Raw genomic sequence first — 144,179 nt, 5'->3', positions numbered from 1 at the left:
ACACTCAGTTATCGTTTGAAATGAGACTCCAAAATAATTCTGAGAGACTCCCAGAACATTCTCTCTGTTATTTTGTTTTTGTCTCTTTTAGTTTTTGTTGTCGTTTAGGACAGGCAAGGCGATTTATTGAAGATGATTAGGACATCGCAGACTTGAGACTGCGAAGGCAATTGTGGGCTTCTTCAAAGGTGCTGTTGGGTGGCAAACCGGCGCTGGCACACGCTGTTTACCGCGTAGCATGGAGTTCCTCTCCTCGCCATACGGGGTGCCGTTAATCACTCCTCATCAAAGGACTCGCCTCACTCGGATAAAAACACGCCAGGGACCCCATCTTCAAAGGCCCCTTTAACGTTTTGAAAAGCCTATATGCCTCGTCAATACTTGGAGTTTGCATGAATTACCTCTTCACCACAGACCCCTGGACTTCCTGCTCCTTTTGGAGTATGGCTTCAAATATTTAGGAGGAATTGTGAGGAATCTGGGCACAATAGCATGAGGATGAGCTGATGCACTCTGTCGCCCAGTATTGATTGCTAACGTGGCACTTTAAAGGGCATTAATGCAGTTTTGCCTTGACTTGGTGCCAAGCACAGCGAGCAACCAAGTCAAACAGGGGGGGGGGGGGGTCATCTTGAACCCCTAGCTTGAGCTGTTGACATATCCCGGTTCTTATTTGTGTCTGTTATGCATCTCCCACCCCAGCATTTATCATCCACAAACCTTAGACAGATGACACCCATGTATTCAATTAACCACAGCCTCCACAGCGATAAATCACTATGTTGCCTTACAATTTTCTTTGCCCATATTAGCTGTAACACACAAACGCTTGCAGACTTACAAAAACAAGCAGATGGTTAACCATTCCTCACCTTAGGATATGGGAGAAAAGCAATGTTTGGTTTATTATGTAGCATCTTATTTGCAATTGGCTTTAGATATTCAGCATTCTATACTACTTTTGAGTTTTTTGGGGAATTTCATCATATTCTGTTTCAGCTTGCCCTCAAGCCCAGGAGCTGGGAGGTTGACGCCCCCCTCAGAACTTGTTAAAGGGATGAATGCCAGTTACCATGGCAACTCGGCAGGTTGGCTGAAGTCAGTTTAACCTTGAATAGCTTACCAGAGAGAGGACAAAAGACGTGCACGACTGAAAATAAACTTTTCGTCCTTCTAGTGAGCGATAATTCTCTCACTTTTGTGCTTTTTCTTTTTACTCAATGTCTCAATCAATAAATATTTTTAAATGGAATTGCTTCTGTGCAATGACTCTCATCCCAAAACAAAACAACTAATATTGACAATGCTAAATTCAACTCTACTGTGGGTTTGGCTTATGATGTTTTTCCTAGCTCTCCGGAGAGTAAATGCAGAAAAACAAAATCTGTGTTTTGTGTTCGTCAAATGGAAATGTTGGGCCACACAAGAACAAATTAATGATATTGTTCTATGACAAGTATGACTAAGACCTATGAGGCATTAGCCAAGTAATTTAAAAGTCCATTATGAAATAATGATTGTACATTTTTGTCTTTGTGAAAGTAATGACATATGAGGTCATATTTTAAAACCTGCACTACATTTACGACCGAGAAGCCTGTCAAAAACAATATCTGGTGATTTTAATATCCACTGATGGTCTCAATGTATAGTAAGCAAGTTAATTGTGCATGGATTCACATTGGAGCAAACTGAAAAACACTTTTTACTTCATAAAAGCACAATGATTTGAACAGCTTTTGAAAAACTATCAACGAGATGTTGTTACTCATGTATTACAATGTAATAACTGCAGAGTCTACATCTTCCATCTGCGTTTCTCAATTGAATAATAGGAAACCACTGGAAAATGAGCAACACTGTAAATAAATCCCAGCAAATAAATCCCCCGTTATTGCGATCCAGTCACTTTTCATTACGGCTTAGTTGGGAGGATTTTCGCCTTGGAAGCCGAGACTCCATTTTGCGGCGGGTATAAGCAACTCTGTGCATCCTCTCACTCATGTCTAAAGGCAACTAATCTCCCCTTCCTGTGAGCAGAGAGACAGGATTATTGCGACGCTTTGTGTGCCTGTGTGGTGATTGCGGGACGAGAGTGAGACCCGAGCTTGGGGCTAAGCCTCTGTGTTCTATTAGAGAAAATGGCAGATCCTATTACAAGGGTTGGTAATCTGGCCGGGGCCAGGGCTGTGTCCCAAATGACCCCTATTCCCTCCATAAATCACTACTTTTGACCAGGCCTTATTGGGATCTGGTCAAATCTAGTGCACTATGTAGGGAATAGGGTGCCATTTGGCACGCATACCTGGGCCATGACAGTGTCCAGTGACCTTGCTGAAACCAACCAACCTCCTCTGGCAGATCAAAGTCAAAAACTGTTTTAGTGTTGGTGTTGTTGTCGCTCAGAGTTGGTGTCTTTATGGCTTGAGATGGTGTCATTGTCGCTTGGAGTCTCTGACTCTTGGAGTCGGTGTTGTTGTCGCTTGAAGTACAGTGCATTCAGAAAGTGTTCATACCCCTTGACTTATTCCACATTTTTGTTGTGTTAGACTGAATTCAAAATAGTTTACATGTATTTTTTTCTCTCACCCATCTACACACAATACCTCATAATGACAGTGATAACATGTTTTTGGAAAAAATTTCAAAATTGATTGAAAATGGAGAACAGAAATATCTAATTTACATAAGTATTCATGTTAGAATGAACTTTGGCAGTGATTATAGCTGATTATAGAGTCTTTCTGGATAAGTATCTAACAGCGTTTCACACCTGGATTCTACAATATTGGACATTATTCTTTAAAAAAAAAAATAAGCTTTGTCAAGTTGGTCATTGATCATTGCTAGACAGTCATTTTCAAGACGATATAGTTAAAAACTGTAACTAGGCCACTCTGGAACATTCAATGTTGTCTTGGTAAGCAAACTCCATTGTATATTTGGCCTTGTGTTTTAGGTTGTTGTCCTGCTGAAAGGTGAATTTGTCTGCCAGTGTCTGTTGGAAAGCAGACAACCAGGTTTTCATGTAGGATTTTGCCTGTGATTAGATCTATTCCATTTATTTTTAGCGGAAAAAAAACTCTGAGGTCCTTGCCAATGACAAGCATACCCATAACATGATGCAGCCAGAACTATGCATGAAAATATTTAGAATTGTACTCCGTGATGTGTTGTGTTTGCCCAAAACATAACACTTTGTATTCACAACATAAAGTTAATTTCGTTGCAACATAATTTGCAGTTTTACTTTAGTGCCTTATTGCAAACAGAATGTATGTTTTTAATGTTTTTATTCTGTACAGGTGTCCTTTCCACTCTGTCATTTTGTGACATGGTGAGGTTGGACCCAGGTGCAGAGAAGAGACCAGACGAGGAATCAGTGGTTTAGTATAAACATAATACTTTACTGGGAAACGGCAGGATCACAGTGACACTGGGAAAACACTAAGTCTCAAAAACTCACTCAGGCAATTTTTTTATTTCTATTAATATAATTACACTTTGACATTATGGAGTATAGTGTGTAGGCCAGCGACACAACATCTCAATTCAAGCCATTTTAAATTCAGGCTGTAACACAACACAATGTGGAAAAAGTAAATGGGTTTGAATACTTTCTGAATGCACTGTAATCGAGTGGAAGAAGTGAATCCTTTCCTCGATGTGTGACTGTCCTAAAATGGACACCGTACTCATAATCAATTATCTCGACAGATGGAACCCAAATGACACATGAAAGAGAAACAGGGAATGTAAATGCAAATGAGATCTGATATGGCTGCCTCGACAGATCAGTCTCATCATCGTCAGATCAGATATACTGTACAGTGATGAGCAAGACACTTACAGTTGCTTGCGAAAGTATTCACCCCCTAGGCATGTTTCCTATTTTGTTGCCTTACGACCTGGAATTAAAATAGATTTCCTATGGGGGTTAGTATAATTTGATTTATACAACATGCCTACCACTTTGAAGATGCAAAATATATTTTTTTGTGAAATAAAACAGGAAATAAGACAAAAAAACAGAAACTTGAGCGTGCATAATGCATGCATAATTCTCTATAAGCTTGGCATATCTAGCCACTGGGATTTTTGCCCATTCTTCAAGGCAAAACCGCTCCAGCTCCTTCAAGTTGGATGGGTTCTGCTGGTGTACGGCAATCTTTAAGTCATACCGCAGATTCTCAATTGGATTGAGGTCTGAGCTTTAACTAGGCCATTCCAAGACATTTAAATGTTTCTCTTTAAACCACTCAAGTGTTGCTTTAGCAGTATGCTTAGGGTCATTGTCCTGCTGGAAGGTGAACCTCTGTCCCAGTCTCAAATCTCTGGAAGACTGAAACAGTTTTCCCTCAATACTTTCCATGTATTTAGCTCCATCATTCCTTCAATTCTGACCAGTTTCCCAGTCCCTACTGATGAATAACATCCCCACAGCATGATGCTGCCACCATCATGCTTCACTGTGAGGATGGTGTTCTCAAGGTTATGAGAGCTGTTGGGTTTGCGCCAGACATAGCGTTTTCCTTGATGGCCAAAAAGCTAAATTTTAGTCAAATCTGACCAGAGTACCTTCTTCAATATGTTTGGGGAGTCTCCCACGTGCCTTTTGGCGAACACCAAACATGTTTGTTTATTTTTTCTGGACACTCTTCCGTAAAGCCCAGCTCTGTGGAGTGTGTGGCTTAAAGTGTTCCTATGGACAGATACTCCAATCTCCACTGTGGAGCTTTGCAGCCCCATTCAGGGTTATCTTTGGTCTCTTTGTTACCTCTGATTAATTCCCTCTTTGCCTGGTCCGTGAGTTTTGTTCGGTGGCCCTCTCTTGGCAGGTTTGTTGTGGTGCCATATTCTTTACATTTCTTAATAATGGATTTAATGGTGCTCCATGGGATGTTCAAAGTTTCTGCTATTTTTTTTTATAACCCAACCCCAATCTGTATTTCTCAACAGCTTTGTCCCTGACCTGTTTGAAGAGCTCCTTGGTCTTCATAGTGCCGCTTGTGTCATGTTCGTCATAAGAATTATCGGACCAATGTGCAGCGTGATCTGGGTTCCACATCTTTACAACTACACATCTTTACAACTACACATCTTTACAACTACACATAAACAATATCCCACAAACACAGGTGGGAAATATGCTACTTAAATATGTCTCTAATATCCCCAATTAGAGACAATGATTACCAGCTGCCTCTAATTGGGAATCATACAAATCACCAACTTAGAAATACTAAACTAGAACCCCACATAGAAAATATAAACTAGAATACCCCCCAGTCATGCCCTGACCAACTATACCATAGAGAAACAAAGGCTCTCTATGATCAGGGCGTGACAGCTTGCTTGGTGGTACCCCTTGCTTAGTGGTGTTGCAGACTCTGGGGCCTTTCAGAACAGGTGTGTATATATACTGAGATCATGTGACAGATCATGTGACACTTAAATAAAGTCCACATGTGTGCAAGCTTACTAATTATGTGGCTTTTGAAAGTAATTGGTTGCACCAAATCGTATTTAGGGGCTTCATAGCAAAGGGGTTGAACACACCCCTTTTCTGTTTTTTTTCCCCCATTTTTTTTCCTTTTTTTTTCATTACACTTCACCAATTTGGACTATTTTGTTTATGTCCATTACATGAAATCCAAATAAAAATGTATTAAAATGATAGGTTGTTATGCAACAAAATAGGAAAAACGCCAAGGGGGGTGAATACTTTTGCAAGGCACTGAACACTGCCGTGCAAAAGTTTGGGGTCACGAAGAAATGTCCTTGTTTTTGAAAGAAAAAACTATTTTGTTTGTCCATTAAAATAACCTAAAATGTATCAGATATACAGTGTAGACATTGTAATGTTGTAAACGGCAGATTTTTTATGGAATATCTACATATCCGTACAGAGGCCCATTATCAGCAACCATCACTCCTGTGTTCCAATGGCACGTTGTATTAGCTATTCCAAGTTTATCATTTAAAAGGTGAATTGATCATTAGAAAACAAATAACTTTCTTCTGAAACTCATGTCTATTCTCGTTGTGAGAAATTGCAAGAAATTGCCAAGAAAATGAAGTTCTGGTACAATGCTGTGTACTACTCCCTTAACAGAACAGCGCAAACTGACTCTAACCAGAATAGAAAGAGGAGTGGGAGGCCCTGGTGCACACCTGCGCAGAGGGACAAGTACATTAGAGTGTCTAGTTTGAGAAACAGACGCCTCACAAATCCTCAACTGGCAGCTTCATTAAATTGTACCTGCAAAACACCAGTCTCAATGTCAACAGCGAAGAGGCGACTCCGGGATGCTGGCCTTCTAGGCAGAGTTCCTCTGTCCAGTGTCTGTGTTCTTTTGCCCATCTTAATCTTTTCTTTTTATTGGCCAGTCTGAGATATGGCTTTTTCTTTGCAACTCTACCTAGAAGGCCAGCATCCTGGAGTCGGCTCTTCACTGTTGACGTTGAGACTGGTGTTTTGCGGGTACTATTTAATGAAGCTGCCTGTTGAGGACTTGTATTTCTGATCAATTTGATGTTATTTTAATGGACTAAAAATGTGCTTTTCTTTCAAAAACTAGGACATTTCTAAGTGACCCCAAACTATGGAATGGTAGTGTAGCTGACTAGATGGAATACCACTATTGACTTCTACTTTATTTTTTATTTTTGCACTGACTATGCACAATCCTAAGACTCTACACACTCACTCATACTCCAACAAACACACACACACACACACTTCTTTTTCAAGACCTCTGCAATCCGCCCTGGCATGCTGTCTATTTACTTCTGGCCCCATCCTGACTGATGGCAGCACATTCTTGCATAATCAATGCTTGAAATTTGTCAGAATTTGTGGGTTTTTGTTTGTCCACCCACCTCTTGAGGATTGACCACAAGTTCTCAATGTGATTAAGGTCTGGAGAGTTTCCTGGCCATGGACCCAGAATATCGATGTTTTGTTCCCCGAGCCACCTAGCTATCACTTTTTCCTTATGGCAAGGTGCTCCATCATACTGGAAAAGGCATTGTTTGTCACCAAACTGTTCCTGGATGGTTGGAAGAAGTTGCTCTCGGAGGACTGATGCCAGGAATCTCCCCACGTGTAATAGTCACTGTGGTGACTTCCTTTTCCTGGGGGGAGTAATAGGTGTGATAGTCTATAATGTAGACTTAGGGATTTAGGAATTATTTGAAACTTTGTGTTGGCTTTTTTTTGGTGAGTAAGTGGAAACAATGGTGCATAAGACACGGTCGTAGTTATTCTAATGTAAATACTGCCTTCATTGAAAAAAGTATCATATTGACCACATACCCTAAACCACCATAGTGCTTGTATCAAAGCCGGGGTGAGAAATCTGGATAGTCATTTGATGGGGGCATGCGAAGGCTAATCCTTTGCAGTACGGTGGTCTTATTGTGGGTTGCAATATGATCAGAGACAGCGTTGGGGTCACCAACCCACTCTAAGCCGTTACCTATTCAGGGCCCCTTGTCATAGAAAGTAATGCACTGGAATGCTTTTGTCACAGCAACATTATGTTTCGTGAAATTAGCCAACGAGTCAATTTATCCAGGATTACAGTTTTTTTCAACTGCTTACACACGTTTTCAAAACGGTCTCCTTTTTTCAAAACTCTACATACAATTCCCACAACTGCACACACAAAATGCTAAATCTCTCACATCTCCTTCAAAATGTAACACTGCATTCAAAATGCCATAAACACATGTCAGAATGAAGCATTTACATCAAATGGCAAACACTGCTTTCATAATAGCACATTTTTGGATATACCATGTAAAGACTGTTGTTCTAAATCTAAAGCTCTTTGGTCTTTCATAGGCTTTAATCTACATTTCAATACAATGTTCTACAGTGAAAGTAATCAGCTGAGAGGGGTAACAAGTACACTGTAAACACCAATGCAATGTAGAAACAGAAAATATTTATTAGGCCAAACATTACTGTTGTATGCAGTAGCATATAACAAAACCATAAACATATGTAAACCAAAAGTATATTCTTTAGAATACAGTAAAGAACACAATTGTGTGTGTGTGGGGTCCTGGGGGGGCAGTCCAGGAATTGGTAGGGGGGAGTCACCAGTGCTAAGCTACGCTTCATCTCTTCTCTGGCCTGGGTCTGGCCACAATACTTCGTCCACATCACAAGATACGTTTTCTCTTGCCAAACATCGAGGGAAGTATCTCCTAGCATGGCATATCCAACCTTGGACAGAGGCAACCTCTATGTCCCCACATGCGTCCTCCATTGCCTGGAGAAGCGGCATGCGGGCATAGGGTTGGTGATCATACACTTTCCAGCGCCAGGCTGAGAAGAATTCCTCTATGGGATTTACAAAAGGTGAATATGGGGGTAGGTACAAAACTACAAATTGTGGATGGGTGGCAAACCAGTTTTGGACCAGAACAGCCCGGTGAAAACTAACATTGTCCCATAAAACCACAAATCTAGCAGGCTCCTGATCTGGATCAGGGACAAGCATTGTGTAAATTGCATCCAGAAAAGTGATCATATGGCCGGTGTTGTACGGACCCAGTGTGCCATTGTGATGGAGGACCCCGTTTTGAGTGATGGCAGCACACATAGTTATATTACCCCCACGCTGTCCAGGGACATTGGTAATTGCCCTCTGTCCTATTACATTTCTTCCGTGGCGCCTGGTTTTGGTGAGGTTGAAGCCAACCTCATCCACATAAATAAATTCATTGCGAATTACATGGGCATCCAGCTTCAATACTCTCTGTAACAGACAAAGGGATATACAGATAGACAGATGAGTAAATATGGTGTGTCTGAAGTACTGGAAGTAGTGTTGCATACATACCTCTACAAAGTCGCATATTCTTGACTCTGTCAGAGTTGCTCTCAAATGACACCTTGTAAAGTTGTTTCAACGTCACTTGGTGCCGTTGGAGGATGCGTTGTATGGTCGACAGGCTTACAGCATTGATGTTGTTAAATATGGTGTCATTATTTAAGATATGCTCTCTTATCTCTCGAATCCTAATTGCATTGTTGGCCTAAACCATATTTATGATTGCAGTCTCTTGTACATCTGTAAACAAGCGGCCTCGTCCTCCATGATGTCTTTGCCTTTCCACTCTGTACAGAATTCAAACACAGTATATGTTCAGCATAGGAACTGTAAACAATGTACAACAAAATGTAGTACAGCATGATAACCAACCTCATTAATTCAATGCAGTGCAGTAAATGGATGGCTTAGAGTTACAAATGTTTATGCAATCATACGTATTTTACAGTACATTACTGTAATGCTAAAATAGACATTAGATAGTTGCATACCTGTTCTCATTTCTGAAGGTTCAAATTATGGACGCCACTGTAAATCGACTCAAGTTGGGCTGGACTCTCAGTCCAGCGTCTCTCATGGTCAAACCGTGGTTGATCATATGATCAACAAGTGTTGCCCTAATCTCATCAGAGATGGCTCTCCTTCCTTCTCTTCTTTGCCCTTGTCCTCTTCTTCCTCTTCCTCTCCCTCCTACTCCTCTTGCTCTCTGTCCATTGTTGGCATCCATTGTTCAAAACAGGTAATCTGACCTTTGACCTATTTATAGGCCTATACTACAGCTATTAGTGTTTGCACAGGTGAGGAGTGTGTGTGTGACCTGGTGAATAAGTGTAGCATTTTGATTGGTTGTGTTTGGAAAAGGAAAGCAAGTCACTTCCTGTTAGATTTTTGTGTTTTAGGTAGAGAATTGTGTGAGGTGTTTTGTAAAAAAGTGTTTTATGCAATTGATAACTGAGTCAAAGGCTGAGAAATAGCTTATGGTTTTGGATATTTGGTGTGTAGTTTTGCACTTTGAGTGAGAGGTTTCAAAAATCGTGTGACATGAAAAGATTCTGTGTGTAAGCAGTTGGAAAAAACTGTAATGCTACTCACAAATACAAAAAGACTCCATTAACTCCCTTTCTCCCTTCCTCATTCCCACTGCCATGGATGTGTCCCCAATGGTACCCTTTTTCCAATATAGTTCATTACTTTTGACTGGGGCTCATATGTCTCTGTAAAGGGAATAAGGTGCCATTTGGGACGCAGATCTTGTTTTATTTTGGATACACTGCTGTACTGTATACAGTGTGTGTTTGAAATGGTTCTCCAAGCACATATACCATTTATCCACTGTACAGTATATGTAGTTGCTGTTATTGGGGTTTAGAGGGAATTTAATTACGGTTTGGCCTGACAGCCGCCTTTCGAGCAGCACTCTCCTACAGCTATTCCACACTATGCAAAATTAAGATAATTTATAAGCCCATTTGACTGACACATCGGTCAGAATGACTGAACGTCGAAGGGGAGAGAGAGCAAATGGAAACAGATAGGTAGGAGAAAAAAAAGAAAGATGACTATCACACAACAGGACTATCTCAGCGAGATATGAGTATCACGCACCGACAGGCATCTGGGTTGTTTGGGTGAGAGATGGGCCGGGAAACAACAGGAGTACCCTGTGTGTGTACATCTTAGAAGCTCCGTGTGTGTGTGTATTTCGCATGTGTGTTTTGGTGAGAGGCATGAAACAACAGGAGCTCCCTGTGTAAACTCGTACCGCCCCGCTGAAAGATGTGTTGTACACCACAGAAGTCCTTAGGTATGCCCCGATTCTTGAAAGACGGCCGACACACAACGGGACCCTGTGAAGCTCGTTGCGTAGTGAGAAATGGGGGTATAAATGGGGGAGTTTCCAGGGGCTATGACTTTACATTTGGTGTAGTGAGGGGTGTGTGTGTGTGTGTGTGTGTGTGTGTGTGTGTGTGTGTGTGTGTGCATGATCACAGTAACACTAGGGAACCTAGCTGACTCACTAGTTATTGTATTTTTTTTTACAATGATTCATGATTGTCCGTAATGGACGGTTAGCAATAACTTGTGTGTGTGTGTGTGTGCATGATCACAGTAACACTAGGGAACCTAGCTGGCTCACTAGTTATTGTATTTTTACAATGAGTCATGATTGTCCGTAATGGACGGTTAGCAATAACTTGTGTATGCTACGGTGCAACATACAACAGGGTGGTATTCATTAGTTTACACTGTCGCCAAACTCTTTGCAATAGAAAACAAAAACAAGCATTCCTCATTGAACAAGTTTAGGTAGTGCCTCCCTGTTTGTCAGTTTCCATTCCGTTTGGTGCCAAATGGAGAAGAAGAAAAAAAAGATTTACAGTATATTCTACCTACCTGAAATGTAGTTTAGTTTGATGATTTTCCTGGCACAATTGAGTTGCAGGCTAAGACTGGCCTAACTGGTCATCTATACTTCCCTCCCACGCCAAACACTGGTCAGCGTAACTCATAAAACGAATTTAATATAACTCAAACCGCATAGTGTTGTCTACATACATTTGAAGTTGGAAGTTTACATACAGTTAGGTTGGAGTCATTAAAACACGTTTTCCAACCACTCCACAAATTTCTTGTTAACCAACTATAGTTCTGGCAAGTCAGTTAGGACATCTACTTTGTGCATAACACAACTCATTATTCCAACAATTGTTTACAGACAGATTATTTCACTGTATCACAATTCCAGTGTGTCAGAAGTTGACATAAACTAAGCTGACTGTGCCTTTAAACAGCTTGGAAAATTCCAGTAAATTATGTCATTGCTTTAGAAGCTTCTGATAGGCTAATTGACATAATTTGAGTCAATTGGAGGTGTACCTGTGGATGTATTTCAAGGTCTACCTTCAAACTCAATCCTCTTTACTTGACATCATGGGAAAATCAAAAGAAATCAGCCAATACCTTTTTTTTTTACCTCCACAAGTCTGGTTCATCCTTGGGAGCAATTTCCAAACACCTGAAGTTACCACGTTCATCTGTACAAACAATAGTACGCAAGTCTAAACACCATGGGACCACAAATCTGTCATACCGCTCAGGAAGGTGACTCTTTCTGTCTCATAGAGATGAACGAAAAGTGCAAATCAATCCCAGAACAACAGCAAAGGATTTCAAGGCCTCCCTTCAAACCCAGTGTCTCTTTGCTTGACATCATGGGAAAATCAAAAGAAATTAGCCAAGACCTCAGAAAATAAATTGTAGACCTCCACAAGTCTGGTTCATCCTTGGGAGCAATTTCCAAATGCCCGAAGGTACCACGTTCATCTGTACAAACAATAGTACGCAAGTATAAACACCATGGGACCACGCAGTCATAATACCGCTAAGGAAGGAGATGCGTTCTGTCTCCTAGAGATGAACATACTTTGGTGCGAAAAGTGCAAATCAATCCCAGAACAACAGCAAAGGACCTTGTGAAGATGCTGGAGGAAACAGGTACAAAGTATCTATATCCACAGTAAAACGAGTCCTATATCGACATAACTTGAAAGGCCGCTCAGCAAGGAAGAAGCCACGGCTCCAAAACCACCATAAAAAAAAGCCAGACTACGGTTTGCAGCTGCGCACAGGGACAAAGATTGGACTTTTTGGAGAATTGTCCTCTAGTCTAATGAAACAAAAATCGAACTGTTTGGTCATAATGACCATCATTATGTTTGGATGAAAAAGGGGATGCTTGCAAGCCGAAGAACACCATCCCAACCGTGAAGCACAGGGGGTGGCAGCATCATGTTGTGGGGGTGCTTTGCTGCAGGAGGGACTGGTGCACTTCACAAAATAGATGGCTTCATGAGGAAGGGATATTATGTGGATATATTGAAGCAACATCTCAAGACATCAGTCAGGAAGTTAAAGCTTGGTCGCAAATGGGTCTTCCAAATGGACAATGACCCCAAGCATACTTCCAAAGTTGTGGCAAAATGGCTTAAGGACAACAAAGTCAAGGTGTTGGAGGGGCCATCACAAAGCCCTGACCTCAATCCCATAGAACATTTTTGGGCAGAACTGAAAAAGCATGTGCAAGGAGGCCTACAAACCTGACTCAGTTACACCAGCTTTGTCAAGAGGAATGGGCCAAAATTCTTATTGTGGGAAGCCTGTGGATGGCTACCCGAAATGTTTGACCCATTTTCAATAATACACTCAATACAAATTGAGTGCATGTAAACTTCTGACCCACTGGGAATGTGATGAAAGAAATAAAAGCTGAAATAAATCATTCTCTTCTTTTATTCTGACATTTCACATTGTTTAAATAAAGTGGTGATCCTAACTGACCGGGAATGTTTACTAGGATTAAATGTCATGAATTGTTTAAATGTGTTTAAAGGTGTATGTAAACGTCCGACTTCAACTGTACATTTTTTTTAAAGTCTTTCAGGGTTTGTCGGCTGCCTAACTGACCGGGAATGTTGAAAATTTCCAGTAAATGATGTCATGGCTTTTGAAGCTTCTGATATTTGAGTCAATTGGAGGTGTACCTGTGGATGTATTTCAAGGCCTACCTTCAAACTCAGAGTCTCTTTACTTGACATCATGGCCAAATCAAAAGAAATCAGCCAAGACCTCCCAGTGGGCTGGGAACATTCTATTGTGGATTAATGAATAATTTTTTATTTTATTTTAAATTTTAATCCCTTTTTGTGGTATCCAATTGTTAGTAGCTACTATCTTGTCTCATCGCTACAACTCCCTTACGGGCTCAGGAGAGACGAAGGTCGAAAGCCATGTGTCCTCCAAAACACAACCCAACCAAGCCGCACTGCTTCTTAACACAGCGCGCATCCAACCCGGAAGCCAGTCGCACCAACGTGTCGGAGGAAACACTGTGCACCTGGCGACCTGGTTAGCCCGCAAATATTTTTTCACCCACCTTTTAACCTAAATTCAATGTCATGGTGAAATGTTTTGTTGATTTCCTGTTGTCTTCATGTTAGTTGACAACTCAACCAAATATAAATCAAAAATAGATGTTGAACTGACGTCTGTTCACAATGGGAAGTGTTGACACACACACACACACACACACAAAAGGCATAACTAATCCACCACTCCCATAAAGCATCTGTTGGTTCTCAGCGATGCATCTGTCACCCTGACGTCCACTAGCGTGGCCTGGACACACCAGGCCTAGTCCTTCTGTGGTCTTTGGGGACGTTCTCCCTGCCAACTGGATCCATCCCTAAACCACAGCAGGAGCCTTTGGATCAAATCCGAAGCTTCCACAAGCATGCTTTAATAAATGTTTATTTATGCTTTTGACGAATGTGTTCTCTGATGAATCAGAAGCCTGGACGGCTGGTTCTTTGATGTTGTTGGTTGAGCTCGATGTTCCAGCGAGAGAGAACTTTAATCCCAGACACCAAAGGCAGAATAGGAGGCCCTCCACTTTGATTTCGCTCATGAGAATTCCGGAATTTTCCACTGCTTCGCCACCGTCGTAGTCATATTGGATTGGAAATATCTGATCTTCCTTCTTAATCCATCCTGTCCGCTCTTGTATGGCCCGTCAACGCGCACGGCTCGTTGGAGTAACCTCATCCCGGTACTGACTATAACGAGAGGGAGAGAGAAAGAGAGGGAGAGAGAGAGAGAGAATCTGTTTTTGCTGTAACATGGACTCTAAACCGTGACGAAACTTTGTTGCTCCTTTCTGACACAAGCAAGGTGTTGTAACAAACAAGTCTTTGGTTGCCTAGGCAACTCCCCCCTCTGTAGCAGCAGCACATGCAGTCAGGAGCGGAGGAGAGGATAAAATGTAAAATATATATATATATATATAAAATGCTATTCGAACAGTTATAACGGTGACTGTGGTCATTTGGCTGACCAATAACCATCATCCAAAATTCCATGACTGTCATAGCCATAGTCATGGTACCGATACAGTATATCATCATGAATAAACTGGTACCATTGCCATTCCATAGGCCCTGTGACAGATTCATCTCTGGTCTGTTCTGGCTCGGACAAGAATAGCTCTTGAAGCCATTCTTGTGGATAGTGTGTGTGAGACTGGCGTCCACACACACACACACACACACACACACACACACTATCCAGGTCTGTAACTTGCTACGGTAATGTACAGAATGATCAAACATCATGGAATACATTGTGTAATATATTTGTGTTTACATATAAGGATAAGGGGTATTCAAGTTAGTTGGAAAAAAGCCAGTGACTTCAATGTCAAATGCTGTATAGTGGATAGTGTTACTGCTGTTATGCCCAGTCCCATAGTGATGACACGTGTGTGCAGCCAAAGTGAAGGTTACAAGATCCTCTGTATCCCCCCATCTTGTCAGGGTTCAAGTCTTTATTGCTCTCTCTCTTTCACAGACACACACACACACACTTATACGCGCACACACATCCAGTTTCCCTCACGCACACACACAAGCATACACTCTCTCTCCCCGACACACACACTTTCAGGAGAGCTCCCTTGGAGACACTCACTCCTGGTGTCTGGGCTATTAAAATGGCCTGTCTGTCAAGGGTATTTGTGTCTGATCCCCGCACATCTCTACTAGAGCAGACACCTCTGCCCAGAAACCACAGGGACCAGAAACCATAGCAACACTTTAAGGGGGTTGAAAATAAAATACAGTAATGTGACTACATTGAAGTCACTCGATTGGCTACTGTGCAGTAAAGATAAGTATAGAACACTGCCAAGATTTTAATCTGGCATAGCGTATAATAATAATTGACCCTAGCACACCCACACCGCCCCAATGCTCTGCATTGCGTGACATGTTGATTACACTGTATATTATGCGGGTCTAGTATATAAATGTTTCTCTGCCCACGAGAATATGTCTGCGTGCAAAAGTAGTGCACTGCCCAGCAAACAGGGCACGTCCTGAGGACATTCGGTGATGTTCCCATTAGGTCCCTTAAGGGTTTCGGCAAGACGTTATACCACTGACGTTTTGAGAACGTTCTAAGAATGTTGTGTGATGGTCCCAAGGGAATGTTGAAGACAGCTTGCCTGTCGAAACGTTAATAGGTTATTAAATTATTGCACCTGAGCTCCTGAAAGGGTGCGGCTCTCCTTTTCTTTTTAAAGTGTTCTGCTCCGCTGGCCAGCACCTCGCCTGAACAGGGTTGCGTTTCTTTCGCCTTCAGATTAATGTTGTCTGTGGGAACTTTGTTTAGTTCCCTGTACATTCCCATGTCGGGGCCTTTTTAGGATGTTCTCAGGACTGATGGTCCTAGGGGGATGTTCTCTAGGGGACTGTTTTATAGTTCCTGGTTTGTCCTGGGGACATTTTTAGGAAATTCCTGGGACGCTGTGTCATGGTCCCCTGGAGGTTTTTGTCACATGATGGTCCCAGGTGTCCCAAACCATTATAAGTAAAGTAATGAAATGGTATTGGGGATTTAAGGTAAGTGGTACGCTGCTCAGCTAAAATAGTGTACAAATCTTTCATCAATGACATTGATTATATTTGACATGAACACTTAGTACTGGCTTTTCAATGTGACCTGGGATTTTAATTTACAATCTCTGGTTTTGTGGTACGCTTATCTTTCTGCTGTGCCACAAAGTCTGCAGAATTTCCTGAAGTCCCCTACACTTTCATGACGTATAATGCATATCTGCACTTAGCAAAATAATGCCATCTGCACTGCTATTTTAAGTTATCAGTTGATCTGACTATTCTCTCGTTGATTTCAATTACTTATTTTGGCGATTTGAGTTGGGGTTTTCAGTATAGTTGTATGTTGGTGGGGCATATTATTCTATTTTAATGTTACACCTGAATCACTACGATAAATATAATCGTTTTTCCTTCTTTGAAGTGTAAGGTGCTGGAATAGGCCTAAAGGTGAAATCCGTAATTGATACAGACATTGTGGCGTAGCAGGAAGAAGAGAATGCCGTGAACCACGAGATTGTGATTGCAAATCCCAGGTAAGGACAAGTTAAATAATCACTATATGATTAAACATACACAATGCAATCATGTCAAATGATGTTAAAAGTACTGTTTGTGTGTGGGTGTCCCTAGCATTGTCAAAAGACAAGGAGCTGTGACTGGATCAGTGGTTCACCAATCAGGCCCTCGATGGGCTTGGCAACAGTAACAAGGCGTGATGCCTAATGACACTAGGGTGCACGTGCCCTGCGTATAACACATTCTTTGCCACCATCAGGTGACGTCCCTGGGTCAAAACTAGAACTAGAAAATAAACTCCAGGAAAACATTACACAACATCCCAAGAACATTCAGGGGACTATGACACAACAATCAAAAAAAAGTTTTAAAAACGTCACCGGGACAAACCGGGAACTACACAAAACCTCCAGGGGACCATGACACAATGTTCCGATGACTTTAGAATATTTTGTGACGTCCTAATGACTCATTATTGCTTGCTGGGTACATAGAGAATAGGGTGCCATTTGGGATGCATACATACACAAGCACACACAGCTGCCTATCATGAGTTAAATAAGCTCTGTGACAAACTAACTGTGAGTAAAGGAAAAGGTCAGTGTTGTGGATAAGAGTGGGATGTGTGTGTGCACGAGCGTGTGGGACATCTGAATGCCGTAGCTGCATGCGGTGCGACGTCACAAGGTTCCAGCGTAAACAGACTTTCATCCCTGAGGTTCTACCCATGGTCAGCCTCTTATTTGTTATGTTCCCCAGCAAGATACACCAAAAACATCAGTCAAACAGCAGGAGGAACTAACAAAGAGTCACTGACCAACAACCAAAACGAAACAGGTGCGGTTCTGAAAGACACTCATGGGGCTATCCACTGAAAGTTGACTAGCAACAACAACTGGAGCCTAAAAGACACCCACCATAAGCACCCACTAAATTTGCCCAAGAAGAGGCAAATAAAAGAAACACCCACATCAAAATTAAAGACAGGAAGCAAAACAAAATCAGACAAAGGAATGCTTTTTTTTCTTCCAGAAATCAAATAGGGAGCGCCAGCTAAAGTTGTTTACCCTCCACATCTTTCAAGATAACTGGTGCACTGGGCCAGCCACTCTTAAATAGCACCCAGGCCAGCACAGGTGAAACACCTTCCCACTAACAAGATGGCAACCAGCACAGGTGTAACACATACTGACTAATGAGGTGACACCAATCGGCGCGCCCTACGTGCTAACCAGCTATAAGTGCAAAAGTCCAACCTCAAAACACAAATGGAAAAAACAAAACCGGTAACATATTGAGTACATCTCATCACAGAGTTGTCCTTGAGCTGTCCATGTTTCTGGACTGACTCAGTCACAGCCACCATGCAGCCCTTATAGCTCTTTTAGCTCTTAGCTTAGTAGCCTACTAGCTGGTGCAGGTAAATACATGCTCCAGAGGAAAAACTAATGAGCTACATGGCTTTCGGACTGTGTTATGCAATGGCAATAATACACATATTTAGTCAATATTACTTTCAATATCATTTGCTATACGGTTGCTAAGGAACAAAAAAAAACTGTGTTGGTCTTGTAATTTCCACAATTTCCACAAATGTGCTTCAGTTTCATTTAATATACAGCTCAGCTTGATCATGCTGCATAATCAGTAAAAGGAGAGTCACATTCAGACAGGGAGTCGTAGCTGAGTGAAGTCTGAAAATATGTTGTGTTTGCTTTCAAAGAAAAAGCAATGCAAAAAGTGTATGCAATTGTATTATTTTAAAGTGGCCCTAATTATTTTTAAAACAAACACAACATATTTTAAGACTACACTCGGCTACGACTCCCTGTCTGAATGTGACTCTCCTTTTACTGATTATGCAGCATGATCAAGCTGTCCTTTTTTTGTTGTTGAGATTGGAAGGAAGAGGCAGAAAGAGAGAAAATGAAATATAAAGAGAGGGGGGGGGGGTGGAAAAAGAAATGGGGCAGGTCATTTTTCAGCAGCAGCAGTGGAAGGTTGTTGGTGCAGAGATGAGGATTGAGGATCTCCTCAGCTTACTCGAGGCTGTCTACATGTTTGCTTGGAGGTCATAAAGCTGTGTTGATCTGTGATCTGTGTAGGCTACTTGCAAGATTTTTGGCCAGGGCCTGTCAAACAAACAAATTCATCTCTTCTCTCCTGTCAAGATGAGACCCACTAAGGCTGAAGGAGAATCCACCAGTACATATCATAAATCGTATAGAAGTGTATCTCTGTGTGTGTGTGTTTAGGTGTGTGTGTGCGTGCGTGCGTGTGTGTGTGGGTTGATTGTGTGTGTGTGTCTGTTTTTGTGTGCATGCGTGTGTGTGCATGCTTTTGCATGTGTATGAACACTGAGTGTATAAAACATTAGGAACACCTGCTCTTTCTATGACATAGACTGACCGGGTGAATCTAGGTGAAAGCTATGATCCCTTATTGATGTCACGGGTTAAATCCACTTCAATCAGTGTAGATGAAGGGGAGGTGACAGGTTATAGAACCAAATGTAAGCCTTGAGACAATTGAGACATGGATTGTGTATATGTGCCATTCAGAGGGTGAACGGGCAAGACAAAATATTTAAACGCCTTTGAACGCCTTTGAGCGCACCGGTTTGAGTGTGTCAAGAACTGTAAAGCTGCTGGGTTTTTCACGCACAACGGGTTTATCAACAATGGTCCACCACCCAAAGAACATCCAGCCAACTTGTTTTGTATGCTCAGTGTATGTTTGGAGTTTTTGGATGTGTGTGTTTGCGCATTTGTCTCTGTGTGTGTATGTTCACATGTTGTCAACGTTCAAATAAATTGTACATGACTACTTAGGGAATTCTCTCGTCTCCAATTCTTTGAAGACCTATACTGATGTAGGATGTTTGTTTTGTTTTTTGGAGGATGATCAGCTTTAATCAGACATAGGACCTTAATTTGAGCCACTTAGCTACAGCAGGAAAATAATCCTGCAGCAACAGGAAATTTGAATTATTATGTGAATTATAATGAATTCCTTTTTTTGTAGGGATTGATTAAAAAGACTGTTGCAAATCTTCTTGACATTTTTAAAGTGGAAATTACAAACTTTAGAATCCTTTTTAAAACTTGAATACACTACAAGTTTCAGGAACATTCTCAGCAACAAAAGTGAACGAATTAAGATCCTACATCTGTAATAATCATATCGGTCACCCTCAAAAAAAGAAGAAAATAGCGAATTAAAACACACATCACCGTTTCTACCATTCTCCAAGTTTTTTCCTAACACCATTTGTTAACTTCCCTTAGGGGAGCACCTGACTGTGTTGATGGGGACTGCAGAAAAACAAAAAGTCGCTAAAAGTCTCTAAAATATTTGCTTGAGCATACAGAAGCGAGAGCTAAGAAATGTACCTGTCAAATTTCCCCATGATGACTGGTAATCTTGAGAGGTAGAAAGTGCCTGTTAAAACTACTTAACTGGCCTGTGTGGCTCAAAATGGACACAAAAATAGACGCCCTCAAGGGTGTTAAAATGCCTTTAAGAGCTGCCATTTGCAATAATGGCGCTGAGAAATACTCTCTGTATAAAATGTTCATGAGTGGTTTCGAAGTTTATGGACCAAGCTCTCACAAATGAGGTTTTCCGGCTAGCATCTCAAACAACTTGGCTGCTACTGACCAATAAACATTCACCTGGGCATGGTCTGGCGCATACATACATATAAATCAGACATGGCTAATCATATTGCAACAAATCTTGATACACATGTTCCAAACACTGTCAAGACTTAGCATCTGCAAGAACAATCAGATCCACAAAACGGTGGCGCTATAACAGGTACACATCGCTCAGATCTGTAGTCCAGTTCTGTTTGGCCTCATGGTGGCACTGTTGGACAGGAAAAACCATTCAAGCAAGCTCATTGGCTTGTAACTGCCATGTTATTTGGTAAATATGGTAAGAAGTACAGATGTAGCTCATCCAAGGGTGATTTGTCCAATTTGTCCTGAAAGTGGTGCTGTGGGGTCAAGCGCTTGAACACCGGCGGCGTTGCTTGCAGCTATATTTAAATTTGTGGATGTATGTGCAAGGGATTGGGTGTTTCTCTATGGATGTTACAGTATAGTTGCAGTATAATGGAACATTGTGGAACAATTAACTTTTTAATGGTACAACAGGGTGATAATGGACTTACACACTTGTAATTATAACACAGTCTGTGGAACTGCTCTGGCCAACAATTTTTTTCTCTCACTTTGATCCTCATAGCAGCGTAGTTTCTCTCATCCATCAAAGTGCTCTCTTTGATCCAGGTCCTGGTCACAAAGATGGATGAGTCCACAGAGTAGAGAGCATGGAACAGTCCGGGCCAACTGTAATCTCTCGATGGATGAGGCACACATGAGAAAGCATGGACACACACACCCATAAACACATACACACACACCCACCCACCCACCCACACACACACACACACACACACACACACACACACACACACACACACACCTCCAAACCTTCACTCATTAGCCTCACAACCCTTTGAATTGAGAGTATACACCACACCAGATATAGATTCCCACTCATTCAATCAAATTGCCTAATAGAGAATGCTTGTGTCCTATAATCACATGCTTTTACCCCTTCAATTTCAACTATAATGTAGTCAGCATGTACCAACAAGGCTGTCTCCTATGGACTAGACTGACATTCCGCGTGGCTGTGTTGACAAGGGGAGCAGTCAATTAGCCGGTGTGCATGCAGCAGGTGGTTGAGTTAATTGGCAGGAGGGATGGATTGAGAAGAGAACGGAAAAGAGAAGCCCCGCAGAGTGAGGAGTATTGACTCTGCTGCCGGCTATGGCTCAGCACATTATGGAAGAGGCAGAAAGCATATTGTCATCTCCCCCCCACGCTCTGCCATACTAATCATTCTTGCAATACACTCCCTTTGTTACGACTGTATAAACTGGTCCACTTCCCAAAGGATCGCTCTCTCTCTCTTCCCCCCCCCTCTCTCTTTATTTCTCTCTCCTCCCACTACCTCCCTCTCAAAAGTTTCATTTATTTTAATCTCACATTTTCCACTCCCTCTCTCTTCCTCTCCTCTTCACCCTCTGTTTATCGCAGACTCCCCATGTCCTCCCCCTCTTTATCAAATCTCCGCCCTGTCTTTCTTCGTCTCTCCCACATATTCTCTCTTTCTCTATTTCTCCTCCTCCTCCCTTCCATTGTGGAGGTGGATATTGATGTAAACACATTCAGGAGGCTGAGTGCTTCTTTATTAGATCTCCCCTCGGGGGTCTCTCTCTCTCTCTCTCTCTCTCCCCCCTCTGACGCCCAGTGGCTATGGGAATTGACTTCACTTCCAATAGGCTTCTCCCTAGCCCACCAGTCCACCCACTGCCATGTCAATGAGATGCTGGGCTGCTTGATGAGATGCTCAGTGAGGGTGGCCTGGTAATGTCGTTTCCCACTGCAATGAAGATGAGGGGGATGGTTCTTGCCAGTTTGCTGTAAAATCAGGGAACAAATAGAATGGGCGATGTGAGAGGGAATTTGATGGAGCTTGTTTGTGTAAAGAGGGGAGTTAAGTGATGTGGAACGTGATTGGAGGATCTCATTTCCACCTAGCTTTCTCTGGTGGGACATCGTCCAATCATAGCTGGAATAACAACTTAAGTGTGACTTTGCATATGCTCCCTGAGGTGACATCACCGAGACAGCCATAGTCATAATTTTCATGGCACCTGTAACGTTTTAACCGTGTTTTAACCCATAATGGTAATCATAATGGTAATAATACTCTGTCGTCCATGCTTCTCTCAACTGTTGCTGTCGCTGTTCTATCTCTCAGTTGATGCTTTTTACTGGAAGTTGATATCAAACTATTTCTGAGCAGTGACATTTACTTTCATGGCTGAAGGTCTATGGGTGCGTCCCAAATGGCACGTTACTCTCTATGTAGTGCATTACTTTTGACCAGGACCCATAGTGCACCACACAGGGAATAGGGTGCCATAGCAAATATTGGTGGTGCTGTTGTGGATGTGTTTGCAGTGTGGCCCTTATCTCTCTGTGTTTCTTTCTCCTGACCTTCTCTTCAAAGTGAATGAAAGGCGTCTGTCTCACGCATAGATCAAAGTAGTGCAAACTGGGTACGGGTTCCATTTTGCACTCGTGTCACTTCCTCGACTTTAGACAAACAATAACCTTCACAACTCCAGTGTCCTCGTGATCTGTGAACAATATAATTAGGTAAATAGTCATCAGCCACAGCACAACTGACTACTCATTTTAATAAACAATACTAATATTGGATTATTGTTCATTCATTTACAACATATTGACCCTAAATTGACGCCACGCATCCATGCTTAGTAGGCTGCCTCATTCTTGTTGTGTGAGTTGTGTAGAATATAATAGGAGTCTAGAACACATAATTGAATATGTCAAAGTGGATGCTCTTAACTGACGTCTCATTTGGTCTTCCTCTTTGAAAATGCTTGGACATGGCCCAGTGTCCCCACGTCCCAGTGTAGTAGTAGTACAGTAGCTGAGCATCGCTGTCCATGGTGCTGAAATCTAAGCCTGGGGTAATATTCATTAGTGCACATTGTAGCAAAATGTTTTACAAAGGAAAACTTAAACAAGCATTTCTTATTGAACAAGTTCATGTAGTCTCTCCCTGTTTCAGTCTGTTTTCACTGTTGGTGCCTCCCTGTCCTTTAAAGTATAAATATCATATCAAGGCTTCTGTCTTGGCTTCTGTCAAATATAGCCTACCCATGGGAGGTTATTGACACTGAAGTCAAACATGTCATTCCTGTTAGGTTGCCTGAGTTTCATTTGAGCATTCTGCTTTCAATTAATGAATGCGTCATTTCACAGTAGAGCAAAGTAGATACCATAAGATGATTGAAGTTGTCGGTGGTCAATGTCAGTGGAGTTTATAGGTTTTTGTTGGCAGCAGGTGTAATGGTCACATCAATGGCCAAGTGACTTGCTCGGCGGAGCTGTGTTAGAGAGGTATTGTGTAGCCCTGAAGGGAGACACGGGGATAGAGAAAGACGTCGGGAAAGGTTGTGCTATTGAATTTATTTGCTGACAGCTGACTGACCTTTCAGACGAGACGGAGAGGAAGAGACAGAGATGGATGCCTACATGAGCCCTGGAAACCCAAATGCACGCTCGCATGCACGGATGCGCGTGCACACACACAAACACATTTGCAAATGGATGCACACACACGCGCCCCTATACACATGAACAGGCCCATTGGAACATTCGTCTTGTGTTGATCGCGGTCTTCTTTAAGAATGTTAATGTGGGTGCTATTTACGTTACCCTTAGTTAGCATGACCAATTACAAGGCATTTGCACTGAAGTGTACAGAAGGCTGCTTTAGCTAGCATAGATTAAATGAGGCAGCGCTGATTTCCACTGTTGCCTTATGTTGCCTTCATATAGTATGGAGCAAGCTCATTAATTTAGGGCTTCTCCCCAAGGCAGCGGGTCTGCAGGAGAGAAAGACAGGTGGGCTCGTCCACACGGCAAATTGTTCCCTGTTTTAATCAATTACCTGTTTCCCTGACCACACCGTGAAACTGCCATTCATAACGATATGTACTATTTTTTTTAACATAATATCACACAGCTAGGGAACCGATGCTGGTGTCTCAGCTAATGACGTATGAATGTCAATGAGAATGCTCTCACGTCCTCAACTCCCGTCCCTCGGGGTCAAATGTAATCTCTCTCTCTCTACATCCCGAGGTGAGACACACAAATCACTAGTTCTTCTATCGGTTTCTCCACAGGAGTGAAGAGGGCTCCCGGAGACAAGATAGGAAGAACACGGGAATGTTGTAGTGGGGTGTTTGTGTGTATATATATATATATATATATATATATATATATATATATATATATATGCATCACGTTGTCTATTCATCTTCTGGATGGGCTTGGAATTATTTTCCTGGTCTTCTACCCACTTGGCCTTTAGTTTTTCCTTGCATTCCTTCCATTAGAATTCCAGGACAAAAAGGCTTTGGTTATAAGATTACTAAGAGGGATAGGTACATTCTACTAGTCTTCCTTCCAGAGTGCTAGAGTGCAGAGTATCATGAAGATAAAAGGACATGAGAAATTAAACGTGACTTACTCTGTGTTTCATTCGTCATCCTGCGAATTGATGGAAACACACAGAGAACTGTTCTGTATCTATGCTCCATTACTCTACATGAGCAATTACCCTTAGATACCGAACCTTATCGATTCCCTATAACGCATGCTTTGTGCTGATCCAAAGAGCAAAAAAGGAGGGTGAAGTTGTTCCTAGATGCTGATCTCGGGTCAGTTTTGCATTTTAAACACATAGTTAAGATTGGGATTAAGATGTCAAAGATGCTAATTTGTAGACTAACGGTACACGCACCCCCTTGTGGCTATCTATTGAACTGATGTGTCAAAACTGTCTTCTTGTGTCCCAAATAGAACCCCCTTGAACTCTGTGACCCGTGTCTCTCTCCTTCCACCCTCTCAGACAAATTGTCTTGTAGGAAGAGGAGGTGAGGGCAGGCAGAGAGGGGAAGAGAAAAGGGCAAAAAGGAAGGTAAAGAGATGGGTGAGGGATAAAATGCTCTTGTCTTCTTCATCCCTGACTCGTCCCTTCAGTTTAGCACACTGTGACTTCGTCCCAAACTACACCCTATTCCCTATATAGTGCATTACTTTTGACCAGGGCCCATTGGGCTCTGGTCAAAAGTAGTGCACTATGTAAGAAACATATTGCCATTTGGGAAGCACCTCACGACTGTGATCTGGAATGAACCCACCTTCCCATGATCCTGTTAGGCCTCAGGGCCACTGCTCCCTCCCTCTTCTGTCCATCTCTGGCTCACAGCCCAGATCTCCCATCTCCTATAACCCTCCTGTCCTGCTGCCATAAGCCAGCTTAGAGGATACTCAAAGCATCACAGTCAAACTTTGGAGGCAGTTTCCAATATCACTATTTCAACCTTAAAGCTTGATTTTCCATACATTATCTCCCTATGAGGAGAACAAATGTGGGATTAAACTTATTACCAAGTGAAAGGTTTTCATTTAAATTAACAAGTAGAGCAGTTACATTTATATAGCCTACGTCTACCTCAGTATGGTATGAGAGAGTTGTTGAAATTAATGAACGAAACCCATTGTTGTACAAAGATATCAAATAAATAAATAAATGTTGTATAAGTCTACTTCAACACAATAAATATCACAGTATGGTATGAGACAGTTGTTGAAATAAATAGTTTTGTATGGTGTTTATTCTATACAAGCAAGGGAATGTTGATTAGAATGTATGTACATCAGCATCACTCTGTAGCATGTATACAGCTCCATTCAATGCATAGTAAGTAATGCCTAACTTGTCTCACTAGACCTATATAGTATCACACGGATATACATAGCAGCAGCGCCATCTAATGGCTTGGTGGCATCTCATAACAGACAGAACGCATTGTTGCACAAAGGTATAAAAGAAAAATATATATATATTTTGTTCAAGTGTAGAGCCTGTGACGTCAAAGGCCAACCCCAAAATAATTTCAAGTTAATTAACATGTAGCGAAGAATACACATTCCCTTGATTCCATTTTTACTGACTGTTGTCTGGCATGATGGATGGTGTTGTCGTGCTTTCTTGAACCCTTTTTTATGGCGAGTATTTCCAGTGCCCCTGTAACATCCGTAATTACATTCCCATCTGTCCTATCCCAGAATCCTCCATACATCATCATCACAACAATTCCATTAATTCCCACAGCGTTCCAAAAAAAGAACGAGGAGGGAGATAATGGCATTCAAAAGGCATTGGACGAAACGTTGGACAAGGTTAATCACTCAAACCCATTTGTTTTGAAAGGGTTGGTGCTATAAAAGAGTATGGACAGGTGATAGGGATCTGTGTGTGTTGGATTTTAACCTCTACGAAGTGCCTCGCAGATCTTTGTGCCTCTCTTTCGCTCTCTTTCTGTGTTTGTATTCCCTTGGTATTTGGAAGGCGCTTTGTCACATGGGGGTGAACTTTAAACAGCGCGATCACAAGGGAAGTAATTATTGAAAGCTTTGAGGAAAAGAGTGAGGGGAAAAAAACATGATTAAACAACAAAGACCATAATGACCAAAGTGTTACGGACATCGTCGGTCATCCTTGAAAGACTAATATTACTGCTGCGTGTTATGTTATTAGGCTAGTTTGACAAGCTGGGAACACACAAATGTACACACACACACATCAGCATATAAACAAACACACACACACACACACTTCCTATTATACTCAACTAACAGTAACACAGCAAAGCTGTTCTAGCCAGGGAGGGGGGACGATAGCTCTATGGAGAAATATAGATGGATGGCTTATGTGATGTAAGAAAAAAAATGGAATTGGAGATTGATCACAGTCTGTACCAAAATCAATAATATACCGTTTCATTTCCAAACAAGATGGGCTGTCTGCAATGATAGATGGATCTACCTCCGTCACGTCCATCAGCGACACAGCAAACGTGATCTACCCACTGAAAGATTAACAGATAGTTTTGTAAAGAAAGATCACACTGATAATCATATCATGAGAGCGGTGAACAAAATATTTTCATCTTCTCGTCTCCGGGAGACTCGTTTGTTGTCTTTTCCCTCGCCTGCCATTCATGTAAGGGCCATCAAAAAGACAGACGTGGCTAGAAGAATAATTTCTCTTTGTCAAACTATATCCGCTCACCGCCTGTTACCTTTGGGGGGTTACATGCATGCAGGAATGTACGCGCGCACGCACCCTCACACACAAACAGCAGGGTTGGGTTCAATTCGAATTGACGGCAGTCAATTCAGGAAGTGATTTATTGAAATGTTTGAAAATAAATTAAATGTTTTCAATTATTAAATTCTATTTTTATTTTACTTCCTGAAATCACTGCCTTCAATTCGAATTGAACCCAACCCTGGTGTGTGCGTTTGTGTGTGTCAAATCAAATTGCATTTGTCACATGCGCGAATACAACAGCTGAAGACCTTACAGTAAAATGCTTACTTACAAGCCAACAATTCATTTTTAAGAAAAATAAGTGTTAGAAAGTATTTACTAAAATGAACTGAAGTAAAAAAAAATACAAATAAAGAAATAAAATTAACAAATAATTAAAGAGCATCAACACATCCTTTACTGGGAGAAATCTCGGTCCTCTGTCTTGAAAAACACAAGTGACAACCCCTCTTAATAACATTTTAGCCAGCTGCTGCCCCGAAAAGCTACCAGTTCAATAGTGGGGGGTGAAAATACTTCAAGCTAAGGAATGAGGTTAGCAATCCAACTCTGTTACATACAGCAAATAATTAATTATGTGGTAGAGCAGCACTACCATTCACCTGCGTAGCATTGGTCTTCTGACATTCAGATAAACATTCATTCAGATAGACATTCAGCTACCATTCACCTGCACAGCATCACCATTGGTCTTCTTACTTTCAGACAAATAACAATGTACATTACTCTCAAATATTTTAAGTACAGCTCATATAGACACAATGTCTGTGTCCCAATCCCAAGGTACCTTCAAATGTTGCCTTCATTAGGGTATATTTTGAAAGCAGCATCCCATGTATGCTTCTCCGGGGAGGCTATCACATAACAACTTGTGGCGCACGGAAAATTCTGAAAAAAGTCTGTGTCTTAAGGACTCATGCACATATACAGGAAAACCAACATAAATGTTAATATTTATTCAAAATGACAAGTGTTGGTGTCTCCACATGTTTTTGGTTTTGAGGCTTGGGCATCTGGTGCCTGTTGTTCATCTGTCTAATCGCCTGCAAGGAGAGAGAAAGTCATCAATATTACAATGCTCTATTCATTTAATTGAATTTGAATTCCTGTTTGATATGCATTTATATAATTATATTGGACATGCTATCCTTTATCACATGCCAGCTCACTGGAGAGACTCTATCCGAAGCGGTGCAGGCAACGGGTTTCTCCACGCATCGCGCTGACAGAAACAAACATCTTTCTGGTAAGAAGAGGGGCGGGGGCGTATGCCTCATGGCCAACGTGACATGGTGTGATGAAAGAAACATACAGGAACTCAAATCCTTCTGTTCACCTGATTTAGAATTCCTCACAATCAAATGTAGACCGCATTATCTACCAAGAGAATTCTCTTCGATTATAATCACAGCCGTATATATCCCCCCCCAAGCAGACACATCGATGGCTCTGAACAAACTTTATTTAACTCTCTGCAAACTGGAAACGATTTATCCGGAGGCTGCATTCATTGTAGCTGGGGATTTTAACAAGGCTAATCTGAAAACAAGACTCCCTAAATTTTATCAGCATATCGATTGCGCAACCAGGGGTGGAAAGACCTTGGATCATTGTTACTCTAACTTCCGCGACGCATATAAGGCCCTGCCCCGCCCCCCTTTCGGAAAAGCTGACCACGACTCCATTTTGTTGATCCCTGCCTACAGACAGAAACTAAAACAAGAGGCTCCCACGCTGAGGTCTGTCCAACGCTGGTCCGACCAAGCTGACTCCACACTCCAAGACTGCTTCCATCACGTGGACTGGGAGATGTTTCGTATTGCGTCAGATAACAACATTGACGAATACGCTGATTCGGTGTGCAAGTTCATTAGAACGTGCGTTGAAGATGTCGTTCCCATAGCAACGGTTAAAACATTCCCTAACCAGAAACCGTGGATTGATGGCAGCATTCGTGTGAAACTGAAAGCGCGAACCACTGCTTTTAATCAGGGCAAGGTGTCTGGTAACATGACCGAATACAAACAGTGCAGCTATTCCCTCCGCAAGGCTATCAAACAAGCTAAGCGCCAGTACAGAGACAAAGTAGAATCTCAATTCAACGGCTCAGACACAAGAGGCATGTGGCAGGGTCTACAGTCAATCACGGACTACAGGAAGAAATCCAGCCCAGTCACGGACCAGGATGTCTTGCTCCCAGGCAGACTAAATAACTTTTTTGCCCGCTTTGAGGACAATACAGTGCCACTGACACGGCCTGCAACGAAAACATGTGGTCTCTCCTTCACTGCAGCCGAGGTGAGTAAGACATTTAAACGTGTTAACCCTCGCAAGGCTGCAGGCCCAGACGGCATCCCCAGCCGCGCCCTCAGAGCATGCGCAGACCAGCTGGCCGGTGTGTTTACGGACATATTCAATCAATCCCTATACCAGTCTGCTGTTCCCACATGCTTCAAGAGGGCCACCATTGTTCCTGTTCCCAAGAAAGCTAAGGTAACTGAGCTAAACGACTACCGCCCCGTAGCACTCACATCCGTCATCATGAAGTGCTTTGAGAGACTAGTCAAGGACCATATCACCTCCACCCTACCTGACACCCTAGACCCACTCCAATTTGCTTACCGCCCAAATAGGTCCACAGACGATGCAATCTCAACCACACTGCACACTGCCCTAACCCATCTGGACAAGAGGAATACCTATGTGAGAATGCTGTTCATCGACTACAGCTCGGCATTCAACACCATAGTACCCTCCAAGCTCGTCATCAAGCTCGAGACCCTGGGTCTCGACCCCGCCCTGTGCAACTGGGTACTGGACTTCCTGATGGGCCGCCCCCAGGTGGTGAGGGTAGGCAACAACATCTCCTCCCCGCTGATCCTCAACACTGGGGCCCCACAAGGGTGCGTTCTGAGCCCTCTCCTGTACTCCCTGTTCACCCACGACTGCGTGGCCACGCACGCCTCCAACTCAATCATCAAGTTTGCGGACGACACAACAGTGGTAGGCTTGATTACCAACAACGACGAGACGGCCTACAGGGAGGAGGTGAGGGCCCTCGGAGTGTGGTGTCAGGAAAATAACCTCACACTCAACGTCAACAAAACTAAGTAGATGATTGTGGACTTCAGGAAACAGCAGAGGGAACACCCCCCTATCCACATCGATGGAACAGTAGTGGAGAGGGTAGCAAGTTTTAAGTTCCTTGGCATACACATCACAGACAAACTGAATTAGTCCACTCACACAGACAGCATCGTGAAGAAGGCGCAGCAGCGCCTCTTCAACCTCAGGAGGCTGAAGAAATTTGGCTTGTCACCAAAAGCACTCACAAACTTCTACAGATGCACAATCGAGAGCATCCTGGCGGGCTGTATCACCGCCTGGTATGGCAACTGCACCGCCCTCAATCGTAAGGCTCTCCAGAGGGTAGTGAGGTCTGCACAACGCATCACCGGGGGCAAACTACCTGCCCTCCAGGACACCTACACCACCCGATGTCACAGGAAGGCCATAAAGATCATCAAGGACATCAACCACCCGAGCCACTGCCTGTTCACCCCGCTATCATCCAGAAGGCGAGGTCAGTACAGGTGCATCAAAGCTGGGACCGAGAGACTGAAAAACAGCTTCTATCTCAAGGCCATCAGACTGTTAAACAGCCACCACTAACACTGAGAGGCTGCTGCCAACACACTGACACTGACTCAACTCCAGCCACTTTAATAATGGGAATTGATGGGAAATGATGTAAATATATCACTAGCCACTTTAAACAATGCTACCTTATATAATGTTACTTACCCTACATTATTCATCTCATATGCATACGTATATACTGTACTCTATATCATCGACTGTATCCTTATGTAATACATGTATCACTAGCCACTTTAAACTATGCCACTTTGTTTACATACTCATCTCATTTGTACATACTGTACTCGATACCATCTACTGTATCTTGCCTATGCTGCTCTGTACCATCACTCATTCATATATCCTTATGTACATATTCTTTATCCCCTTACACTGTGTACAAGACAGTAGTTTTGGAATTGTTAGTTAGATTACTTGTTATTACTGCATTGTCGGAACTAGAAGCACAAGCATTTCGCTACACTCGCATTAACATCTGCTAACCATGTGCATGTGACAAATACAATTTGATTTGATTTGATTTGATTTGAGTATTTGTTACCAATGCATTTAGCTTAAAATGAGAGTTTATTGGCTTCTAACCAATTGTGCTATTGTGTGTCTTTTCGCATTGTTTGTAACTTATTTTGTACATAATGTTTCTGCCACCGTCACTTATGACCGAAAATAGCTTCTGGATATCAGAACAACAATTACTCACCTGGAACTGGACGTACCTGTTTTCTTTAACGGTCGGAAGCGAAGGATTAAATGCTGCTCCCGGACCAAGCCCAAATCCCCGTCATTCGCATGAAGTGGAGACGCCGATACAGGGGACGCAGATCCGGGTGCCATGTGAGAATTAGTCGGCGAGTTTGTAACCCACATCTACCATCCGTCCTATTGGTCAACGTTCAATCAATGGAGAATAAACTGGATGATCTCCGTTCGAGACTTATGTTTCACAGAGTAAGGCTGAACGACGATATGGAAAATATATAATTGGCTCGGTTTTCCATGCATCGGTAAGACGAGAGCTGATGGTCTGTGTCTATTTGTCAATAACAGCTGGTACGCACAATGTAATATTAAAGAAGTCTCAAGGTTTTGCTTGCCTGAGGTAGAGTACCTCATGATAAGCTGTAGACCACACTCCTTACCGAGAGAGTTTATCTATATTTTTCTTAGCTGCCTATTTACCACCACAAATCTATGCTGGCACTAAGACCGCACTCAACGAGCTGTATAAGGCCATAAGCAAACATGAAAATGCTCATCCAGAGGCGGTGCTCCTAGTGGCCGGTGACTCTAATGCAGGAAAACTTAAATCTGTTTTACCTCATTACTACCAGCAAGTCTCCTTTACTCAACACAAAGAGATGCATACAAAGCTATCCTCACCCTTCATTTGAAAGATCAGACCATAATTCTATCCTCCTGATTCCTTCATACAAGCAAACACCAAAGCAGGAAGTACCAGTGACTCGCTCACTACGGAAGTGGACAGGTTTACTAAGGTAAAGGACTGTTTTGCTAGCACAGACTGGAATATGTTCCGGGATTCATCCGATGGCATTGAGGAGTATACCACATCAGTGCATCAATGATGTCATCCCCACAGTGACCTACGTACGTATCCCAACCAGAAGCCATGGATTACAGGCAACATATGCACTGAGCTAAAGAGTAGAGCTGCCGCTTTCAAGGCTTTGACTAACCCGAACGCTTACAAGAAATCCCTCTATGCCCTCAGACAAACCATCAAACAGGCAAAGCATCAATACAGGACTAAGATTGAATCCTACTTCACCGGCTCTGACGCTCGTCGGATGTGGTAGGGCTTGCAAACTATTACGGACTACAAAGGGAAGCCCAATCACGAGCTGCCTAGTGACACGAGCCTACCAGACCAGGCAAGCAACATTGAAGCATGCATTAGAGCACCAGCTGTTCCAGACGACTGTTGATCACACTCTCCATAGCCATTGTGAGTAAGACCTTTAAACAGGTCAAAATTCACAAAGCCGCACGGACAGACAGATTACCAGAATGTGTACTCAGAGTATGCGTTGACCAACTGGCAAGTGTCCCTGACTGAGTCTGGAATACCTACATGTTTCAAGCAGACCACCATAGTCCATGTGCCCAACAACCTGCCTAACTGACTACCGACCTGTAGCACTCACGTCTGTAGCCATGAAGTGCTTTGAAAGGCTGGTCATGGCTCACCTCAACACCATCATCCCAGAAACCCTAGACTAGCTCCGATTCGCATTCCGCCTCAACAGATGCACAGATGACGCAATCTCTATTGCACTCCATACTGCCCTTTCCCACCTGGACAAAATGAAAACCTATGTGAGAATGCTGTTCATTGACTACAGCTCAGCATTCAACACCATAGTGCCCTCAAAGCTCATCACGAAGCTAAGGACCCTGGGACTAAACATCTCCCATCTGAAACTGTATCCTGAAATTCCTGAACGGCCACCCCCCAGGTTGTAAGGATAGGCAACAACACATCTGCCATGCTGATCCTCAACACGGGGAACCTCAGGGGTGCGTGCTTAGTCCCCTGCTATACTCCCTGTTCACACACGACTACGTGGCCAAGCACGACTTGAACACCATCATTAAGTTTGCCGACAACACAACAGTGGTACGCCTGATCACCTTTAATGATGAGATGGCCTATAGGGAGGAGGTCAGAGACCTGGCAGTGTAGTGCCAGGACAACAACCTCTCCCTCAACGTGATCAAGGCAAAGGACCTGATCGTGGACTACAAGGCCGAGCACGCCCCCATTCACACTGACGGGACTGTAGTGGAGCAGGTCAAGAGCTTCAAGTTCCTTGGTGTCAGCATCACCAACAAATGATCATAGTCCAAACACACCAAGACAGTTGTGAAGAGGACCCGACAACGCCTATTCCCCCTCATGAGACTGAAAAGATTTGGCATGGGTCCTCAGATCCTCAAAGAGTTCTGCACCATCGAGAGGACTGGTTACATCACTGCCTGGTATGGCAACAGCTCGGCATCCGACTGCAAGGTGCTAAAGAAGGTAGTGCCTACAGCCCAGTACATCACTGGGGACAAGCTTCCTGCCGTCCAGACCTCTATACCAGGCGGTGTCAGAGGAAGACCCTAAAAATTGTCAGACTCCAGCCACCCTAGTCATAGATTGTTCTCTCTGCTACTGCACGGCAAGCAGTACCGGAGCATCAAGTCGAGGTACAAAAGGCTCCCTACCTCCAAGCCATTGATTACCCCATTTTTTTTTAAAGCTGCTGATACTCGCTGTTTATTATCTTTGCATAGTCCCTTTACTCCTACCTACATGTACAGTTGAAGTCAGAAGTTTACATACACATAGGTTGGAGTCTTTAATACTTGTTTTTCAACCACTCCACAAATGTATTGTCAACAAACTATCTTTTTGGCAAGGCGGTTAGGACGACTACTTTGTGCATGTCACGGTCGTCCTCCTTTTCATCTGAAGAGGAGAGGCGAGATGGATCGGAAGACCAAAATGCGGCGTGGTAAGTGTCCATGGTAAATCTTTAATCAAGAAAATACTGACACTGCATACAAAACAATAAACAAATGACGACTGTGAAGCTAACAAAATAGACCTGTGCTGACACAAGCCACTGACATAGACAATCACCCACCAACAAACAGTGCAACCCAGGCTACCTAAGTATGATTCTCAATCAGAGACAACTAATGACACCTGCCTCTGATTGAGAACCATACTAGGCCGAAACATAGAAATCATAGAAACCCAAATCATAGAAAATCAAACATAGACTGCCCACCCAACTCACGCCCTGACCATAGTAAATAAATACAAAACAAAGGAAATAAAGGTCAGAACGTGACAGTGCATGACACAAATAATTTTTCCAACAATTGTTTACAGACAGATTATTTCACTTATAATTAATTGGATCACAATTCCAGTGGGGTTAAAGTTTACACTAAGTTGGCTGTGCCTTTAAACAGCTTGTAAAATTCCAGAAAACAATGTCATGGCTTTAGAGGCTTCTGATAGGCTAATTGACATAATTTGAGTCAATTGGAGGTGTACCTGTGGATCTATTTCAAGATCTACCTTCAAACTCAGTGCCTCTTTGCTTAACATCATGGGGAAAATCAAAAGAAATCAGAAAGAAAATTGTAGACCTCCACAAGTCTGGACCTTCCTTGGGAGCAATTTACACACGCCTGAAGGTACCAAGTTCATCTGTACAAACAATAGTACGCAAGTATAAACACCATGGGACCACACAGCCGTCATACCGCTAAGGAAGGAGACACGTTCTGTCTCCTAGAGATGAACATACTTTAGTGCGAAAAGTGCAAATCAATCCCAGAACAACAGCAAAGGACCTTGTGAATATGCTGGAGGAAACAGGTACAAACGTATCAATTTCAACAGTAAAACAAGTCCTATTTCAACATAACCTGAAAGACCGCTCAGCAAGGAAGAAGCCACTGTTCCAAAACCACCATTAAAAAGCCAGACTACGGTTTGCAACTGCACATGGGGACAAAGATCGTACCTTTTGGAGAAATGTCCTCTGGTCTGATGAAACAAGAATATAACTGTTTGGCCATAATGACCATCGTTATGTTTGGAGAAAAAAGGGGGAGGCTTGCAAGCCAAAGAACACCATCACAACCATGAAGCATGGGGGTGGCAGCATCATGTTGTGGGGGGGCTTTGCTGCAGGAGGGACTGGTGCACTTCACAAAATAGATGATATCATGGGGTAGGGAAATTATGTAGATATATTGAAGCAACATCTCAAGACATCAGTCAGGAAGTTAAAGCTTGGTTGCAATGGGTCCTCCAAATGGACAATGACCCCAAGCATACTTCCAAAGTTGTGGCAAAATGGCTTAAGGACAACAAAATAAAGGTATTGGAGTGGCCATCACAAAGCCCTGACCTCAATCCTATAGAAAAATTGTGGGCAGAACTGAAAAAGCATGTGCGAGCAAGGAGGCCGACAAACCTGACTCAGTTACACCAGCTCTGTCAGGAGGAATGGGCCAAAATTCACCCAACTTATTGTGGGAAGCTTGGGGAAGGCCCAAGACCCAAGGTAAACAATTTAAAGGCAATGCTTCCAAATACTAATTGAGTGTACGTAAACTTCTGATCCACTGGTAATGTGACGAAAGTAATAAAAGCTGAAATAAATCATTCTACTATCATTCTGACATTTCACATTCTTAAAATAAAGTGGTGATCCTAACTGACCTAAGAAGGGAATTTTTACTAGGATTAAATATCAGGAATTGTGAAAAACTGAGTTTAAATGTATTTGGCTAAGGTGTATGTAAACTACCGACTTCAACTGTACATATTACCTCAATTACCTTGACTAACCTGTACCCCTGCATATTGACTCGGTACTAGTACCCCCTATATATGGACTTTTTTATTGTTATTTTATTGTTGCTTTTTTAAACTTTAAAATATATTTTCTAAATGAACTAAACTCTTATTTTTTCTTAACTTCTTGATTCTACTTGAGACGCATATGTCTCAAGTAGGCATCTGGAAATGCAAATGCGCTACGCTAAATGCTAAATGTACTCGTTTAAACTCAAACCTTGATCAAAATTCACAAGCAGGGTATTGAATTAAAGCTACACTCGTTGTGAACCTAGCCAACAAGTCAGATTTTTAAAATGCTTTTCGGCGAAAGCATGAGAAGCTATTATCTGATAGCATGCACCACCTGAAAATGCATGAATGCGACGTAAACAAAGACTCTGCTTATCCGACGCAGCACAAAACGCAGAAATAAAATATAAAACATTCATTACCTTTGACGAGCTTCTTTCTTGGCACTCCTACATGCCCCATAAACATCACTATTGGGTCTTTTTTTCGTTTAAATCGGTCCATATATACCCAAAATAGCTTTCTATGGAAGCTGTGTCATTCAGAAAAAAACATCGTTTTTTAACGCTGCATCATTTTTTTAAATTAAAAAAGTCGATGATAAACTTTCACAAAACACTTCAAAATCCTTTTGTAATCCAACTTTAGGTATTAGTAAACGTTTATAATCTATCAAAATGATTACAGGGCGATGTATATTCAATAGCTCCTCGTGTGCAAATCAATGGCTGCCCATGTCCACATTAACAACATCCGGGTGGAGACTGGAAGAAACGGAAGCCAGATAGATGGATTTTCCAACAATAAATTCAATTGAAAATGACGACAATGGCGACATCGTGTGGAATTTGTATGAATTGCATGCAGGTCGATATTAAATTTTGTCCTCTTTTAACAACCCATGGAAGTGACTTATGGAAATTATTTTTAGCTTTCAGAGAGCAGTTTTTCTTGCGTTTTTCAATGAAACACACGATCTGTTATAGTCACAGCCGTGATTTAACCAGTTTTAGAAACTTCAGTGTTTTCTATCCACACATACTAATCATATGCATATACTATATTCCTGGCATGAGTAGCAGGACGCTGAAAAGTTGTGCGATTTTTAACAGAATGTTCGAAAAAGGAGGGGGTAGAAGTAAGACTGCATTGTTGGTCAAGGTCTTGTAAGTTAGCATTTCACGGTTAGGTCTACATACCTGTTGTATTCGGTGCATGTGACAAATAACATTTGATTTGAATTAGCCTGGGCCTTCTTATGTTGTTAGTTTGCGTCATATCACCTTTCAGTATTCGTTATCAACAAATGTAAAACCTTGTTATCCTGAACATCATTGTCATTTAATATTATGCACAGGTGTGGTAGTTGTATAAATTAATCACAATCTAAGCTTACTCATACAAACATTAGCATTTCTAATGCAATATTAGCTTCCCAGTAAAACACTACTATTCTGGCTATTAATCATTCTTAAACAGTCAGTAAAATAGCTAAATAAGCTATCTCAAAGAGATGCATGCAAGCTTACCTGTCATATCCACCAAGATGGCGCTGCAGACCAAGCATTATGAGAGAGGAGTACCCTATACTGTAGGATAATAATTCTGGTCGGTGCCAACTTAATTCATGAGCAGGTACTGAGGAGATCGATTCTGTTACTTTTTATTTGTGTCAGATATTTCCATTTTGTGGTAGTTGTAAACGGAATTGCTAGCACTAGTTGTTCACGTTCGGTGGAATGCGAACATGTTGTCACGTGAAACTACCTTCGAATCCCGTCTTAACTGGAAAGTGCTACCTACTAATGTATGTGTCTTTGGAGGCTGGTGGGCAGCAGGCAATTGCCTTTGGATTGGGACACAGCCAATATGTCATCTTTACACCTGTGCTACATCAGCACTGGGATACCATTCACCTGCTCAGTATCCTCACCACTCTTCTAACTTTCAGATAAATAATAACCTTCAAAGGAAGTGTTACCCAACATTACTCTCCAATATATTCAAAGTGCAGCACATAGAGAGAGAATATGTTCTCTTTAAGTCTGTGCTACAGCTTTACTATTCCATTCACCTGCTCGTCATCCCCAATGGTCTTCATCTGCCTAACCTAGACCGTCAGATCATTCATTATTCCCTGCAATCTTTATCAGATGAGTGTATGATTAAAGACTAAATGCATTTCCCGTCGAGACGGCCCAGGTTTTATTTCAATTTCAAACGTCTGCCCCAAAAAACTTTTCTGAAAGGTAATTTACTCTGCATGTGTAATGTGTTCAAAAATCCACACGGTAAAAGAGAAGGAAATGAAAAGGACAAGGGGGGAAAAGCTACTGCAAAGTGATTATGCCAACACTATTAAACACTATTTCTTTTACAATGTCTCATTTATGGAATATTGGGAGTGAAATGGGAGCTCTCCCCATCCATTCAGGGTTGGTTAGTTTCTAAATGTAATCCGTTACAGTTACTAGTTAACGGTCTAAAATTGTAATCAGTAACGTAATTTTGGAATTACCAAAAACTCAGTAACGTAATCTGATTTACATTAGAGAAAGACAAAATGGATTATTACCAATTTTAATGACATCTATTGCAGGATAAATCAATATTAGAGTTTACATAGCTGGATCTTGCATTTGACATTTACGCCATTTAGCAGATGCTCATATCCTGAGCAATTTACAGGCTCAATTAGGGTGAAGTGCCTCTCTCAATGGAATATTGACAGATGTTTTACCTAGTTAGCTCGGGATTCAAACCGGTGAGCTTTTGTTTATTGGCCCAATGTTCTTAATTGCTAGGCTGCCTGCCGCCATTTTACTTCATAGGTTGGTTATGTAGGCTTCTTCTATCCCGTTGCTTTCTACTTTAATACAGCTAATAATACGATTAGGCTATATCTTTACATTATAAACCAAACTCTGTCACATTTCCAGTCATTCCAATTAATGTGATACCCCTTGATCTTCAAGAATAGGACATGGAAATCTGGAAATATAGATTAGGGACAAATCGTTTAACCTGAGCATAACCCAAAAACGAAGGATTAATTAGCCTACTCTGTTGTTTATAATTTTGGGCTCATTGCTTCGAGTTGAAAAAGGAGGTACTGCTCTCATGGAATGACATGCTTTGAGCACTACCAAAAAGTGAAATTTGAATGTGAAAAATACATGCTATATGCTGGATTTGCTATAGGCCTATTATTTACATTTTTGTTTGTGACACTTTGATATCACAATAATTTGCATCTGTTTAAATCTATCAAAAGTGTGAGTTTGAGTGTTGGTCCATTAGTTCATTAGGCCAATTATTATTATTTTTTTTTAAATCAGCATGAATTCAATTGAGCAATAAAAGCCCCACTCGTGTCTTAAATGAATCAAGTTTTTGACAGTATGGAGCACAATACTACGGAGGAACTCCCTCAAACTTTCACTCCTTGGGCTGGGATCCACATTAGGCAGCTGTTTCAAGAGCTCATTTTTCACTGGCTGTCCACTGGTCACAAAAACAATGATTAATAAGTAGCAAAGATCGGACACTTTTTTTTCCAATTTTCGCCTAATATGACATCTATCTGCCTGTAGCTACGGACCTAAAGCAAGGATATGCATTATATTGATACCAATTGAAAGGAAACACTTTTGAAGTTTGTGGAAATGTGAAATTAATGTAGGAGAATAAAACACATTCCATCTGATAAAAGATAACACAAAGAAAAAAGCATGTATTTATTTTTTCTTTTCATTTTTATCATCGTTGATTTGCAAGAGAAAGGCCACAATGTGTTATTCCAGTTTAGGCCCAATTTAGATTTTGGCCACTAGATGGCAGCAGTGTATGTGCCACGTTTTAGACTGATCAAAAGAACCATTGCATTTCTGTTTGAAATGTTGTATCATGTCTTCCCAAATATGCCGAATTGGTTTATTGATAGTTTCAAGTTCATAACTGAGCACTCCTCAAACAATAGCTTGGTATTCCTTCACTGTAATATCTATTGTAAATTGGACAGTGCAGTTAGATTAACAAGAATGTTAGCTTTCTGCCCAGATATGTCTATGTCCTGGGAAATGTTCTTGTTACTTACAACCTCATGCTAATCACATTAGCGCACGTTAGCTCAACCGTCGATCTTGTAGAGGTTCAATTCAACAATTTTTGGATTAAAGTACATATACATTTGTGAACAGCCATCCACAACAACCACAATCTGTGAGGCGCAAATATCTAAATAGTAGCAGTGTGATTCACATCATTGCTCTATGTAGCATTTATTCGTTGGAAAATCTTTGGATTCCGTCAGCAGTAGCACCATTGGAAGACATAGCTTGGACTGTAGCCTAAAAGCCTATTCCTGCTTTTTTCCCGCAATCCATTAAAAACATTAGTGTGTACTCATAGTGATCTCTGAATTGTGGTCAGACTCGCTCAGGCGGAACAAATGGTACACTTGAGCCTTTTTAATGTCCCGACCTTTGCAGAGAATAGGCTAACTAGGAGAAATTAGCAGACAGGAGAGCATTAGGCATAAAGTTAAGTTAAATTGAACTCACAATGTAAAAGAATATTTAACAACCAACTCTGTAATTACAATGTACTTACCCATGAGCAAGCAACTTATTGTAACGTGAAGTGACATTTGAATTACTTTGTAGTTACAATGTAACCTTTACAGTACATAGTCAAACCAGGAGAAATAAAGAGACCGGAGAAACATTTTCAGTTTGACTTTTCTGTAATGGATTTGACAAATATTCATACTCAAACCATTCAAATTCAATTGCCCATTTCAGACTCCAAGTAATAACTATTTTATTTAGTTAAACGTACTAGCACAGGCGGGTGGTAAAGCTAGCAAGTGAACTAGCATCTCCCTCTCATTCAGTAATGTAGCTAGCTAGCTAAGCACTGGCACAATGTCAACACGTTTTCCAACAATAAACGTCACAAAATCATCATAAAATGCAGAAGGGTTGTATGCATTTTATGCAGAGACCAGTCAGAGGCCTCAAGCCATCTCTACAGAGAAGTACACGTGTACAAGTGCAGTGGGGGTGAGAATGGGTTATGCTCCTCCCGTCACCTAACTTATCTTCTCCTGTGTCCGTGGAGAGTATCTCTATCATGAGGAGTTGTATCACATAAGCCCCTTATCCCTCATTCAGAAGCACCACCTCTGTGCTCTGCTTTCCATTTCAATCTGTTCTCAGTGTAATATAGTTTGCTTTACCTCCCTTCACATCCCTCTCTCTCTCCCAATGGGCAGATTCAGTCGCTGTTGTCTCTCTCTCTCTCCAATCTCTTTAGGCGCATGTTTTTCATGCCGTCCCCAATGGTTGAAGAAGCTGGTGTCATGGGTCACCGGATCTGCTGAGAGCTCCTCTTTCCTCTTTAATTTTCTCTCTCCCCCTATTGCCGGCACTCCCGAGACCCCAGCTGCTTTCGTCTCTTGTTGGAGATCCGCGGTGTCGACAACCTCTCCATGCACGGGGCGAGGGCGAATGACTAGCGCTCTCCAGCTGCGCCTTCAATTACCTGCTGTGCACCGAGCTCATACAGGCCCCAGCGAACCATAGGAGATCTGCTGGGTTTCCTGGCACGCTGTATGCCAAGTAGCTGCCAGTCGAGGAGGCACAGCATCTGTTAAGCCCTCAGTTTTTAAGGCAAACAGTTCGGTTGGAAAGAAAAGTGAGCTTTGCATTGAGTAGTAAAGAAAGTGAGCTTTGCATTAGGTAGTAAGCATCCATAGTGATACAGTTTGACCTCTCTTGACATCTCACCCCAAAGAGTTTGGTTTGGAATACAGCCTTCAATTTTAATTGGTAGATAGTTACATTTATTATTCATGATTACTTCTGCTTTTAACTTGTCTAAAGGAGAAATCCAGGTTTCTATCAATCGAAAAGGCTGCTGTTGGTTTTGAGCATATCATTTTTGCCCAGTGCGTTTAACTGTGGCTGTAAATGTATGTTGGTTTATTGCTGTAAACAAGTTGTTTACTGTCCTCTGTGAGCTGTGTAAATACAGAGTATTATAGTATGTTGTATTTATAATACCTTAGTCTCAGTGAGCTGCGTGCATATAATGGTTCTGCTATACCCTTATTAGCATTTTCAAAGACGTACTGTATGAAAGCTCTTTCAAATAAAGTATCTAAAACTAACCCCAGCCTCATCCCTACTCAGAGTCCACAACGTTACCCAATCTCAATCCATCGTGTTCTTGTGACCTTGAGAAACAAAACAAAAAATACAATTGCTTGTACAAATGCAATACATGGGAAAAGTTAGAGTAGAAAAAGATCCAATTCCGAATCTGTCTTTATTACAGTATTCTCACAAATTCAATAGCCTCTTGTTCCGCAGAGAATATAGAGAACAGAGCTAGTTGTACTATTTAAGTTCTCATTCACTGAGCGGATGTGAAAGACAAATGTCAATAATTCAAAGTCCTTCTCAGCTAGCTCTCCATCCAGACAGTGTTGAGGCCTGAGGCATCGCATTCACCATCTTGGAGCGAGTCTACCTAATTTGTACGTTTTGTATGGTGTCCATATTAGGACAGCCTCAGTCTCAGCAGTACCTGTGTTTTAGTAGTGCTTCGACATGGTTATTCATGGTGTGTCTCTGTCGGCAAGAGCCAAGATGGATGACTTATAGGTGAAGTAGCATAATTAGCTGCTTAGCCATGCCAGGTCCAGGACATGAACTTTCATTATTATTCATGTCCACATTTCTCCCTCCCACCCCTCACCCAAATCTCTATTATTAATTAGTCTCCCGTCTTTTCCAAATGTAAATGTCTTAAAACTCAGACTTGTAAGAAGATAAGGGAAAACCCAGATAGAGGAACACTTAATATGCCACTCAGTATCTTCAGTGGGACCTTATATAGACAGGTGTGTGCCTTTCCAAATCATGTCCAATCAATTGAATTTGCTACAGGTGGACTCCGATCAAGTTGTAGGACGATCGACGAAAACAGGTTGCAGCTGAGCTCAATTTCGAGTTTCATACCAAAGGGTCTGAATACTTATGTAAATAAGTTATTTGTTTTTTATTTTTAATACATTAGCAAAAATGTCTGTTTTGTTTTTTCTTTGTCATTATGGGATATTGTGTGTAGATTGAGGGGAAAAAAACATTTAAATTGATTTTAGACTAAGGCTGTAATGTAGTAAAATGTGGAAAGAGTCAAGGGTTCTGAATACTTTCCAAATGCACTGTATATACTGTAAATATTCATGTCATAGTTACCAGACCACTCCTTTACACCCAGAAGCTACTTCAACCATTGAATGCTAGCGATGGCTAGCTATTCTTGCTATTCTACCTATCTGTCTTAATGAGTGTTAGCATGCTAATAGCACACCATGCACATAAGAAATATATATATTTTAAGGGGTATGTAGTAGGTTGATAAAGATATAACCAAAGTATGTTGTATCAGAAATGTCAAACAACATTCCCAGCAAATGAGAAAACCGTCATGGTATTTCATTTAAGAGAATGAACAGGTTTTAACAAGGCAACCAAAGTGGGTGGGGTATTTTGTTTTAAGCTGTTTTAAGATGGTCATACTATGGATCATTTAGCTATTAGATTTAGAATTTTAGGACCACTTTAGTTATTAAAAAATATATAAAACAAATAATTAAACCAAATATTATCTACTATAGCCCAGAGAAACACATTGAATAACACATAAGAAACAAGGTTTTGATGTGTCTGTTCTATGTCTAGGAGATATAAGAAAGCTCAGGAAATATATATATATATTTTTTTACACATATTTAACCACTTGTTTGGGTAGGCACAAAACTACCTTCATACTTCCATAAAATGTTTTACCGGTTATCCTCAGACCAGTCCCGTGACACTTGTCGGAGTCGTAGAGCAAAATGGAGAACATCACCATGCTCGTGAGAGTCTCCTCTTTCCATAGTTTTTAAGACGCTGCAGAAGTTTTAGTGAGAAGACTTATTTTTGGGATGTCTCATGGTCTGACAAACACCGCTCTAGCTCTGCCACCTTTCACCGCGGAAGCGCAACGTAGGCGGATGCGATGTCTCTACCTTAATTAATGATGCACATTGAACTTCTTTGGGATCGGTGTCCCGTCCACGGGACGGTTGAGCTAACGTAGGCTAATGCGATTAGCATGAGGTTGTAAGTAACAAGAACATTTCCCAGGATATAGACATCTGATATTGGCAGAAAGCTTAAATTCTTGTTAATCTTAACTGCACTGTCCAATTTACAGTAGCTATTACAGTGAAAGAATACCATGCTATTGTTTGAGGGTGCACAATTTTGAACATGAAAAGTTATTAATAAACAAATTAGGCACATTGGGGCAGTCTTGATACAACGTTTATGACAGAAATGCAATGGTTCATTGGGTCAATCTAAAACTTTGCACATACACGGCTCCCATCTAGTGGCCTTTCTCTTCCATTTCAAAGATGAAAAATACAAAATAACGTTTTTTTTCTTTCCTTGTATTATCTTTTACCAGATCTATTGTGTTAGCCTAAATTCCTTTCACATTTCCACAAACTTCAAAGTGATTCCTTTCAAACGTTTTTTTTTTTCAAATTGGGGCGGCAGGGTAGCCTAGTGGTTAGATCGTTGGACTAGTAACCGGGAGGTTGCAAGTTCAAACCTCCAAGCTGACAAGGTACAAATCTGTCATTCTGCCCCTGAACTGTTCCTAGGCTGTCATTGAAAATAAGAATTTGTTCTTAACTGACTTGCCTAGTTAAATAAAGGTTAAACATAAAAAATGGTAACAAGAATATGCCTATCCTTGCTTCGGGTATGTCATTTCAGGCCAAAATTGCAAGAAAGGGTCGATTCCTTTAGAGGTTTTAAGAACCTTTACGCCTTAGCAGTATTGTACAACTGCCACACTGGTATGTAGTATCAATTTCTTTATTTTATCCGTTATTTTACCAGGTAAGTTGACTGAGAACACATTCTCATTTGCAGCAACGACCTGGGGAATAGTTACAGGGGAGAGGGGGATGAATGAGCCAATTGTAAACTGGGGATTATTAGGTGACTGATGGTTTGAGGGACAGATTAGGAATTTTGCCAGGACACCGGGGTTAACACCCCTACTCTCGTGATAAGTGCCATGGGCTCTTTAATGACCTCAGAGTCAGGACACCTGTTTAACGTCCCATCTGAAAGACAGCACCCTACACAGGACAGTGTCCCCAATCACTGCCATGGGGCATTGGGACATTTTTTTTAGACCAGAGGAAAGAGTGCCTCCTACTGGCCCTCCAACAACACTTCCAGCAGCATCTGGTCTCCCATCCAGGAACTGACCAGGACCAACCCTGCTTAGCTTCAGAAGCAAGCCAGCAGTGGTATGCAGGGTGGTATGCTGCTGGCAATGACGCAAGAATTAATGACATTTTAGTCAATTGTGTATAAATATATTGTCATTTGAGTATTGAAAATAACAATATAAATATCTGTCAATCTTTGCATGCATAGCCCTGTCTTGAATATCATCACAACATCACCTACTGCTTCACAGAGATGTGACAGAATAGGCGATGTGGAGAGGCTGAATTCTAGGTCAAAGAAGGCTCTTTAACAGCTTCTACCCCCTAAGCCAGAAGAAGACTGCTGAACAGTTAATCAAATGGCTACCCGGACTATTTGCATTGACCCCCTTTTTTTTTTTACCCTGCTGCTACTCACTGTTTATTGTCAATGCATAGTCACTTTACCCTTACCTACATGTACGTATGACCTCCATTACCCCCACTGGCACGTACCCCCGCACATTGACTCGGTACCGGTACCCCCTGTACACAGCCTCGTTATGGTTATTTTATTCTTACTTTCTTTCTTTTTTACTTTAGTTTATTTCGAAAATATTTTCTCACTCTGCACTTTTCGTAAGCATTTGATTTTCTCGCTCTGCTTGTGAAGTAAGCATTTCACGTTAAGGTCTACACCTGTTGTATTCGGTGCATGTGACAAATAACATTGCAATTGACAGTAAGACCTTTTGCATAGTGTTGGTTAAAAGTGATGTCGGGGGTTGGGCCGGCACACAAGGGACAATGGAGTTGTCTTGGATTGTAATATTGGATGACTGATAAGGAGTATTTCATATTGAATGTGTGAGGTTTGACTTCAGTGGTTGTCAGGTCGTTTATTCCGCTTAAACCTGAAGATCAAACGGCCTGAATGCAGGAGTGTGTATGAATGCCACTGCAGGCGAGATTGCACTTTCCCCTGTTTTGTGTGAAGTCAGTCACAGACACAGAAGATGTGAAATGAGGGTCGCACTCACAAAGACAACCTGTTCTTTTGTGCGCGTGTGCGTTTTGTATGTTCATGTTGAATGCTAGTAAGTGCTAAAGAGGAAAGCAAATATCGGATGTATAAGCTACGCTTCTTAAGAAACTGAAGTTATACTACAGCTTTACTTTACATCTGATTTCTGTAAATATTTGGATGCATTTCTTCTCTGAAAAGGGGAAGTTGATTTTGTGTTTGTTTACACCAGCCTCCCCACAAGCTACAATGGAGAATTTAGAGTTTCTATTTTGTTGCCTCTCCAATGACAAATTAGCACAGAGGAACACTGCAAATTGCTAGGCTTCATTGCCAAGTCATCAACACAAATAGTACACATGAGTCTTTTCTGAAATGGCTCTAGTAGTGGGGTTGGGGAAAGATGTTGCACTAGAGTCGCGGCTGGTTTGAATCATTGCTAGGAACAGACACCATAGTATTTGGTTTCGATATATGACGGAGAAAAATGGACGAGGGGCTTTTCGCCCCATTAGCCAAGAGGAAAATTTCTTTCAGTCCCCTCAATTACTTTGGCACCTAATTCCCTCGTGAGCGGCACCTCTTCCCCAAAGCCGTTTGTCATACCTGGGTCATCGAGAAGCATCGCCCTTCACTCTGGTCTTGTGTTTCACCCACTGTCCTATGGCCAAATGCATCATGGCAAAAAAATTTAACCGTACACAGGGGTCTCAGATGGGAGCACACTGCATGCATGTGGTAAGCTCTTGAAATCTTCCTGAGAGGGTGTGTGTGTGTGTGTGTGTGTGTGTGTGTGTGTGTGTGTGTGTGTGTGTGTGTGTGTGTGTGTGTGTGTGTACGTATGCTCAACACAGGGACTGACTGATGCTGAACACTACACCGACTTAAGCTACCATCCCTGCCTAATGGCAGACAATTCCGACTTTTTGTCTCTCTTAAGCAGTTTGGATCATTTCCATAGAAATGAGTTTTAGATCTAGAGACGGACGCACAAATACGCGCGCACGCACGCACACACAGCAAACTCATCCACCCCCACTCGTCCAGGCACAATCACTCAGAAACAATAAACACTCAACAAGGAAGTCAGAGGGAAGACGTGATGAGGAATGGATCTGAGGCTTCACTTCATGTTTACCAAAGAGCACAAACCAGAGCGAGAGGGAAGAGAGAGTGAGAGAGAAAATGAGAGCGAGGGAATGAGAGAGGAAGTCGAACACAGCAAGAGGTCTCTCTGAATCTCTTTCAAAGTCCCTACTGTATATATCAAGGAGGCATATACGGACATAAACAGGCATGTTGTGATTTTGGAGAATAGTATATGTTTGTAAATGGTCAGTGTGTTTAAAGATTGTGCTTTAGGAGTCTTTGGTGCAGACCCTGTCAGGGTTGTAACTACATTTAGACAGCAAGTAGCATAGCGTTTAAAGTGTTAGGCCAGTAACTGAAAGGTTGCTGGTTCAAATTCCCAAGGTGGACAAATCTGTCGATGTGCCCTTGAGCTAGGCCCTTAACTCTAATTTGCTCCAGGGGTGCCATACTACTATTGTTAAACAACATACTGTATTTCACTATACCTATCTGGTGTAAGTGACAATCATATTATTATTATTTTTTACATATGAGGACACCAAGGTCCGGACCTCCTGTAATTTGCTCTAATTTAAATAATAATAATAATAATAACTTTGCTTTACAGCGAGTGGGCTACTGTGACAGACCGTAATGTGGCACTCATTGGTGAGGCTGAGGCAGTCTTCAATTCATGCAGGAGGAAGAGGAGCAGAAAGAGAGTTTAGTACAGTGGTTCCCAGAGAAAATGAGAAAATCTGTACTAATCTTCTCAAACAAGTTAGGAACTTAAAAAGAAGACATGTTTCAATATCAACATCTCCCCATCGCCTATCTTCCCTATAGGCCTACGTTAAAATGCTATCAAAATGCAAACAAAACAGTTCTACGTAATACGTTTTCATTTATCGCCGGTTGTTCATCTTATTCCAATCGACCACTGACGTTTGAGGTTGACCCATTACCCACATTTTTTTTTACCACTACATCACTGATATTAATAGAGAATCGTAAATAATATTCTAATACTTCATGTGAATGTGATAATGTGATAATCTGTGTGCTACATTGATGTTTGTACGGAGCTTGATTAGTAATGCAGTAGGAATACACATGTGAATGAGGCTTTTATGCAATTCTTAATGACAACTGACTGAAGAGTCACTGATGCTACGTGTCAGTGTGAATCGTTTCTCATATACCCCCCCCCCCCTTCAGGGGTATAACAGCAATCAAACACGCTGCTCATTGGGGCCACGACCCAACCTTTCCCCATCCCGGTCTCCGGGATGCCCTAATCTTCTCCCTTGCGGCCTGGCTCACACTAACAATCCAGAGCGGCCATTAGGAACAAATAGGAGCCTCTTCTGTGTCACTATTCACTTCCAGGGAGTACATTTTTTTTATAACACCAGGATCGATCCCCGCCTCCCTCCCGTCCCTTTCGCCCGTGTGGTTAAAGGTGGGCGGGCAAGCCAGGTTGCTGGAAAATCTTCTAAATGTCACAGGTTGACGACTAAATTGGCACGCCGGCATGCAGGAACGGCAGGGGCTCTGGAAATGTAGCGAGGAAAATGGCATTTGGTGTCGGAACCACGAGGTACTCATCTGTGCGGACAGGCAGCGCAGCGGGCATTGTGAGCTAATGCCCGCCTGTCTGATGCAGGTGTTGGAGACGGACGCGGTCTAACCCAATATCCACAGTGCACCTCTTACCCACAGCGGCGGAGGACCTACTTAGCTCACGTTTGAGCCGGAGACTAATGTATTGTCAGGTGGGATTTAATAAAGTGAGGTGCGACACACACAAACAGTACCTAGAAAGAAACGTTAGCACAGTAAAGATAACTTTAAACATTTTGGAGTGTTAAACCTCAGCTTGAGCACTGTGGGATTTATGACTAACTTTACGAAGAACGTATTTGTTCAACATTGGATGGAGTAAATGAATCAGAAACAGACCTGGGTTTGAATACTTACAAATATTACAAACATTTTCAAATACTTTCAGCGTTTGCTTGAGTTAGCCTGGAGGGCCAGTTTGGCTGGTTTGCAATTGTGGGACTTTTCTATTTTTGGATTGAACCATGCAAACTCAAACAGGCAATCGATCTTTGAAGTAGTTGAAGCCCAGGTCTGCTCAGAAAAAAATATATGCAACAGTAAAACCATATCACCTCTTTGAGGTTATCATAACCTCATTGGAATTCATTCAATAGACATTTTAATTGTTCTTTTAGTGGGGGATTTACCCTTTGGTGCCCTTCTTGTTAATCTCCTATAGATTATAATGATCTACTGAATTTCTCTACTTGATCTTTGACCTGGAATGCATCCCAAATTGCACTCTACTCCTTATGGGCCCTGGTCAAAAGTAGTGCACTAAATAGGGAATAGGGTGCCATTTGGGACTTAACACTGACCTCAATGGTTATTCTGTAGCTTTACCAAAAATATTTATTCTAATCAGTGTCCTACTGCTCTTTCCCGTACACAGGAGGGGAATGGGAACACAACAGACATTTTAAAGATGCAAAGCAGCCAACATCTTTTGTTACACCAGCGATAAACTGAATTAGCATTTGTGCCACTAAGATACTTGCTGTTGTGTAATTTGCTTCTCTTCCCAAATTGAATCCATTCAATGCCTGGTGGAGCAAACAAGTCAATTCTATAGAACTTTCTCTATCTATTTCACTTATCTATTCAGGTTGGAATGGGTTGCAGAACTACCAAGGGCTGGATTCAATTCGAGGTGCCATAGATCAGCGCTATAGCCAGATTTACATTTAAAGACAATGTTTCCACGTTAGCGGAGACTGCATTCGCAGTAGTCGGCTCAATCGCAAATTACCTTTAAATTTCAACGCTGATCTTTGGCGCTACGGATTGAATCCAGCCCTAAGTGCAATAATGACTAAACAGGAACTTTAGGGCTGTGATAGGCCTTGATCGGCTCGTCACATGAGTGCTGTTCATGCACATTTCATCTACTTAACAGTTGATGTCGGACGTTTACATACACCTTAGCCAAATACATTTAAACTAATTTTTTTCACAATTCCTGACAGTTAATCCTAGTAAAAAATTCTCTGTCTTAGGTTGGTTAGGGTCACCACTTTATTTTAAGAATGTGAAATGTCAGAATAATAGTAGAGTGATTTATTTCAGCTTTTATTACTTTCATCACATTCCCAGTGGGTCAGAAGTTTACATACACTCAATTAGTATTTGGTAGCATTGCCTTTAAATTGTTTAACTCAGGCCAAACGTTTCGGGTAGCCTTCCACAAGCTTCCCACAATAAATTGGGTGAATTTTGGCCCATTCCTCCTGACAGAGCTGGTGTAACTATGTCAGGTTTGTAGGCCTCCATGCTCGCACACACTTTCCACATAATTTTCCATCTTCAAGGTGCCATCTATTGTGTAAAGTGCACCAGTCCCTATTGCAGCAAAGCACCCCCACATGATGCTGCCACCGCCGTGCTTCACGGTTGGGATGGTGTTCTTCGACTTGCAAGCCCCCCCCCCCTTTTTCCTCCAAACATAACGATGGTCATTATGGCCAAACAGTTCTATTTTTGTTTCATCAGACCAGAGGACATTTCTCCAAAAAGTACAATCTTTGTCCCCATGTGCAGTTGCAAACCGTGGTCTGGCTTTTTTTATGGCAGTTTTGGAGCAGTGTCTTCTTCCTTGCTGAGCGGCCTTTCAGATTATGTCGATATAGGACTCGTTTTACTGTGGATATAGATACTTTTGTACCTGTTTCCTTCAGCATCTTCACAAGGTCCTTTGCTGTTGTTCTGGGATTGATTTGCACTTTTCGCACCAAAGTACATTCATCTCTAGGAGACAGAACGCGTCTCCTTCCTGAGAAGGTATGACGGCTGCATGGGCCCATGGTGTTTATACTTGCATACTATTGTTTGTGCAGGTGAACGTGGTACCTTCAGGTGTTTGGAAATTGCTCCCAAGGATGAACCAGACTTGTAGAGGTCTACAATTGTTTTTCTTAGGTCTTGGCTGATTTCTGAGGTCTAGGCCTTGAAATACATCCACAGGTAAACCTCCAATTGATTCAAATGATGTCAATTAGCCTATCAGAATGTTCTAAAGCCATGACATCATTATCTGGAATTTTCCAGGCTGTTTAAATGCACAGTCAACTAACTGTATGTAAACTTCTGACTTCAACTGTAGTTGATGGAAATTCTAGAATTGTGCCACTCATTGTAAACGAGTGATTTCTGCTGTGATAATGTATTTCTATTCATAGCTTACCGATTTGGCATGGTGGATGAACAGTTCTGAAGTTATTCAATTGATTTGATAACATTCAAAGTCAACAACTCAATTTTCTCATCGCTCGTAAATACATGATAATTAATCTGTTATTTTCATATTACCATGGTGATGTATTACTGTGTGTGGGGGGAGGGGGGATGACTAATTGTACTGTTTCATAGTTTATTTAATCTCTTCCCTCTCATCCCTGCGTCATCAATCACAGTCTTTGTTTGTAATACTTTCAATATCGACTTGATCTGAAAGTAGGCTCTATAATCCCAACTGTAAAGCGTATGCTTACATACATATACTGTAACAACTAGAAAGAAAGCAAATCCACCTATGCTATTCCTCATTCTTCTTCATCCTATTTCACACCATCAGATATGTGCTTCAAGGTCCTAAGAACTTGAGGGCACACTTGTGGTATTCACGATGCTGTGAACTCACCTGAAATCTCTGCAATGGTTGTATAGGAACTTAACAACAGACTTAGAGCACTTCATGATCCTGTAAACTTTGGGTATTTATCTGAAACATAAAAAGGCATCAGATTAAATGTATTTGAGCAAATTAAACTGTCTGATATCACAGACTCATTATAAGGGGTGGATAAGGTTTGAACGTGTGACGTGAACATAGAGATGGATAGCGGCGCACTTAGGAGGCACTCTCTCTCTCTTCCATCTCCATGGAAGTGAATCACTTGAAGATTGACCTTTTTTTTATGCAAATGAGCCATTGCATGATTTAGCCATGGTTTTGACCAGTAGCATGTCAGAATCTCAAAGATATCTAACTTTGTGAGTCTAGGTGTGTGCTACACATTGATGGTAGAATAAGTTTCTCCCATACCATTTGGAAAAGCACTATATAAAGACAGAGACGAGTACCCACCAGTGAAATGATAGTTAATGGATTGCAGAGGGTGACGATCACAGAGATCCTGTAATTCATAAAAATGTCATCTCTATGGTGAAGATACTCTCCAAACATGGACTAGTAAGGTAAACTGGATCACAGTGTGTTTGTCTTGTTTTCAAGAGGAGCTGTGGTTATGCAGAATTGCATTTGCTACCCCATTACTGTCATAAGGTCATTTTAAAATGATGTGCGCCACCTGTGATTGGTATTTTTTTCTATCTGAGAGGAGAGGTCGCTGGGCAGATTATGCTACAGGCATCAGAGAGAGAGTGTATGGAGGAGGAAATATGATTTTTTTGTCTTGTATGAACTGGGGGGGGGGGGGGGGGGGGGTGCGGGTCATCCTGTTCCTCGTCTTGTCTGTGGGGTTGCTTTTTTCCTTGATGTGTGGTGTGACCAGTTTGTTTTGTAGCTGTTTCTGAGCTGACCTGTTCTGGCTTTCTGTGTGGCAATCTTTCATTGTCCCTCTTATCCCAGGATGTGTGGGGGAGTGGACATGTCCTTGGTATGATTAGTCTTTCTCTAGGCCTACTATCTGTGGTGATGGGCATAAATACCGGACTCATTCGAAGGTCATGTGAAACACCCCACCCATTCCCGGTCTGTATAACAATAACAAAGAGCGAGACAAATTGGTTTTCCCTTGAATGCATGCTCGTAATGAAGCTTTTGTATATTGAGATTGGACTGCCTTCTGAGTGTTTTTTCCACAACATTTCTTGGTGCCGTGACCAGGATCGCTAAAGCAGGACCCGAACCTAAATCGCCGGCTGGGAACCAGACAAGGTCTCCTGGTCAAAACTAAGAGGTAAGGGACCTTTTTTTTCTAAATCCTTATATGACACAACAACCATAGATGATCCCATTCCCTGTGAGTCTACATGTAATCAAATATATGTTGACAACCATGCACAGTACAGAATGTTCAGGTGTTGAGTCAAAGATGGTTGTTTCCTGTGACTGTTTCCTTAGATATCATAGCATCACCTTGCTTTGGTATTTAGCTTCCCATGCGCTACTTACTTGATGACTAATCTGGATAAATAAAGGTTGAATATATTGAATAAATAAATTGCTCTCTTCAGAAATTTGAATGGATGGGAGAGTAAGGCAACGACATTTGAAAGAGCCATGCATATGCTTTAGGGTTGATAGACATTTGAACAGAATACATGCTAGCCTAAACCGTTAGTTCATCCTTCTAAATTACATGCCTACCGCTTTTCTCGTTGATCTGGAACATAATCATGCACATTTGTATGTTTTTAGCAAGTATGTGACTAGTGTGTGGCAAGCGGAGACATAAGCATTCAACCAATTGCCTCCTCGTCTCACCCCTCTCTCTCTCTCTACATGTAAGTGATGTTAACCATATTGACTTTGTAGATACAGTAGACAAGCTATTGGAGCCTCTGTGCGTTCCACCTCCCTCAGGCACGATTCCATGTGTGTCTACCTAGACCCGGAACCACCCTCGCACACAAAGGTGTAGCTCATTTCAATACTAATGCCACATTATGGGCATTTGAAAGCGTGAGCTACATTTATTATGAGTCGGCTTACCTCAGAAGCAAGTGGTTAATCCGTTGGGTCCCCATAGAGTCGAGGCACAGAGAGAGGTCACAGAGATAGTGTTTAAATAGACTCGCCTTTGCACCATTATTAAAAATAATGTCCACAGGGGCTGTAGGATTGTACGGTTCTCTGTTTTATTATTTTTTTATTCCTTTTTAGCAGCATGTGTAGCAAGGGAGACTGACAAGAATAATGTGGCCTTTTATGGTAGAATTATGCTACCTTTTCAGATGAGGCAAGGTCTTCTAATGAATTGAAATGTGTTATTTTCAGCAGGAGATTCTCTTTTGCATATAAGTTAAATGGCTTGGTCTTAAGCACAGTTGGTAGTTCACTTTACCATTTGGCTGTGCAATGAATATAGAATGAATGCAGCATAAAGACACACGTACATACACACACACACACACACACACACACAGACAGTTTATTACAAGCTAGATAACACACCATGTTGTCACCACTCTACCAACTATGACAATTGGTCCCCGAATGGCTCCGTGAAATAAGACAATGAGCCCCAGCTAGATACTGACAACATGGCTTAGACTGAATCAAAACAATTATAAGGCGTCTCATGTGATTTCCGCTGGTTGACGTTATTGTTTTGAAATGCCATGTAGTCTAGTCTACACCATCCTGACACCGCAGCTAAAGTAAGGCTGCGGTGCAGAGATGTCATATAGCTGAACGACTGTAGTTGATAGAAAGCTAGGGACAACTAGTTAACCTTCAACTCAAATCCGTCAGTGTCATAAAATACAATGACTAACCACATACGACACAAACATATCCACTGTCATTACATGCCTATGGTGTCATATCAGTTCAGTCACAACCCAAGATGCTACCCGTCAATAGATAAAATTATTGTTGTATGACAGAAAACTAGGGACAACTAGTTAAAGTTAATCTTAAATATGTCAGTGTCAAAAAGCACAATGACACCATATAAGACATAACCACTATCATTCTCTCTCTATTTGGTGTCAGTTGAGTAATAATGCAAGACGCTACCTTTCATAGTATGTTTATGTCATTTCTACATTGCCATAAGTCTGAGCTTTACACCACTCCAGCCAATGGTTGGCATTGTACATGGTGATCTTAGGCTTGTGTGCGGCTGCTCGGCCATGGAAACCCATTTAATGAAGCTCCCCACGAACAGTTCTTGTGCAGATGTTGCTTCCAGGGGCAGTTTGGAACTTGGTAGTGAGTGTTGCAACTGTGCTGATGCTACATGCTTCAGCATTTGGCGGTCCCGTTTTTGTGAGCTTTCGTGGCCTACCACTTTGCGGCTGAGCCGCTGTTGCTCCTAGACGTTTCCACTTCACAATAACAGCACTTACAGTTGACCCGGGGCAGCTCTCGCAGGGCAGAAACTTGTTGGAAAGGTAGCATCCTATGACAGTGCCACATTGAAAGTCACTGAGCTCTTCAGTGCGGGCCATTCTACTGCCAATGTTTGTCTATGGAGATTGCATTGCTGTGCGCTCGATTTTATATACCCATCAGCAACGGGTATGGCTGAAATAGCCGAATCCACTATTTTGAAGGTGTGTCTACATACTTTTGGCCATGTAATGTATAATCCATCCATGAGTCATATGTTTCAAAATGATGGGGTATATAATTGAAATGACGGCAAAGCATCACATGACTGTGGCTTTAAATCTAAATCCGTTTCAACTCACGAGCCATAGACCCTGGCAGATAAACACCCCCTTATACCCTTTAGAGAGGATCGGGATATAACCAGAGAAATGTGATGAGGACACAGCACACACAGGGTGATACTGCATACAAAGCAGGCATGGCACTCAAGGAGGACATACGTTCTCTATGACGCTATGATCTAGGTAAGCATGGCTCATGACAGAGCTTCCCCATGCATCAAAGGGATTTGTGGAAACCAGAACATAGAAAAGGGAGTTAACATATGGCAATTCCACTAAGCATCAACATCAACAATGCAGCTACTGTAGTATGCCTATTGATGGTACCTTAATGATACTCATAGTGTGCAGTAAGAGAGTGTGTGAAGCAATACTGACACCTAGAGGCGTATCATAAAGAACAACAATCTGTATTCCTGTGTAGAAGATGGACAGATATGTAAAAATACCATTGCACAAAGCATCTCAGAGTAGGAGTGCTGATCTAGGATCAGGTTTTCCCTCTTATTCATTATGATTAAGGCAAAACTGACCCTAGATCAGCACTCCCACTCTCCGACACTTTATGAATACGGGACAAAATCAAAAACGTTTCCTGGTGTCTGGGGCACATATTCATAGAGTAGGAGCACTGATCTCGGATCAGGTCTTCCCTCTTATTCATTATGATTTAAAAGGAAAAACGTATCCGAGATCAGCACTCGTACTCTGAGAGGCTTCATGAAATTGGCATAATCTACGATATTACCTATTGCCCAGGCATGTTATGTTCTGTTGATCGCACATGGATGCATCCCAATACGTAGCTTGTTGTCATGGGCTGTTTGTCACAAGTCATGGTCATCATGTTATGGTTAGAGTATCTGTGTAGGGGTCAGCTATTGTGAGCAAATGCTTTGACAGAGCTTGAGTCATCTTGATCCAGTATCACTTAAACCATCAGACACCGTGGAGCCCAGATGCCAAGTCAGGCATCGATCAAAGGGGTTGCCAAGACAAACAAACACATCAACAGAGAAAAGTGCATACTGTGACTGCTTATCTATCAATTGAAACTTGTGCATACACCTGCTCGTCGAACATTTAATTTCAAAATTGTGGGCATTAATATGGAGTTGGTCCCCCCTGCGAAAACAGCCTCCACTCTTTTGGTAAAAGGAGTTCCACTAGATTTTGAAACATTGCTTTATGGACTTGCTTCCATTCAGCCTCAAGAGCATTAGTGAGGTGGTTCACTGATGTTGGGCAATTAGGCCTGGCTCACAGTCGACGTTCCAATTCATCCAAAAGGTGTTCGATGGGTTTGAGGTCAGGGCTCTGTGCAGGCCAATCAAGTTATTCCACACTGATCTCGACAAACCATTTCTGTATGGACCTCACTTTGTGCACGGGGGCATTGTCATGCTGAAACAGGAAAGGGCCTTCCCCAAACTTGTTGGAAGCACAGAATCGTCTAGAATGTCATTGTATGCTGTAACGTTAAGGTTTCCCTTCACTGGAACTAAGGGGCCTAGCCCGAGCCATGAAAAACAGCCCCAGACCATTGTTCCTCCTCCACCAAACTTTAAAGTTGTCTCTATGCATTTGGGGAGGTAGTTATCATGGCATCTGCCAAACCCATATTTGTCTGTTGGACTGTCATATGGTGACGTGTGATTTGTCACTCCATTTGAGTCCAATGGTGGCGAGCTTTACACCACTTCAGCCGACGCTTGGCATTGCTCATAGTAATCTTTGGCTTGTGTGCGGCTGCTCAGCCATGGAAACCCATTTAATGAATCTCCTGATGAACAGTTCTTGTGCTGACATTGCTTCCAAAGGCAGTTCGGAACTCAGCCGTGTTGCAACCTGAGGACAGACGATTTTTACTCGCAACGCGCTTCAGCACTCGGCGGTCCCGTTCTGTGAACTTGTGTGGCCTACAACTTGATGGCTGAGCCGTTGTTCCTCCTAGATGTTTCCACTTCACAATAGCAGCACTTACAGTTGCCCGGGGCAGGTCTAGCAGGGCAGAAATTTGACAAACTGACTTGTTGGAGAGGTGGCATCTTGAAAGTCGCTGAGATCTTCAGTAAGGCCATTCTACTGCCAATTTTTGTCTATGGAGATTGCATGGCTGTATGCTCGAAATAGCCGAGTCCACTCATTTGAAGGGGTGTCCACATACACTATATACAGTGGGGCAAAAAAGTATTTAGTCAGCCACCAATTAATTGTGCACGTTCTCCCACTTAAAAAGGTGAGAGGCCTGTAATTTTCATCATAGGTACACTTCAACTATGACAGACAAAATGATATATATATATTTTTTTTAATGAATTTATTTGCAAATTATGGTGGAAAATAAGTATTTGGTCAATAACAAATGTTTATCTCAATACTTTGTTATATACCCTTTGTTGGCAATGACAGAGGTCAAACGTTTTCTGTAAGTCTTCATAAGGTTTTCACACACTGTTGCTGGTATTTTGGCCCATTCCTCTATGCAGATCTCCTCTAGAGCAGTGATATTTTGGGGCTGTTGCTGGGTAACACGGACTTTCAACTCCCTCCAAAGATTTTCTATGGGGTTGAGATCTGGAGACTGGCCAGGCCACTCCAGGACCTTGAAATGCTTCTTACGAAGCCACTCCTTCATTGCCCGGGCGGTGTGTTTGGGATCATTGTCATGCTGAAAGACCCAGCCACGTTTCATCTTCAATGCCCTTGCTGATGGAAGGAGGTTTTCACTCAAAATCTCACGATACATGGCCCCATTCATTCTTTCCTTTACACGGATCAGTCGTCCTGGTCCCTTTGCAGAAAAACAGCCCCAAAGCATGATGTTTCCACCCCCATGCTTCACAGTAGGTATGGTGTTCTTTGTATGCAACTCAAGACAGGTGTCTTTTATACTGATAACAAGTTCAAACAGGTGCCATTAATACAGGTAACGAGTGGAGGACAGAGGAGCCTCTTAAAGAAGGAGTTACAGGTCTGTGAGAGCCAGAAATCTTTCTTGTTTGTAGGTGACCAAATACTTATTTTCCACCATAATTTGCAAATAAATTAATGAAAAATCCTACAATGGGATTTTCAGGATTTTTTTTCTCATTTTGTCTGTCATAGTTGAAGTGTACCTATGATGACAGTTAGAGGCCTCCTCATCTTTTTAAGTGGGAGAACTTGCACAATTGGTGGCTGACTAAATACTTTTTTGCCCCACTGTATACAAAAGTACGTTGCTTTGCCCAAATAATAGTCATCAATCATCACTATGTAAGGCATTAGAGTGTTGCTATGAACTATTGAGCAATCAGTTGTGATGGGTGGGACCTTTTTGTTGGAACAAGAACCATCATCGAACTCGTACATAAAATACGATTGGCACATGTGGCATACCAACCAACTCATCAACCAATTCAGTGGCCTTGTGGTTAGTGTCTGCCCTAAGATTGGGAGATTAGGGTTTTGATCCCCAGTCAAGTTATGAAATGCCTCTCTGCTTGGCACTCAGCACTGTGTCCTGTCCATAGGCAGGTTGGCATTTATTGGTCACATGCGGCACAGCCACAGTCATAAAATCAGATTTTAAACCCAACCTCACCCACACTGCTAACCCTAATGCTTAACCTTAAATTAAGATCAAAAAAGCCAATTTTTGTTTTTATAGATTTTTATGAGATAGCCAATTTTTACTTGGCAGCTGGCCCATCTAGTAGAAACCGCTCAGTTCTGCCTCCAGGGCAAGACTCATGACAAATGTCAACCTGCGTCCATAGGGTGTATATGTACTTGTAGACCAAGATGCCTCCCACTATAGAAACAGGCTCCGACAAGGCTTACTTTACTTACATGTGGCATAAGGATCAAAGAGGCAGACAAGAGCCAGCTGGCCTTTAAATTGTCATCATTTATTGTCTCATCTTCTTTACAATCATGACTGTTCTGGACAATATGCAATGAAACTACTGAGATAGATGTGGAATTAGATGCATCATCCAAATGTTTCTCATATTTGTATTTGGCTGGACAAAAACACACTTTTTACTATATGACCTAATCTCAGTTACATATACCCGGTCTTATCAGATCGGCCACACATTAGGATTTATGCACATACTCCAAAGGTTTGCATACAATAAGCACTAACTAACAACTCAAGTAGGACTTTGAAATCCTCGGAAAGTAGACATTTCCTGCCCTATAGGTACAGAGAAATAGAGAGCCGTCCCAAACACAACCTATAGTACCTGTTTTGAATACTGAGCGAGTTGAATCACAGCCAAAACAATATAACTTCATACTAATGACAGTTTACCCAAATACTGTAGTACCACAAAAGTAATTTTTATCACTAAACTTAACTTGAATGACAAAGCTTGAGTGATTTTCTGTAGTCAGATGAGGTTGCCAACGACATTCCTATGCACCTCCCAGACACTCCTATGCTCCTCCCAGACACTCCTATGCACCTCCCAGACACTCCTATGCACCTCCCAGACACTCCTATGCACCTCCCAGACACTCCTATGCACCTCCCAGACACTCCTATGCACCTCCCAGACACACTTATGCACCTCCCAGACACACTTATGCACCTCCCAGACACACTTATGCACCTCCCAGACACACTTATGCACCTCCCAGACACACTTATGCACCTCCCAGACACACTTATGCACCTCCCAGACACACTTATGCACCTCCCAGACACTTATGCACCTCCCAGACACTCCTATGCACCTCCCAGACACACTATCCAAAATGGATGAGGACAGAAGGGTCTGTGTGCGTGCATCCTGGTGAAAGGAGAGGATAGGTGAATCGAGCATGTTCCTAGAGGGGCTTGTGTATTCCTCTGTGGATCAGCAGCCGCCGGTCCCTGCATAAAGACAACAAAGAAAAACACAGTTGGTCAGGACAGAGGAGCAACTCTGAAAATGTCATGTGGAGACCTGCACCACCTATTGAAATGTACCTTTTGGTAGGTGAATCATGTGACAAATGAGGTTCTAAGGTGGTTAGTTAAAAAAAAAACATGTCTTCGTATTAATAAAACACAACAATAACTGCACCATTTCATTTTAGTAGGAGAGAATGGAGAATTGTTGTATTTACACTTGAGCTGTGATATTGCTGTCACCTTTTGACCATCAGTAGTAATGTTGTCAGTCCTATTAACACTGTCATTGTTCCAACCACAGCCAAGAACGGGGAAGGTGGTGGCCATTCATCTGGATGGATAATCTGCATTTTCTCTTCTGAGCAGAAGGGATATACAGTGCAGTTGGGAAGCATTCACACTCCTTGATTTTTTTCCTTACAGCCTTATTCTAAAATGGATTAAACTGTTGTTTTCCCTCATCAATCTACACACAATAACCCATAATGACAAAGCAAACAGTTAAAAAAACAAAAACAGATACCTTATTTACATAAGTATTCAGACCCTTTACTCAGTACTTTGGCAGCGATAACAGCCTTGAGTCTTCTTGGGTATGACGCTACAAGCTTGGCACACCTGTATTTGAAGAGTTTCTCCCAGTCTTCTCTGCAGATCCTCTCAAGCTCTGTCAGCTTGGATGGGGAGTGTCACTGCACAGCTAGAGATGTTCTGGATGGGCCACTCAAGGACATTCAGAGACTTGTCTCGAAGCCACTCCTGCACTGTCTTGGCTGTGTGCTTAGGGTCTTTGTCCTGTTGGAAGGTGAACCTTTGACCCAGTCTGAGGTCCTGAGAGCCCTGGAGCAGGTTTTCATCAAGAAGCTCTCTGTACTTTGCTATGTTCATCTTTCCCTCGATCCTGACGAGTCTCCCAGTCCCTGCCTCTGAAAAACATCCCCACAGCAAACTGCTGCCACCACAATGCTTCACGTAGAGATGGTGCCATGTTTCCCCCAGACGTGACACTTGGCATTAAATCTTGGTTTCATCAGACCAGAGAATCTTGTTTCTCATGGTCTGAGTCCTTTAGGTGCCTTTTGGCAAACTCCAAGGGGGGTGTCATGTGCCTTTTACTGAGGAGTGGCTTCCTTTTGGCCACTCTACCATAAAGGCCTGATTGGTGAAATGCTGCAGAGATGGTTGTCCTTCTGGAACGTTCTCCCTTCTCCACAGAGGAACTCTGGAGCTCATTCAGAGTGACCATTGGGTTCTTGGTCACCTCCCTGACCAAAGCCCTTCTCCCCCTTACGCTAAACACTGCTCCATATGTCGCAATTTGTGCAGCGCAAGTGCAACAAAGACAACCTAGAAGGTGACCACAGTCATGCAGCGTGTTTGAGGTGATCAATTTGAGCAAGGCAAGGTGTATAATTGCTCATCTTAAATCACGTAATGAGTAGTTATTTGGGGTGCAAGATCATTTGTAGATCACTTATTCTACGCAGTCCGACTGTAACAAAGACTACCTGGAACATGTCCACAGCCTTATTTCCACTGGCAAGTAACAGTAATGTTGAGAAGCAGTCAGGGGTTCTTTACCTCACCCTAATCTGTGCAGTGCGGCTGCAATAAAGACGACCTGGAACGTGACCAGTCATGTTTACACTGGGCTTCCCTGTCAGGCAGGTAACAGAGATATTTAGCAGTCGCGGGTACTCTACCACACACTTCACCACAGTGCTCTCGGTGCGAGTGCTGCTCAGATGGTAGAGACCCCTTTGGTTGTCCTGGTGACTCGGGTGTTGGGGGGAGGGGTGTCCAGTGGATCCTCCCTTCAGGATACCCCTCCCTGGCCTCACAGTGGTATGTTCCATGAGCAGAGCTTCCTTCACTGATGGGACACTAGATGTGTGCTGTAGTTTGCTGGTGTGGGCACGGGGGGATGTTTCCAGGTCATTTACCACTTGTGTTTTGAGTTGTAGATTGGTGGACACAAGTAAAATCTCTGCAAATATGGTACATTTCCTCAAATTTTATAATCATACTGTAGATCCCTCTTTTCATGCAGTGATGAGATGAGGGAATGATTGAACATTCAAATGAACAACGACAAATGAAACGAAGCAGAATCATTTTAACTAGAGATATTACTCATTATTATTCAGCCAAAATCTCTCATGTATGACATTAAAGAAGCAATTGAAAACTACTCAGACAGAAGGGAATGGCACCGGCATCACTCACCAGCGATGGTAAGAATAACATTAGCGTATATGAGTAGAGTGGTGGAAGTCTTGTAGTAATGTGTGTAGGTTCCTTCGTCTGTGACAGAGGCGATGAGCAGGGAGCAGTTCCAAACCTCTATGTTTGGAACTGCAGTATCGAAGAGCCCTCACTGCTGCTCGATCATCCTATTTTTCCAACTTCATTGAGGAAAATAAGAACAATCTGAAATGTCTTTTTGATACTGTCGCAAAGCTAACGAAAAAGCAGCATTCCCCAAGAGAGGATGGCTTTCACTTCAGCAGTAATAAATTCATGAACTTCTTTGAGGAAAAGATCATGATCGTTGGAAAGCAAATTACGGACTCCTCTTTAAATCTGCGTATTCCTCCAAAGCTCAGTTGTCCTGAGTCTGCACAACTCTGCCAGGACCTAGGATCAAGGGAGACACAAGTGTTTTAGTACTAGATCTCTTGACACAATGATGAAAATAATCATGGCCTCTAAACCTTCAAGCTGCATACTGGCCCCTATTCCAACTAAACTACTGAAAGAGCTGCTTCCTGTGCTTGGCCCTCCTATGTTGAACATAATAAATGGCTCTCTATCTACCGGATGTGTACCAAACTCACTAAAAGTGGCAGTAATAAAGCCTCTCTTGAAAAAGCCAAACCTTGACCCAGAAAATTTAAAAAAAATATTGGCCTATATCGAATCTTCCATTCCTCTCTAAAATTTTTGAAAAATCTGTTGCGCAGCAACTCACTGCCTTCCTGAAGACAAACAATGTATACGAAATGCTTCAGTCTGGTTTTAGGCCCCATCTTAGCACTGAGACTGCACTTGTGAAGGTGGTAAATTACCTTTTAATGGTGTCAGACCGAGGCTCTGCATCTGTCCTCGTGCTCCTAGACCTTAGTGCTGCTTTTGATACCATCGCTCACCACATTCTTTTGGAGAGATTGGAAACCCAAATTGGTCTACACGGACAAGTTCTGGCCTGGTTTAGATCTTATCTGTCGGAAAGATATCAATTAGTCTCTGTGAATGGTTTGTCCTCTGACAAATCAACTGTAAATTTCGGTGTTCCTCAAGGTTCCGTTTTAGGACCACTATTGTTTTCACTATTTTACCTCTTGGGGATGTCATTCGAAAACATAATGTTAGCTTTCACTGCTATGCGAATGACACACAGCTGTACATTTCAATGAAACATGGTGAAGCCCCAACATTGCCCTACCTAGAAGCCTGTGTTTCAAACATAAGGAGGTGGATGTGGAAGTGGGTGCAAACTTTCTACTTTTAAACTTTTAGACAAAACAGAGATGCTTGTTCTAGGTCCCAAGAAACAAACAGATCTTCTGTTGAATCTGACAATTAATATTGATGGTTGTACAGTCGTCTCAAATAAAACTGAAGGACCTCGGCGTTACTCTGGACCCTGATCTCTCTTTTGACGAACATATCAAGACTGTTTCGAGGACAGCTTTTTTCCATCTACGTAACATTGCAAAAATCAGAAACCTTCTGTCCAAAAATGATGCAGAAAAATTCATCCATGCTTTTGTTACTTCTAGGTTAGACTACTGCAATGCTCTACTTTCCCAGCTACCCAGATAAAGCACTAAATAAACTTCAGTTAGTGCTAAATACGGCTGCTAGAATCCTGACTAGAACTAAAGAAATTGATCATATAACTCCAGTGCTAGCCTCCCTGCACTGGCTTCCTGTTAAGGCAAGGACTAATTTCAAGGTTTTACTGCTAACCTACAAAGCATTACATGGGCTTGCTCCTACCTATCTTTCCGATTTGGTCCTGCCGTACATACCTACACGTACGCTACGGTCACAAGACGCAGGCCTCCTAATTGTCCCTAGAATTTCAAAGCAAACGGCTGGAGGCAGGGCTTTCTCCTATAGAGCTCAATTTTTATGGAATGGTCTGCCTACCCATGTCAACCTTTTTAAGTCTTTATTGAAGACTCATATCTTCAGTAGGTTTGAGTGTTGTCTCGCCCAGGAGTGTGAAGGTGAACGGAAAGGCTCTGGAGCAACAAACCACCCTTGCTGTCTCTGCCTGGCCGTTCCCCTTTCTCCACTGGGATTTTCTGCCTCTAACCCTATTACAGGGGCTGAGTCACTGGCTTACTGGTGCTCTTCCATGCCATCCAAAGGAGGGGTGCGTCACTTGAGTTGGTTGAGTCGCTGACGTGGTCTTCCTGTCTGGGGTTGGCGCCCCCCCTTGGGTTGTGCCGTGGTGGAAATCTTTGTAGTCTATACTCGACCTTGTCTCAGGGTAGTAAGTTGGTGGTTGACGATATCCCTCTAGTGGTGTGGGGGCTGTGCTTTGGCAAAGTGGGTGGGGTTATATCCTGCCTGTTTGGCCCTGTATCATCGGATGGGGCCACAGTGTCTCCTGACCCCTCCTGTCTCAGCCTCCAGTATTTATGCTGCAGTAGTTTATGTGTGGAGGGCTAAGGTCAGTCTGTTATATCTGGAGTACTTCCCCTTTCTTATCCGGTGTCCTGTGTGAATTTAAGTATGCTCTCTCTAATTCTCTTTCTTTTTTTTCTCTCTCTCGGAGGACCTGAGCCCTAGGACCATGCCTGAGGACTACCTGGCATGATGACTCCTTGCTGTCTCCATTCCACCTGGCCGTGCTGCTGCTCCATTTCAACCTTTCTGCCTGCGGTTATGGAACCCTGACCTGTTCACCGGACATGCTACCTGTCCCAGGCCTGCTGTTTTCAACTCTCTAGAGACAGCAGGAACGGTAGAGATATGAAAAGCGAACTGACATTTACTCCTGAGGTGCTGACTTGTTGCACCCTCGACAACTTCTGTCATTATTATTATTTGACCATGCTGGACATTTATGAACATTTTGGCCTTTCTAGGGAGTTTTTCCTAGCCACCGTGCTTCTACACCTGCATTGCTTGCTGTTTGGGGTTTTAGGCTGGGTTTCTGTACAGCACTTTGATATATCAGCTATATATAAATAAAGAAATTGGAAAAAACCATCTGTCTCATATCATTGACAGTTTTAGACAGAGGAGAAATGCTACGTCACAAGCTCCTCAGATTAGGGCTGGCAATTGCCAGGAACCTCATGATACAATATTATCACAATACTGAGGTGTCAATACCATATGTATTAAGATTCTATATGTATACTACATGACCAAAAGTATGTGGACACCTGCTTGTCAAACATCTCATTCCAAAATCATGGGCATTAAAATGGATTTGGTCCCCCATGCGATAACAGCCTCCACTCTTCTGGCAAAAGGGCTATATAAGATTTGGGAACATTGCTTTAGGGATTTACTTCCATTCAGCCACAAGCATTAGTGAGGTCTGGAACTGATGTTGGATGATTAGGCGTGGCTCACTGTTGGCATTCTAATTCATCCCAAAGGTGTTCGATGGGGTTGAGGTCAGGGCTCTGTGCAGGCCAGTCAAGTTCTTCCACACCGATCTCAACAAACCATTTCTGTATGGACCCCGCTTTGTGCACGGGGGCATTGTCATACTGAAACAGGAAAGGGCCTTCTCCAAACTGTAAGCACAGAATTGTCTAGAATGTCATTGTATGCTCTAGCGTTAAGATTTCCCTTCAGTAGAACTAAGGGGCCAAGCCCGAACCATGAAACACAGCCCCAGACTATTATTCCTCCTCCACCAAACTTTACAGTTGTTACTATGCATTCGGGCAGGTAGCGTTTTCCTGGCATCCGCCAAACCCAGATTTGTTCTGCCATATGGTGAAGCGTGATTCACCACTCCAGAGAACGTGTTTCCACTGTTCCAGAGTCCAATGGCGTCATGAAGCTACCGACAAACAGTTATTGTGGTGAAGTTTCTTCCAGAGGCAGTTTGTAACTCGGTAATGAGTGTTGCAACTGAGGACAGAAGATTTTTACACGCTTCAGCACTTGGCGGTCCCGTTCTGTGAGCTAGTGTCACCTACCACTTCACGGCTGAGCTGTTGTTGCTCCTAGACGTTTTCACTTTACAATAACAGCACTTACAGTTGGCCGGGGCAGCTCTAGCAGGGCAGAAATTTGACAAACTGACTTGTTGGAAAGGTGGCATCCTATGACTGTGCCACATTGAATGTCACTGAGTTCTTCAGTAAGACAACTCTACTGCCAATGTTTGTCTATGGAGATTGCATTTTATACATGGGGGGCAGGGAAACAAACCTGAGTCACTGGCATGAAAGGCAAACACCCAACTCATCTTTCCAATAGGGTTAACTCACTTTGTGGGAATTGCAACGTGGCTCGTTTACACTGCCCCTCCGAATGGGAAGGCACGTACCCATGATTCGACTACTCAGCCCCCTCACACGTCCGGGCCTTGCGCTCTGATGGCCTCACATCCGCCATCCTACTTCTGACACCAATGTAGTGAGCACGGGGTTGGGAAGCAAACCCGGGTCGCGAACACTTGGTGGGAATTATAATGTGTATAGCAAAGATCGCAAAGATCGCTACAGTATGATTAATTGTATTATGATATTCTGAATTTGAGACCACATCTAGGAAGGCTTCTGGGGTTTATTGAATGAAAGATAGAAAACCAAGGCGCAACCTGTTCTGTTTTGGTGCTTAGCCTGCAATTGTACTGGTGCCATGTTGAAAAATACATATCTGGAATTCTCACAATATGATCCATTTCAATCCCTATTTTCTGAATTATTTACATGTCTGTATGGCAGAATATAACAGACTTACCAGTGGGGCACAAAGAGGCCAACATGCCAACTACTGTCCACATGCTTTTGTTAAACCTACAGCAAAATAATGGAGATAATGAAGACAATAATTCAAACAAACAAACATAATACATACAAGTTTTTGTATAATGACATTGTTAATGTACTTTTAGCCTGGAATCTGCCCGTATAATTTAACTGGCTATATTGAACCTGTTTTACAAAACTATGTCATACATAAACAACTTTCAAATGAAACACAAACATTTGCGAATGTAGAGGTGCAACTTTCTATGACAGCATTAATTGAATCAAGAAATTGTTAAAGATTGACTTCATAAATGCTGTTATTCTTGATTTAATCATTCATAAATAATTTACCTCCACATGACATTGAACAGAAGTAAATGCAGAAACATACCTGTTTTGCCCCCGAACAAAATGCAGTTCTTGTAACGGTCAGTCTGAGGATGAAAGTGAAGGTATTAAAAGTATCCCTCAACTTTTATGTTGACAGTCATTTGTGATTTGAAATGTCTTACCTGGAAAATAATGGACATCACTGCCCTCGTGTGGTCATGGTGTTCACCCCTCTCATTCGCTGCCGTAGATACAGACAACTATTCTCCAAGATGTATTCATTGCGTGCCATGAGTGATTGACATATGTCTCTACCAATAGTAATACATCATGGCAATGTTCTCGTCCAATCCAGGCAGAGGATATACCAAACCAACCGGAATCAACGTTAAATATAGCATGTAGAACAGTTGCTTTTTCTTGTCATTGCATACTCTGCAATTATAGTAAAAGTGCAGACATCAGGAAGCAGAGCAAATCTAGGTTCGTGTTAAGGTTAGTGTCCTTTAAAAAAAAAATTACGTTACATTCGGTTTTGTGAAGACTTCTCTTTCGGACTTCTTGATGATAAGATTAGCTTGCTATACAGTAGCTAGCTACCACGGTCACGTGTCAGTTAACCCATTCATAGACGCAAACTAGCTTTAGCGCCTATTTTACGGTATAGTCCAGGGATAGGTGACATAATTGTTCCATTTTATGATACAAGTTTCACACTTGGTACACTAACACCAGATAGCTTAATGGACATTAGCTAAAGATTGGAGCCAGTCTGGGAAGCCGGTCAGTCAACCAGCCATCCAGATTTCCTGTTAGAAAATAGGTTAAAATAAATTCAAACAAAATGAAAATTACTTTGTAATGTTATTTACTCATTAAATAAACCCTCACAGGTAGACAACGATTCTGATCATAAGATACTCGTAAGACCATAATATGTGCCATATTGAGGTCATTTTGACCATATTCCAGCAGCAAATTTCCCACACAGCTTGGACATGTTGAAATACGTATATTTTTGGCTATAAGTGCCATCGCAGATTTAGTCCATTACCCCCTGGCGGTCATTTCCAACATGGCTGCTGAAAAATAGTCTAATAAACCCAAGATGGGTAACCTGCTTGGATAGATGTCACCAGGGGTTCTCTGCACCGGTCAGAGAGCAAGCTGACGGCAGAGACAGTGCCAAAGTTCACATATTTATTGAGGACTTGTGGTTGGACATGGTAAAGTTGGATTTGTGTGTGGTTCTGCAACAGAGAAGATGCATTCCAAGCAGGTTGCATAACATAAAAGGTAAAGGTGATAAGGATTACTATTAAACCAATATATCTCAAATAACAAAAATAAGGAAATACACATGGATAATAGGAAATAAACTTTCTCTTAACTTGGACACACACAACTGTAAAAAAAAACTGGACAGGATTTAAGTACAAAAAAAGGTGTGAATGAGCCTGTCAGGGAAGTCCTGATAATTAGTGACAAGTGTGTGGCATTGACAGAAAGGTGAAATCAACTTGGTTGATCAAGTTCATCTCAGTAGATTCCTCCTTTTGATGATCAGCGTGGCAGATGTGTTGCTACCTACCCTCACCACCTGGGTGCGACCTGTCAGGAAGTCCAGGATCCAGTTGCAGAGGGAGGTGTTTAGTCCCAGGGTCCTTATGAGCTTTGTTGTACGCTGAGCTGTAGTCAATGAATAACATTCTCACATAGGTGTTAATTTTGTCCAGGTGGGAATGGGCAGTGTGGAGTGCAATAGAGATTGCATCATCTGTGGATCTGTTTGGGCGGTATGCAAATTGGAGTGGGTCTAGGGTTTCTGGGATAATAGTGTTGATGTGAGCCCTTACCAGGCTTTCAAAGCACTTCATGGCTACAGACGTGAGTGCTACGGGTCTGTAGTCATTTAGGCAGGTTGCCTTTGTGTTCTTGGGCACAAGGACTATGGTGGTCTGCTTGAAACATGTTAGTATTACAGACTCAATCAGGAACATGTTGTCAGTGATGTCAGTGAAGACACCTGCCAGTTGGTCAGCACATGCCCGGAGCACACGTCCTGGTAATCCGTCTGGCCCCGCAGCCTTGTGTATGTTGACCTGTTTAAAGGTCTTACTCACGTCGGCTACGGAGAGCGTGATCACACAGTCGTCCTGAACAGCTGATGCTCTCATGTATGCCTCAGTGTTGCTTGCCTCAAAGCGAGCATAGAAGTGATTTAGCTCGTCTGATAGGCTCGTGTCACTGGGCAGCTCGCGGCTGTGTTTCCCTTTGTAGTCTGTAATAGTTTGCGAGCCCTGCCACATCCGACGAGCGTCGGAGCCGGTGTGGTATGAATCAATCTTAGCCCTGTATTGACGCTTTGACTGTTTGATGGTTCGTCGCAGGGCATAGCGGGATTTCTTGTAAGCTTCCGGGTTAGAGTCCTGCACCTTGAAAGAGGCAGCTCTACCCTTTAGCTCAGTGCAAATGTTGCCTGTAATCCATGGCTTCTGGTTGGAGTATGTACGTACAGTCACTGTGGGGACGACGTCCTCAATGCACTTATTGATAAAGCCAGTGACTGATGTGGTGTGTTCCTCAATGTCATCGGAAGAATCCCGGAACATGTTCCAGTCTGTGATAGCAAAGCAGTCCTGTAGTTTAGCATCTGCTTCATCTGACCATTTTTTTATAGACCGAGTCACTGGTGCTTCCTGCTTTAATTTTTGCTTGTAAGCTGGAGTCAGGAGGATAGAGTTGTGGTCGGATTTACCAAATGGAGGACGAGGGAGAGCTTTGTACGCATCTCTGTGTGGAGTACAGGTGATCTAGAATTTTTTTCCCTGTGGTTGCACATTTAACATGTTGATAGAGATTTGGTAGAACTGATTTAAGTTTCCCTGCATTAAAGTATCCGGCCACTAGGAGCGCCGCCTCTGGGTGAGTGGTTTCCTGTTTGCTTATTTCCTTATACAGCTGACTGAGTGCGGTCTTAGTGCCAGCATCTGTCTGTGGTGGTAAATAAACAGCCACGAAGAGTATAGCTGAGAACTCTCTAGGCAAGTAGTGTGGCCTGCAGTTTATCACAATATACTCTACTTCAGGCGAGCAAAATCTAGAGACGTCCTTAGATTTCGTGCACCAGCTGTTGTTTACAAATATGCACAGACACCCCCCCGTCTTACCGGAGTGTGCTGTTCTATCCTGCCGGTGCAGCGTGTTTCCCGCTAGCTGAATATCCATGTTGTCATTCAGCCACGATTCCGTGAAGCATAGGATATTACAATTTTTGATGTCCCGTTGGTAGGATATCAGTTTATTGTCCAATGATTGCACGTTGGCGAGTAATATTGACGGTAACGGCAGCTTTCCTAGTTCTGCCTTCTGCGGGTCCGGACGAGGCATCCGGCTCTTCGTCCTCTGCCTAACTTCGTTTTGCGAAAAATTGGGATGTCTGCCCTGTGGGGTGTTTGGAGAAAATCGTGTGAGTCCTGCTTGTTGTTGTTGAAGAAATCTTTGTCTAATCCGAGGTGAGTGATCGCTGTCCTGATATCCAGAAGCACTTTTCTTCCGTAAGATACGGTTGCAGAAACATTATGTACAAAATAATTTACAAATATCGCTGGGAAAAAACACATAATTGCACAACTGGTTAGGAGACCGTAAAACGGCGGCCATCTCCTCCGGCACCGTGGTTCACTACATTCTTAAAGAAAATGATGTACTTTTTACTCCATACATTTTCCCTGGCTCACAAAAGTACTCTTTACATTTTGACTGCTTAGCAGGACAGGAAAATGGTCTAATTCACAACCTTATCAAGAGAACATCCCTGGTCATCCCTACTGCCTTTGATCTGGCAGACTCACTAAACACATGCGTAATTTGTAAATGATGTCTGTGTTGGAGTGTGCCCCTGGCTATCCGTAAATAAAATGATGCTGTCTGGTTTGCTTAATATAAGGAATTTGAAATAATTTATACTTTTGATTCTTAAGGCTATTTTAGCAATGACATTTACTTTTGATACTTAAGTATATTTAAAGTACATTTGCTATTAAAGTAGTTCTACTTAAAAAAAAAACATTTTACCCCCTTTTCTCCCCAATTTCGTGGTATCCAATTGTTAGTAGTTACTATCTTGTCTCATCTCTACAACTCCCGTACGGGCTCAGGAGAGACGAAGGTCGAAAGCCATGCGTCCTCCGAACAGTGCGCATCCCACCCGGAAGCCAGCCGCACAAATGTGTCAGAGGAAACACCATGCACCTGGCGACCTGGTTGGCGTGCACTGCGCCCGGCCCGCCACAGGAGTCGCTAGTGCGCGATGAGACAAGGATATCCCTACCGGCCAAGCCCTCCCTAACCGGGACAATGCTAGGCCAATTGTGCGTCGCCCCATAGACCTCCCGGTCGCGGCCGGTTGCGACAGAGCCTGGGCTCGCACAGCTAGCAATGCGATGCAGTGCCCTAGACCACTGCGCCACCCGGGAGGCACCACGTAGTTCTACTTATACTCAAGTATGACAATTGGGTACTTTTTTCACCCCTGTTTATGAGGTACTGTACCTCAGGGGAGCAATATCTTGAGACTTCCTTAATATTAGACATTGCACACCAGCTGTTATTGACAAATAGACACACACCACCACCCCTCGTCTTACCAGAGGTAGCTGTTCTGTCTTGCCGATGCACGGAAAACCCAGTGTCGTCGTTCATCCACAACTTGGTGAAACATAATATATTACAGTTTATAAGATGTTCTGTTGGTAAGATAGTCTCGAACGGAGCTCATCCAGTTTATTCTCCAGTGATTGCACGTTGATCAATAGAACGAATGGCAGGTTACCCACTGGCAAACAATTTCTCACAAGGGACTCGAATCTGCGCTGATTTTTTAATTAGAGATTAATAATTCACTTTTTCAATGCTAGTTAAGGATACTATAGTTATCACATTTTACGTTGGATTCATTAACTACAAAAAGCTAAGAAGTGTTTTCATTTAAATGTTGGTGGTACTCTGCGCACACACCAGTGGCGTGTATTCATGGATGCCAAGGGAAGCCAGGATTCCCCAAAGAATTTACAACAAAAAATCATTTGTAAAAAAATAAAATAATAATAATTTATCTTTCGTCTCTCTGTGTTTCATAAGTGTTATTCAACAAGTTGAATGTATCTCACTGGAGAAAGCATCCGAGCGAACAAAACAGTTATCTATTTGATGCTGTCTGGTCAAAATAAAGTATTACATTGTTGCAAGCATTTGGCCTCCCTTTATTAAATAATAGCCAACCAGCGTTGAGCTAAAGTGTCAAAGGAAGCCAGTTTGGATTTGGCTTCAGAGCAATCACATCAGAAACCAAACATCATGGAGATAGGAATTTAGACTTTTTTTTATGCGATTCTGATCCAACCATACATTCATACATTGTGCCCTGACCATACACTGACCTGAGAGGATGGAAGTTCAACATGTAGCTAGATGTAGTATGCTAATGTTTACTAGCTGGCCTGGCGCATTGTTGCTCCTGAAGTTAAGTTAGGCTAGCGAGCAAGCATTTTAGCCAGGTAGCCTAGGACAACAAAAACTAAAACTGTGTACTGTATGAGAGAGTCATAGACTGTTTAGGCAACATGAAAGAAAAGGACGGCATTGGCATTTCTACAAGTAGGGTGAGTCAACATGTTTTTTCTACTTGCACACACACACTCACACACACAGAAATCAGAACCATGGACAGCCACACCATATTTTGTTTAAGTTGATTGGACTTAATCGTTTTTGGTATCTTTTAGTTGTCACTGTATTAGACTAAGCATAGGTGATTAGATGATGTTGAAGTTGAGATGGTGCTGGAAGAGTGGCGGCAACTCCTGTTTTCTTTACGACTTGCGGTAACTCTCTGTGGTTCTAAATTTATAGTTGTTTCGTAGTCCGAAAATGTCAGAAACATTACCTTGCTTGACCTTGCTGTAGGTCATGTAACTGCTTGTTACATGCAATATGTTTTGTGGACTTCACCAGACAGATGTTGCTCTCTGGTTTTGTAATGAAACAATTGTGTGGTTGAATTTATTTTGCCACTGTGTCATCTTATTGTCTTGGCCTTAGGCCTATATATCACAATGTCAATGCGTGTATGAACTAACAGGTTATAGTGGGGGGGCTTGGCTTTTTTGGGGGGGGGGCTTGGCTTCCCCAGTGATGTTACTCACGCATCACTACTTGGGTGGAATCATTTAAAAGACCCAGATGCAGGACAACCGGATGATTTTGCTGGACATTCCCTGAACATTTTAGCCTACATTAATAAAAATATTTGGCAGTTAGGCCTACTGTCCTTTTCAAGTTTAGCTGGAATTTAAGCCGAAAGGATTTAAGAAATATGATTGGTTGACAATAGGCCTATCTGTGACATTGGCCTACTTCTCGTCTTGCGCAAAATATCAAATCTCAACAACGATTGGAGAAGTGTTTAACATTACCAGTAGGCTTAGGCTACCACATCCTTATGATATATATATATTTTTGTGACTGCAAGAGACAAGTTGTAATGTGTGACTAAAATAAGAGACAAATTAACATTTTTTCTAAATTAGTGTTGTTTGAATTTGTTGATAAAATGTCGGACATGATTGTTTTGTTGCGGGACAAAGGGTCAAAATGCATGACTGTCCCGCACAATCCGGGACATGTGGTCACCCTAACCGCTACTGGCACACACAAGCTTGTAGCTCTGGTCCAATGTTAAGCCAACTCTCAGAAGTTCAGACATTGAACGTTCCTTCCACACCATCGTATTTTCGGGAACAAAAAAAAATATATATATAACGATTTTGGAGGTTTAAAAAGTAACAGTAAGGAACGATATAAGCCGTTACTTGTTTTGGTTCAAACTGGTCCAGAACTTTATTTTGCTGGTTGGAACAGTACTGGAACGGAACCCAAAAAATGGTTATGTTCAAAATGAAACGATTGGGAAATGATTTGGAATCCAACCCTTGGTGTAAACGGAAGAAGGACGCAAAACATTTCTTAAGCGGAAGCAAACGGAACGAATTGGGGAGGGACCTACCTGAATTTGTCCAATACAAACTCTAGTTTTAGTTGCAACTGTTTGGCTAATGATTACACCTTTGTTGTCACTGAAAAATACTGTCTTCTGCAACTGTAAAACAGTGGACAGTAATTTCCTATTTTGCATTTGTGACATAATTATTTTGATGTGATATGTTTTCTAAAACCGTAGGCCATTTGAGAATCTATTTAAGTTCAGATGGTGTATTTGGCTGTTTTGGCTGCCAGAAACTATTTGCCTTTTAAATAGAACATGTACTGTAAGGTAGTCTTTTATTGGGCTACTTGTCAGTATTCCCCAAATGTAGATTCAGATCAAAAGGCTCCGTGTGCGATTCTCACCGACCTAGCATAACTATACAACTCATAACAGTGATTCTGATAAGAGTCTGTATCGGTCAAGCATATCAATATGCACTGCAGTCTAAAAAATAAATATGATCATCATATAAGTCGTTTTTCAACAGGTGTGGATTGTGAAGATGGAGGGAGAGCATCCTCATGAGGAGAAGCAGACTGAAACTGCTTGCTGTGCATCCCAATGTCCCAAAGATGGAGAGGAAAGGCAGGGACAAGGGGCTATGTTATGGTCCATCCAGGAGGCAGTGGAGAGGCAGACCATGCAGATAGGAGCGTCCGCCTGTGGGGCAACGGCCGTAGTGGACGTCCTACAGGCCCTCGGCATCATTGTGGCACCCGAGACGGCTGACCGGTGTGTGCGGACGTGCCTGAGGAGGAACGAGGCGCCGCTACCCGATTACCTGTTCTCCCGGAGCGAGGCTGGTACTGACCATTGACCGCTTACTGTCCTTGTTCTTTTTAGCTAACAACCGTGCACTGTTTTCACAATAATCACCTGACCGCAATCTAACCTAATTACCACAATTTATGACAAGAATCTTTGGCCCCAACCCTGATTTGACTTAACACAACAGCCAACCACAACACTCATCCAGCAGTCTACTCTGACCACAACCCTTAGAACTTCCTCATTATACCACAATTTTTCTAACTGGACCACAGGCCCTCAACCATGACCACCAAATGCTCTGTTAACTGTGTTAACAACTGTGTGTGTGTGTGTGTGTGTGTGTGTGCGTGTTTGTGTGTTTCTGTATTTATTTTCCACTGTTGTATATCTGTGATACACCCTCCTCTCTGTCTCTTCCCCTCTCACAGGCGCCACACACGCACAGCTGATAGCTGGGGCGGAGCAGGCCAGTGGTGGGCGCGTGCTGGGTCGCCACTTCCCCCTCCACCCTCGCCGGCGGGTGAGGCTGGTACCCTGGCTGGCACAGTGGATCCAGAAAGGGGCAGTGCCCGTGGCCACCATGAACATGCAGCTGGCAGTGCCAGAGGGAGAGGAGGTTCCCGACGCATGGCACCACCAACTCATCTTTGGGGTCGGACCCGACACTGTCTATATGACCAACCCCCTGGATGTGGGTAAGTCGTGTGGGTGTGTGTCTGAGTGTGTGTGTGTGTGTGTGAAAGAGTATAACCTGTGTGTGACTTCATGCATTCTATGTCCCAGTGAGTGAGCGGGAGGTGCATCAGCGACTCTGCAGTGAATCTGTGTTGCTGATACGTCGAGAGGATGTGCTGCTGAGATTGACAGCTGACGCCCCTCTGTCTAGCCTATCAGATGACCAGTCTGACCCACGCTGGAAAGCCCTGGATGTGGAGGGTGAGAGAGAGATTTCACTGCTCTCTGTTACTCTGGTCATGTTCCCCTGCTCAGATCTTGCATGCATCAACCAATGGTTGTGTGTCACGTCATCGACTGTGTTATGTAAAATACCTATCCAGCCACTTTAAGATCTGGCATGCGTCAGTAACGCCTGGGCACAGGAAGGCGCCCTATGTCTCTCTCTCTCTCTCTCTCTCTCTCACTCTCTCACTCTCTCTCTCACTCTTTGTCTCAGAATAACACACAATTTAGTTCTGCCAAAGCAGGATGTCAATGACGTGTGTGTGTGTGTGTGCACACCTGTGCATTTGTGTGCGTGTGGTCCTTTACTCCCTTAGGTCAATTGAGGCAGATGATTCGTGAGGAAGACCATGATGATGAAGATCAGTTTAGGATGAGCCATGTTGTGATCCCCGCAGCGTACAGTTCAGGTGTGACAGTCTTCGCCCTCAGAGACTCAGACCAAGGACAGGAGCTTCTCCACACCCCTGAACTCCCTTTGCTTTGATATGGCTGGACAGTGGACACATCATTACCAAAAATCTTGCTCTGATTGGACAATGCATCTTTGACCTTCCCGCTATTGTTACATGTATTCGGTGAGGGGAAATGTTCAGAAACTGGTGATAGAAATGTCATTAATAGAGCTAACATGGTTCCTTATTCTACAGGTAAGAGAGGCTTGTCTGTTCTACATATTATATTTCTATCTGAACATCCAACAACATTGCACCCTGCTGAATGTGCCCCAGGCGTATTCAGTGAGGTGAAGCACTCAAAAACAAAAAAGAAGCACTCAAAAACTATAGAATTGATAGAGCTGACTCAATTTCCTATTCAGACACAACTCATAATTCTGATATGTCTATCTATAATATTGGCCAGTCATGTTGTACACAATACATTTTTTATCTGAACGTTCAGTAATGTTACTCCGACCTGAACGAGGCCCTGCTGCTGTACAGTAGGATATCCGTCCCTGACAGTAATACTTTGTTTGAACACTTTTCTGGGTCGTATTCACTGACATAAAGCAGAAGAAAATGAACCGAAACAGGGAGTGACTCCCTGAACTTACCCAATAACAAACATTCATTTTCCTATTCCATTGCATAACGTTTTGCTACAGTATGCACTAATGAATACGACCCTGATCTTATGTGTGTGATGTTAAGAATAGCCTACTTGATGTATGCCCCTGCACCAGTGGAGGCTGCTGAGTGGAGAACAGCTCGTAATAATGGCTAGAACTGCGCAAATAGAATGGCACCAAACACATAGAAACCATGTGTTGGATGGACTTGATACCATTCCACTAATTCCGCTCCAGCCATTACCAAGAGCCTGTCCTCCCCAATTAAGGTGCCACCCACCTCCTGTGCCCTGCACATTGAAATGGTGCACGGTTTGAAACCCTGTCTTCTGCAGTAGGACAATCAACCCTAATGCGCCACTCTGTGCAATACCAGATAAGCTAAATCTGTGGCACTGGGATGTAAATGTGATGCTGTGCTCATCTACACAGATACAGATTAGGTGTATATTGTGAGTGTGCTCATGATTTGCAGTTTTATGTACTCAAGATTTTTGGCTACCACTTATTTGGCCAGTTTCCCAGACACAGATTAAGCCTGGTCCTTGAAAAAGAATGATGTTCAATGGAGATTCTCCATTAACAGTAGCAGTTGAGTCTAGGACTAGGCTTGATCTGTGTCCAGGAAACCAACCAAATATGAAACAATGTTTAAATCAATCAACATGTATCTGTTGTCGTTCCAGGTTGTGATGTTTGTCATTGTTAACTCCCTTTTATTTGTAAGCTATCAAAATACATAAAGAGTCGCAAGACCTATATATATAACAACTCCCAGTCATTTATTGGGTAAAACACCAACGTTTCAGCATCACTGCCTTCTTCAGGGTAATGTCATGAATGCTTAAACCAGGTTATGAAGACAAACGGTGCAATTAGTGTAACCAATGACAATAGTGAGGGGTGTAAATGAATTGAGTGAAACTTAAATACAGTGCATTCGGAAAGTATTCAGATCCCTTCCCTTTTTCCACATTTTGTTACATTACAGCCTTATTATAAAATGGATTAAATAAAAAAAAATCCTCATCAATCTACACAAAATACCCCATAATGACAAAGTGAAAAAAGTGTTTTTAGAAATGTTTGCAAATTTATTTGAAATTAAAAACATTACTTATTTACATAAGTATTCAGACCCTTTGCTATGAGATTCGAAATTGAGCTCAGTTGCATCCTGTTTCCATTGATCATCCTGGAGCTGTTTCTACAACTTGATTGGGGTCCACCTGTGGTTAATTCAATTGATTGGACATGATTTGGAAAGGCACACACCTGTCTATATAAGGTCCCACAGTTGACAGTGCATGTCTGAGCAAAAACCAAGCCATGAGGTCAAAGGAATTGTCCGTAAAGCACCAAGACAGGATTGTGTCGTGGCACAGATCTGGGGAAAGGTGCAAAAATAATTATGCAGCATTGATGGTCCCAAGAAGAGGTTTGGAACCAGCAAGACTTCCCGGCCCGGCCAAACTGAGCAATTGTGGAAAAGGGCCTTGGTCAGGGAGGTGACCAAGAACCCAATGGTCACTCTGACAGAGTTCCTCTGTGGAGATGGGAGAACCATCTCTGCAGCACTCCACCAATCAGGCCTTTATGGTAGAGTGGCCAGACGGAAGACACTCCTCAGTAAAAGACACATGACAGCCTGCTTGGAGTTTGCCAAAAGGCACCTAAAGGACTCAGAACATGAGAAACAAGATTCTCTTGTCTGATGAATGCAAAGCGTCACATCTGGAGGAAACCTGGCACCATCCCTACGGTGAAGCATCGTGATGGCAGTATGATGCTGTGAGGATGTTTTTCAGTGACGGAGACTGGCAGACTCGTCGGATCGAGGGAACGATGAACGGCGCAAAGTACAGAGAGATCCTTGATGAAAATCTGCTCCAGAGCCCTCAGGAGCTCAGACTGGGGCGAAGGTTCACCTTCCAACAGGACAACGACCCTAAGCACACAGCCAAGACAATGCAGGAGTGGCTTCGGGACAAGTCTCTGAATGTCATTGAGTGGCCCAGCCAGAGGCCAGACTTGAACCCAATCAATCATCTCTGGAGAGACAGTTATTTATCTTTAACACATTTGCAAAAATGTCTAAACTTTTTTTTTGCTTTGTCATTGTGGGGTATTATGTGTAGATTGATGAGGGGAAAAAACTATTTAATACATTTTAGAATAAGGCTGTAACGTAACAAAATGTGGAAAAAGTCAAGCGGGCTGAATACTTTCCGAATGCACTATATATATTGAATTGTTTCCAAATTCATTACATTTTTGTTACATGTAATATTTTGGTTCAACCATAATATATAATAAGCATCAAAAGGGGGAACATATTGGGTGTATGCTAATAAGTCGTAGAAATAATATATTCATTTATAAGACTTATTGTTCATAAGAAGGGCCTGAGATCCAAGTCAATTTTCAGACCACTATAGGGATCAATGTTTTTAGACAGGATATCCGGTAGGCCTCCCTCTGTTGTAGTAGGATCTCGAGTTTTACCTCCTTTCCTAGGTAGATGAACATGCTCAATGCCTGTGTATTTGATGGGAGAGGATGGTTAGCTTCAAAGTGAGCTGATACTTGATAGTCAGTATTCTTACACCTGATTGAGCTGCGGTGTTCAGCAATGCGTTATTTTACTTGTCTTTTCGTTTGTCCTACGTAGGCTTTCTCACATGAACAGGTGATGGGATAGATTACTGGCTTATATTTTCTCTGAATACAAAGACTGTTGAATTGTTTTTCTTCTTCGGTTTAGTTTTTAGCAAACTGAGATATTGAGATGTTCATTATTGCAGCATCAAGGGTTTTGTCCTTGTAGCCTCTCATTTTGAATTTCTGTCATTTTCTTAGCATTGCTGTCAAAATCTGACTGGTGGCCACAGATTAATTTAACCCTGCGTAGCTAGCTGTATGGTAGACCATTCTTGAGGGGAAGGGGATGCATACTATCCGCACGCAGCAAGGTATTGCGGTCTGTGGGCTTTGTGTATAACTCTGTGTGTAATGCATCACTCTCTTTGATCCATAAATCCAGGTAGTTTTATTTTTCTCTCATCAGTCTGCATGGGGAATTTGAGGTATTCAGAGCTCTTGTGTAGCGGAGTTTGGAATTAATTTAGTTCCTGCTGACTTCCTTCCCAGAGCACAAAGACATCTTTGTATCTCTTCCATAGAAGTGTTTTACAAAGTAGGGTGTGTGTCTCTGTTTTGTAAATGAGTGCTTCCTCAATTTGTCCCACATACAGGTTTGCATAGTTGGGGGCAAAGTGGAAGCCCACGGCTACACCCAGAATTTGAAGGAAAAATTCTGACACCAAGACAGTCATTTTTGGATAATACCAATTCAGTGAGTTGCAAGGCAATCATTGGATGAAGCAAGTGAAGGGTCTCTCTGCTGAAGGACGTGTTGCAGCGCCTGCAAGCCTCCAGTGTGTGGAATATTAGTGTACAAGCTCCACATCAAAAGTGGCCAGCAAGGTGCCCGCTGGTATCCTTAAGCCCTCTATCAATGAGATCATGTGACTAGTCTATTGTATTTGAAGTAAGATGGTAAATTCTCAACCATCGGTTTAATGTGGTGTTCCAGACTTAGAAATATTGGACGTCACAGCGTTAAATTAAGCTACAATGGGTCTACCTGGGGGAGGAGAATTTTTTGAGTAATTTAGCGACTGTATGAAAAGTTTATCTTGGGAAATTTCACACAAATTCACATTATTTTTGGGTGATTTGTCCTGATTCCAAACAGCTTTCCACTGTGGATGTGATATTATGCTGAAATTCTAGGGTAGGGTCATAATTCAGTTTATGATAGAAGTCACATTTAGATTGTTGTTGGTGACATTCATTCACATGGTCACATTTGTTTTGTTTTTAATGATAATCGAAGGATCTGATTGTAAAGTCCTTAAGAGCCATTCTCTCGTCTCTACTCAGGTTATCATAGGATTTGTGTTTCTGTTTGTCTTTCAGTAGGTCACTTACATAATTTTCAACAATCCTGCAGGTTTCCATGGATGCACATGCCTGTGGGGGGGAGGTATGAATTAACTTTCTGCTCTAAATGTGGTTCTCTCAGAGCTTACAGTTTATTTGCCATTATTCAGCACCTCTACACAAAATAATTGTCTCTGGGTGTGCGCCTAGGGACATTCATACTTCTTGCTTTGCGGCACAGCTCAGAGCTGTTGTAAAGGAAGTTGTCAAGGAAGTGAGTGTGTTTATACAGGACCTACCGTCAATCAATCATGTCAATGCAGAGCTATATGGAGTCATCTGCATTATTAACACATTTGAGAGGAACACTGCCATGCGGTAATTAGCCCAATGTGGCCTCTGCATTCCCCTAGAGGTTCGCCAATTGCGTCGTACCATCCATATGGCGCCTCTGACCACATTTGTTTGATCAAGCATAAATTGGATTTGACCATGCTGAGGGGTCCAAAAAGCTCTGCATTGGCATGATTGGCTGATAGTAGGTGAGGGTGGGCGGTCCTAAATAAACAAAAATGTACTTTTTTGACAACTTCCTTCACAACAGTTCTGCTCAACAGCTCTGTGCTGCTCCACAAAGATGTATGAATGCCCTGACTTCTGCAAAGGCCATATCGTCTAAAATGCTGCACGGCCAATGCAGGATTCAGATTGATCATGCAGCGCCTGTAAGAGTTGAATACCCCTGCTCGACATGCTTAAAATATAGATTTGACCCAAAAACTACAACTCCCATGATTCTTTGAATGAAAAAACGACTAGAGGCTAAGGAAGTTAACACATTTTACAGAAACAAAACTTGATATGCACATTATACACTATCTTAAGACATTTTACTAGACACTGCCTACATAAATGGCTATAGAAGTTACATCTATATATTATTTGACCCGCTTTTAAAAGCTAAACAAACACAGTTGCGTATCATATTGGGTCCACGTGATTTGAGAGTTGATATGCTGCGTTCAAGTGCTAGTTGCAACTAGGAAAAGTCCGTCTTGTTAACTGGTTGACTGCGGCGCCTGTATAGCCAGACCAGTTTAAAGTCGAAAATGTACGAGTTTGCTAGTTTCGACTAGCAATTTAACGCTGCAATACCCCGCGTGCTTACTGCCCCCGTGCACACAGGGTAGTCTCCCCTAGCTGTGGGCAAGGAAAGTACATCTGGACGTGGGATCTGTCATCAAAAAAATACTAACTCGCCACTACACAAGATACATGTGAGTTTGGCTTTAATAGACTTCATCTAAGTTGTTTTATGAGAACTTGCAGTGTTGAACGTGTGGTCACCGAGTCGAAGTTTTACCATCGTGATGCTAATTACAATTTGGAATCAACTGGGGAAGTTGGCTACAGTACCTAGGTAAAACTACAAGAACACGGCTCATTGCGAAAGAGGGTGATTTTTCGTATTTTTGCATGTGGCTGCAAATATTTCACTGCGTCAATGAAATTAGCAATCGATAGTGTGGCGAAACTCAAAAGCTGTAGTTAGCTACAACTGTAGCCAGTTATCTAACTATGTAGTTTAACTTTGCTTGTGGAGCCATTCCACCCACATGTTAAATTGTAGCCAGTGGGCTCATTCTGCCATCACTGGTCAGCAAACTTAGTAACAAAAAGTTCCCTGTCCACCCTGTGTTTTTTGTGCTGATTTTTATTTTTAAGCGATGCGCTGCGGACAATCACTTTATACATTTTAGTAAATTCTCTTCAAAAGTTCTCAAACCTCTGTAAATTCATAGCCCCATTGCCTGGTGAGTCACATGAGTGAGTGTTTCCAATCAAAGGGAGCTCGTCGACTAATTGGGAGCCACGCGCGTCATGCTACACACATTATTTCTATAAAAGTTCATATTTGATAGTTTGCTGATGTACATACTCCTCGGGAATTGTATCAGTAGGCGTATAGGCCATTCCAGGGGGTCATGGCTAGAAGGGATCCAGCTTTTTGTGAAATTTAACGTACAAATGTGTTATTTATTTCATTTAAGCTAACCCTAACCCTCTTCCTAACCTTAAAACCTATTTATCATAACCTGCTAAGTTAATTATCCTAGCCTGCTGCTTAAGTTCTCCTAACCTGCCATGAAAAGTAAATTCTGACGTTAATTTGGCAACTGATCCTTTATTGAACGTTAAGATAGAAATAGGCAATGTAGATCAAACAGCCTCTCTGATATGTAGAATAAGAAAGCACATTGGCTCTATTCACACACTTCTATCTGCAGCGTTCATAACGTTTGGGGGAGATAGAACTGGTTTAAACTCTGAGCCCCTGGTTTGTTTGTTTGTGGGGAGTATTGATTGGGGCAAAGGCATGCCCACCACTTCTTCAACCCAAATACTGGCCATCTACAACAATGATTGCAAACTTAGATGCGGGTGGGGGGGCCACCAAAAACTCAATGATGGGCACAGTTGCTCGACGGTCTGCATACCCGTACCCACCCCACCCGAGTGGCTCCCCTGTTGACGGCGGAGAGAAATGGTTGCAGATTTGTTTTTATATTAAATCTGAGTGAGACTGACCAACAAAATCAATGGGGGCCCACTGGCCGTTAATTCGACAGTTTTTAGCGGCCTTCTAATTCAGCAATCTCCCCCAAAAATGTTGCTGACATGGTCTAATTGACTATCAGTGACTGATATACGAAGAAAAAGCTGCTGATCCATAACCAAATGTGGGTATTGCACCTTGTCTATTCTAACTCGCAACCATAAGTTGAGACCCCGACATAGTTCCCCATTTTGGAAATTGGTCCGAGGCTCTTGGGCTGCCCATTGCCCATCCCTGATCTACGTCTTTCTGTTCTGAGGCATATTAAACACAAAACAGTATTCAAGGGTTTGTACACGTTAGTCCCCCCCCCAACCTGTTTCTACTGTCATTAACACACTGATACATGATATGTTGCTTAAAATGTTGTTGTTTTTAATGCAAATTACACCGTTTTTAATGGGTCCCTACACAGAATGGGCTCTTGGACAATGACAACTAATTGGAGACAGATTTTTATGGGTGGCAGTGTCCCAACAAATGTGATGTATGAATCTGAGATTTAAATGCTAGGCCCCAGCAAAAGGTCACCAATCCTTCACAGCAGCCTGGTGATGAGGCTTTGGGTAAGGTCCTCATTTGCAGTTTCCCTGCACCATAGGTCAATTTTCACATGCAATTAAATAGCTTATTTTATGGATGATAAATTAGTCATTTGAGAAGCTGTTTTATTTACTGTCGCTGTTAGTGCCCAGTGACTAACCTGGGTTGAAATCAGAAGGGTGCAATGTTCTGAAGGTTGCAGATAGAAATACGTTGTTTAGAGTTTCTTTATTCTACATGTCAGAGAAGCATGTCTGTTCTTCAGAATATATTTCTGTCTGAAATTTCCAAGATGTCTTACTGAGCACCATCCTGGTTCGGTGATATGATTTGATCACGTGTGATTGCTTTTTCCATCTACCTGTCATTTAGTTGCCATGGCAGTGCGGTTGCTGGTGATTGGCAGTGGTGGGCGGGAACACACCTTGGCATGGAAGCTGGCACAGTCACCACACATCCAGCAGGTCCTGGTGGCACCAGGGAACGCTGGCACCGCCAACTGTGGAAAGATCTCCAACTCTGGTGAGAAGGACACGCATAACTGTTAATATCATGATTTGTCTGAGGTCTTTTATGGTCATCTGACATTACCAGGAATCGTATAATCTACGAAAACTCTTAGCCACTCCGTTCCATCTGAAATTTGTGTGTGCGTCTTTTCTCCCCCCTCTGCACAGAGGTGTCTGTGAGTAATCACTCCATCCTGGCTCAGTTCTGTAAGGAGCATAGCGTGGGGCTGGTGGTGGTAGGGCCCGAGGTGCCTCTCGCAGCAGGTGAGTGGCACACATCCTTATCTTCCCCATTTCATATTCAGCCTTCTGAAACAGTACAGATACAAAGGAAATGCCAAGTTGACCGTCATCATTCTTCTCTTCCCCCCCACCCCCCAGGCATGGTAGATGACTTGCAAGCGGCAGGGGTCCCGTGTTTCGGCCCCTCAGCGAAGGCTGCCCAGCTGGAGGCCAGTAAGAGTTTCTCCAAGGCCTTTATGGACCGTCACGGCATCCCCACAGCCAACTGGTGCTCCTTCACCGACCCCCAGGAGGCCTGCAGCTACATCCGCACGTCAGTACTGGGGTGGGAGGGTGAAGTTGTTGGAGAGATGGGGTCATGTTAATTGACAAGTCCAATTTCTACCCATCTCCTGAACTGAAATATAATTGACCCTGCCTCTGTGGCTCTCTAACCTTTAACCCCTAACCCCAGGGCCAGTTTTCCTGCTCTGGTGGTGAAGGCCAGCGGCCTGGCTGCAGGGAAGGGTGTCATTGTGGCCAAGGACCAGGAGGAGGCTTGCCAGGCTGTGCTGGACATAATGAAGGTATAGTTTCAAAGTGACCCAAAGTTAGTTTTGCATTTCCCACCCTAATAGTTAGAATACCACAGTCTATCCTCTCTTGATTGTCACAAATGGTATCTGTGTGTGTGCCTCAGTACAGCAGTTTTCATAAGAGTGTCGCTCGTCCTTGAATGTTGTTCTTTTGGGGGAGATGTGTCACTTATGCACACTCACTAGACTATATATATACACACTCAATCTCACACACTACATACGCGCACACGCATACCGACAACACAAACTTTTACACTCATAATTTGCTGTTGATACTCTGTTCTGTATTTTACTCTTACCTATCCTGATGCCTAGTCACTTTAACCTGCCTTCATGTACATATCTACCTGGAATACCTCGTACCTCTGCACACTGATCTGGTACTCCCTTTTTTTATATAGCTCTGTTCTTGTGTACTTTATTTTATTCCTCTTGTGTTACTATTTTATATTTTTAAACTCTGCATCGTTGGGAAGGTCTGGTAAGCAAGCAGTTGTACACCAGTTGTATTCGGCACGACTCGACAAATCCAGCTCCCATTTTAAAGAAGGTTTGTGTGTGTGTTGCAGGACAAAACGTTCGGCTCTGCCGGGGAGACTGTGGTGGTGGAGGAACTACTGGAGGGAGAAGAAGTGTCTGTGAGTGTCCGGTCCTCTTTCTTTTTCTTGTGAAATACCCACGTTTACATGCACAGTGGGCAACATTTTCGTCATGCAAAATAGCACAGATCCATGCAAAGAATACATTGGATAATGTGCTTTCCATGTCTATTTAAAATGTTATGGTTATTTTTGCTCACTGCCATTTGATTGTGCAAAATGTCGGCCTGTATGTACCCTGACGACAATTCAATATGCGGTTCTATTATTGGCATTTACTAACTACTTGCTCTTTCTGTCTCCTTCCCTGTGTAGTGTCTGTGTTTCAGTGATGGCTGCAGTGTGTCCCCCATGCCCCCGGCCCAGGACCACAAACGCCTGCAGGACGGGGACCTGGGCCCCAACACGGGCGGCATGGGGGCTTACTGCCCCACCCCCCAGGTACACACACACTTGACACCCACCGACCATTGTCTCACATTGCTCAGAATGTGTACGACTCTCTCTCTTCCTGTGCACAACATGCTATTGTCTGTCCATCTGTTTGTCTTCTGTCTGTCAATCAAACATCCATTTGTGTCCAGGTGTCTCAGGAGCTTTTGCAGCAGATCAGAGAGACTGTCCTCCAGAAGACTGTGGATGGCATGAAGGAGGAGGGAACCCCCTATGTGGGTGAGTAATGAACTGCAGGTAGCACACTGGTTATTGAGTGGAAAGGAAAGGGGTGCAAAATAGTGTCCCTCGCTTTTATTTGTCTCACTCGTTTACATGTTGTCATCCTCTATCAGGTGTGCTGTATGCTGGGCTGATGTTGACCAAGCAGGGGCTGAAGGTCCTGGAGTTTAACTGTCGCTTCGGCGACCCAGAGTGTCAGGTTGGTAAACTGTGTGTGAGCATGTGTTATTGGTATATGTCACTGCTCTATGTTATCATCATGGAGCTGATAAGTCAAGTTTTGCACTTGTACTGCACTAATGGGTAAGGTTAAGAAAAATGCAGTATGAATTGGTCCTTAATCTGTGCCTATTAGGACAATTTCGATCTAGCCTGAATCATGTTCAGTTGGGCAAACCGTACCTAACCATTTTGTAGTGGGAAAACGGAAATTCCAGTATTACCTCCCGTTTCACTCTGAATTAAAATATTTTCTTCCTATTAAACGTGACCTTGTTCCAGGTGCTGATGCCCTTGCTGAAGAGTGACCTGTATGAGGTGCTCCAGAGCACCCTGGAGGGGAAGTTGGCATCCAGTCCACCTGAGTGGCACCAGGACAGGTCTGCAGTTACTGTGGTCATGGCCAGCCCTGGCTACCCCGGCTCCTATAAGAAAGGTGTCGCAATCACTGGTAGGTACGCTTCTGTCGATTGCTACTTGACTGGGGTGTATTCATTAATCACACTGTTGCAAAGTGTTTTGCACCGGAAATAAGTTTCCATTGGACAAATTCCTCCACGCTTCATTCCGTTTACCTCTTCTTTCGAATGGTTCCCGTTTGGAACAGATTTGCTGTCAGGTCGGTTGTTCAGCATCGGTTTCGACTATCAACTAATTACATAACATTAACCAGGTTTCCTTCCAACCTTTTAATGTGAGTGAAGTACATGTAGGATAAAAAAAATGTTACAGCAGGCCTGATGGAAACGGCACATTTGTCAGTGAACTTTCCAAATGTTGGCAAAACTAAATGCGCTACACAAGTTGGGATATTTTTCAATAGTGAAGAGGCGACTCCGGGATGCTGGCCTTCTAGGCAGAGTTGCAACAAAAAAGCCATATCTCAGACTGGCCAATAAAAAGAAAGAAAAATAACAGACACTGGATAGAGGAATTCTGCCTAGAAGGCCAGCATCCCGGAGTCACCTCTTCACTGTTGATGTTCAGACTGGTGTTTTGCGGGTACTATTTAATGAAGGTGCCAGTTGAGGACTTGTGAGGCATCGTTTCTCAAACGGTACACTCTAATGTAATTGTCCTCTTGCTCAGTTGTGCACTGGGGCCTCCCACTCCTATTTCTATTCTGGTTAGTGCCAGTTTGCGATGTTCTGTGAAGGGAGTAGTACACAGCGTTGGACGAGATTTTCAGTTTCTTGGCAATTTCTCGCATGGAATAGCCTTAATTTCTCAGAACCAGAATAGACTGATGAGTTTCAGTAGAAAGTTCTTTGTTTCTGGCCATTTTGAGCCGGTAATCGAACCCACAAATGCAGATGCTCCAGATAATAAAACTGTCCTCCTTTAGACTAGTTGAGTGTTTCTTTAATTAGCACAATTGTTTTCAGCTATGCTAACATAATTACAAAAGTGTTTTCTTATGATCAATTAGCCTTTTAAAATGATAAACTTGGATTAGCTAACACAACGTGACATTGGAACACAGGATCGATGGTTGCTGATAATGGGGCCTATGTAGATATTCCATAACAAATCTGCCGTTTCCAGCTACAATAGTCATTTACATCATTAACAATGTCTACACTGTATTTCTGATACATTTCATGTTATTTTAATGGACAAAAAAATTGTTTTTCTTTCAAAAACAAGGACATTTCTAAGTGACCAAACTTTTGAACGGTTGTGTACCTATGGACGAATGATGTCAGAGCTGAACTGACTAGGATACAGTAGAATAGTATAGAAAACAGTATATACATATGAGATGAGTAATGCCAGATATGTAAACAGTAAAGTGACTAGTGTTCAATTCCTTAAAGTGGACACAGATTTCTAGTCTATTCCTATAGGCAGCAGCCTCTAATGTGCTAGTGCTGGCTAACAGTCTGATGGCCTTGAGATAGAAGCTGTTTTTCAGTCTCTCGGTCCCAGCTTTGATGCACCTGTACTGACCTTGCCTTCTGGATGATAGTGGGGTGAACAGGCAGTGGCTCGGGTCGTTGATGTCCATGCTGATCTTTTTGGCCTTCCTGTGACATCGGGTGCTGTAGGTGTCCTGATACTGTAACGTTATACGACTCCTTGCCGTTCTTCAAGATATAACACGTTAGTTGCTTACTGGACCCAGGCAATCTGTGTGAAATGTTAACTAGCTAACAAACTACTATCTGTGAACTAATGTTTTCCTTTTACAGTATGTTGTTAATGAGAGAATTACCGTAGGTGGAAATGAGGCGTTGCTTGTTAAACAAGTATAGCTGGAGCCGAGCCTGGCTTACACCTGTTACTGCTAGACGTTACCTTTGAAGATCTTCTTCTGTTGGCACCCCAATATGTCCCAGAAACATCACAAATTGTCATTTTGTTTGATAAATTTCACCTTTATATCCACAAAATGTTCATTTTTTGTTGTTGGTGCGTTTGATTCAGAAATAGACCGGTTCCAACTTGCCCAACATGACTACAAATGATCTAATAAGTTACGGGGCGTTTATTTAATTCTTCACTCGGTGGGCAAAAACAACGTTCACCATGTAGCCTTGTGCACTTGATCGATGTCTACTATACTGGGCACTATAATAGAGATAAAACAGAATGCCTGTTTGTTTTGTTCTATTTAGTATGTGTTGTTCCCAAGTGCAATATTTAGGTGTGTGTGGTCACAAGTGTTCTATTATAAAGGCTGTCATGGCTAACTTCAATATTAGTGTGTTTTACTCAAGACTTGAGTGTCATTGGCAGTGAAGTCGAGGGAACAAATAACATTGGATTGCTTTCTTTACATTTTTCTAGCAGTGAGTTAGGTCCACATGAACCACTTTTTATTTTACACACAGACTGATCAGGCAGATCATATTCTTTGTTGTTTGATTAGTTAAACTGCATTTCCCCCTAGCAGGGATTTGTTTTGTATTTTTCAATGCAAAAAAAAACAAACTGTCACCTTTTTGGGCCCTCACCAGTTTGCATCCCTGATCATAGAGCTTGATGGTTTTTGCGACTGCACTTGAATAAACTTTCAAAGTTGTTAATTTTCCGGTTTGACTAAATTTCATGTCTTAAAGTAATGATGAATTGTAGTTTCTAATTGCTTATTTGAGCTGTTCTTGCCATTTAATATGTACTTGTTTGTTTCTTTTACCAAATAGCTATCTTCTGTATTCCACCCCTACCTTGTCACAACACAACTGATCGACTCAAATGCATTAAAAGGAAAGAGAACCCACAAATTAACTTTTAAGGCATACCTGTTCATTGAATTGCATTCCAGGTGACTATCTCTTGAAGCTGGTTGAGAGAATACCAAGAGTGTGCAAAGCTATCATCATGGCAAATGGTGGCTACTATGAAGAATATAAAATATATTGATTTAACACTTTGTTTTTGGTTTCTACATGATTCTGTATGTTATTTCATAGTTGATGTCTTCACTGTTATTCTACAATAATAAATAAAAAGGTAACTGAATGAGTAGGTGTCAACTTTTGACTGGTACTGTATATCATTTAAAGAACTCAGTCCGTCTTTAAATTGGCTCTTGAAAGTTGTAGTAGAATGCATAAGGTGGAAATTGGGTAGTGCATCATCAGTTCCTCTTGTCAGTCATATTGCATACCTTAGAGCGATTTATAACTTTTCAGAAATGTCCAGTGTTTTTTAGCCCAGATATCAATAATGCCGGAAGGGGGACCCCTGAGTGAAAAAGTTGGAATAAGTGATGAACTTCACAGGGTGGTGAAAGTGCACAGTGATAAGCTTGATGGGATAGTGTTATCATTAACATGATAATTGATTCTTGGCCGCTGTTTGACAAAAATAGTTTTTTTTTTTTTGGTCCATAATAATCTTGTGTAGGTTATACCAGCACTATATCTGTGAACCGTTCTATATAGAGCGTACGTGTCAAGACCAGTGTGCGCCCATTTGTGATATACACATTTATTGTGACACAACCATCAATTGAGTTGAAAATGCAATGGAAACCCATATAACTTCTATATGGTACTTGGGAATTTGACCGCAGAAGTTACTTTTATGTGCACTATGTCATTATGCACAGCTTTTTATGGTAATGTATCTCTGGTGGAAAAAAGCATGTTTTTATTTATGCAGATTTTAGAATATTTGCATAAAACTGATTTTAAAGTAGGGGGAGATTAGGGACTCTTATCTCCTGCGTCCCCGTCCCCCCTTCTCTACCTCTCATCCACACTCCCTCTGTCTTCCTCCATATCTTTCTCATTCTCTCCATCACTCTACTCTCGCTCAGGTCTGTCTCAGGTGGAGGAGACAGGGGTGCAGGTGTTCCACGCTGGCACGTCGCTGAAGGAAGGGGGTGTTGTCTCCAGCGGGGGGCGTGTCCTCACTGTCACCGCTGTTAGGTCGTCTCTGGAGATGGCCCTGCACGCAGCCAATCGGGGTGTGGCCGCTGTGGGGTTCCCGGGAGCCGTGTACCGACGTGACATCGGTCACCGAGGTATCGCCCACCTCGCCCAGCACAGGTGTGTGTGGGTGGACACGCACTGAACACGCACTGAACACACAAACACTCCTTATTCATTTCACTGTAATAGTTTGACCATCTTAATGTTAGAACCCAACATTTTGTTTGAGTACATATTGACAGGAGGGAGTATTGGCTAACCCTAGACGAAGTCTACCTCTGTCTGTCTGATGTTTACAGTTGAAGTCGGAGGTTTACATACACTTAAGCTAGAGTCATTAAAACTCATTTTTCAACCACTCCACAAATTTCTTGTTAACAAACTGTAGTTTTGGCTAGTCGGTTAGGACATCTACTTCGTGCATGACACAAGTCATTTTTCCAACAATTGTTTACAAACAGATTATTTTACTTATAATTCACTATCACAATTCCAGTGGGTCAGAAGTTTACATACACTAAGTTGACTGTGCCTTTAAACAGCTTGGAAAAATCCAGAAAAATGTCATGACTAGAATCTTCTGATAGGCTAATTGACATTATTTGAGTCAATTGAGGTGTACCTGTGGGTGTATTTCAAGACCTACATTCAAACTCAGTGCCTCTTTGCTTGACATCATGGGAAGATCAAAAGAAATCAGCCAAAAAATTGTCGATCCTCCACAAGTCTGGTTCATCCTTGGGAGCAATTTCCAAACGCCTGAAGATACCACGTTCCTCTGTACAAACAATAGTACGCAAGTATAAACACCATGGGACCACGCAGCTGTCATACCGCTCAGGAAGGAGACGCAGTCTGTCTCCTAGAGATTAATGTACTTTGGAGTGAAAACAACAACAGCAACACCTTGTGAAGATGCTGGAGGAAATGGGTACAAACGTATCAATATCCACAGTTAAACGAGTCCTAAATTGACATAACCTGAAAGGCCGTTCAGAAAGGAAGAAGCCTCTGCTCAAAAACCGCAATAAAAAAGCCAGACTACGGTTTGCAGCTGCACATGGGGACAAAGATCGTACCTTTTGGAGAAATGTCCACTGGTCTGATAAAACAAAAATAGAACTGTTTGGCCAAAATGAACATCGTTATGTTTGGAAGAAAAAGGGGGAGACACGGGGGTAGCAGCATCATGTTGTGGAGGTGCTTTTCTGCAAGAGGGACTGGTGCACTTCACAAAATAGATGGTATCATGAGGGTGGAAAATTGTGGATATATTGAAACATCATCTCAAGACATCGGTCAGGAATGGCTTGAGGACAACAAAGTCAAGGTATTGGAGTGGCCATCACAAAGCCCTGACCTCAATCCTATAGAAAATTGTGGGCCGAACTGAATGCGAGCAAGGAGGCCTACAAACCTGACTCAGTTACACCAGCTCTGTCAGGAGTAATGGGCCAGAATTCACCCAACTTATTGTGGGAAGCTTGTGGAAGGATACCCAAAATGTTTGACCCAAGTTAAACAATTTAAAGGCAATGCTACCAAATACTAATTGAGTGTATGTGAACTTCTGATCCACTGGGAATGTGATGAAATAAATGAATGCTGAAATAAATCATCCTCTACTATTATTCTGACATTTCACATTCTTAAAATAGTAGTGATCATAACGGACCTAAGACTGGATTAAATGTCAGGAATTGTGAAACTGCGTTAAAATGTATTTGACTAAGGTGTATGTAAACTTCCGAATTCAACTGTACATGTAGATTTGGCCTAAACTCTCAGATTCCAATAGATAGTTTAGTCTCATTTCATTCTGTATACTGTTATCGTGTAGAATTCCAGTCTGACTTTTTGTTTTCGTATTTGAAGAACGTTCCTAGATATTTATGTTGGATTGGTGTACGCCTTGGCTGACGTTATCCTTGTAACCTGCATCAAATTGTAGGTTGGCCTAGCTAGCACATGACTTTTGTACGCCTTGTTAAGAATGGGTCGATGGACTTCGGAAAGAGAAACATTTGTAGGTAGTCAACCCAAAGTCATTCTTATACATGACAGTATTTTTTAAATTTATTTTTTACATTCGTATGAGTTATCTCTATCTGGTAATGTGAGGTAGAAGCTGAAGTGAGGGACCACCTGATTTGACAGACCGACAATAGCCTGTTGCGTCACTCTGCCATTGGTAGAGGGCAAATAGCTCTAGCCTGATAGGGTATGGTGAGACGACCTCCCAATGACCCTTGCTGTGTGTCGCTCCCCCAGCAGAGGCCTAACTTATAAGGACAGCGGAGTGGACATCGCGGCGGGAAATCGACTGGTAGACATGATCAAGCCATTTGCCAAGGCCACCTCTCGCTCAGGTAATGACGTCAACCCCCTCTCATTGCTGTTAATCAGAACAGCTACAGCTGAGCCACTAGCTAGACAGCCTGGAGATGTAATAATCGGTGTAAGATTGGATATATGATTTGTTTCCCAAATCTCGCTGAGTACACTGCCTGTTCCAATTCCACCTTTTTGAACTACTCAGGTCAACTAATCATCAAGCCTCTGATTAGTTAAATCAGGTGTGCTGGTACTGGAATTGAACAAATAAGTGGAATGGCTGGGCAACACTGGTAAAAGCATTATGGCAAAAAACTCTACCTAGCCTCTTTTTAGACGGACAAGATGCTTGGGGTCGGTTTGGGATTGGGCATTTCATTACATGCTCTGCACTAAAGCAGTCTCTCAGTCAACCTATCATGGTTTCACTTCATCCAACTAATTACAAAGCTTCAAGAAGGTAAATTATTTTCCTTCCCTTGTGAAATGAACCTGAGGAAAGAAATTAGGTTATTTGTCTTGTCTACTTTATCTGGGTGTTAGATAATTAAAGTGATTTATTGTAGTGCCCAGGGCTTTAACAAATACTGTACCTGTAGACAGTGTGCCATCGCTACAGTTTTACTAAAACAGAATTTGGAACAGTTTTCTCGATTTGAACTACAAACACATTGCTACAGGAAGCTTTAATTAGTTTTCTACAATATAAACTTAGCAAAAAAAGAAACATCAGTTTTTCAGGACCCTGTCTTTCAAAGATAATTCGTAAAATACATAACTTCATTGTAAAGGGTAAACAATTAATGAACATGCACCTGTGGAACAGTCGTTAAGACACTAATAGCTTACAGACGGTAGGCAATTAAGGTCACCGAGGATTAAGGAAGACATCCTCCTCCCTCATGTGGTACCCTTCCTGCAGGCTCGTCCTGACATGACCCTCCAGCGTGACAATGCCACCATGCACAGAACGAGCAGTATGGCTGATTTCCTACAAGACATGAATGTCAGTGTTCTGCCATGGCCAGCGAAGAGCCTGTATCTCAATCCCATTGAGCACGTCTAGGACCTGTTGGACCCCCCCCCCCCAGAAATGTCCGGGAACTTGCAGGTGCCTTGGTGAAAGAGTGGGGTAACATCTCACAGCAAGAACTAGCAAATCCGGTGCTGTCCATGAGATGCACTGCAGTACTTAATGCAGCTGGTGGCCACACCAGATACTCTTACTTTTGATTTTGTAAATCTATGCAGTTGACAGAGGACATTTCTTTCTTTCTTTTTTCTCCTGAGTTTACGTATAGGTGGACAGATTGATGGATTGATTATTTTAGTTAATTATTTAAGACATACAGGTAGCTGCCAAAATAAAGGAAACACAGTAAATGATGGATACAAAGTATATTGAAAGCAGGTGCTTCCATACAGGTGTTGTTCCTGAGTTTAATTAACAACCCATCATGCTTATAGTCATGTATAAAAATGCCTGGTTGTCCATTTTTAAATGTTCCTAGCATGGGATCTGTGACTTTGATAGAGGGGTCTCAAAGGAACATAGGGGGTTTAAAGTGTGCGTGTCAGTCACCAGATCTCAACCCAATTGAACACCCACAAACACCGATGATGGAATTTATTGTGGAAGAATGGTGTTGAATCCCTCAAATAGAGTTTCAGACACTTGTAGAATCTATGCCAAGGCGCAATGAAGCTGTTCTGGCGTCTCGTGGTGGCCCAGCACCCTATTAAGACAATTTATGTTGGTGTTTCCTTTATTTTGCCAGTTACCTTTATATCAACCAGATGTAAAAAAATATATATAAAAAAGAAACATGTTTTTAATTGGTGTATACATTTTTTTCCCCCCGATGTGTTCTTCAGTTGTAAAAGACCAGGGAGTGTGTAATAAACAGTTGCTTTTATTCCCCTCCTGTCCACCAGGGTGTACCGCTGAGCTGGGGGGCTTCGCCGGGCTCTTTGATCTCAAAGCTGCAGGCTTCATCGACCCCATCCTGGTGTCTGGGACAGACGGAGTAGGGACAAAGCTCACGGTATGCATAACTTCTCAAAACAGAAACTGTATATGAGACATTGCAGCCAGCCACACTGCATGTTTTGGTGCTGGAATAAAGCTAGGGAGCATCATATTCCAGGTACAGGCTTTTCGTTATTTTTTTATCCGTCTTTTTGGCCTTGCAAAGTTAGATGTAGGATCGTGTGCATATGTTTTAGCTGTTTCTCAATTACACTGTGATTCCTCACATCCCATCTTCTTGCCGCCGCCTCTGCTGTGTTGGCGGAGAAGGTCCAAGGTCCCTACCCTTAGACCTCCTTCGCTAATGTGTTTTAAGCAGGCGAGGAGAGTTTATGCCAGGAATCACAAAGACATTAAGATCCTACAACCTCTTCATGACTTCACCGCTGCCTTCTCTAGATTGCCCAGGCATGCCAGCAGCACAGCACCCTGGGACAGGACCTGGTGGCCATGTGTGTCAACGACGTGCTGGCCCAGGGGGCGGAGCCTCTCTTCTTCCTGGACTACTTCTCCTGTGGCCGTCTGGATGTGGGCGTGGCCTCCGCTGTGATCAGGGGCGTGGCCGAGGCCTGCGGGTTGGCGGGCTGCGCTCTGCTGGGTGAGGGAGGGGGGGGGCAGTCTGACGTCATCGTTAAGATGCAAGGATGGGTGTGTGTGTGTGCGCACTATTTTGTGTGTTCAGGCGGTAAGAAAGTGGAGATGCTGACTGTATACTGGGGGTGTAGTGAAAATAACAAAGTAGGGTTTTAGTTGCTACACTGGAAACCATCTGTATTTTGGGCGTGAGCCAGCCATCAATTTCTGGGTTCTACACTGTGTGTGCGCACACATTTGCAACTGCATGTATGTGTGTTTGATCATATATTTGTGTTAACAACTGTGCGTTTTTCCATTCGTTCATCTAGGCGGGGAGACTGCGGAGATGCCTGGCGTGTACGGCCCCGGCGAGTACGACCTGGCAGGGTTCTGTGTTGGGGCGGTGGAGAGGGGCGCCCTGCTACCCAGGCTGGGGGACATCTGCGAGGGGGACCTACTCATCGGGGTGGCCTCCTCGGGGGTGCACAGCAACGGATTCAGCCTGGTTCGGAAGGTCCTGGAGAGGGCAGGAGTCACCTACAGCTCCCCTGCACCTTTCGGGAAACCTGGACAAACCGTGGGTAGGTTAATGAGATCATACAAGCTCTTACACATGTTTCTTTGAGGGAGAATTTCTCTGGGTGTGTCTGCCCAATCTTTCTTCTCTTGTACTTTCTCTTGAAAGGAGGTAAATTGACAGTTTTGTGGTCATTTATATTTTCCGTTAAATAGGGTTCATCTGCGTAAGATGTCTTACCTTGTACTATCTTCCTGCCTGTTAGTGGTCTTATTCCAGCCTCTATTGGTCTTCTTTTGTACTGTACTGTTCAATTGTATTATTGTAGAGTTTATCTGGGTCCTAGAAAAGTGCTCTATGAATCCAATGTATCATAATTAAAGTAATTCCCCGTAGAGGTCCCCTTTCCCCGTCTAAAGTCTTCCCCCATGTTAATTGACAGGCGAGGTTCTCCTGACGCCTACTAAGATCTACAGCCGCCTGCTCCTGCCAATCTTGCGCAGCGGCGCCATCAAGGCCTATGCCCACATCACTGGGGGCGGCCTATTGGAGAACATCCCCCGAGTCCTGCCTCAGGAACTGTCCGTTGACCTGGGTGAGAGAGAGAAACACACTTTTCTTATTGCCCATGTTTGGTTTTTAAAGTGTAGTGGTAAACAATGTATATGAGGATGAAACAGTTGTCCATATCAGATACCTGATGCTGTTTTGAATTGTACGAACTGTGGTAGGGCTGTCTCCGACAAAAAACTATCTTAGTTGACCGAAAATTGTCTGTTCTTTTGACCAATCGATTGGTTAAAATGTTTTAACATGTATTTTTCCGTATATAGACACAACATTATTTGTTTTAATTTAAATCAACTATATGCATTGAGATTGTCTGATGCTTACCGTTTGATGAAATAAGACATGCCTCAAGTGCCAGAGATCTAGATAACCAGAAGGCAAAAAACATAACCTGAACCAACTATTCTCCTCCCACTCCTGCTGACTTTTGCAGATTCTGCCATTACTCTCCTGAAGTGCCAGTAATAGGCTACAAGAGGAGTCGGCAACCCTTCTCATGTGGAATGCCAGTTTATCTTACCATTTTTACCTATCTGTGCGCCAGTTATGGTTTTCATATGCACATTTTTGCGAAACTGTTTAATTTATATCATCGTCTTATCTCAGTCTTTGTCATGTGGTTAATCAAAATTCTATGTAAATGATACAAAACTAAAAATGTATTTCTATTGCCAACTATGTACAAATATGTAACTATGTATAAAGCCAACAAATAATCATTGCAGCCTGCAGGTAGAAAATATCCAGATTCAAAAAATAAAAAAAATCCTATAAATCACATTGGTTACACATGACCTGACTGCAACAAACTTGAAACATTATATCATCTATTAACTTGGGCCTGGCCTGAAACTTGCTCTAGCAAACTTAAAACGCTGTATTAAAATATTCTGGGGCCTCAGTTTCCAGCGCCAGTGAGCTCTGGACAGACACAGCTGCAGGCTATTTGCGCAATGGATAAGAAGCAGCAGCGCTTGACTTGTGGGCAGGAGCTCACCGGAGCGGAGTACCGACACCTCAAATATTCTACTGCTTGAGCTCCAGTTCCTCTTATAGAATATTAGCTCAAAAGCATTGTGGAGCTCTTGCACCTAAATGTAAACAGTACCAGTGCCCAAAATGAGTATCATACCTATTTCAGTCCAAGTTGAGCACTAATAAGAAGTAATTAGGTAGGCCTATTTTATGACGTTTCCATTGGTTCAGTGCATGACATGGTTATCGAAAGAGAGCACAGGAAAGATTTTTCAAATGCATTGAGGAACTGTTGTATTCTCAAAGGATGTAAAAACAGACTTTGTTTGCTTGCTGTTTTGAGGTGAAGAAAACATTACTTTGAGAAGCTCCGCAGATCATTAGTGGTGGTGCGTTTAAGCCAATCAGAAATACTATCAGATCCCCAAATCAGCACATTTATTTGCCTACATTTACGCACAGGACAGGTAGCCTGTAAGCGCGTCCTTACTCAACATTGACAGGAGTGCTCCAAACAAAAGACAGTGACTAAAACTCATAAATAGAATGAAATAAACCTTAACTTGTTTCTCACAAGTGTAGCATAGGTTGTGCACTCTGCCAACAATGTGTCCACTCCGACAATGATAACAGGAAGACTGGAATATTAATATTGAACGCATTGAAATAAATTACTGTCAGGTTGTAGATTAGGAATTAACGGTAAATGTACTAGTGATTTTATGTAATGGGGAATTGCTATAGGCAAACAAATTCACACAATGAAGTCATAAAAAAATGGACGGGGAGAGCACATTCTGGAGGGAAAAGTGCATTGTTCATCTGGGTGCATGGTCAATCTAACATCTGCATTGGCCATGCAGCATTTACAGTGGGCATGCAGCATTTACAGTGATATGGCCTCAGCAGAAGTTGCTTCTTGCGCTTCGCATTGTGGCGTTGTCAAGGAATTGAGCTTGTATTTATACAAGAAGTACCGCCCCCACCTACCTTCAACCAATCATGTCAATGTGGAGCTATACAGAACCCATAGCATTGTTACAACAATTTGTGAGGTGCATGGCGATGCGGTACAGAGCTCAAATTGGCCAATGTATGCCTCTGGAGGCTCCGTAATTGCAATTGAGCCTCCGACCACACTTTCAGCTCAAGCATAAATTGGCTTTTAGTCTAGGCCCCCGCAATCAATTAGTTCACTGAGATGGGTGTACATATGTTTGTTTGTTTGTTACTGCTCGACTTAAATAATCTTGGTCGACCAACAGCCTAACGACCAAACAATCAACCAGTCGACTAATTGGGGTCAGCCCTAAACTGCGGTTGGTATTTACTTCATATTGAATGCGTGTGTGAGCTGCTCTGTGTGCTTTGTCCCACCCAGACGCCTCCCGTTGGATCATCCCTCCTGTGTTCTCATGGCTCCAGGAGGAGGGGGGCTTGTGCGAGGAGGAGATGGGGCGCACCTTCAACTGTGGCCTTGGGGCCGTGCTGGTGGTGGCCTTTCCGGATGCCCAGAGTGTTCTGAGGAAGCTCCAAGCCCACGAGGATGCGTGGATCGTGGGCTCGCTGGCCCACAAGCAGCCTGGTGAGAGACGAGAGCTAAAGTATGCGTAGTGAAACTCATAACAATGCTACAGGAATGATGGGTTCTGTACACTCCCAGGCCGATAAGGAAACAAACTGAAAGTTGTATAGAATCAATCTTGTTAATGAGGAAATGCTCTTCAGATGTTCACATTAAATGTAATTTTTGTGTTGATGGGTTCAAACGTGTGCATGCACACAGTTAAGTCACACAGCGCTTGGTGATATTCATCTTTGTCATTTTACTGAGTTTTTTTTGTGTGAAGGGGCTGAGCCGGTGGTGATCAGGAACCTGAAGCACAGCCTGCGTTTAGGCCCCTCTCCCTGTGTAGTAGACCTGGGGCCCATGCAGAACGGAGCATCTCAAGGGGACAGCAGTAGCACCGTCCCCCGCAAGAGGACCAGGGTGGGCGTCCTCATCTCAGGCACAGGTTAGTGTTGTGTATGGTGTGTGTCACTTTCTGAAATTGAAAACACTGCCATGTGTCAACAGATGTGTTTAACATTAGTGTTTTTTATTACAAGCAAACATGTTCAAGTGATGCGCGTGCATGCTCTCATCAGATCTCAGTTGCAGAATTAGCTATATACTAATGGGTTGCTAGGTCAAGCAAACATTTCTAGCCCCAATGACCCCTCAACCCACCCACAAGGCCTGAAAACTAGCCCCGCCCAATAGTTTATCGCAGCAAGAGAAGTTGCCACATTTATCCAATGAACCCTTTTTCCATAACGTTATCGAGCAAATTATGAAGGAATATCGGCTTAATTTGTAACAACATAGGCTAAGAAACAAAATGTGTTTTTCCAAGGCTAAGAAACTACATGTGTTTTTCCAAGGCTAAGAAACTACATGTGTTTTTCCAAGGCTAAGAAACTACATGTGTTTTTCCAAGGCTAAGAAACTACATGTGTTTTTCCAAGGCTAAGAAACTACATGTGTTTTTCCAAGGCTAAGAAACTACATGTGTTTTTCCAAGGCTAAGAAACTACATGTTTTTCCATCAAAATAATAATTGTGAGCTTAAGAATGTCACAATAGAAAAGATAATTCACCCTTTATTAAACTCGCCAGATCATTTTCCATCAATGGATGTCGAGTTAACTTGTTTTGACTGCTATGATTAAGCAATAAGGAGGAAGGAGGTGTGGTATATGGTCAATATATTACAACTAAGGGCTATTTTTTGTCATACCTGTTGTACACAGCCCTGAATGCTGATTGGTTGACAGCCATCGTATATCAGACCGTATACCACGGGTATGACACAACATGTATTTTAACTGCTCTGATTACGTTTGTAACCAGTATATAATAGCAATAGCAAGAAACACTTTGAAAAACGTTTTAAAATTAAGTAATGTTAGGCTATTTTCTGTCAATTGTGCCATTTATTATACCGAACATGTCTGGTGAGGTATACAGGCCTTGGAAAAACCTGGGACATTTTCTGCTTCCAGGAATTATGTACAGATCCTTGTGACATGGGGCTGTGTTTTATCATGCTGAAACATATGGTGGTGGGGGAATGGCACGACAATGGGCCTCAGGACTTTGTCACGGTATCTCTGCAATCAAATTGCTATCAATAAAATGCAATTGTGTTCGTTGTCCATAGCTTATACCTGCCCATACCATAACCTCACCACCACCATGGGGTATTCTGTTCACAATGTTGACATCAGAAAACCGCTTGCCCACACAACGCCATACATGTGGTCTGCAGTTGTGAGGCTGGTTAGATATATTGACAAATTCTCTAAAACGACGGACGCGGCTTATGGTAGAAAATAGAACATTAAATTGTCTGGCAAAATATCTGTTGGACATTCCTTTAGTCAGCATGCTAACTGCACGCTCCCACAACTTGAGACATCTGTGGCATTGTGTGACACAATTGCACATTTTATAGTAGTGGACTTTTGTCCCTAGCACAAGGTGCACCTGTGTAATGATCGTGCTGTTTAATCATCAGGTGGATGGATTATCTTGGCAGAAGAGAAATGCACACTAACTGGGATGTAAACACATTTGTGCACAACACGCTTTTTGTGCGTATGAAATATTTCTAGGATCTTTTTATTTCAGCTCATGAAAAATGAGACCAACACTTTACATATTGCGTTTTAATATTTTTGTTCAGTATGAATTGCCTACCTACAACTGGTAAAAAGTTATCATGACATGCGCTGCTCTACACACACGCACCACCGGCCCTCCCCACCACTCAGGAATAGCCTGATCACTGCCTGATAACAGCAGTGAAATAGACACAGTACCAGTCAAAAGTTTGGACACACCTACTCATTCAAGGGTTTGTCTTTATTTTTACTATTTTCTACATTGTAGAATAATCGTGACGACATCAAAACTATGAAATAACACATGGAATCATGTAGTAACCAAAAAACTAAGCGCAAACCAGATGGTGATGACGTATCGCTGCAGAATGCTGTGGTAGCCATGCTGGCTAAGTGTGCCTTGAATTCTAAACAAATCACTGACAGTGTCACCAGCAAAGCACCCCCACCACCGCCATGCTTCACGATGGGAACCACACATGCATGAGATCATCCGTTCACCTGCTCTGCATATCACAAAGACAGATTTGGGCCTCGGGATCTTGTAAAATAATATTTAATAAACAACTCTAAAGGGGCCCTATAAAATCTGAGATTCCCCCCCAAAATGTTTTGACTATTTTCCCAAATTATCTTCTCACTTTTTTTATTAGTCACTCTTAAAATTACAATTGTTCATGGAGAAACGACCAAATTCGATGTTTTGAGTCGATGCTTTAAAAAAAAAAGTTTTTAATTACTCATTATTTTTTTTCTATTGTGCATCTAGCAAGTGAGGAATGTGCCAGTTTAGCGACGGTTCTGTACTGCTGCTGCTCATCTCATGCCAGTTTTCAAATAATAGATACAAATGATATACTTACTCAAAATATACTTTTGTCAGGTAAGTCAACTTTGCAGTTAACATTTTAAATAAGGAAAGTATTTCTGTCAATCCACAAGACGGTGATCAGGCTACACATGGAGAGATAAACAAGCGTGTGCACCACACAGACCGACGAGCAATATTGCTGGTAAATAATTTGGAGATGCTGTGTTAGGTGTGGCTTTTTCTAAGCCAATAGTGGCTAACCAGGGGTGGGATAATGTCAGTGTTGCGTTCATTAGATAGTAGCTGTGGGCTTGCGGTGTCTGAAACTTGTTTATGACCGTTTGCAGTGGAACACATAAAAATTGCATCTGTTTTAAGAACAGTTTGGCCAGCTACTCATAGGTGGGCAGCGAGCTACTGGTAGCTTGCGATCAACCTGTTGGAGACCCCTGCTGTAGTCCATTGTTAAAGGGATAGTTCACCCAAATTTCAGATGGTTCGTTAGTGTGAAAGTTGTCTAAGTAGAGCCAACATATGTGTAGAATTGCAGTTAAGTGCCCCATAGCTAATTGCAGTTATACGTTTAATCTTTTATATCAGTGTGCACTGCCTTATGTGTATTGTGTGTGTCAGGCACCAACCTGCAGGCGCTGATGGAGCAGACCAAGAGAACATCCAGCTCAGCAGAGATCGTGGTGGTGATCTCCAACCAGCCGGGGGTCTTGGGCCTCAAAAGGGCCTCTCTGGCTGGCATTCAGACACGGGTGGTTGACCATAAGCTGTACGGTAGCCGGGCAGAGTTTGACGGCACCATTGACCACGTGCTGGAGGAATTTGATGTGGAGGTGGTGTGTCTCGCCGGCTTCATGAGGATCCTCACAGGGTCCTTCGTCAGGAAGTGGAACGGTAGGACCACCCAGCTTTGTGTGTATCAATAGTAGGTTTGTGTGCATTTTCTGTGATGACAATGTATCGCACAGAAAAAAGTCCATTAACTTCACTTGCTCTCCCTTGAAGTTACATGGGGAAAGGAATGCTTTTTGAAATGTTCATCCCAGTCGAGCACCCGATTTTGATTAAAAACATTTTTTTTTAAGTATTTACTTTTTGGATGGAGCTGGTCTGGAGAATATTTGGGTACGCTTTCATTCTATTAATAATGCTTTGAAATGTTTGTGTGCACATGTGAGAATAATATATTTTGTGTGTTGTAGGAAAACTGCTGAACATCCATCCGTCCCTGCTGCCCTCATTCAAGGGGGTGAATGCCCAGAAGCAGGCTCTGCAGGCGGGGGCACGGGTCTCTGGCTGCACCGTCCACTTTGTGGCTGTAAGTACTCGGAATAGATCCTGCCTCAGCTCACCAATACTAACCATAACCAGATGTTGGTATAAAATCAGCTCGGATCTGATCTTAAAGCCAAACTTATCCTGTGTTTCCTGGTCTATTGCAGAACATTTGAAAAATGGATGCACATTTAGTTTTGTTATCCAAATCTTTATCGAAAAGGCTTCCAGAAACCCCAAACAGATTTCTCTGATACATTAAGTGGAATTATAGCCATATTGCCTACACCTATCTAGTCCTTTCAGATACACACGTGCCTAGGGCTAGGGGTTGTTCTGGGACAGGACCCTAGACTTAGACGACTTATCTTTTTGTATCTTTCCTATTATGGTGTTTGAGGTCATCTACTACTGAAAGGGTGCATACCTGGGTATAAAGCCAATGTTAGCGATTTACTGCCACCTGCAGTTATGGAATGTTTTATCATAAGTATAATTCATTGGCTGATCCCTCATGATGGATGGAATTATGTGTTCCTTCCTTCCTTCACCCATAGGAAATCCCACCCAGTTGACTACTTCAAAATGGTGATTCCCTGCTAAAACAGGCTTTTGGGCACAGAGTTGTCTATGGAGAGGACCTAAATATTTCCCTGCTCTCGCAACTTCCTTTTGTCCACAGGAAGAGGTTGATGCCGGGGCCATCATTGCTCAGGAGGCAGTGCCGGTGTTGATGAATGATACTGAGGAGAGTCTATCAGATCGCATCCGGGAGGCAGAGCACCGGGCCTTCCCTGCCGCCCTGGAGCTGGTGGCCGGGGGCGGCGTGAGGCTGGGGGATGACGGACGCATCATCTGGAACCCCAACGCACAGGGTTAAACCTCAACACAATACCACCCCACCTGCCCCAACACACCCTGGCCCCCATCCCCAAAATACCTTAACCCCCTACCTCAGAATACATTGGGGCCCCACCTAAAAGCAGTGGCTCTACTGACCTGCATAGTAAATGGATTGCCTTAGTGTAAGCAATGTCTCCCATGACCATACCTCCCTCATCTCGGGTAGCTACAAACTGGTTTCTTCCAGATACATTCCTTGTGCCATTGCTACAATGTCGAAATAACTAAGTAATTCCCCTTGTGCACATTCCATGGGTACTATTATGTAAGAATATTACAGTAGTACTTGCCCTATAATTGTAGGTATATCCTCAACATTGCATGACCAGTCATAGCAAGTCGTAGTATGATTATCGCGAAGTGGGTCACGGTTGTTCTCTGCATATACTTTAACACTTAGCGACAATGCCAAAACTGTTATTTCTGCCTGTCCTTGCATTAAACTTGCGCTGTTGAACAACTGTTTATTTTGTTGTTTATCGGCAAACCAGAAAGACATGTAATGAAAGGCTTTTGACAGTCTTCCCTGCAAATCAAAATCGGTTATGTGACAGGTGTACCAACATACCAAGCGTTCCAACATAAAATATTTCAAATTTACTGAATCATTTAATGTTCGTATTTAGGTTGCACACAACATTCCCTCGTTACAACTGAAAACAACAAATTACCTTTCTCTAGCTCTGTTGTACTTTACCTGCACTCTCCTCCTTGGTGTAGGCATTGGTTAGAAGGATTTTCCACCCACTTATACTAGTAATTTACTTTCAAATTTATAAAGGAGATAAGTGTACACTTCAGGAGAAAGGATGCAGACCTGGGCCACATTCAGCTAGTGCATCCCTTGACGTAATCACCGATTTAAAAATGACTGTAAAGATGAAAGCTGGTGAAACACTTATTACGTTAAGGCATGCCCTTGATTCCTCTCATCTCCTCCAAGCACAATGGATCCAAGCTCCGTCCAATGTGTTTTTAGGAGGCGAGGGCTGATGACAAACCGGGATAATTGAGAATGAACCCTGGAAATGTTGCTCAGTTGAGGTTTCATTATTCTTTTGAGGGGATTCGATTAGCGTTGATTGCCTCCCGGGCGAAGTCGGCTCAAAACAAAAGTGATGTACACACCCCTTCAAATAAGGTGATTCTGCTATTTCAGCCACACCTGTTGCTGAAGGCTGTATAAAATCAAGTATACAGCCATGCAATCTCCCTAGACAAACATTGGCCTTAATGATAAGCTCCGTGACTTTCAACACGGCACTGTCTTAGGATGCCACCTTTCCAACGAGTCAGTTCGTAACATTTCTGCCCGGCTAGAGTCAAATCAAATGTATTTATATAGCCCTTCGTACATCAGCTGATTTCTCAAAGTGCTGTACAGAAACACAGCCTAAAACCCCAAACAGCAAGCAATGCAGGTGTAGAAGCACGGTGGCTAGGAAAAACTCCCTAGAAAGGCCAAAACCTAGGAAGAAACCTAGAGAGGAACCAGGCTATGTGGGGTGGCCAGTCCTCTTCTGGCTGGGCCGGGTGGAGATTATAACAGAACATGGCCAAGATGTTCAAATGTTCATAAATGACCAGCATGGTCCAATAATAATAAGGCAGAACAGTTGAAACTGGAGCAGCAGCACGGCCAGGTGGACTGGGGACAGCAAGGAGTCATGTCAGGTAGTCCTGAGGCATGGTCCTAGGGCTCAGGTCCTCCGAAAGAGAGAATTAGAGAGAGCACACTTAAATTCACACAGGACACCGAATAGGAGAGAAGTACTCCAGATATAACAAACTGACCCTAGCCCCCCGACACAAACTACTGCAGCATAAATACTGGAGGCTGAGACAGGAGGGATCAGGAGACACTGTGGCCCCATCCGAGGACACCCCCGGACAGGGCCGATATAACCCCACCCACTTTGCCAAAGCACAGCCCCCACACCACTAGAGGGATATCTTCAACCACCAACTTATCATCCTGAGACAAGGCTGAGTATAGCCCACAAAGATCTCCGCCACGGCACAACCCAAGGGGTGGGGGGGCGCCAACCCAGACAGGAAGATCACATCGGTGACTCAACCCACTCAAGTGACGCACCCCTCCCTGGGACGGTATGAAAGAGCCCCAGTAAAGCCAGTGACTTGTAATAGGGTTAGAGGCAGAGAATCCCAGTGGAAAGAGGGGAACCGGCCAGGCAGAGACAGCAAGGGCGGTTCGTTGCTCCAGAGTCTTTCCGTTCACCTTCCCACTCCTGGGCCAGACTACACTCAATCATATGACCCACTGAAGAGATGAGTCTTCAGTAAAGACTTAAAGGTTGAGACCGAGTTTGCGTCTCTTACATGGGTAGGCAGACCATTCCATAAAAATTGAGCTCTATTGGAGAAAGCCCTGCCTCCAGCTGTTTGCTTAGAAATTCTAGGGACAATTAGGAGGCCTGCGTCTTGTGACCGTAGCGTACGTGTAGGCATGTACGGCAGGACCAAATCAGAGAGCTAGGTAGGAGCAAGCCCATGTAATCCCTTGCCTTGACAGGAAGCCAGTGTAGGGAGGCTAGCACTGGAGTAATATGATCAAATTTTGGGGTTCTAGTCAGGATTCTAGCAGCCGTATTTAGCCCTAATTGAAGTTAATTTAGTGCTTTATCCGGGTAGAGCTGCCCCCTTCCACTGTACATGCAGTTGTGAAGTGGAAACATCAAGGAGCAACAATGGCTCAGCTGCCATGTGGTAGGCCACACAAGCTCACAGAACGGGACCGCTGTAGTGCATAATCGTCTGCTCTGTCGCAGCACCCACTACCGAGTTCCAAACTGCCTCGAAGCAGCGTTAGCACAAGAACTGTTCATTCAAATGCTAGCTATTAAAATCCGACTCAATAACAACATTAGAGGATTAGAAATCCAAGGCTTAAAAACAAAGATGTCCATGTGCCGATGACTCAAGTTTTATATAAAGTCCACAAGCTAGATCCTTGCAATGTCTCATTGAAGATATAGATAACATTTCTGTTCTCTCTGGATTAAAACCTAATTATGATGGGTACAATATTATGTATTGGATCTTTAAAAATATACAACTTTTACATTACCCTGCAGTTTACATATAAAATGGGCTGATGGTGAAGTAGACATTCTCAGTATTCATATCACAAAAAATATAAATAAGCTCTCCACAATGAATTTCAATAGAAAACTTGTAAAAATAGATGACATCCTACAAACCTGTCTATTTATGGAAAAATTGCCCAGATTAACATCCTTAGTCATATCCCAGTTTACTCACTTATGGCGCTACCTACTCCTGATGGTTCGCTTTTCAAATCACATGCGCCAAAAATGTTGCTTTATCTGGGATGCTAAACCAGAATCCATATAATGAATATGAATTGGGTGGGTTGAGAATATTTAAATATAAAAGCACTAAACCTCTAAAAGCTTCACTCATTCAAAGTTTTATTTGTACCCTAAATGGTTCAAGTAGATTACTAAGAAAAGCTCATCCATTGTTTCAAAATGGCCTTATTGCCATGTCTCATTTTCAATTAATTGAGAATTATACTTTTTTTCAAACAAGCATTGCAGAGCTGACTTCAATTTCATCCCACTGAAAAGATGGAACAAATATTATGGCTGAACTCAAATGTGCTGGTTGATAAAATACCTGTATTTATGGGAAAGATGTTTGAAAAGGGTATTTTGTTCTTAAATGATCATGTAAATTGGAATGGTGGAGTTATCAGAATTGTATGGGAAGGTCTGCTCAATCCAAGAGTACAACCAATTGATTACAGCATTACCCCAAAAATGGAGGCAGGTGGCAGCGGGAGTTGATATCTAAAACAACGCAAGATTCAAGACTTCGTGCTTTTCAGCAAAAATTATTATATAGAATTCTTGTGGCATAAAATCATCGACACTGCAGATTTTGTTTTGAGGATACAGAATCAATAGACTATTTTGGTATTGCCCTCAGGTAGCCTGTTTCTGGTCTCCGGTCCAGGAATGGCTGAAAATGCATAGCATTGATCTAAAATTGACCCTAGAAATAGTACTGTTAGATCTGGAGAGACCGGGTCAGTCAATTACTAATACTCTTAGTAACAATATTTATCTTCAAATCGCAATCTGTGGATTCTATTCAATTAGATTGAAATTGTACATTAAACATCACAGAATAGTTGAAAGATGTGGGTGGCCAGCAGAGATCAATGGGATGGGTTGGAATGTGGAATTGGAGGCAAGTGGGAGTGGAGTTGCTGTATGGGAGATAAATGTATTTTTTTAAGTCTAAACATAAAAAGTACATTTTACTGACACTGAGGGGCAGTGTTTTTACAGCTAATGCCGGTTTGCCTGAGGCTGAGGCCGTGCACTCATTCAAATAAACACACACAAGAACACACATGTAATAGTGCCAGACATGCACACAAACATATAGTTAGCATTGCTGTTATGATTTTAGTTGTCCTTGATGTCCTTTGTTTAAAATGTTTGTTTTGCTGTTTTCTCCTGTCTTTTCCTTTTTTCTCTAGTCCATGATGGTTGATGCATTGGGGCTGGTTCTTGGGGGAATGGAATTCATTTTATTTTTCTTCTTGGGGGGGTCTTGAATGGTTCAGGGACAGCTATTGGGGAACTGTGGAGGGATCTTGGAGGGTTCGGGTTAAAGTTTTTTGGCCTGGTGGTAGATCTGTCAATGTGCCTTTGAGCAGGGCATTGACCCTGGATGCTTCTGTGTGTCGCTCTGAATGGGAATCTGTTGGATGACTGGTATGAAATGATTTGTCAAGATCGTTGTGGAAGAACTTGACTGGCTTGCACAGAGCCCTGACCTCAACGCCATCGAACACCTTAGGGATGAATTGGAACACCGACTGCGGTTCAGGCCTAATTGCCCAACATCAGTGCCCGACCTCACTAATGCTCGTGGCTAAATGAGACTGCAGCAATGTTCCAACATCTAGTGGAAATCCTTCCCAGAAGAGTGGAGGCTGTTATAGCAGCAAAGGGGGGGACCATCTCCATATTAATGCCTATGATTTTGGAATGAGATGTTCAACGAGCACGTGGAGTAGGATTCTGCGTTTTGCTTTATACACCTTCCCAATGAAAATTAGTTTGAAAAATCATTACACGCAACCCGCAAGGTCCCCAGTTCAACTCCTGGTTGCGACCTTTTTGTTTTCCAACCTTCCAAACGAATTACATCTAATCACGTTCTAATTGACTGAGCAGCTTTAATAATGTGCAGCATTGACATTGCCCCCCCCCCTGTTGGCACTGTGGACTATTCCCTATCCCAGTGCCTAGGCCACGTTTGAATGTTGTTGGTGCCCTTTATCAAAATAAAGGTAACCTTCAATGTTACTGTCGACTAAAGGCAATTACTCCAACGTTCGTAGAGATCACATTCACCATAAACCCTGCCAATTTCAACTCTGCTCAAACGAAGTATGTTCATAACATCTGAACATCATGTTACACTATGAGTAATGCAGGGGATATTTAACTACATAAACAAATGTCATACCTTGATAAACAGTTGTTCACATCTATTTTAAACAACTTTTTACTTACAACTTTCATATCCACAAAACTGCGGTTGGAGTGGCCTAAGGTGGTCTTAACCAGAGACTGAAGAGGAAGCAAGACACCCCACTTTTTTAAAAATTGAAGTGAAACTAAGCAGACCAGATCCAGATGCTACTGCATTGTCTATGGGAGAGCCACACTGTTAAGTGGACGGGAACACTTTTCTCCGAATGGTAAGCAGCCTGAGTGAACAATCTTTGGTCTAAACTGCTGCCTCCGTTGCAGCATGTGTTCGAATCCATTGCTATTTCAGCAGAACTCATTCACCCGTCTCCCCTCCATCCAAAAAAGCAGAAAATACCAAATTATACCTTTAAAACTGCAGTTGGCATCCCAGGTAGGATTGTGGAAACCACAATGTTGCAATAAACTAAAGGCTCGTTTCAATCCGTAGCGCTGAATATGAAATTTAAAGGCGATGTCCACTCACAGTAAACGCTGCATGTTGCCTCAATCGGAAATGATCTCTACATTTGAACTGCGGTATATCGCAGATCTTAAGCATCATGGATTGAATCAAGCCCTAAAATGAAATGAGTCCAAAGACAATCTTTGGGTCAGTCACTTGCTGACCACACCGCTTGCGTTCCAAAATAAATGTACACGTTAATCAATAATTTCATCCAAACTGTTCACGAGTGTCTGCGCAGCTAGGCGCTAAAATAACTATTATAACTATTTTTGACATATGACGCGCTGCAAGTCTCACCTCTTCCATGTCCTCATTGGTTTTTAGGAGCATATACCCATGTGGGTGAGTGAAAGCTGAACTGAGGTCCACATTCCAGTCCAGTTGGTGGTGGTAATGCACCTTAAAGTTGGCAGCCAACCACCATATAAAGTCCACAGAAGACTGAAGGAGGAGAGATTACTTAACTAACTAGGTTTCCCCTTTTATCTGGATTAATTGTGTAGAGAACACACAATTGTGTGTGACTCAATGGGTGACTCAATGAGACTGCAGCAATGTTCCAACATCTTGTGGAAATCCTTCCCAGAAGAGTGGAGGCTGTTATAGCAGCAAAGGGGGGGACCATCTCATTCTGAGATCCAGGGAAAAAAAGGACCTTGTGCTTTTCAGGTAAAATAACAACCCAATGTTTAATTTCATCCCAGGACAAATCAGCTAGCAATAGCAAGGTAGCTAAATGTCCATGAATGTTTCGACCTGTCCCCAAATTAATATAGTTGGTTCAGAGTTCATTTAGATATTTTAACCTGCGTCTCCGTATGGGGTCTGGTGTGGATAAATAGAATCAACATGCGCGTGCCCGGTGTAGTCTGCATGTCAATTCTACCTGTACAACATGTCTTCAATACTGACACTGACTGGATCCTCTCCCAATACAAACCGGTTCAAGGAGACTTGAACACTCATTAGCATGGACAACCTGTTAGCCTTTGTATAGTGCATTGGGTTAAAGTCTTGAGACATGGTCACTTATTTGATCAATGCTCCCATGAACCCACGATGGCTTTCACTCAATTTATGTTAAAGTTCAGGTGATCACTCATGGTTGTTGAGATGAAGCTGAAACCGCTGTGGTCGGAGCAGCAGGTTCATGGTCTCCTCTGTGGGACAGGGAGGATCACGTTGTTCTGTGGAAGCGCAGAACAGACAGGCTCTCTGGACCAGTTCGTCGGGACAGACAAGGCGCTCCCTGCAGGCCAAACTTCCTCAGCAGAATGGTGATCTCCTCTGGTGGAAGAAAGAGGTTACAGTAGGGTAGTGTTCATTAGGTATCAAATGGAAGGAAACGAACTGAATCAGGGAGGAACTGTCTTTTTTGTTGTTGCAAAGACCAGGGTTGTGGTAATTAATGTTAATGATCCCACCTACATTCTTCAAGTCAGTGTCACTCACTCACTCTGCACAAATGACAAAACATTCCAAGGAGTGGTATTCTAACCCTGGACCTAAACATGCTATACAGGGTAGACGGCTCTTTTCACAAAGATAGTAAAAAATGCATCAGTGCCAAATAACATCAGGCCGTATGTAATTGATCAATGTAGACTGAGTAAATATAAACCAAGAAGTCAAAAGAGAATGGAAGTGGGAGGCTCACCTGGATTGTTCTCTGCCACAGTGACCAGGTAAAACAACCCCTGATTGGACAGTAGCTTTGGAAGCAGCGGGAAGAACCTGTCCATCACCTCTCGGCCCCACCTCCCACCAGCCCAGGCTGCCTCAATGCCCTGGCTACCCACCTGACAAAAACATACACACACACTATAAAACACAATTCCGTCACTGTGGTATGGAGAACAACCAAACACTAGTTTAGTTTTCTACCTCTTCTGATGGCGTGACGACATAAGGAGGGTTGAATAAAAGAACGTCCACTTTTCCACACAACCTTGGCAAGAGAGAGTCCACCTAAAACGGAGAAGGACAGATGTGAAGTTGGGGTGAACAAATGGAGAGGAGGTGTGTGGGTCTTTCTCATCAGACCTGTGTGTGCCTGGATCAAATGTTTAAGATGAGAGTGCATCGGTCTGCATCGGTCAGAATGCCGGTTAACTTGTTTCTTTGCTCATATTACTTTATTTTTACCTTCTGAAAACACCTCTCGTCCTCTCTTTCAGTGTGGAACAAAGCATGTAACTGTGTCGACAGTTATTGATCCTCAAGTTATTTTTGCATGGCGAACAACAGGCAATACGAGTAGCCTAGTCAAACTGCACATTGTGTGCTGCTTCATGCGCTGTCCAACGAGAGGCAGGATGCGCATCACCTTCAGCATTCTAATGTTTGGAAAATAGCTTGCGCAATATCAGGCTTTATTAGTTGAGTGACAACAATAATAAAGTAAATTACATTGGTTATCAAATGCGCTGTTCAAAATTGTTTTACCGGAATAAGGTAGCCTAAACAACCGCCGGAGACACGACTCATCTGGACATATAGCCTACCTGCTGATCTGGACATATAGCCTACCTGCTGATCGGGGCTTAGGCTACATGATATTTTATTTTTCATTGTTCAGGTCCTCCATCAGCAATAGTTTATAGATAGTTTTGCTTTTAACAATCAGTGTACAGTCCAGACCACTTTCCCTTTTCCACATTTTGTTACATTACAACATTATTCTAAAATGGATTAAATAAAATGTTTTCGTCAATCTACACACAATACCCCATAATGACAAAGGGAGAAACAGGTTTAGACATTTTTGCTAATTTGTAACATACCTTAGTTTCATAACTATTCAGACCCTTTGCTATGAGACTCAACATCGTCAGCAGCAGTAGGCCCAGGGCCTAAAATATACATGTTGGTCCACCAGCAACTGTGACAGGTAGATTTAAAAATCTACCAGTCACTCTCAGATTTTTTTTTACCAACCAAAATAAAATAAAAATTTGCAGACAAATTACACTGATGAGCCTGCTTTGTAATGTTTCTAAAAACAAAATGTTTTACTAGTAAGAAGTAATGTGGTATATTGTTTAATTTCATTGCATTTTTTTGTGACCCGAGTCTTTAAACCAAAACATCACAGATTAGACAAATTTTCACCTGCCCCTTTAAGGGCTACGAGGTTACTGTGGTTACATGACTAGAGTCATGTCTGTGCCCATGAGATTGAGTCTGACTAGTAGGAACATTGTCTTCCCTTCCCTAGCAGTTGAAACAAAAACAGAAAAAGCTAACCTTGCCCCCCCTTTGTCTGATAGTGGGGTGGTAGATGTCCAGTTTCCCTTATGGCTCAGCTCAGGCACCGACATCGGAGATGAAGAGGTCCAACTCAGTGGAAAATCTGTCTCCCTCCAGCAGGTGGTGTTTTTTTGTTGTTTCACCCACCATGCACAGAGTTTTTGTACGGGGGTCAATGAGTGTCAAATTTGGTCAACCCAAAAATATATGGCTTATTTGATCGAATCGAAGTTTCGCAATGCTTAAGTTGTTACGAGTGTATTGATAATAAGTAGGTCGCGTGAAATCCTGGCAACTTTGAGAAAGAACACTTTTTAGAACACTTTATATCGGAGTTGTCTCAAGATGGCTATGCATATTCATGACATGAATTCATAGCATCTCTCTCTCCATTGAATACAGATGGTTGACTTCAACAACCCTCATAGAATATTCAAAAACTGATTACAATAAGGAGATGCATCCACCAATCCAAAGAAAGGATAGGCGGGAGCTAGACAGCCCGCCATGCCGCTTTGAGGACAATTGTTAGGGTGAATGGATTCAAACCAAATCGCTTCAAACCAAAACATATCATTCCTGTATCGTATCCCATGTATCTAGCAACGTATCGAATAATCTTGAAAGAGAAAGATGCATATCCCTCGTGTGTGTGTCTCACCAAGTCAGTGATGATAGGCTGCAGACTAACGGCGTTACAGCGAGACGTCTCCAGAGTGCATTGGGCTGCTGCGGGGTTCACGTCGGTACAGCTGGGGAGGACACACACACACACAACAAGTCAAACACATCAGTTAAAACACACATACGAGTCACAAGCCCTCTAGGCAGTTATTTTTATAAAACGTCCTAAACACAGATATAGGCATGTTACTAAAGCACATCCTAACAAACACAGACAGTCAGTCTCTCTCTCACACACACCCCTACTCACAGGTATAGAGCTGTAGGTCCGATCACGGATGCCAGAAAGGCGGACACCACCCCAGAGCCACTGCCCACCTCTAGACACACAGAGGGGCTGGAGAAGAGGGTCAAAGGTCAATAACTGTATTGTTGACCAGTAACAGGTGTTCATTAGGGCTCGCAACAGAAAACCTTTAAAGAAGTTTGGCAACAGAAAGCAAAAATTCTTATTGGACCAGTCCAGGGAGCTCCTCTCTTTTCAGTCTGTTTTCTTCTGTTTGGTGCCTAATGAACACAACCAAGGGTCATTTTCACTAGATACCAAACGGATCAAAACGGGACGGGACTACCTGAACAATAAGAAACTCTAGTTTTTGTTGCAAAATGTTTTGCTATGTAAGCACTAATGAACACAACCCAGGTATTGTGACAAGCTGCTCACCTAATTTTCTTCAGTCTGTCAGCATCCTGCTCAAGGGCATCTATCAAGAGGAAGGAGTCCTCGGCTGGCTCGTACACGTCAGTGAAAGGCCCGCGGCCCGCATGGGAGTACAACGGGGTGGGAAAGGACATCTGGCCCACTGACTTACACACACAGGATGTCAGGCAGGGGACAGCGATGGACACAGAACTATTAGGTAAGTGTTTGTCATCCTAAGGTTGTTACAAAGTGCTGGAACTCTGAGACAGGATAGACTTCAGACAATGGGTAGAGGTCAAGGGGTTATTGGACGGTCATAGGAATAAATAACAACTGCACTAAATGAACCCAAACAGTGCCTTGGGTGGCCATAATTCTGAGACCACTGGCCATTGGCATAAATGTGTTTTTAGGGAACACACCAATGACTGGGTTCAACAGAAGTTTGTAACATTTCATGAAGCTGTTAAAAATTCATGACAGTATTTTCACATATGTTCGACATTTTAACAAGCAGTGTTTTTAACTGCACCAAACGCCTGCAGTCATGTGAAAGTGTGGAACAACAAAAGGATTAGGCTAAGAAAAGTACATTTTCTGGGTGCCATTTACGATGCCTGATGACCATTATACACTCATAAACAACGTTCACTTTCATAAACTGCAAAGCACGATGCTGTGGTTCATAGACCTATTTAAGTAGCTGTGGGGCATAACCTACACTGAACAAAAATATAAACAACACGCAACAATTTAATTACATTTTTCCCATAGGGCTGAAGAATCCAGAAGTAATTAGGACTACAAACTGGTGAGCTCTATACCACAAATAGAACAATGAGACATATTTCACCGCTTGGCGTTTCCACTCACTACCATCGATTAAACATTTGATCCCAATACAGTTTTCTGTCCCCAAAACTAAAATATGCTATGAACAGAGTGGACTAAGTTTTGTAAACGTTATACCTTTGTAAACGTTTTAAAATCGCGTTATTTAAAAGGAGCGCAAATGCGAATTGTGTTATTGCACACATGCACCCACATAGTAGGTGTTCTCTAACGGAAAAATGCGCCAATAGGAGCCTTCTCCAGTTCGGCCCACTGACTCATTTCTTCCCATTGGAAACAATTTGGGGTATGTCTTGGTTAAATTATTTTAAAAATGTCTATATCGATGTTATTGGTGCGTTCAAGACAACTCGGAAAAATACGACATACAATTTTGACTCAGTGATCTTCAGGTCGGAAAGTCGGCCGTTCAAAAGGTTTTCCCCAGTTGTCTCTCGTTTTTTCCGATTTCCCAGTAGTCTTGAACGCTCGGAAGTCGGAGATTTCATAGTTGTTTTGAACGCAGCATTAGTCGGTGTAGACTAATTTGATGGTGAGAGCTGAATTACCCGTTAGCTAGCTAGGTTGCGAGAATGAGTTTCAAAGATATTGTATTATCACTATGTAATGCATGTACCTGCCAAATTTACCGACACTAAGTGACAATGTTAGATTAAATGTTTATTGCAAGTTGCATTTACCTGAAGCTTTTGGTATGATACGTTTGTTTGAAGCCGATGAAGAGGCGCACGTGTAACTAACTAGATGTTTTTCCTGGTTCCGGTTGTTGTAGTGCATTGTGGGAATTGTAGTTCTGATTAGCACACCGTGGCAACAATAATGATGGGAGATTCAGAATGGTCGTGGCATTGGAGTTCGATGCGCCAAGAGTCTGTGTTATTAGTACATAAAAACATTGTGCTAATTTGTATATATAGTACATCATTAATGATAGACTGGGTTGATGGGAGATTTTAAAAAAATAAGTGAAGTGTAAGATTAGAATGAGTCAACTAATAGTACTGATGGACATCAGCAGAAGCCTCAAGTCTGCGTGTATATATCAAGTTTGCGTGTTATATGGCCATTATGTTTTATGTGGGTTGGTTAACAACCAAAGAGACTGGTAATATTAATGCATCCAGAGTGTTGGGTTTACACGCCATAACCAGACATGAAGGCACCAGGCGAGTTGTGGGATCATCCTTGTTAACACTGTGTCCTGCTGCTGCATACCACATGACACCCTATTCTACTCATACAGTAGGCCCTGCTCAAAAGTAGTGCACTAAAGGGAATAGGGTGACATTTGGGACAGAGTGAACCAGTGAATCAGTGAACCAGAAAATTCTGAAAAGAGACTACTTCCAAGCATTTCCCTTTCTATATGAATGAAATAGGCCTATCCCAGTAAGCAAAATTACATTGAAAATATTTATTTTAGACATCTTTTCCAGACATTGACGTCAGGTGGATTTTAGGTGCTGAATGAAAGGTAGAATATTTATTTTACAGCTGTTGACTGTATATGTATTTTATATGTATTTTACGGATGTTGAAAATACATATTTTCAGGACGTTGAAAACACTGTACGTATTTCCCGGACGATGAAATCAAGTGCATTTTAGGTGCTGAACGAAAGCAGAAAATACGTATTTTCCAGAAGTTGAAAATATGTAATTTACAGACTTTGAAAATACATCTATAGACAAATTTTAACTGCACATATGTGTCGACATTAAGTCACAATAATAATTTTACAAGCCTCTTATAGGAAAGAGGAAACTGAAGATTGAACACAGATATTTATTATTGCTCCCATCTGTCACATGTACCTATATTAACCTTTTCAAAAGCTTTGAAACAGGCCACAATGATGTTCAAAGTAAGCCAGCTAAAAGAATAAAGCAACAGACCACTTCAACTACAATATAATTCTCAGTAATGGTTACATCTTTTTATTTTCTTGCTATGGCTGTGATATGTTGTTGTTGATCTACCTTAGTTTGAATGCACTGACGGTAAGTTACGTCTGCTGAATAACCAAAAAGTAAATGTAAAAACTAAACACTTGCAAAGCATGGTGGTAATTATTCTGATAAGCTCCGCCCCACAAACAAGGACAAATTTGGTCGGTGGGGATCAGATCCAAATCTGAACTAATCATGGATGTCTAGTCTGTTTCATAAGTTTTGACATCACATTATGGTACAGTAGAGTACAGTACAGGACAGTAGAGTTTAATACAGTAGACTACAGTACGGTTTAGTTCAGTAGAGTAGGGTACATTAGAGTAAAGTGGGTTACTTTTCTTTACTGTACTCTACTGTACTGTACTTTAATATACTCTACTTTTCTTTACTGTACTGTATACTGTAATGTACTGCACTCTGCTGTGCTCTACTGTACTGTGCTGTCCAAACTTGTGAAACATAGATGTCTATGACTGGTTCAGATTTGGTTCAGTCCGGACCAAATCTGAACCAATTATAGACGTCTATGTTTGGGCTAAATCAAGTCCGGCCCGACCAGACCATATCTGAACCAAAAATAGATGTCTATCAGCAAGTGTGGCTTGCTGATGCTGAGCCTTTTCAACGGTAACACCCTGGACCAGAGCTATTATATAGAGCTAGAACACTCAGCCATATTGCCTCAGAACATTAAATGTGCTGTTTAACTCGTTAACGATCTCCTTCGCTCTGAATTACAGACACAACGGGGACCAATAAAAACAGGGCCGTAAAAACATGTAATTTTTGCAAGTGGTGAGTGATAAATCAAACTTGTTTTTAATCTCAAAGAGAGCCATGGATTAATAGGGGCCCAAACACACCAAATGGAGGCTGCGTGTTGAAGGCATGGCATAGATGGGCCGAACACCAATAACAGACTGCAGGCCTATGCTCAGATGTCCTTCTCAGATGTGGCCACGAGGGCGCTAAGTGTAAGGATTGGGTGGCTCTATAGGCCCTTTTCATACATTTCTGTGTACCATGAGCTGTTCAATGAAAAGTGATAATGTGCCTGGCTTGAGTTGAGCCCACCTGGTCGTGTCACTAATCCTGCTCAACCTATGCCCATGGCCCTCCCTATCTGTGACCTCTGACCTCCTGGAAACTGCCTGTAACTCTTAGCTGGATTTACGTAACCCTCCTGTTGCTGCCTCCCCATACCTTCAGGCAGGGTGTTACTCTCTACAAGGTGAATCCTAACTTTCACGAAAGCTACATTTTCACTGAGTCAAGGAATTATAACTTCCAATAAGAAGCATTTTTACTTAGTAATGTTTTGATATCAATGAGGATGTTACTCTCTACATGGCGAAACCTAACTTTCACTTAAGATACATTTTCACTTAGTCATGTATTCAAATCAAATCCAATTTTATTTGTCACATACACGTGTTAAGCAGATGTTATTCCGGGTGAAGCGAAATGCTTGTGCTTCTAGTTCTGACAGTGCAACAATATCTAACAGGTAATATATAACAATTTCACAACAAATACCTAATACACACAGATCTAAGTAAAGGAATGGAATTCTGAATATATAAATATATGAACGAGCAATGTCAGAGCGGAATAGACTGAGATACAGTAGATTGTACAGAATACAAATGAGATGAGTAATGCAAGATATGTAAACAATATTAAAGTGATATTATTAAAGTGACTAGTGTTCCATTTATTAAAGTCACCAATGATTTCAAGTCTGTATGTAGGCTGCAGCCTCTCTCTGCTAGTGATGGCATTTAACAGTCTGATGGCATTGAGATAGAAGCTGTTTTTCATTCTCTCAGTCTCAGCTTTGATGCACCTGTACTGACCTTGATTTCTGGATGATAGCGGGGTAAACAGGCAGTGGCTTGGGTGGTTGTTATCCTTGATGATCTTTTTGGCCTTCCTGTGACATCGAGTGCTGTAGGTGTCCTAGAGGGCAGGTCGTTTTCCCCCGGTGATGCGTTGTGTTTTTTGGGTGGCTCTATAGGCCCTTTTCATACATTTCTGTGTACCATGAGCTGTTCAATGAAAAGTGATAATGTGCCTGGCTTGAGTTGAGTTGAGCCCACCTGGTCGTGTCACTAATCCTGCTCAACCTATGCCCATGGCCCTCCCTATTTGTTTTTTTACGTGTTATTTCTTACATTAGTACCCCAGGTCATCTTAGGTTTCATTACATACAGTCGAGAAGAACTACTGAATATAAGATCAGCATCAACTCACCATCAGTACGACCAAGAATATGTTTTTCGCGACGCGGATCCTGTGTTCTGCCTTACAAACAGGACAACGGAGTGGATCCTATGCAGCGACCCAAAAAAACGACTCCGAAAGAGAGGGAAACGAGGCGGTCTTCTGGTCAGACTCCGGAGACGGGCACAGCGCGCACCACTCCCTAGCATTCTTCTTGCCAATGTCCAGTCTCTTGACAACAAGGTTGATGAAATCCGAGCAAGGGTAGCATTCCAGAGGGACATCAGAGACTGTAACGTTCTTTGCTTCACGGAAACGTGGCTTACTGGAGAGACGCAATCCGAAGCGGTGCAGCCAACAGGTTTCTCCACGCATCGCGCAGACAGGAAAAAACATATTTCTGGTAAAAAGAGGGGCGGGGGCGTATGCCTTATGACTAACGTGACATGGTGCGATGAAAGAAACATACAGGAACTCAAATCCTTCTGTTCACCTGATTTAGAATTCCTCACAATCAAATGTAGACCGCATTATCTACCAAGAGAATTCTCTTCGATTATAATCACAGCCGTATATATCCCCCCCCAAGCAGACACATCGATGGCTCTGAACGAACTTTATTTAACTCTCTGCAAACTGGAAACAATTTATCCGGAGGCTGCATTCATTGTAGCTGGGGATTTTAACAAGGCTAATCTGAAAACAAGACTCCCCAAATTTTATCAGCATATCGATTGCGCAACCAGGGGAGGAAAGACCTTGGACCATTGTTACTCTAACTTCCGCGACGCATATAAGGCCCTGCCCCGCCCCCCTTTCGGAAAAGCTGACCACGACTCCATTTTGTTGATCCCTGCCTACAGACAGAAACTAAAACAAGAGGCTCCCACGCTGAGGTCTGTCCAACGCTGGTCCGACCAAGCTGACTCCACACTCCAAGACTGCTTCCATCACGTGGACTGGGAGATGTTTCGTATTGTGTCAGATAACAACATTGACGAATACGCTGATTCGGTGTGCGAGTTCATTAGAACGTGCGTTGAAGATGTCGTTCCCATAGCAACGATTAAAACATTCCCTAACCAGAAACCGTGGATTGATGGCAGCATTCGTGTGAAACTGAAAGCGCGAACCACTGCTTTTAATCAGGGCAAGGTGTCTGGTAACATGACCGAATACAAACAGTGCAGCTATTCCCTCCGCAAGGCTATCAAACAAGCTAAGCGCCAGTACAGAGACAAAGTAGAATCTCAATTCAACGGCTCAGACACAAGAGGCATGTGGCAGGGTCTACAGTCAATCACGGACTACAGGAAGAAACCCAGCCCAGTCACGGACCAGGATGTCTTGCTCCCAGGCAGACTAAATAACTTTTTTGCCCGCTTTGAGGACAATACAGTGCCACTGACACGGCCTGCAACGAAAACATGCGGTCTCTCCTTCACTGCAGCCGAGGTGAGTAAGACATTTAAACGTGTTAACCCTCGCAAGGCTGCAGGCCCAGATGGCATCCCCAGCCGCGCCCTCAGAGCATGCGCAGACCAGCTGGCCGGTGTGTTTACGGACATATTCAATCAATCCCTATACCAGTCTGCTGTTCCCACATGCTTCAAGAGGGCCACCATTGTTCCTGTTCCCAAGAAAGCTAAGGTAACTGAGCTAAATGACTACCGCCCCGTAGCACTCACATCCGTCATCATGAAGTGCTTTGAGAGACTAGTCAAGGACCATATCACCTCCACCCTACCTGACACCCTAGACCCACTCCAATTTGCTTACCGCCCAAATAGGTCCACAGACGATGCAATCTCAACCACACTGCACACTGCCCTAACCCATCTGGACAAGAGGAATACCTATGTGAGAATGCTGTTCATCGACTACAGCTCGGCATTCAACACCATAGTACCCTCCAAGCTCGTCATCAAGCTCGAGACCCTGGGTCTCGACCCCGCCCTGTGCAACTGGGTACTGGACTTCCTGACGGGCCGCCCCCAGGTGGTGAGGGTAGGCAACAACATCTCCTCCCCGCTGATCCTCAACACTGGGGCCCCACAAGGTTGCGTTCTGAGCCCTCTCCTGTACTCCCTGTTCACCCACGACTGCGTGGCCACGCACGCCTCCAACTCAATCATCAAGTTTGCGGACGACACAACAGTGGTAGGCTTGATTACCAACAACGATGAGACGGCCTACAGGGAGGAGGTGAGGGCCCTCGGAGTGTGGTGTCAGGAAAACAACCTCACACTCAACGTCAACAAAACTAAGGAGATGATTGTGGACTTCAGGAAACAGCAGAGGGAACACCCCCCTATCCACATCGATGGAACAGTAGTGGAGAGGGTAGCAAGTTTTAAGTTCCTCGGCATACACATCACAGACAAACTGAATTGGTCCACTCACACAGACAGCATCGTGAAGAAGGCGCAGCAGCGCCTCTTCAACCTCAGGAGGCTGAAGAAATTCGGCTTGTCACCAAAAGCACTCACAAACTTCTACAGATGCACAATCGAGAGCATCCTGGCGGGCTGTATCACCGCCTGGTATGGCAACTGCACCGCCCTCAACCGTAAGGCTCTCCAGAGGGTAGTGAGGTCTGCACAACGCATCACCGGGGGCAAACTACCTGCCCTCCAGGACACCTACACCACCCGATGTCACAGGAAGGCCATAAAGATCATCAAGGACATCAACCACCCGAGCCACTGCCTGTTCACCCCGCTATCATCCAGAAGGCGAGGTCAGTACAGGTGCATCAAAGCTGGGACCGAGAGACTGAAAAACAGCTTCTATCTCAAGGCCATCAGACTGTTAAACAGCCACCACTAACACTGAGTGGCTGCTGCCAACACACTGACACTGACTCAACTCCAGCCACTTTAATAATGGGAATTGATGGGAAATGATGTAAATATATCACTAGCCACTTTAAACAATGCTACCTTATATAAATGTTACTTACCCTACATTATTCATCTCATACGCATACGTATATACTGTACTCTATATCATCGACGGTATCCTTATGTAATACATGTATCACTAGCCACTTTATACTATACTATGCCACTTTGTTTACATACTCATCTCATTTGTACATACTGTACCCAATACCATCTACTGTATCTTGCCTATGCTGCTCTGTACCATCACTCATTCATATATCCTTATGTACATATTCTTTATCCCCTTACACTGTGTACAAGACAGTAGTTTTGGAATTGTTAGTTAGATTACTTGTTATTACTGCATTGTCGGAACTAGAAGCACAAGCATTTCGCTACACTCGCATTAACATCTGCTAACCATGTGTATGTGACAAATAAAATTTGATTTGATTTGATTTGATTTGATTTGTGCAGACCGCACCACCCACTGGAGAGCCCTGCGGTTGTGGGCAGTGCAGTTGCTGTACAAGGCAGTTGCTGTACAAGGCGGTGATACAGCCCGACAGGATGCTCTCAATTGTGCATATATAAAAGTTTGTGAGGGTTTTAGGTGACAAGCCTTCTTCACCATTCTGTCTGTGTGGGTTGACCATTTCAATTTGTCGGTGATGTGTACGCTGAGGAACTTTCCACCTTTTCCATTGGTGTCCCGTCGATGTGGATTGGGGGGTCCACGATCATCTCCTTTGTTTTGTTGATGTTGAGTGAGAGGTTATTTTCCTGACACCACACTCACCTCCTCCCTGTAGGCTGCCTCATCATTGTTGGTTATCAAGCCTACTACTGTGGTGTCGTCTGCAAACTTGACAATTGAGTTGGAGGCGTGCATGGCCACGTAGTCATGGGTGAACAGGAAGTACAGGAGGGGGCTGAGCATGCACCCTTGTGTGGCCCCAGTGTTGACGATCAGCGAAGTGGAGGTGTTGTTTCCTACCTTCACCACATGGGCACGACCCGTCAAGAAGTCCAGGACCCAATTGCACAAGGCAGGGTTCAGAATAGAGTTTGACCGATTAATCGGAATGGCCGATTAATTAGGGCCGATTTCAAGTTTTCATAACAATCGGAAATCAGTATTTTTGGACACCGATCTGACAGATTTTTTTATTTTATTATTATTAATTTTTTACACCTTTATTTAATCTTTATTTAACTAGGCAAGTCAGTTAATTAAGAACACATTCTTATTTTCAATGATGGCCTAGGAACGCTGGGTTAACTGCCTCGTTCAGGGGCAGAACGACGGATTTTCACTGTGTCAGCTCAGGGGATCCAATCTTGCAACCTTACAGTTAGCTAGTCCAATGCTATAACCACCTGCCTCTCGTTGCACTCCACAAGGAGACTGCCTGTTACGCAAATGCAGTAAGCCAAGGTAAGTTGCTAGCTAGCATTAAACTCATCTTTCAAAAACAATCAATCATAATCACTAGTTAACTACACATGGTTGATGATATTACTAGTTTATCTAGTGACACGCTTTGCATATAATCTGACTGAGCATACAAGCATACAAGTATCTGACTGAGCGGTGGTAGGCAGCAGCAGGCTCGTAAGCATTCATTCAAGCAGCACTTTCGTGCGTTTTGCCAGCAGCTCTTATTGTGCGTCAAGCATTGCACTGTTTATGACTTCAAGCCTATCAACTCCCGAGATGAGGCCTGTGTAACCGATGTGAAATGGCTAGCTAGTTAGCGAGGTGCGCGCTAATAGCGTTTCAAACGTCACTCGCCCTGAGACTTGGAGTGGTTGTTCCCCTTGCTCTGCATGGGTAACGCTGCTTTGATGGTGGCTGTTGTTGTTGTGTTCCTGGTTCGAGCCCAGGGAGGAGCGAGGAGAGGGACGGAAGCTATACTGTTACACTGGCAACACTAAAGTGCCTATAAGAACAACCAATAGTCAAAGGTTAATGAAATGCAAATGGTATAGAGAGAAATAGTCCTATAATTCCTATAATAACTACAACCTAAAACGTCTTACCTGGGAAAATTGAAGACTCATGTTAATTAAAAGGAACCACCAGCTTTCATATGTTCTCATGTTCTGAGCAAGGAACTTAAACGTTAGCTTTCTTACATGGCACATATTGCACTTTTACTTTCTTCTCCAACACTTTGTTTTTGCATTATTTAAACCAAATTGAACATGTTTCATTATTTATTTGAGGCTAAATTAATTTTATTGATGTATTATATTTAGTTAAAATAAGTGTTCATTCAGTATTGTTGTAATTATCACGATTACAAATAAATTTAAAAAATCAACCGATTAATCGCTATCGGCTTTTTTTGGTCCTCCAATAATCGGTATCGGCGTTGAAAAAATCATAATCGGTCGACCTCTAATTCAGACCTTGGCCTCGAGCTTAATGATGAGCTTGGAGGGTATTATGGTGTTGAATGCTTAGCTATCGTCAATGAACAGCATTCTTACATAGGTATTCCTTTTGTCCAGATGGGATAGGGCAGTGTGATGGCGATTGAATCGTCTGTGGACCTATTGGGGAGGTAAGCAAATTGGAGTGGACCTAGGGTGACAGGTAAGGTGGAGGTGATAGGATTCTTGACTAGTTTCTCAAAGCACTTCATGATGACAGAAGTGAGTGCTACGGGTCAATCTTCATTTAGTTCTGTTACCTTTGCATTCTTGGGAACAGGGACAATGGTGGCCATCTTGAAGCATGTGGGGACAGCAGACTGGGATAAGGAGAGATTGAATATGTCCATAAACACACCAGCCAGCTGGTCTGCGCTTGCTCTGAGGATGCGTTTAGGGATGCCGTTTGGGCCGGCAGCCTTAAGAGGGTTAACACGTTTAAATGCCTCGGAGCATGCGCAGACTTGGGAGACTTAATGGGTAACTCAAGTCAAAATGAAAAGTTAGAAAGTAAGCATTTTCCACAATATGAAGACTCTATATACACAATATTTTAATCTGCCATGCCTCTATGGGCAACTAAATATGTGGTGAATGTCTGAGGATGGTGTTTCTTGAACTTCCTCAAAAAGTGTTATTTTAGCATCCATTGCCACTGGAGGGCAGCATGGATCTTTACAACAAACAAACACAGACCGACCCAGAAATGGATTGTCTGTGTGTGTGTGTGTGTGAACAAGGAAAAACAAGATTGTGCTTACTTTCTTTCGCTCTCCTCTGTTTTGCAAGGATTGGAAGAGGACAAGTAGTGCTTACCCAATAAGCATTTGCCATCATTTTTTTCCATATTTTGTTTTTGTTTTTGGTATGGTCCGGACTGGCCTTGATTTCAAAATCCCCTGACATAGATTTTTGTTCCAGTCCAAACCAAATCTGAACCAATCATAGACATCCACTGACGTCCGGTCCGAACTGTACAGTTGAAGTTGGAAGTTTACATACGCCTTAGCCAAAAAAATTATCAGAGTAAAAATTCCCTGTATTAGGTCAATTAGGATCACCACTTTATTTTAAGAATGTGAAATGTCAGAATAATAGTAGCAAGGATGATTTAATTCAGCTTTCCCAGTGGGTCAGAAGTTAACATACACTCAATTAGTATTTGGTAGCATTGCCTTTAAATTGTTTAACTTGGGTCAAACGTTTCAGGTAGCCTTCCACAAGCTTCCCACAATAAGTTGGGTGAATTGTGGCCCATTCCTCCTGACAGAGCTGGTGTAACTGAGTCAGGTTTGTAAGCCTCCTTGCTCACACACATTTTTTCAGTTCTGCCCACAACTTTTCTATGGGATTGAGGTCAGGGCTTTGTGATGGCCACTCCAATACCTTGACTTTGTTGTCCTTAAGCCATTTTGCCACAACTTTGGAAGTATGCTTGGGGTTATTGTCCATTTGGAAGACCCATTTGCGACCAAGCTTTAACTTCCTGACTGATGTCTTGAGATTTTGCTTCAATATAGCCACATACATTTCCATCCTCATGATGCCATCTATTTTGTGAAGTGCACCAGTCCCTCTTGCAGCAAAGCAGCCCCACAACATGATGCTGCCATCCCCGTGCTTCACGGTTGGGATGGTGTTCTTCGGCTTGTAAGCGTCCCCCTTTTTCCTCCAAACATAACGATGGTTATTATGGGCAAACAGTTCTAATTTTGTGTCATCAGACCAGAGGACATTTCTCCCAAAAGTACAATCTTTGTCCCCATTGCAGTTGCAAACTGTAGTCTGGCTTTTTTATGGCGGTTTTGTAGCAGTGGCTTCTTCCTTGCTGAGCGGCCTTTCAGGTTATGTTGATGTAGGACAGTAAAAAGGTTATTCCATCAAACCTCAAATTATTAGAATAGTACACAACACAGAACAATCAGGAGGTCAGTGGACCAAACCCGCGAAGAGGAATATTCCAAGGTCAGACAGAAGTGGGTCGTCAGATCGCTATGATTGCCAGGAACTTTACTTTTAGTGTCTATTTTTAATTGCTGCGCTACTGGTGCTACCTGTTGATGTTAGGTAGGCAGCTACAGTAGCTGAATGATGTTAACCTCTTCAGGTTTTGTTTAATTAAATGTATTTTATTTCATCTGGGTGCTTGCGTCACCTACTAACACCCTGGTACTACCCGTAGCTCCCATTCTCCTCAGTCCGAGAAAACACTGAGAGAAAGGTATGTGTTGCAGATTACTCCTTTTGTAGAAGTCCATAATGTGAAATAAATAAAACATCCCGAGATTAATGCTGTAGATATGTGAGACTATTGAAACATGTAACTTTGAGAGTTTTATTGTTGTTATTAATATAGTTTACAGAGTGCTAAAAAGTGTTGCTGTTGCTAGCTAGCATGCCTTTCTGTGAAGCAGACGGTAAGCTAAGCTGCCGACTGGTGTTGGCGTTGCATTATGGGAGATGTAGTTTGGGCCCTCTAAGGTCTGAATGGGATAGAGGTGATTTCACGTTGTAACCTGTTTGTGTTGCAGTGATTTTGTACAAGAGTTGTGGTATTTTGGTACTGTCAACACTAAAAGCACCTAGCAATGTATTGGGGATGTGAGACAGGATATGAGTTTTACCTTTCTTCATGCTCCTGTATAGAACAACTTGTCAGATGGTGCATTGGAGACTGATGTGTTTCTGTCCTGTCTTTTCACAATACTATTGCAGGTATGGTTCTATTGTCTAAGAATTAAGATGATACATTCTTTGGATTAAGGACTGGTTATTATTTTATACTATACATTATGGCTTTATGTATGAATGTGATTGTGTGAGTCCGAGAAAACCCTGAGAGAGAACAAACAACTTGTCAGATGGTGCATTGGAGACTGATGTGTTCCTGTCCTGTCCTTTCACAATACATTTGCAGACCGACATAAAAGACAAAAAGAGCCGTGGTGTCGCTCTTCATTTCTTGGTTCTCCTGTGGTAAAGACCGCTACATAGGACTCGTTTTACTGTGGATATAGATACGTTTGTACCCGTTTCCTCCAGCATCTCACAAGGTCATTTGCTGTTGTTCTGGGATTGATTTGCACTTTTCGGACCAAAGTACGTTCATCTTTAGGAGACAGAACGCATCTCCTTCCTGAGCTGTATGACGGCTGCGTGGTCCCATGGTGTTTATACTTGCATACTATTGTTTGTACAGATGAACGTGGTACCTTCAGATGTTTGGAAATTGCTCCCAAGGATGAACCAGACTTGTGGAGGTCTACAATTTTTTGTTCAGAGGTCTTGGCTGATTTCTTTAGATTTTCCCATGATGTCAAGCAAAGAGGCACTGAGTTTGAAGGTAGGTCTTGAAATACATCCACAGGTACACCTCCAATGGACTCAAATGATGTCAATTAGCCTTTCAGAAACTACTAAAGACATAACATCATTTTCTGAAATTTCCCAAGCTGTTTAAAGGCACAGTCATCTTAATGTATGTAAACTTCTGACCCACTGGAATTGTGATACAGTGAATTACAAAATAAAATAGTGAAATAATCTGTCAGTAAACAATTGTTGTAAAAATTACTTTTGTCATGCATAAAGTAGATGTCCTAACCGACTTGTCAAAACTATAGTTTGTTAACAAGAAATGTGTGGAGTGGTTGAAAAACGAGTTTTAATGACTCCAACCTATGTGTCTGTAAACTTCCGACTTCAACTGTATTTGGCCCAAACATACTGCAGATGTTCAGATTTGGTCCGAACCGACCTTGGTTTAGCTTAAACATAGACGTCTATAATTGGTTCAGAACCAATCATAAACGTCCATGGCTGTGTCTGCACTTGACACTTACATTCAACCTCTTCTATTACAGTACAAAGATTGCATTGAAAAGACAGGTCTAGATGCACAAAAGTCGCAATGTGGTCGGATTTTGTTCAGATCTGGCTGGCCACTTCAGGAGGTGGTCAGTGACACATTGTGTGCTGATTTCTCCACCGAAATCACATACAGTGGGCGGCATCATCAGCACTCTGCCCACAAGTCTCCAGAAAACGTGTGTTTTGGGAGCGAAAGGCATCTTTTTTCCCTTAAACATTGGAGGAAATACTTTCCTAGTGTTTGAGGAATGTGTTTGCTGGCTTCATAAATGCTAGCTGGCTAGCTTATTAGGAAAAATAATGTTTGGCTAGAGTTATGCTAACCTGTTTGCAATCCCTTTCACTTTGCTAGCTAGCTTGCGGGCTAGTTAGAGGTTAACCGACTATTTAGCTACGGTAGCTACTGCCATCAAGTTGTTGTTGTGATATTATCAGATTTAGCCTGTTCCGCCGTTTTAAGAATTCATACTGGTATTTGAATATATCGCAGGGAAAAGGAATCTGGACACAATGTGGACACAGTAGACACATTCAAATGTAGGGGTAGATGCATGATGTGTTCGGAATTCCATATTCAGACCACCATGATCAGATTACAAAAACTGCATGAACTGTAATGTCGAGACAAGGCCTATGTTTCACAAATTTGGACAGTACAGCACAAAAGATCACAGCAGGGTACAGTACATTACAGTACACAGTACAGAAAAGAAAAGTAGAGTATAGTACAATACAATACAGAACACTAGAGTACAGTAAAGTAAAGAAACGTAAAGTATAGAGTACTTAACTAAACTGTACGGTACTCTACTCTACTGAATTAAACTATACTGTACTCTATTGTACTGTAATCTAATGTACTCTACTGAATAAAACCCTACTGTCCTGTACGTACCATATTGTACTGTACCATACTCTTCTGTGTTCTACTGTGCTTTACTGTACTAAACTGTGCCCCGCTGTACTGTGATGTTCAAAATTGTGAAACATACAGTGCATTTGGAAAGTATTCAGACCCCTTCCATTTTCCATATTTTCTTACGTTACAGCCTTATTCTAAAATTGATTAAATATTTTTTTCCCTCATCAATCTTCACACAATGTCCCATAATGACAAAGCGAAAAAAGGTTTTTAGACATTTTTGAAAAGTATTAAAAAGTAAAAGTATTCAGACCATTTGCTATGAGACTCGAAATTGAGCTCAGGCGCATCCTGTTTCTATTGATCATCCTTGAGATGTTTCTACAACTTGATTGGAGTCCACCTGTGTTAAATTTAATTGATTGGACATGATTTGGAAAGGCACACACCTGTCTATATAAGGTCCCGCAGATGTCAGAGCGAAAACCAAGCCATGAGGTCGAAGGAATTGTCCTCAGAGACAGGATTGTGTCGAGGCACACATCTGGGGAAGGGTATCAAAAAATGTCTGCAGCATTGAAGGTCCCCATTAACACAGTGGCCTCCATCATTCTTAAATGGATGAAGTTTGGAACCACCAAGACTCTTACCGCCTGGTCAAACTGAGCAATCGGGGGAGAAGGGCCTTGGTCAGGGAAGTTACAAAGAACCCGATAGTCACTCTGAGAGAGCTCCAGAGTTCCCCTGTAGAGATGGGAGAACCTTCCAGACAAAAAAACATCTCTGCAACACTCCACCAATCAGGCCTTTATGGTAGAGTGGCAAAACGGAAGCCACTCTTCAGTAAAAGGCACATGACAGCCTGCTTGGAGTTTCCAAAAAGTCACCTAAAGGACTCTCATACCATGAAAAATAAGATTCTCTGGTCTGAGGAAACCAAGATTGAACTATTTGGCCGGAATGCCAAGCGTCACATTTGGACGAAACCTGGCACCATCCCAAATACTTATGTAAATTTAATATTTCTGTTTTTCATTTTTAAAACATTTGCAAGAAATTCTTAAAACCTGTTTTTGCTTTGTCATTATCAGGTATTGTGTGTAGATTAATGAGGGGGGGAAAAACAATTACATTTTTAGAATAAGGCTGTAACTTAACAAAATGTGGAAAAAGGTCAAGGGTTCTGAATACTTTCCGACTGCAGTGTTGCCTAGACGTCTTTCATTCTTTCAGATTTGGACCTGTTCCGGTCCGACCACATTTCTATTTGTTTGGGGGCATAGCTTATTAGAATAATACCCAGCATGTTTTGCAAGTGTTTGTTTTTAATGTCATTAACCTTACTGGTTATTATCCGTTGCCGAATCCAGTGTTTGAAAGGTGGGCCTCTTCAATAACAACGTTGAAACTAGCTTCTTGATAGGAACCATAGCTATGTAGGATTCATCCCACTTTATCTCAGGATAACACTAAAATCTGACCTCATGGCTTTCTGCCAACCCTCCTGCTCCATCACAAGGTGAACGTGTGTGTGTGGGCAGACTTCTTAGAAAACTCCCTACAACTCGGAGCACCGATTAGTGTTTGCTCATCATTCCTGAAGATCTAATTCTCTCTGGGTATTAATACTGGCTTCTTTGGGTGTATTTTGATAATCACTGAATTCCCCAGTACAAACTCAGTACAAGTGCATACCAAGTATAAATCAAGAGGTGAGTGTCAAGGGAGCTTACACAGTATAGCACAAATCACAACCAATTGGTCTTTAACTTTTACTCCATACATTTCCTGTTAGACTATATCTAAGTATAGCCTGGTATGGATGAGTCATTAGGGGGGAATTTGGCATCAGTACAAAAATCTAATGTTTATAAACTGACATAGCATAGGAGATACCTTATCAGTGACCATAGAAGGCATGTCTGAAAAGGGGAAACGAGGACTGACATATACCATACTGACCCTTTATGCATGTTTGCATTCAGTGTCTATGACAGCACATCACAAACTCCCTCTCTATAGTGGATGGGTCAGCTGTGAGGATCTCAGTTAGTTAGAAGATGTACAAGTAATACATGCTTATTATTGCATCAAATATCACCCATCATCACATGCATTGGCTATGTTGAAAATAATATGTTGTGTTATTTCTCTGTCATTTCTGTGTCACGATTTGGCCAAACTGCTGTAATCCTTGCTTCGTCATGCCAGCAAAGCTAGGGAAATTTAATTGACTTTAAAGCCAACAGAACTGGAGCCGCCTATGCAGTGCTCTCTCTAGCACTAAAGCTAATGGGTACAAAACCAACTCTGTATGCTCAGATCTTTGAGACTTTGATTCCCCTCCAGCTCTCTCTCAGAAGTCTGACTGACAACTTTATGAGCGAGGATTAGCCCAGCTTAGGCAACTGGCACTATTGTTCTCCTTCATCCCTCAGCCAAAGCGTCAAGAGGCTATCGCTAGCTTTGTTGTTGGCTAATACAGTGCAGCATGTTCTGACTGACTGCATACTGTTCAGTTACTCACTTTTCAGTTACCCAGTTACCCACTCTTCTCACGTGACTCAAGTTGTATTTCATGGGGCGACTATTGTTAACCAACCAGTATTAAAATATTTCAAAGGATTTATTTTTTTCAGTGAAACACCACAGTGTAACTGAGGATGTAGTGTAACATTTGGTACAGAGGAGTAAAATGCTAGTTTTATATTGAAGATTTATTGGATCAATCGATGGTAATTATAAGGGGCGTCAGGCACCCCAAAAATCTGAGGGGGCACAAAGTAAATGAGGATAGCTTGGGGTGGTTGGAGAATTTTGTATTTTTCAAAAAACCTAAAACAGCTTTTTCCTGCAATCTAGAGCAGTACAGTATGCTTCATTCCATGTAAAAACATGCCTATTTTTCTGCATATCTATGGATACCTCTTCAGCTGTCTGTATCCTTCGGACTGGTGATTCTTATTTTTTACCTTTTCCCACCTGAGTTTCAAATATCTCTAATTGTTGCCCCAGTATGAGTTTTTTTTTAATACGTGTTATGTCAGAACGCACTCAGTGTTCCAAAATGTGATTGTTACGCAACAAGACAGTTAACCCACGCTGCCCTCAAACCAAGGCACGCTGCCTGCTAGTTATCTAAAGGCTATGTTTCAAATGGTCAATTTCAAATGATTTCCTAACAACAGTTTGAATTGAGGTGTGTTCCCCCTCCTCAACCTGTTAGGGATCGGACCATTAAAAAAATATGTTTTGCCTAAAATGACACCCAAATCTAACTGCCTGTAGCTCAGGACCATGTGCTCTAAACGAGGAACTAGGCATAAAACCTTTTCTATAAAATGTGTTTTGCTGTTTCACATTTTCCCTATATACAGTGCCTTGCGAAAGTATTCGGCCCCATTGAACTTTGTGACCTTTTGCCACATTCCAGGCTTCAAACATAAAGATATAAAACTGTATTTTTTTTGTGAAGAATCAACAACAAGTGGGACACAATCATGAAGTGTAACAACATTTATTGGATATTTCAAACTTTTTTAACAAATCAAAAACTGAAGAATTGGGCGTGCAAAATGATTCAGCCCCCTTAAGTTAATACTTTGTAGCGCCACCTTTTGCTGCGATTACAGCTGTAAGTCGCTTGGGGTATGTCTCTATCAGTTTTGCACATCGAGAGGCTGAATTTTTTTCCCATTCCTCCTTGCAAAACAGCTCGAGCTCAGTGAGGTTGGATGGAGAGCATTTGTGAACAGCAGTTTTCAGTTCTTTCCACAGATTCTCGATTGGATTCAGGTCTGGACTTTGACTTGGCCATTCTAACACCTGGATATGTTTATTTTTGAACCATTCCATTGTAGATTTTGCTTTATGTTTTGGATCATTGTCTTGTTGGAAGACAAATCTCCGTCCCAGTCTCAGGTCTTTTGCAGACTCCATCAGGTTTTCTTCCAGAATGGTCCTGTATTTGGCTCCATCCATCTTCCCATCAATTTTAACCATCTTCCCTGTCCCTGCTGAAGAAAAGCAGGCCCAAACCATGATGCTGCCACCACCATGTTTGACAGTGGGGATGGTGTGTTCAGGGTGATGAGCTGTGTTGCTTTTACGCCAAACATAACGTTTTGCATTGTTGCCAAAAAGTTTAATTTTGCTTTCATCTGACCAGAGCACCTTCTTCGACATGTTTGGTTTGTCTCCCAGGTGGCTTGTGGCAAACTTTAAACAACACTTTTTATGGATATCTCTAAGAAATGGCTTTCTTCTTGCCACTCTTCCATAAAGGCCAGATTTGTGCAATATACAACTGATTGTTGTCCTATGGACAGAGTCTCCCACCTCAGCTGTAGATCTCTGCAGTTCATCCAGAGTGATCATGGGCCTCTTGGCTGCATCTCTGATCAGTCTTCTCCTTGTATGAGCTGAAAGTTTAGAGGGACGGCCAGGTCTTGGTAGATTTGCAGTGGTCTGATACTCCTTCCATTTCAATATTATCGCTTGCACAGTGCTCCTTGGGATGTTTAAAGCTTGGGAAATCTTTTTGTATCCAAATCCGGCTTTAAACTTCTTCACAACAGTGTCTCGGACCTGCCTGGTGTGTTCCTTGTTCTTCATGATGCTCTCTGCGCTTTTAACGGACCTCTGAGACTATCACAGTGCAGGTGCATTTATACGGAGACTTGATTACACACAGGTGGATTGTATTTATCATCATTAGTCATTTAGGTCAACATTGGATCATTCAGAGATCCTCACTGAACTTCTGGAGAGAGTTTGCTGCACTGAAAGTAAAGGGGCTGAATAATTTTGCACGCCCAATTTTTCAGTTTTTGTTTTGTTAAAAAAGTTTGAAATATCCAATAAATGTCGTTCCACTTCATGATTGTGTCCCACTTGTTGTTGATTCTTCACAAAAAAATACAGTTTTATATCTTTATGTTTGAAGCCTGAAATGTGGCAAAAGGTCGCAAAGTTCAAGGGGGCCGAATACTTTCGCAAGGCACTGTATACTGAAGAAAAATATAAACACAACATGCAGCAATTTCATTGATTTTACAGTACAACTGAGTTACAGTCTGTTCACAACGTTGACATCAGCAATCCGCTCACTCAATGGTGCATTATAGGGGGTCTGTGGATGTGAGGCCGTTTGGACCTATTGCCAAATTCTCTAAAACTAAGTAGAGAAATGAACATTCAATTATCTAGAAACAGCTCTGGTGGACATTCCTGCAGTCAGTATGCCAACTGCACGCTCTGTCAAAACTTGACGTGGCATTGTGTTGTGTGACAAAACTGTTCATATCTCCGGCGCCGACAGAGATGGCCGCCTCGCTTCGCGTTCCTAGGAAACTATGCAGTGTTTTGTTTTTTTAACGTGTTATTTCTTACATTAGTACACCAGGTCATCTTAGGTTTCATTACATACAGTCGAGAAGAACTACTGAATATAAGATCAGCGTCAACTCACCATCAGTACGACCAAGAATATGTTTTTCGCGACGCGGATCCTGTGTTCTGCATTTCACCCAGGACAACGGAATGGATCCCATGCAGCGACCCAAAAAAACGACCCAGAAAAAGAGGGAAACGAGGCGGTCTTCTGGTCAGACTCCGGAGACGGGCACATCGTGCACCACTCCATAGCATTCTTCTCGCCAATGTCCAGTCTCTTGACAACAAGGTTGATGAAATCCGAGCAAGGGTAGCATTCCAGAGGGACATCAGAGACTGTAACGTTCTTTGCTTCACGGAAACATGGCTCACTGGAGAGACGCTATCGGAGGCGGTGCAGCCAGCGGGTTTCTCCACGCATCGTGCCGACAGAAACAAACATCTTTCTGGTAAGAAGAGGGGCGGGGGCGTATGCCTTATGGCTAACGAGACATAGTGTGATGAAAGAAACATACAGGAACTCAAATCCTTCTGTTCACCTGATTTAGAATTCCTCACCATCAAATGTAGACCGCATTATCTACCAAGAGAATTCTCTTAGATTATAATCACAGCCGTATATATCCCCCCCCCCAAGCAGACACATCGATGGCTCTGAACGAACTTTATTTGACTCTTTGCAAACTGGAATCCATTTATCCGGAGGCTGCATTCATTGTAGCTGGGGATTTTAACAAAGCTAATCAGAAAACAAACTCCCTAAATTTTATCAGCATATCGATTGCGCAACCAGGAGTGGAAAAACCTTGGATCATTGTTACTCTAACTTCCGCGACGCATATAAGGCCCTGCCCCGCCCTCCTTTCGGAAAAGCTGACCACGACTCCATTTTGTTGATCCCTGCCTACAGACAGAAACTAAAACAAGAGGCTCCCACGCTGAGGTCTGTCCAACGCTGGTCCGACCAAGCTGACTCCACACTCCAAGACTGCTTCCATCACGTGGACTGGGACATGTTTCGTATTGCGTCAGATAACAATATTGACGAATACGCTGATTCGGTGTGCGAGTTCATTAGAACGTGCGTTGAAGATGTCGTTCCCATAGCAACGATTAAAACATTCCCTAACCAGAAACCGTGGATTGATGGCAGCATTCGCGTGAAACTGAAAGCGCGAACCACTGCTTTTAATCAGGGCAAGGTGACTGGTAACATGACCGAATACAAACAGTGCAGCTATTCCCTCCGCAAGGCTATCAAACAAGCTAAGCGTCAGTACAGAGACAAAGTAGAATCTCAATTCAACGGCTCAGACACAAGAGGCATGTGGCAGGGTCTACAGTCAATCACGGACTACAAGAAGAAATCCAGCCAAGTCACGGACCAGGATGTCCTGCTCCCAGGCAGACTAAATAACTTTTTTGCCTGCTTTGAGGACAATACAGTGCCACTGACACGGCCTGCAACGAAAACATGCGGACTCTCCTTCACTGCAGCCGAGGTGAGTAAGACATTTAAACGTGTTAACCCTCGCAAGGCTGCAGGCCCAGACGGCATCCCCAGCTGCGCCCTCAGAGCACCAGCTGGCCGGTGTGTTTACGGACATATTAAATCAATCCCTATACCAGTCTGCTGTTCCCACATGCTTCAAGGGGGCCACCATTGTTCCTGTTCCCAAGAAAGCTAAGGTAACTGAGCTAAACTACTACCGCCCCGTAGCACTCACTTCCGTCATCATGAAGTGCTTTGAGAGACTAGTCAAGGACCATATCACCTCCACCCTACCCGACACCCTAGACCCACTCCAATTTGCTTACCGCCCAAGTTGGCTGCTGCCAACACACTGACACTGACACTGACTCAACCCCAGCCACTTTAATAATGGGAATTGATGGGAAATGATGTAAATATATCACTAGCCACTTTAAACAATGCTACCTTATATAATGTTACTTACCCTACATTATTCATCTCATATGCATATGTATATACTGTACTCTATATCATCGACTGCATCCTTATGTAATACATGTATCACTAGCCACTTTAACTATGCCACTTTGTTTACATACTCACCTCATGTGATATACTGTACTCGATACCATCTACTGTATCCTGCCTATGCTGCTCTGTACCATCACTCATTCATATATCCTTATGTACATATTCTTTATCCCCTTACACTGTGTATAAGACAGTAGTTTTGGAATTGTTAGTTAGATTACTTGTTGGTTATTACTGCATTGTCGGAACTAGAAGCACAAGCATTTCGCTACACTCGCATTAACATCTGCTAACCATGTGTATGTGACAAATAAAATTTGATTTGATTTGAAAACTGCAAATTATAGTCTTCTATTGTACCCAGCACAATGTGTACCTGTGTAATGAGCATGCTTTTTAATCAGTACTAGATATGCCACACCTGTCAGGGGGATGGATTATATTGGATAAATGCTCACTAAAAAGGATGTTGTCACTGGTGTAGAGAGGAGTGGGCAGGAGGCAGTCGCAGGTTTCGAACTACTACATTTTTTAAGCACAATAGAACAAAGCGGGATGAAACCCAACCCCTGTTGTGCTCAAAATATATATTCGTTGCCAGACCACTGGCTCCAGGTCATCTATAAGTCTATGCTAGGTAAAGCTCCGCCTTATCTCAGCTCACTGGTCAATAAAGCAACACCCACCCGTAGCACGCTCTCCAGCTGGTATATCTCACTGGTCATCCCCAAAGCCAACACCTCCTTTGGTCGCCTTTCCTCCCAGTTCTCTGCTGCCAATGACTGGAACGAATTGCAAAAATTGCTGAAGCTGGAGACTTATATTTCCCTCACTAACTTTAAACATCAGCTATCTGAGCAGCTAACCGATCGCTGCATCTGTAAATAGCCCACCCAATATACCTACCTCATCCCCATACTGTTTTTATGTACTTTTCTGCTCTTTTGCACACCCAAATTTCTACTTGCACATCACCATCTGCTCAAATTGTAATTACTTCACTTCACGGCCTATTTATTCCCTTACCTCCTCACGCCATTTGCACACACTGTATATAGACTTAAATTTTTTTCTTTGGTGTTATTGACTGTATGCTTTACTGTATGTTTATTCCATGTGTAACTCTGTGTTGTTGTTTGTGTCGCATTGCTTTTTTTTCTTGGCCAGGCCAAAGTTGTAAATGAGAACTTGTTCTCAACTAGCTTACCTGGTTATATAAAGGAAAACAATATGTATATATATATATTCATAAACAAAAAGGCACAAGACAAACCCAAAGCGCAAAACATAAAGTACTCAAGAAATAGTAGGAGACAAAGACAAATGGCAGAGGGAGTATATATACAGTTATAGATTGGGGATTGGAACCAGGTGTGTGTAATGATGACGAGACAAGTCCGGGGTTGATGATGAGTAAAGGGCATTTTCCAGCAGTAGGTTTGGCAGCAGCTAGAAGGCCTGACCCTGAGCTGGACAAGAGGGGGAGCCAAAGCGAAGGCTGGTGTGACGGTGACAGTACCCCCCCCCCCCCCCCCCCCACTTGGGGACAACCCCAGAGACACGGTGTAGGCCAGTCGGTCGGCCGTGACGCCGCCTGTGGGTGTCCCAAATGAGAGAACGATCCAGGACGTCCTGCGCCGGAACCCAGCACCGCTTTTCGGGCTCAGCTTCCGGCAGGGCAGGTGGAGGGACAGGTCCTTCTTAGAAAGCCAAACCCTGTCACTGGAGTGAAATACCGGGGCCACACTGAGGTGACGATTGGCCTGCGCCTTCTGCCGGAGGACAACGCGCTGCAGACGGGTATGCGCTGTGTTCCATACCTCCTCGGTACACCGGAACCAATCATCCACCACTGGAGCCTCGATCTGACTCTGGTGCCAGGATGCCAGGGCTGGCTGATAGCCTAGAACACACTGAAAGGGTGTGAGGTTAGTGGAGGAGTGATGGAGAGAGTTTTGTGCATATTCTGCTTAAGGCAGAAACGCAACCCACTCCCCCAGGCCGGTCCTTACAGTAACTACAAAGGTACCTGATTTACCTTTTCCACCTGCCCATTTGATTGGGGCCGGTACCCGGAGGTGAGGCTGACCGTGACCCCCAGTTGTTCCATGAAGGCCTTCCAGACACGGGAGGTGAACTGAGGACCACAGTCAGACAGATGTCTTCCAGGATCCCGAAGTGCCGGAAGATGTAAGAGAAGAGAGCCTCAGCGGTCTGCAGGGCCGTAGGGATACCAGGCAGAGGAATCAAACGACAGGCTTTGTAAAACTGGTCCACAATGACTAGGATGGTGGTGTGCCCCTCCGAGGAGGTAAGGTCTGTGACAAAGTCCACGGAGAGATGGGACCATGGTCATTGTGTAACCGGCAGCGGGTGGAGTTTGCCATAGAGAGGTGTCTAGGTGTCTTGCTCTGTGCGCAGATGGAGCAGGAAGAGACATAAACCTGGATGTCCAGGGCCAAGGTGGGCCACCAGTATTTGGAGTAGAGACAGTTGATAGTATGCGCTATACCCGGGTGCCCCGACACAGGTGCTGTGTGTGCCTAGGCGAGGAGATGGTCCCGCACACAGAGGGCACGTAGATACGCCCCTCAGGACAGTGGGAAGGTAAGGGCTCGATGAGTAGAAGGTGCTTGGATGGATTTTAGGTGGCGATTCAGTGCGTTGGGAGAGAACAGCCCCTACTCTAACCTCGGAGGCATCCACCTCCACGATGAAGGGTAGAGACGGGTCAGTGTGAGCCAGAACAGGTGCGTTAGTTAAATGTTCCTTGAACGCATGGATGGCTTCGTTGGCGTCACCAGTCCAGCGCAGCTGTCGAGGACCTCCCTTCAGGAGGGAGGTGAGAGAGGCCACCACTGTGCGGAAACCCCTAATGAAGCGCCTGAAATAGTTGGCAACACCAAGGAAGCGCTGCACCGCCTTGATGTTGGATGGAACAGGCCACAACCATACTGCACTGACCCTCTGCTCTTCCATCTCCACTCCCACGATGGATATCCGATAGCCCAGGAAGGAGACCGCCTGCTGATAGAAAAGGCTCTTCTCCACCTTGGCGTACAAGTGATGCCTTATCAGCCTCTCCAAGGTGGACCTGACATGAGAGACATGTTGCTTGCGTATAGTGGAGTACACCAAGATGTTGTCTATGTACATCCCTACACAATGACCCAACATGTCTCTAAACACCTCGTTAATGAATGATTGAAACACAGAGGGTGCATTTGTCAGGCCGCAGGGCATTACCCTGTATTCATAGTGCTCGATGCTGGTGCTGAAGGCGGTCTTCCATTCATCCCCCTCTCTGATTCACACCAGATTGTAGACACTGCGTAAATCCAATTTTGTAAAGTACTTAGCACTGTGCATCTGTTCGATCACAGTGGGTATGAGAAGCATGGGATAACTGAATTTAACAGTAGCCTTATTCAGTGTCCGGTAATCGATACAGGGACGGAGACCACCCTCCTGAAAAAGAAGCTGGAGGCGGCCGGGGGGTGGACGGACGGATGAATCCCTGGGCCAGCACCCCCCCTGGACATAGGCCTCCATGGCTTAGATCTCTGCATGCGAGAGAAGGTAGATGTGCCCCCGCGGGAGGATAGAACCAGACAGTAGGTCGATGAGAGGGCGATGAGGGGGCAAGCATGTGGCACGAGTCTTCGGAAAGGCCACCTGTAGGTGCCGGTACTCTTCCGGGATAGGGATATGGGTGGCCTGCTCCGGACTTTCCACGGAGGTGGCACAGATCGACAAAGAGACACCTCCCCTGACACTCCTGCGACCAACCCAACAACCTCCTCTCTGTCCACGATATACTGGGGTTATGCAACTGTAGCCAGAGGAAACCTAAAACTACATGGTGTGCAGGAGAGTCTAAGATGAGGAAAGTGATGTGTTCATGGTGGTTGTGAGTAACTGTGAGGGAAATGAGAATCGTGGTCTGGCGCACCAGTCCTGTTCCTAGGGGACGGTTGGCTAGGGCAAGGACTGGGATAGGGAGTTGTAAAGGGACTAGAGGAATGCATAATGATAAGGCCACTGACCGGTCTAGGAAATTGCCTGCAGCATCTGAGTCCACTGGGGCAGGACTCAGTGGAGGGCCAGGATAGTCAGGGATAGTCAGGGAAGGTGACAGGGAGGAGGATGGACTGGGTGGACAGAGAGGAGCAAGGAACTTCCACGCTGGGAAGGTGCAGGAGCGCTCCACGGCCTGTTGCTTCCTGGTTCTCCTTCTGGGACAGGTGTTCCTGGGATTGTCCGACTCCCCGCAGTAGGAGCAGAGACCCTGTTGACGGCGGCGTTGACATTCCTCTGGGTGAGGTGCGTCGTGCCCACCTCCATGGGCTCAGTCTCCCTGGAGTTTCCTGGAGAGTGAACAGCTGCAGCTAGTTAAAGTTAGTCTGGCATTATACTGTAGAAAGGAGAGAGGAGGAGAAGAAGAGGAGGAGAAAGAGAGAGAGAGATGTGGGTGGAGGGGGCTATCATTAACAAAAAATGTGGCCTACATTCACCAGATGACCAATAAAAACAGTAACTGAGTTGTTTAGCTCCTAATCGCCCCCAAGTGGTTCTCAGGCTATCACTATCAAAGGT

General features: G+C 42.8%; 3 protein-coding genes across 6 annotated transcripts; 2 read left to right on the top strand and 1 right to left on the bottom strand.

Moving 5' to 3' along the window:
* Positions 1–69,061: 69,061 nt before the first annotated feature.
* LOC139414180 (uncharacterized) lies at positions 69,062–79,308 on the top strand. The gene is made up of 5 exons (XM_071162068.1): positions 69,062–69,187; positions 76,228–76,543; positions 76,940–77,206; positions 77,295–77,447; positions 77,789–79,308. Exons 2-5 carry the CDS (start codon positions 76,243–76,245, stop codon positions 77,956–77,958), a joined length of 891 nt encoding a protein of 296 aa, XP_071018169.1. The 5' UTR covers positions 69,062–69,187; positions 76,228–76,242; the 3' UTR covers positions 77,959–79,308.
* Positions 79,309–83,498: 4,190 nt separating this feature from the next.
* LOC139413126 (phosphoribosylglycinamide formyltransferase) lies at positions 83,499–106,983 on the top strand. 2 transcript variants are annotated; one of them, XM_071160206.1, is made up of 21 exons: positions 83,499–83,765; positions 86,021–86,170; positions 86,326–86,421; positions 86,539–86,713; positions 86,855–86,966; positions 87,548–87,616; positions 87,893–88,018; positions 88,162–88,249; positions 88,366–88,451; positions 88,754–88,922; positions 92,739–92,970; positions 95,128–95,222; positions 97,123–97,232; positions 97,616–97,814; positions 98,122–98,373; positions 98,752–98,904; positions 101,236–101,439; positions 101,705–101,869; positions 104,965–105,237; positions 105,546–105,661; positions 106,301–106,983. In XM_071160206.1, exons 2-21 carry the CDS (start codon positions 86,026–86,028, stop codon positions 106,496–106,498), a joined length of 3,063 nt encoding a protein of 1,020 aa, XP_071016307.1. In that variant the 5' UTR covers positions 83,499–83,765; positions 86,021–86,025; the 3' UTR covers positions 106,499–106,983. The 2 variants fall into 2 exon arrangements, with proteins under 2 accessions (XP_071016307.1, XP_071016306.1); XM_071160205.1 differs by having other exon boundaries at positions 95,125–95,222.
* Positions 106,984–109,956: 2,973 nt separating this feature from the next.
* On the bottom strand, positions 109,957–118,725 carry LOC139413127 (N-6 adenine-specific DNA methyltransferase 1). Of its 3 annotated transcripts, none has more exons than XM_071160208.1 (7): positions 118,633–118,719; positions 117,122–117,260; positions 116,708–116,794; positions 116,435–116,525; positions 114,409–114,492; positions 114,182–114,323; positions 109,957–113,811 (listed from the first exon to the last, which is right to left on the bottom strand). In XM_071160208.1, exons 2-7 carry the CDS (start codon positions 117,250–117,252, stop codon positions 113,702–113,704), a joined length of 645 nt encoding a protein of 214 aa, XP_071016309.1. In that variant the 5' UTR covers positions 117,253–117,260; positions 118,633–118,719; the 3' UTR covers positions 109,957–113,701. The 3 variants fall into 3 exon arrangements, with proteins under 3 accessions (XP_071016309.1, XP_071016310.1, XP_071016308.1); XM_071160209.1 differs by having other exon boundaries at positions 111,102–113,811; positions 117,122–117,264; positions 118,633–118,725; XM_071160207.1 differs by lacking the exon at positions 118,633–118,719 and having other exon boundaries at positions 111,102–113,811; positions 117,122–117,295.
* Positions 118,726–144,179: the final 25,454 nt, after the last annotated feature.

Source organism: Oncorhynchus clarkii, chromosome 7 (assembly GCF_045791955.1).
Source record: "Oncorhynchus clarkii lewisi isolate Uvic-CL-2024 chromosome 7, UVic_Ocla_1.0, whole genome shotgun sequence".
NCBI lineage: Eukaryota > Metazoa > Chordata > Actinopteri > Salmoniformes > Salmonidae > Oncorhynchus > Oncorhynchus clarkii.
This window is presented reverse-complemented; position numbering and strand designations above follow the sequence as displayed.

Excerpts from the sequence above, each read along its gene's own strand:
- LOC139414180 (XM_071162068.1), top strand. The coding sequence starts at position 76,243 with ATGGAGGGAGAGCATCCTCATGAGGAGAAGCAGACTGAAACTGCTTGC. Across the intron at positions 76,544-76,939 it reads GTTCTCCCGGAGCGAGGCTG|GCGCCACACACGCACAGCTG; the intron begins GTACTGACCATT and ends CCCCTCTCACAG. Across the intron at positions 77,207-77,294 it reads GACCAACCCCCTGGATGTGG|TGAGTGAGCGGGAGGTGCAT; the intron begins GTAAGTCGTGTG and ends TCTATGTCCCAG.
- LOC139413126 (XM_071160205.1), top strand. The coding sequence starts at position 86,026 with ATGGCAGTGCGGTTGCTGGTGATTGGCAGTGGTGGGCGGGAACACACC. Across the intron at positions 88,250-88,365 it reads GGAGGGAACCCCCTATGTGG|GTGTGCTGTATGCTGGGCTG; the intron begins GTGAGTAATGAA and ends ATCCTCTATCAG. Across the intron at positions 97,233-97,615 it reads GAGTAGGGACAAAGCTCACG|ATTGCCCAGGCATGCCAGCA; the intron begins GTATGCATAACT and ends TGCCTTCTCTAG.
- LOC139413127 (XM_071160209.1), bottom strand. The coding sequence starts at position 117,252 with ATGTCCTTTCCCACCCCGTTGTACTCCCATGCGGGCCGCGGGCCTTTC. Across the intron at positions 114,324-114,408 it reads TCGTCACGCCATCAGAAGAG|GTGGGTAGCCAGGGCATTGA; the intron begins GTAGAAAACTAA and ends TGTTTTTGTCAG. Across the intron at positions 113,812-114,181 it reads TGTGGCAGAGAACAATCCAG|AGGAGATCACCATTCTGCTG; the intron begins GTGAGCCTCCCA and ends TTCTTCCACCAG.